Source organism: Toxotes jaculatrix, chromosome 4 (assembly GCF_017976425.1).
Source record: "Toxotes jaculatrix isolate fToxJac2 chromosome 4, fToxJac2.pri, whole genome shotgun sequence".
Lineage (NCBI taxonomy): Eukaryota > Metazoa > Chordata > Actinopteri > Toxotidae > Toxotes > Toxotes jaculatrix.
In genome coordinates this window covers 8,259,844-8,404,022 of record NC_054397.1, presented here as the reverse complement: position 1 = coordinate 8,404,022, position 144,179 = coordinate 8,259,844, and the positions used below count along the sequence as shown (strand labels likewise).

General features: G+C 37.2%; 2 protein-coding genes across 3 annotated transcripts; one reads left to right on the top strand and one right to left on the bottom strand.

Moving 5' to 3' along the window:
* Positions 1-58,737: 58,737 nt before the first annotated feature.
* znf827 (zinc finger protein 827) lies at positions 58,738-125,996 on the bottom strand. 2 transcript variants are annotated; one of them, XM_041036119.1, is made up of 15 exons: positions 125,732-125,996; positions 104,941-106,218; positions 102,493-102,665; positions 101,696-102,191; positions 93,080-93,358; positions 83,180-83,422; positions 80,163-80,217; positions 79,684-79,784; positions 71,847-71,984; positions 70,461-70,632; positions 69,505-69,671; positions 66,294-66,503; positions 65,235-65,412; positions 62,778-62,828; positions 62,302-62,431 (listed from the first exon to the last, which is right to left on the bottom strand). In XM_041036119.1, the coding sequence occupies exons 1-14, from the start codon at positions 125,772-125,774 to the stop codon at positions 62,780-62,782; spliced, it is 3,582 nt and encodes a 1,193-aa protein (XP_040892053.1). In that variant the 5' UTR covers positions 125,775-125,996; the 3' UTR covers positions 62,302-62,431; positions 62,778-62,779. The 2 variants fall into 2 exon arrangements, with proteins under 2 accessions (XP_040892054.1, XP_040892053.1); XM_041036120.1 differs by lacking the exon at positions 62,778-62,828 and having other exon boundaries at positions 58,738-62,431.
* A 13,559-nt stretch (positions 125,997-139,555) lies between these two features.
* lsm6 (LSM6 homolog, U6 small nuclear RNA and mRNA degradation associated) lies at positions 139,556-141,548 on the top strand. The gene is made up of 4 exons (XM_041036440.1): positions 139,556-139,660; positions 140,070-140,175; positions 140,269-140,382; positions 141,355-141,548. Exons 2-4 carry the CDS (start codon positions 140,082-140,084, stop codon positions 141,387-141,389), a joined length of 243 nt encoding a protein of 80 aa, XP_040892374.1. The 5' UTR covers positions 139,556-139,660; positions 140,070-140,081; the 3' UTR covers positions 141,390-141,548.
* Positions 141,549-144,179: the final 2,631 nt, after the last annotated feature.

Here is a 144,179-nt window from a genome sequence, read left to right as displayed (position 1 = left end):
AAATTTTGACTTTTTTTGTCCGATTTTGACGCCTTACTATACAATGACGTTTTTTATGACATTTTGAGGTCAAAATTTTTTTGACTTTTTTTGTCCGATTTTGACGCCTTACTATATTATGGCGTTTTTTATGATATTTTGAGGTCCAAAAAAATTTTGACTTTTTTTGTCCGATTTTGACGCCTTACTATACTATGACGTTTTTTGAGACATTTTGAGGTCAAAAATTTTTTTGACTTTTTTTGTCCGATTTTGACGCCTTACTATACTATGACGCTTTTTGTGACATTTTGAGGTCCAAAAAAATTTTGACTTTTTTTGTCCGATTTTGACGCCTTACTATACTATGACGTTTTTTATGACATTTTGAGGTCAAAATTTTTTTTGACTTTTTTTGTCCGATTTTGACGCCTTACTATATTATGACGTTTTTTATGACATTTTGAGGTCAAAAAATTTTTTGACTTTTTTTGTCCGATTTTGACGCCTTACTATACTATGACGTTTTTTGTGACATTTTGAGGTCCAAAAAAATTTTGACTTTTTTTGACCGATTTTGACGCCTTACTATACTATGATGTTTTTTATGACATTTTGAGGTCCAAAAAAATTTTGACTTTTTTTGTCCGATTTTGACGCCTTACTATACTATGACGTTTTTTATGACATTTTGAGGCGAAAAAAAAAATCTGACTTTTTTTGTCCGATTTTGACGCCTTACTATACTATGACGTTTTTTGAGACATTTTGAGGTCAAAAATTTTTTGGACTTTTTTTGTCCGATTTTGACGCCTTACTATACTATGACGTTTTTTGTGACATTTTGAGGCGGAAAAAAAATCTGACTTTTTTTGTCCGATTTTGACGCCTTACTATACTATGACGTTTTTTATGACATTTTGAGGTCAAAAAAAATTTTGACTTTTTTTGTCCGATTTTGACGCCTTACTATACTATGACGTTTTTTGAGACATTTTGAGGTCAAAAATTTTTTTGACTTTTTTTGTCCGATTTTGACGCCTTACTATACTATGACGTTTTTTGAGACATTTTGAGGTCAAAAATTTTTTGGACTTTTTTTGTCCGATTTTGACGCCTTACTATACTATGACGTTTTTTATGACATTTTGAGGTCAAAAATTTTTGACTTTTTTTGTCCGATTTTGACGCCTTACTATACTATGACGTTTTTTATGACGTTTTGAGGTCAAAAATTTTAACTTTTTTTGTCCGATTTTGACGCCTTACTATACTATGACGTTTTTTGTGACATTTTGAGGTCCAAAAAAATTTTGACTTTTTTTGTCCGATTTTGACGCCTTACTATACAATGACGTTTTTTATGACTTTTGAGGTCAAATTTTTTTTTGACTTTTTTTGTCCGATTTTGACGCCTTACTATACTATGACCTTTTTTATGACACTTTGAGGTCAAAAATTTTTTTGACTTTTTTTGTCCGATTTTGACGCCTTACTATACTATGACATTTTTTATGACATTTTGAGGTCAAAATTTTTTTTGACTTTTTTTGTCCGATTTTGACGCCTTACTATACTATGACGTTTTTTGTGACATTTTGAGGCGGAAAAAAAATCTGACTTTTTTTGTCCGATTTTGACGCCTTACGATACTATGACGTTTTTTGTGACATTTTGAGGTCAAAAAAAATTTTGACTTTTTTTGTCCGATTTTGAAGCCTTACTATACTATGACGTTTTTTATGATATTTTGAGGCGAAAAAAAAATCTGACTTTTTTTGTCCGATTTTGACGCCTTACTATACTATGGCGTTTTTTATGACATTTTGAGGTCAAAATTTTTTTTGACTTTTTTTGTCCGATTTTGACGCCTTACTATACTATGACGTTTTTTATGACATTTTGAGGCGAAAAAAAAATCTGACTTTTTTTGTCCGATTTTGACGCCTTACTATACTATGGCGTTTTTTATGATATTTTGAGGTCCAAAAAAATTTTGACTTTTTTTGTCCGATTTTGACGCCTTACTATACTATGACGTTTTTTGTCACATTTTGAGGTCCAAAAAATTTTTTGACTTTTTTTGTCCGATTTTGACGCCTTACTATACTATGACGTTTTTTGTGACATTTTGAGGTCCAAAAAAATTTTGACTTTTTTTGACCGATTTTGACGCTTTACGTTTGACGTTTTTTATGACATTTTGAGGTCCAAAAAAAATTTGACTTTTTTTGTCCGATTTTGACGCCTTACTATACTATGACGTTTTTTATGACATTTTGAGGCGAAAAAAAAAATCTGACTTTTTTTGTCCGATTTTGACGCCTTACTATACTATGACGTTTTTTGAGACATTTTGAGGTCAAAAATTTTTTTGACTTTTTTTGTCCGATTTTGACGCCTTACTATACTATGACGTTTTTTGTGACATTTTGAGGCGGATAAAAAATATGACTTTTTTTGTCCGATTTTGACGCCTTACTATACTATGACGTTTTTTGTCACATTTTGAGGTCCAAAAAATTTTTTGACTTTTTTTGTCCGATTTTGACGCCTTACTATACTATGACGTTTTTTGTGACATTTTGAGGTCCAAAAAAATTTTGACTTTTTTTGACCGATTTTGACGCCTTACTATACTATGACGTTTTTTATGACATTTTGAGGTCCAAAAAAATTTTGACTTTTTTTGTCCGATTTTGACGCCTTACTATACTATGACGTTTTTTGTGACATTTTGAGGCGAAAAAAAAATCTGACTTTTTTTGTCCGATTTTGACGCCTTACTATACTATGACGTTTTTTATGACATTTTGAGGTCCAAAAAAATTTTGACTTTTTTTGTCCGATTTTGACGCCTTACTATACTATGACGTTTTTTATGACACTTTGAGGTCAAAAATTTTTTTGACTTTTTTTGTCCGATTTTGACGCCTTACTATACTATGACGTTTTTTATGACATTTTGAGGTCAAAAATTTTTTTGACTTTTTTTGTCCGATTTTGACGCCTTACTATACTATGACGTTTTTTATGACATTTTGAGGCGAAAAAAAAATCTGACTTTTTTTGTCCGATTTTGACGCCTTACTATACTATGGCGTTTTTTATGACATTTTGAGGTCAAAATTTTTTTTGACTTTTTTTGTCCGATTTTGACGCCTTACTATACTATGACGTTTTTTATGACATTTTGAGGCGAAAAAAAAATCTGACTTTTTTTGTCCGATTTTGACGCCTTACTATACTATGACGTTTTTTATGACATTTTGAGGTCAAAATTTTTTTTGACTTTTTTTGTCCGATTTTGACGCCTTACTATACTATGACGTTTTTTATGACATTTTGAGGCGAAAAAAAAATCTGACTTTTTTTGTCCGATTTTGACGCCTTACTATACTATGGCGTTTTTTATGATATTTTGAGGTCCAAAAAAATTTTGACTTTTTTTGTCCGATTTTGACGCCTTACTATACTATGACGTTTTTTATGACACTTTGAGGTCAAAAATTTTTTTGACTTTTTTTGTCCGATTTTGACGCCTTACTATACTATGACGTTTTTTGAGACATTTTGAGGTCAAAAATTTTTTTGACTTTTTTTGTCCGATTTTGACGCCTTACTATACTATGACGTTTTTTATGACATTCTGAGGTCAAAAATTTTTGACTTTTTTTGTCCGATTTTGACGCCTTACTATACTATGACGTTTTTTATGACATTTTGAGGTCAAAATTTTTTTGACTTTTTTTGTCCGATTTTGACGCCTTACTATACTATGACGTTTTTCATGACATTTTGAGGTCAAAATTTTATTTGACTTTTTTTGTCCGATTTTGACGCCTTACTATACTATGACGTTTTTTGTGACATTTTGAGGCGGAAAAAAAATCTGACTTTTTTTGTCCGATTTTGACGCCTTACGATACTATGACGTTTTTTATGAAATTTTGAGGTCAAAAAAAATTTTGACTTTTTTTGTCCGATTTTGACGCCTTACTATACTATGACGTTTTTTATGACATTTTGAGGTCAAAATTTTTTTTGACTTTTTTTGTCCGATTTTGACGCCTTACTATACTATGACGTTTTTTGAGACATTTTGAGGTCAAAAATTTTTTTGACTTTTTTTGTCCGATTTTGACGCCTTACTATACTATGACGTTTTTTATGATATTTTGAGGTCAAAAAAAATTTTGACTTTTTTTGTCCGATTTTGACGCCTTACTATACTATGACGTTTTTTATGACATTTTGAGGTCCAAAAAAATTTTGACTTTTTTTGTCCGATTTTGACGCCTTACTATACTATGACGTTTTTTATGACATTTTGAGGCGAAAAAAAAAATCTGACTTTTTTTGTCCGATTTTGACGCCTTACTATACTATGACGTTTTTTGAGACATTTTGAGGTCAAAACTTTTTTTTGACTTTTTTTGTCCGATTTTGACGCCTTACTATACTATGACGTTTTTTGTGACATTTTGAGGCGGAAAAAAAATCTGACTTTTTTTGTCCGATTTTGACGCCTTACTATACTATGACGTTTTTTATGACATTTTGAGGTCCAAAAAAATTTTGACTTTTTTTGTCCGATTTTGACGCCTTACTATACTATGACGTTTTTTGAGACATTTTGAGGTCAAAAATTTTTTTGACTTTTTTTGTCCGATTTTGACGCCTTACTATACTATGACGTTTTTTATGACATTCTGAGGTCAAAAAATTTTGACTTTTTTTGTCCGATTTTGACGCCTTACTATACTATGACGTTTTTTATGACATTTTGAGGTCAAAATTTTTTTGACTTTTTTTGTCCGATTTTGACGCCTTACTATATTATGGCGTTTTTTATGATATTTTGAGGTCCAAAAAAATTTTGACTTTTTTTGTCCGATTTTGACGCCTTACTATACTATGACGTTTTTTGAGACATTTTGAGGTCAAAAATTTTTTTGACTTTTTTTGTCCGATTTTGACGCCTTACTATACTATGACGCTTTTTGTGACATTTTGAGGTCCAAAAAAATTTTGACTTTTTTTGTCCGATTTTGACGCCTTACTATACTATGACGTTTTTTATGACATTTTGAGGTCAAAATTTTTTTTGACTTTTTTTGTCCGATTTTGACGCCTTACTATACTATGACGTTTTTTATGACATTTTGAGGTCAAAAAATTTTTTGACTTTTTTTGTCCGATTTTGACGCCTTACTATACTATGACGTTTTTTGTGACATTTTGAGGTCCAAAAAAATTTTGACTTTTTTTGACCGATTTTGACGCCTTACTATACTATGATGTTTTTTATGACATTTTGAGGTCCAAAAAAATTTTGACTTTTTTTGTCCGATTTTGACGCCTTACTATACTATGACGTTTTTTATGACATTTTGAGGCGAAAAAAAAAATCTGACTTTTTTTGTCCGATTTTGACGCCTTACTATACTATGACGTTTTTTGAGACATTTTGAGGTCAAAAATTTTTTTGACTTTTTTTGTCCGATTTTGACGCCTTACTATACTATGACGTTTTTTGTGACATTTTGAGGCGGAAAAAAAATCTGACTTTTTTTGTCCGATTTTGACGCCTTACTATACTATGACGTTTTTTATGACATTTTGAGGTCAAAAAAAATTTTGACTTTTTTTGTCCGATTTTGACGCCTTACTATACTATGACGTTTTTTGAGACATTTTGAGGTCAAAAATTTTTTTGACTTTTTTTGTCCGATTTTGACGCCTTACTATACTATGACGTTTTTTGAGACATTTTGAGGTCAAAAATTTTTTGGACTTTTTTTGTCCGATTTTGACGCCTTACTATACTATGACGTTTTTTATGACATTTTGAGGTCAAAAATTTTTGACTTTTTTTGTCCGATTTTGACGCCTTACTATACTATGACGTTTTTTATGACATTTTGAGGTCAAAATTTTTTTTGACTTTTTTTGTCCGATTTTGACGCCTTACTATACTATGACGTTTTTTATGACATTTTGAGGCGGAAAAAAAATCTGACTTTTTTTGTCCGATTTTGATGCCTTACTATACTATGGCGTTTTTTATGATATTTTGAGGTCCAAAAAAATTTTGACTTTTTTTGTCCGATTTTGACGCCTTACTATACTATGACGTTTTTTGAGACATTTTGAGGTCAAAAATTTTTTTGACTTTTTTTGTCCGATTTTGACGCCTTACTATACTATGACGTTTTTTATGACATTCTGAGGTCAAAAAATTTTGACTTTTTTTGTCCGATTTTGACGCCTTACTATACTATGACGTTTTTTATGACATTTTGAGGTCAAAATTTTTTTGACTTTTTTTGTCCGATTTTGACGCCTTACTATACTATGACGTTTTTTATGACATTCTGAGGTCAAAAATTTTTTTGACTTTTTTTGTCCGATTTTGACGCCTTACTATACTATGACGTTTTTTATGACATTTTGAGGTCAAACATTTTTTTGACTTTTTTTGTCCGATTTTGACGCCTTACTATACTATGACGTTTTTTGTGACGTTTTGAGGTCCAAAAAAATTTTGACTTTTTTTGTCCGATTTTGACGCCTTACTATACTATGGCGTTTTTTATGATATTTTGAGGTCCTAAAAATTTTTAATTTTTTTTTTCGATTTTGACGCCTTACTATACTATGACGTTTTTTATGACGTTTTGAGGTCAAAAATTTTAACTTTTTTTGTCCGATTTTGACGCCTTACTATACTATGACGTTTTTTTGTGACATTTTGAGGTCCAAAAAAATTTTGACTTTTTTTGTCCGATTTTGACGCCTTACTATACAATGACGTTTTTTATGACATTTTGAGGTCAAAATTTTTTTGACTTTTTTTGTCCGATTTTGACGCCTTACTATATTATGGCGTTTTTTATGATATTTTGAGGTCCAAAAAAATTTTGACTTTTTTTGTCCGATTTTGACGCCTTACTATACTATGACGTTTTTTGAGACATTTTGAGGTCAAAAATTTTTTTGACTTTTTTTGTCCGATTTTGACGCCTTACTATACTATGACGCTTTTTGTGACATTTTGAGGTCCAAAAAAATTTTGACTTTTTTTGTCCGATTTTGACGCCTTACTATACTATGACGTTTTTTATGACATTTTGAGGTCAAAATTTTTTTTGACTTTTTTTGTCCGATTTTGACGCCTTACTATATTATGACGTTTTTTATGACATTTTGAGGTCAAAAAATTTTTTGACTTTTTTTGTCCGATTTTGACGCCTTACTATACTATGACGTTTTTTGTGACATTTTGAGGTCCAAAAAAATTTTGACTTTTTTTGACCGATTTTGACGCCTTACTATACTATGATGTTTTTTATGACATTTTGAGGTCCAAAAAAATTTTGACTTTTTTTGTCCGATTTTGACGCCTTACTATACTATGACGTTTTTTATGACATTTTGAGGCGAAAAAAAAAATCTGACTTTTTTTGTCCGATTTTGACGCCTTACTATACTATGACGTTTTTTGAGACATTTTGAGGTCAAAAATTTTTTTGACTTTTTTTGTCCGATTTTGACGCCTTACTATACTATGACGTTTTTTGTGACATTTTGAGGCGGAAAAAAAATCTGACTTTTTTTGTCCGATTTTGACGCCTTACTATACTATGACGTTTTTTATGACATTTTGAGGTCAAAAAAAATTTTGACTTTTTTTGTCCGATTTTGACGCCTTACTATACTATGACGTTTTTTGAGACATTTTGAGGTCAAAAATTTTTTTGACTTTTTTTGTCCGATTTTGACGCCTTACTATACTATGACGTTTTTTGAGACATTTTGAGGTCAAAAATTTTTTGGACTTTTTTTGTCCGATTTTGACGCCTTACTATACTATGACGTTTTTTATGACATTTTGAGGTCAAAAATTTTTGACTTTTTTTGTCCGATTTTGACGCCTTACTATACTATGACGTTTTTTATGACGTTTTGAGGTCAAAAATTTTAACTTTTTTTGTCCGATTTTGACGCCTTACTATACTATGACGTTTTTTGTGACATTTTGAGGTCCAAAAAAATTTTGACTTTTTTTGTCCGATTTTGACGCCTTACTATACAATGACGTTTTTTATGACTTTTGAGGTCAAATTTTTTTTTGACTTTTTTTGTCCGATTTTGACGCCTTACTATACTATGACCTTTTTTATGACACTTTGAGGTCAAAAATTTTTTTGACTTTTTTTGTCCGATTTTGACGCCTTACTATACTATGACATTTTTTATGACATTTTGAGGTCAAAATTTTTTTTGACTTTTTTTGTCCGATTTTGACGCCTTACTATACTATGACGTTTTTTGTGACATTTTGAGGCGGAAAAAAAATCTGACTTTTTTTGTCCGATTTTGACGCCTTACGATACTATGACGTTTTTTGTGACATTTTGAGGTCAAAAAAAATTTTGACTTTTTTTGTCCGATTTTGAAGCCTTACTATACTATGACGTTTTTTATGATATTTTGAGGCGAAAAAAAAATCTGACTTTTTTTGTCCGATTTTGACGCCTTACTATACTATGGCGTTTTTTATGACATTTTGAGGTCAAAATTTTTTTTGACTTTTTTTGTCCGATTTTGACGCCTTACTATACTATGACGTTTTTTATGACATTTTGAGGCGAAAAAAAAATCTGACTTTTTTTGTCCGATTTTGACGCCTTACTATACTATGGCGTTTTTTATGATATTTTGAGGTCCAAAAAAATTTTGACTTTTTTTGTCCGATTTTGACGCCTTACTATACTATGACGTTTTTTGTCACATTTTGAGGTCCAAAAAATTTTTTGACTTTTTTTGTCCGATTTTGACGCCTTACTATACTATGACGTTTTTTGTGACATTTTGAGGTCCAAAAAAATTTTGACTTTTTTTGACCGATTTTGACGCTTTACGTTTGACGTTTTTTATGACATTTTGAGGTCCAAAAAAAATTTGACTTTTTTTGTCCGATTTTGACGCCTTACTATACTATGACGTTTTTTATGACATTTTGAGGCGAAAAAAAAAATCTGACTTTTTTTGTCCGATTTTGACGCCTTACTATACTATGACGTTTTTTGAGACATTTTGAGGTCAAAAATTTTTTTGACTTTTTTTGTCCGATTTTGACGCCTTACTATACTATGACGTTTTTTGTGACATTTTGAGGCGGATAAAAAATATGACTTTTTTTGTCCGATTTTGACGCCTTACTATACTATGACGTTTTTTGTCACATTTTGAGGTCCAAAAAATTTTTTGACTTTTTTTGTCCGATTTTGACGCCTTACTATACTATGACGTTTTTTGTGACATTTTGAGGTCCAAAAAAATTTTGACTTTTTTTGACCGATTTTGACGCCTTACTATACTATGACGTTTTTTATGACATTTTGAGGTCCAAAAAAATTTTGACTTTTTTTGTCCGATTTTGACGCCTTACTATACTATGACGTTTTTTGTGACATTTTGAGGCGAAAAAAAAATCTGACTTTTTTTGTCCGATTTTGACGCCTTACTATACTATGACGTTTTTTATGACATTTTGAGGTCCAAAAAAATTTTGACTTTTTTTGTCCGATTTTGACGCCTTACTATACTATGACGTTTTTTATGACACTTTGAGGTCAAAAATTTTTTTGACTTTTTTTGTCCGATTTTGACGCCTTACTATACTATGACGTTTTTTATGACATTTTGAGGTCAAAAATTTTTTTGACTTTTTTTGTCCGATTTTGACGCCTTACTATACTATGACGTTTTTTATGACATTTTGAGGCGAAAAAAAAATCTGACTTTTTTTGTCCGATTTTGACGCCTTACTATACTATGGCGTTTTTTATGACATTTTGAGGTCAAAATTTTTTTTGACTTTTTTTGTCCGATTTTGACGCCTTACTATACTATGACGTTTTTTATGACATTTTGAGGCGAAAAAAAAATCTGACTTTTTTTGTCCGATTTTGACGCCTTACTATACTATGACGTTTTTTATGACATTTTGAGGTCAAAATTTTTTTTGACTTTTTTTGTCCGATTTTGACGCCTTACTATACTATGACGTTTTTTATGACATTTTGAGGCGAAAAAAAAATCTGACTTTTTTTGTCCGATTTTGACGCCTTACTATACTATGGCGTTTTTTATGATATTTTGAGGTCCAAAAAAATTTTGACTTTTTTTGTCCGATTTTGACGCCTTACTATACTATGACGTTTTTTATGACACTTTGAGGTCAAAAATTTTTTTGACTTTTTTTGTCCGATTTTGACGCCTTACTATACTATGACGTTTTTTGAGACATTTTGAGGTCAAAAATTTTTTTGACTTTTTTTGTCCGATTTTGACGCCTTACTATACTATGACGTTTTTTATGACATTCTGAGGTCAAAAATTTTTGACTTTTTTTGTCCGATTTTGACGCCTTACTATACTATGACGTTTTTTATGACATTTTGAGGTCAAAATTTTTTTGACTTTTTTTGTCCGATTTTGACGCCTTACTATACTATGACGTTTTTCATGACATTTTGAGGTCAAAATTTTATTTGACTTTTTTTGTCCGATTTTGACGCCTTACTATACTATGACGTTTTTTGTGACATTTTGAGGCGGAAAAAAAATCTGACTTTTTTTGTCCGATTTTGACGCCTTACGATACTATGACGTTTTTTATGAAATTTTGAGGTCAAAAAAAATTTTGACTTTTTTTGTCCGATTTTGACGCCTTACTATACTATGACGTTTTTTATGACATTTTGAGGTCAAAATTTTTTTTGACTTTTTTTGTCCGATTTTGACGCCTTACTATACTATGACGTTTTTTGAGACATTTTGAGGTCAAAAATTTTTTTGACTTTTTTTGTCCGATTTTGACGCCTTACTATACTATGACGTTTTTTATGATATTTTGAGGTCAAAAAAAATTTTGACTTTTTTTGTCCGATTTTGACGCCTTACTATACTATGACGTTTTTTATGACATTTTGAGGTCCAAAAAAATTTTGACTTTTTTTGTCCGATTTTGACGCCTTACTATACTATGACGTTTTTTATGACATTTTGAGGCGAAAAAAAAAATCTGACTTTTTTTGTCCGATTTTGACGCCTTACTATACTATGACGTTTTTTGAGACATTTTGAGGTCAAAACTTTTTTTTGACTTTTTTTGTCCGATTTTGACGCCTTACTATACTATGACGTTTTTTGTGACATTTTGAGGCGGAAAAAAAATCTGACTTTTTTTGTCCGATTTTGACGCCTTACTATACTATGACGTTTTTTATGACATTTTGAGGTCCAAAAAAATTTTGACTTTTTTTGTCCGATTTTGACGCCTTACTATACTATGACGTTTTTTATGACTTTTGAGGTCAAAATTTTTTTTGACTTTTTTTGTCCGATTTTGACGCCTTACTATACTATGACGTTTTTTTTTGACACTTTGAGGTCAAAAATTTTTTTGACTTTTTTTGTCCGATTTTGACGCCTTAATATACTATGACGTTTTTTATGACATTTTGAGGCGAAAAAAAAATCTGACTTTTTTTGTCCGATTTTGACGCCTTACTATACTATGGCGTTTTTTATGACATTTTGAGGTCAAAATTTTTTTTGACTTTTTTTGTCCGATTTTGACGCCTTACTATACTATGACGTTTTTTATGACATTTTGAGGCGAAAAAAAAATCTGACTTTTTTTGTCCGATTTTGACGCCTTACTATACTATGACGTTTTTTATGACATTTTGAGGTCAAAATTTTTTTTGACTTTTTTTGTCCGATTTTGACGCCTTACTATACTATGACGTTTTTTGTGACATTTTGAGGCGGAAAAAAAATCTGACTTTTTTTGTCCGATTTTGACGCCTTACGATACTATGACGTTTTTTATGAAATTTTGAGGTCAAAATTTTTTTTGACTTTTTTTGTCCGATTTTGACGCCTTACTATACTATGACGTTTTTTATGACATTTTGAGGCGAAAAAAAAATCTGACTTTTTTTGTCCGATTTTGACGCCTTACTATACTATGGCGTTTTTTATGATATTTTGAGGTCCAAAAAAATTTTGACTTTTTTTGTCCGATTTTGACGCCTTACTATACTATGACGTTTTTTATGACACTTTGAGGTCAAAAATTTTTTTGACTTTTTTTGTCCGATTTTGACGCCTTACTATACTATGACGTTTTTTATGACATTCTGAGGTCAAAAAATTTTGACTTTTTTTGTCCGATTTTGACGCCTTACTATACTATGACGTTTTTTATGACATTTTGAGGTCAAAAATTTTTTTGACTTTTTTTGTCCGATTTTGACGCCTTACTATACTATGACGTTTTTTATGACATTCTGAGGTCAAAAATTTTTTTGACTTTTTTTGTCCGATTTTGACGCCTTACTACACTATGACGTTTTTTATGACATTTTGAGGTCAAACATTTTTTTGACTTTTTTTGTCCGATTTTGACGCCTTACTATACTATGACGTTTTTTATGACGTTTTGAGGTCAAAAATTTTAACTTTTTTTGTCCGATTTTGACGCCTTACTATACTATGACGTTTTTTGTGACATTTTGAGGTCCAAAAAAATTTTGACTTTTTTTGTCCGATTTTGACGCCTTACTATACTATGACGTTTTTTGTGACGTTTTGAGGTCCAAAAAAATTTTGACTTTTTTTGTCCGATTTTGACGCCTTACTATACTATGGCGTTTTTTATGATATTTTGAGGTCCAAAAAATTTTTGACTTTTTTTGTCCGATTTTGACGCCTTACTATACTATGACGTTTTTTATGACATTTTGAGGTGAAAAATTTTTTTGACTTTTTTTGTCCGATTTTGACGCCTTACTATACTATGACGTTTTTTATGACATTTTGAGGTCAAAAATTTTTTTGACTTTTTTTGTCCGATTTTGACGCCTTACTATACTATGACGTTTTTTATGACATTTTGAGGTCAAAAATTTTTTTGACTTTTTTTGTCCGATTTTGACGCCTTACTATACTATGACGTTTTTTATGACATTTTGAGGCGAAAAAAAAATCTGACTTTTTTTGTCCGATTTTGACGCCTTACTATACTATGGCGTTTTTTATGACATTTTGAGGTCAAAATTTTTTTTGACTTTTTTTGTCCGATTTTGACGCCTTACTATACTATGACGTTTTTTATGACATTTTGAGGCGAAAAAAAAATCTGACTTTTTTTGTCCGATTTTGACGCCTTACTATACTATGACGTTTTTTATGACATTTTGAGGTCAAAATTTTTTTTGACTTTTTTTGTCCGATTTTGACGCCTTACTATACTATGACGTTTTTTATGACATTTTGAGGCGAAAAAAAAATCTGACTTTTTTTGTCCGATTTTGACGCCTTACTATACTATGGCGTTTTTTATGATATTTTGAGGTCCAAAAAAATTTTGACTTTTTTTGTCCGATTTTGACGCCTTACTATACTATGACGTTTTTTATGACACTTTGAGGTCAAAAATTTTTTTGACTTTTTTTGTCCGATTTTGACGCCTTACTATACTATGACGTTTTTTGAGACATTTTGAGGTCAAAAATTTTTTTGACTTTTTTTGTCCGATTTTGACGCCTTACTATACTATGACGTTTTTTATGACATTCTGAGGTCAAAAATTTTTGACTTTTTTTGTCCGATTTTGACGCCTTACTATACTATGACGTTTTTTATGACATTTTGAGGTCAAAATTTTTTTGACTTTTTTTGTCCGATTTTGACGCCTTACTATACTATGACGTTTTTCATGACATTTTGAGGTCAAAATTTTATTTGACTTTTTTTGTCCGATTTTGACGCCTTACTATACTATGACGTTTTTTGTGACATTTTGAGGCGGAAAAAAAATCTGACTTTTTTTGTCCGATTTTGACGCCTTACGATACTATGACGTTTTTTATGAAATTTTGAGGTCAAAAAAAATTTTGACTTTTTTTGTCCGATTTTGACGCCTTACTATACTATGACGTTTTTTATGACATTTTGAGGTCAAAATTTTTTTTGACTTTTTTTGTCCGATTTTGACGCCTTACTATACTATGACGTTTTTTGAGACATTTTGAGGTCAAAAATTTTTTTGACTTTTTTTGTCCGATTTTGACGCCTTACTATACTATGACGTTTTTTATGATATTTTGAGGTCAAAAAAAATTTTGACTTTTTTTGTCCGATTTTGACGCCTTACTATACTATGACGTTTTTTATGACATTTTGAGGTCCAAAAAAATTTTGACTTTTTTTGTCCGATTTTGACGCCTTACTATACTATGACGTTTTTTATGACATTTTGAGGCGAAAAAAAAAATCTGACTTTTTTTGTCCGATTTTGACGCCTTACTATACTATGACGTTTTTTGAGACATTTTGAGGTCAAAACTTTTTTTTGACTTTTTTTGTCCGATTTTGACGCCTTACTATACTATGACGTTTTTTGTGACATTTTGAGGCGGAAAAAAAATCTGACTTTTTTTGTCCGATTTTGACGCCTTACTATACTATGACGTTTTTTATGACATTTTGAGGTCCAAAAAAATTTTGACTTTTTTTGTCCGATTTTGACGCCTTACTATACTATGACGTTTTTTATGACTTTTGAGGTCAAAATTTTTTTTGACTTTTTTTGTCCGATTTTGACGCCTTACTATACTATGACGTTTTTTTTTGACACTTTGAGGTCAAAAATTTTTTTGACTTTTTTTGTCCGATTTTGACGCCTTAATATACTATGACGTTTTTTATGACATTTTGAGGCGAAAAAAAAATCTGACTTTTTTTGTCCGATTTTGACGCCTTACTATACTATGGCGTTTTTTATGACATTTTGAGGTCAAAATTTTTTTTGACTTTTTTTGTCCGATTTTGACGCCTTACTATACTATGACGTTTTTTATGACATTTTGAGGCGAAAAAAAAATCTGACTTTTTTTGTCCGATTTTGACGCCTTACTATACTATGACGTTTTTTATGACATTTTGAGGTCAAAATTTTTTTTGACTTTTTTTGTCCGATTTTGACGCCTTACTATACTATGACGTTTTTTGTGACATTTTGAGGCGGAAAAAAAATCTGACTTTTTTTGTCCGATTTTGACGCCTTACGATACTATGACGTTTTTTATGAAATTTTGAGGTCAAAATTTTTTTTGACTTTTTTTGTCCGATTTTGACGCCTTACTATACTATGACGTTTTTTATGACATTTTGAGGCGAAAAAAAAATCTGACTTTTTTTGTCCGATTTTGACGCCTTACTATACTATGGCGTTTTTTATGATATTTTGAGGTCCAAAAAAATTTTGACTTTTTTTGTCCGATTTTGACGCCTTACTATACTATGACGTTTTTTATGACACTTTGAGGTCAAAAATTTTTTTGACTTTTTTTGTCCGATTTTGACGCCTTACTATACTATGACGTTTTTTATGACATTCTGAGGTCAAAAAATTTTGACTTTTTTTGTCCGATTTTGACGCCTTACTATACTATGACGTTTTTTATGACATTTTGAGGTCAAAAATTTTTTTGACTTTTTTTGTCCGATTTTGACGCCTTACTATACTATGACGTTTTTTATGACATTCTGAGGTCAAAAATTTTTTTGACTTTTTTTGTCCGATTTTGACGCCTTACTACACTATGACGTTTTTTATGACATTTTGAGGTCAAACATTTTTTTGACTTTTTTTGTCCGATTTTGACGCCTTACTATACTATGACGTTTTTTATGACGTTTTGAGGTCAAAAATTTTAACTTTTTTTGTCCGATTTTGACGCCTTACTATACTATGACGTTTTTTGTGACATTTTGAGGTCCAAAAAAATTTTGACTTTTTTTGTCCGATTTTGACGCCTTACTATACTATGACGTTTTTTGTGACGTTTTGAGGTCCAAAAAAATTTTGACTTTTTTTGTCCGATTTTGACGCCTTACTATACTATGGCGTTTTTTATGATATTTTGAGGTCCAAAAAATTTTTGACTTTTTTTGTCCGATTTTGACGCCTTACTATACTATGACGTTTTTTATGACATTTTGAGGTGAAAAATTTTTTTGACTTTTTTTGTCCGATTTTGACGCCTTACTATACTATGACGTTTTTTATGACATTTTGAGGTCAAAAATTTTTTTGACTTTTTTTGTCCGATTTTGACGCCTTACTATACTATGACGTTTTTTATGACATTTTGAGGTCAAAAATTTTTGTGACTTTTTTTGTCCGATTTTGACGCCTTACTATACTATGACGTTTTTTGAGACATTTTGAGGTCAAAAATTTTTTGGACTTTTTTTGTCCGATTTTGACGCCTTACTATACTATGACGTTTTTTATGACATTTTGAGGTCAAAATTTTTTTTGACTTTTTTTGTCCGATTTTGACGCCTTACTATACTATGACGTTTTTTGTGACATTTTGAGGTCCAAAAAAATTTTGACTTTTTTTGTCCGATTTTGACGCCTTACTATACAATGACGTTTTTTATGACTTTTGAGGTCAAAATTTTTTTTGACTTTTTTTGTCCGATTTTGACGCCTTACTATACTATGACATTTTTTATGACACTTTGAGGTCAAAAATTTTTTTGACTTTTTTTGTCCGATTTTGACGCCTTACTATACTATGACGGTTTTTGTGACATTTTGAGGTCCAAAAAAATTTTGACTTTTTTTGTCCGATTTTGACGCCTTACTATACTATGACGTTTTTTATGACATTTTGAGGCGAAAAAAAAATCTGACTTTTTTTGTCCGATTTTGACGCCTTACTATACTATGGCGTTTTTTATGACATTTTGAGGTCAAAATTTTTTTTGACTTTTTTTGTCCGATTTTGACGCCTTACTATACTATGACGTTTTTTATGACATTTTGAGGCGAAAAAAAAATCTGACTTTTTTTGTCCGATTTTGACGCCTTACTATACTATGGCGTTTTTTATGATATTTTGAGGTCCAAAAAAATTTGGACTTTTTTTGTCCGATTTTGACGCCTTACTATACTATGACGTTTTTTGTCACATTTTGAGGTCCAAAAAATTTTTTGACTTTTTTTGTCCGATTTTGACGCCTTACTATACTATGACGTTTTTTGTGACATTTTGAGGCGGAAAAAAAATATGACTTTTTTTGTCCGATTTTGACGCCTTACTATACTATGGCGTGTTTTATGATATTTTGAGGTCCAAAAAAATTTTGACTTTTTTTGTCCGATTTTGACGCCTTACCATACTATGACGTTTTTTGTCACACTTTGAGGTCCAAAAAATTTTTTGACTTTTTTTGTCCGATTTTGACGCCTTACTATACTATGACGTTTTTTGTGACATTTTGAGGTCCAAAAAAATTTTGACTTTTTTTGACCGATTTTGACGCCTTACTATACTATGACGTTTTTTATGACATTTTGAGGTCCAAAAAAATTTTGACTTTTTTTGTCCGATTTTGACGCCTTACTATACTATGACGTTTTTTGTGACATTTTGAGGCGGAAAAAAAATCTGACTTTTTTTGTCCGATTTTGACGCCTTACTATACTATGACGGTTTTTGTGACATTTTGAGGTCAAAAAAAATTTTGACTTTTTTTGTCCGATTTTGACGCCTTACTATACTATGACGTTTTTTATGACATTTTGAGGCGAAAAAAAAATCTGACTTTTTTTGTCCGATTTTGACGCCTTACTATACTATGGCGTTTTTTATGACATTTTGAGGTCAAAATTTTTTTTGACTTTTTTTGTCCGATTTTGACGCCTTACTATACTATGACGTTTTTTATGACATTTTGAGGCGAAAAAAAAATCTGACTTTTTTTGTCCGATTTTGACGCCTTACTATACTATGGCGTTTTTTATGATATTTTGAGGTCCAAAAAAATTTGGACTTTTTTTGTCCGATTTTGACGCCTTACTATACTATGACGTTTTTTATGACATTTTGAGGCAAAAAAAAAATCTGACTTTTTTTGTCCGATTTTGACGCCTTACTATACTATGGCGTGTTTTATGATATTTTGAGGTCCAAAAAAATTTTGACTTTTTTTGTCCGATTTTGACGCCTTACCATACTATGACGTTTTTTGTCACACTTTGAGGTCCAAAAAATTTTTTGACTTTTTTTGTCCGATTTTGACGCCTTACTATACTATGACGTTTTTTGTGACATTTTGAGGTCCAAAAAAATTTTGACTTTTTTTGACCGATTTTGACGCCTTACTATACTATGACGTTTTTTATGACATTTTGAGGTCCAAAAAAATTTTGACTTTTTTTGTCCGATTTTGACGCCTTACTATACTATGACGTTTTTTGTGACATTTTGAGGCGGAAAAAAAATCTGACTTTTTTTGTCCGATTTTGACGCCTTACTATACTATGACGTTTTTTATGACGTTTTGAGGTCAAAAATTTTTTTGACTTTTTTTGTCCGATTTTGACGCCTTACTATACTATGACGTTTTTTATGACACTTTGAGGTCAAAAATTTTTTTGACTTTTTTTGTCCGATTTTGACGCCTTACTATACTATGAGATTTTTTATGACATTTTGAGGTCAAAAATTTTTTTGACTTTTTTTGTCCGATTTTGACGCCTTACTATACTATGACGTTTTTTGTGACATTTTGAGGCGGAAAAAAAATCTGACTTTTTTTGTCCGATTTTGACGCCTTACGATACTATGACGTTTTTTATGACATTTTGAGGTCAAAAAAAATTTTGACTTTTTTTGTCCGATTTTGACGCCTTACTATACTATGACGTTTTTTATGACATTTTGAGGTCAAAATTTTTTTTGACTTTTTTTGTCCGATTTTGACGCCTTACTATACTATGACGTTTTTTGTTACATTTTGAGGTCCAAAAAAATTTTGACTTTTTTTGTCCGATTTTGATGCCTTACTATACTATGGCGTTTTTTATGACATTTTGAGGTCAAAATTTTTTTTGACTTTTTTTGTCCGATTTTGACGCCTTACTATACTATGACGTTTTTCATGACGTTTTGAGGTCAAAAATTTTAACTTTTTTTGTCTGATTTTGACGCCTTACTATACTATGACGTTTTTTATGACATTTTGAGGCGAAAAAAAAATCTGACTTTTTTTGTCCGATTTTGACGCCTTACTATACTATGACGTTTTTTATGACACTTTGAGGTCAAAAATTTTTTTGACTTTTTTTGTCCGATTTTGACGCCTTACTATACTATGACGTTTTTCATGACATTTTGAGGTCAAAATTTTTTTTGACTTTTTTTGTCCGATTTTGACGCCTTACTATACTATGACGTTTTTTGTGACATTTTGAGGCGGAAAAAAAATCTGACTTTTTTTGTCCGATTTTGACGCCTTACGATACTATGACGTTTTTTATGAAATTTTGAGGTCAAAAAAAATTTTGACTTTTTTTGTCCGATTTTGACGCCTTACTATACTATGACGTTTTTTATGACATTTTGAGGTCAAAATTTTTTTTGACTTTTTTTGTCCGATTTTGACGCCTTACTATACTATGACGTTTTTTGTGACATTTTGAGGTCCAAAAAAATTTTGACTTTTTTTGTCCGATTTTGACGCCTTACTATACTATGACGTTTTTTATGACATTTTGAGGCGAAAAAAAAATCTGACTTTTTTTGTCCGATTTTGACGCCTTACTATACTATGGCGTTTTTTATGATATTTTGAGGTCCAAAAAAATTTGGACTTTTTTTGTCCGATTTTGACGCCTTACTATACTATGACGTTTTTTGAGACATTTTGAGGTCAAAAATTTTTTTGACTTTTTTTGTCCGATTTTGACGCCTTACTATACTATGACGTTTTTTGTGACATTTTGAGGTCCAAAAAAATTTTGACTTTTTTTGTCCGATTTTGACGCCTTACTATACTATGACGTTTTTTATGACATTTTGAGGTCAAAATTTTTTTTGACTTTTTTTGTCCGATTTTGACGCCTTACTATACTATGACGTTTTTTATGACATTTTGAGGTCAAAAAATTTTTTGACTTTTTTTGTCCGATTTTGACGCCTTACTATACTATGACGTTTTTTATGACATTTTGAGGTCAAAAATTTTTTTGACTTTTTTTGTCCGATTTTGACGCCTTACTATATTATGGCGTTTTTTTATGATATTTTGAGGTCCAAAAAAATTTTGACTTTTTTTGTCCGATTTTGACGCCTTACTATACTATGACGTTTTTTGAGACATTTTGAGGTCAAAAATTTTTTGGACTTTTTTTGTCCGATTTTGACGCCTTACTATACTATGACGTTTTTTGTGACATTTTGAGGTCCAAAAAAATTTTGACTTTTTTTGTCCGATTTTGACGCCTTACTATACTATGACGTTTTTTATGACATTTTGAGGTCAAAATTTTTTTTGACTTTTTTTGTCCGATTTTGACGCCTTACTATACTATGACGTTTTTTATGACATTTTGAGGTCAAAAATTTTTTGGACTTTTTTTGTCCGATTTTGACGCCTTACTATACTATGACGTTTTTTATGACGTTTTGAGGTCAAAAATTTTAACTTTTTTTGTCCGATTTTGACGCCTTACTATACTATGACGTTTTTTGTGACATTTTGAGGTCCAAAAAAATTTTGACTTTTTTTTGTCCGATTTTGACGCCTTACTATACAATGACGTTTTTTATGACTTTTGAGGTCAAAATTTTTTTTGACTTTTTTTGTCCGATTTTGACGCCTTACTATACTATGACATTTTTTATGACACTTTGAGGTCAAAAATTTTTTGGACTTTTTTTGACCGATTTTGACGCTTTACGTTTGACGTTTTTTATGACATTTTGAGGTCCAAAAAAAATTTGACTTTTTTTGTCCGATTTTGACGCCTTACTATACTATGGCGTGTTTTATGATATTTTGAGGTCCAAAAAAATTTTGACTTTTTTTGTCCGATTTTGACGCCTTACTATACTATGACGTTTTTTGTGACATTTTGAGGCGGAAAAAAAATCTGACTTTTTTTGTCCGATTTTGACGCCTTACTATACTATGACGTTTTTTGTGACATTTTGAGGTCAAAAAAAATTTTGACTTTTTTTGTCCGATTTTGACGCCTTACTATACTATGACGTTTTTTATGACTTTTGAGGTCAAAATTTTTTTTGACTTTTTTTGTCCGATTTTGACGCCTTACTATACTATGACGTTTTTTATGACACTTTGAGGTCAAAAATTTTTTTGACTTTTTTTGTCCGATTTTGACGCCTTACTATACTATGAGATTTTTTATGACATTTTGAGGTCAAAAATTTTTTTGACTTTTTTTGTCCGATTTTGACGCCTTACTATACTATGACGTTTTTTATGACATTTTGAGGCGAAAAAAAAATCTGACTTTTTTTGTCCGATTTTGACGCCTTACTATACTATGACGTTTTTTATGACATTTTGAGGTCAAAATTTTTTTTGACTTTTTTTGTCCGATTTTGACGCCTTACTATATTATGACGTTTTTTGTGACATTTTGAGGCGGAAAAAAAATCTGACTTTTTTTGTCCGATTTTGACGCCTTACGATACTATGACGTTTTTTATGACATTTTGAGGTTAAAAAATTTTTTGACTTTTTTTGTCCGATTTTGACGCCTTACTATACTATGACGTTTTTTATGACATTTTGAGGTCAAAATTTTTTTTGACTTTTTTTGTCCGATTTTGACGCCTTACTATACTATGACGTTTTTTGTGACATTTTGAGGTCCAAAAAAATTTTGACTTTTTTTGTCCGATTTTGACGCCTTACTATACTATGACGTTTTTTATGACATTTTGAGGTGAAAAAAAAATCTGACTTTTTTTGTCCGATTTTGACGCCTTACTATACTATGGCGTTTTTTATGATATTTTGAGGTCCAAAAAAATTTTGACTTTTTTTGTCCGATTTTGACGCCTTACTATACTATGACGTTTTTTGAGACATTTTGAGGTCAAAAATTTTTTTGACTTTTTTTGTCCGATTTTGACGCCTTACTATACTATGACGTTTTTTATGACATTCTGAGGTCAAAAAATTTTGACTTTTTTTGTCCGATTTTGACGCCTTACTATACTATGACGTTTTTTATGACATTTTGAGGTCAAAATTTTTTTGACTTTTTTTGTCCGATTTTGACGCCTTACTATATTATGGCGTTTTTTATGATATTTTGAGGTCCAAAAAAATTTTGACTTTTTTTGTCCGATTTTGACGCCTTACTATACTATGACGTTTTTTGAGACATTTTGAGGTCAAAAATTTTTTTGACTTTTTTTGTCCGATTTTGACGCCTTACTATACTATGACGCTTTTTGTGACATTTTGAGGTCCAAAAAAATTTTGACTTTTTTTGTCCGATTTTGACGCCTTACTATACTATGACGTTTTTTATGACATTTTGAGGTCAAAATTTTTTTTGACTTTTTTTGTCCGATTTTGACGCCTTACTATACTATGACGTTTTTTATGACATTTTGAGGTCAAAAAATTTTTTGACTTTTTTTGTCCGATTTTGACGCCTTACTATACTATGACGTTTTTTGTGACATTTTGAGGTCCAAAAAAATTTTGACTTTTTTTGACCGATTTTGACGCCTTACTATACTATGATGTTTTTTATGACATTTTGAGGTCCAAAAAAATTTTGACTTTTTTTGTCCGATTTTGACGCCTTACTATACTATGACGTTTTTTATGACATTTTGAGGCGAAAAAAAAAATCTGACTTTTTTTGTCCGATTTTGACGCCTTACTATACTATGACGTTTTTTGAGACATTTTGAGGTCAAAAATTTTTTTGACTTTTTTTGTCCGATTTTGACGCCTTACTATACTATGACGTTTTTTGTGACATTTTGAGGCGGAAAAAAAATCTGACTTTTTTTGTCCGATTTTGACGCCTTACTATACTATGACGTTTTTTATGACATTTTGAGGTCAAAAAAAATTTTGACTTTTTTTGTCCGATTTTGACGCCTTACTATACTATGACGTTTTTTGAGACATTTTGAGGTCAAAAATTTTTTTGACTTTTTTTGTCCGATTTTGACGCCTTACTATACTATGACGTTTTTTGAGACATTTTGAGGTCAAAAATTTTTTGGACTTTTTTTGTCCGATTTTGACGCCTTACTATACTATGACGTTTTTTATGACATTTTGAGGTCAAAAATTTTTGACTTTTTTGTCCGATTTTGACGCCTTACTATACTATGACGTTTTTTATGACATTTTGAGGTCAAAATTTTTTTTGACTTTTTTTGTCCGATTTTGACGCCTTACTATACTATGACGTTTTTTATGACATTTTGAGGCGGAAAAAAAATCTGACTTTTTTTGTCCGATTTTGATGCCTTACTATACTATGGCGTTTTTTATGATATTTTGAGGTCCAAAAAAATTTTGACTTTTTTTGTCCGATTTTGACGCCTTACTATACTATGACGTTTTTTGAGACATTTTGAGGTCAAAAATTTTTTTGACTTTTTTTGTCCGATTTTGACGCCTTACTATACTATGACGTTTTTTATGACATTCTGAGGTCAAAAAATTTTGACTTTTTTTGTCCGATTTTGACGCCTTACTATACTATGACGTTTTTTATGACATTTTGAGGTCAAAATTTTTTTGACTTTTTTTGTCCGATTTTGACGCCTTACTATACTATGACGTTTTTTATGACATTCTGAGGTCAAAAATTTTTTTGACTTTTTTTGTCCGATTTTGACGCCTTACTATACTATGACGTTTTTTATGACATTTTGAGGTCAAACATTTTTTTGACTTTTTTTGTCCGATTTTGACGCCTTACTATACTATGACGTTTTTTGTGACGTTTTGAGGTCCAAAAAAATTTTGACTTTTTTTGTCCGATTTTGACGCCTTACTATACTATGGCGTTTTTTATGATATTTTGAGGTCCTAAAAATTTTTAATTTTTTTTTTCGATTTTGACGCCTTACTATACTATGACGTTTTTTATGACGTTTTGAGGTCAAAAATTTTAACTTTTTTTGTCCGATTTTGACGCCTTACTATACTATGACGTTTTTTTGTGACATTTTGAGGTCCAAAAAAATTTTGACTTTTTTTGTCCGATTTTGACGCCTTACTATACAATGACGTTTTTTATGACATTTTGAGGTCAAAATTTTTTTGACTTTTTTTGTCCGATTTTGACGCCTTACTATATTATGGCGTTTTTTATGATATTTTGAGGTCCAAAAAAATTTTGACTTTTTTTGTCCGATTTTGACGCCTTACTATACTATGACGTTTTTTGAGACATTTTGAGGTCAAAAATTTTTTTGACTTTTTTTGTCCGATTTTGACGCCTTACTATACTATGACGCTTTTTGAGACATTTTGAGGTCAAAAATTTTTTGGACTTTTTTTGTCCGATTTTGACGCCTTACTATACTATGACGTTTTTTATGACATTTTGAGGTCAAAAATTTTTGACTTTTTTTGTCCGATTTTGACGCCTTACTATACTATGACGTTTTTTGTGACATTTTGAGGCGGAAAAAAAATCTGACTTTTTTTGTCCGATTTTGACGCCTTACGATACTATGACGTTTTTTGTGACATTTTGAGGTCAAAAAAAATTTTGACTTTTTTTGTCCGATTTTGAAGCCTTACTATACTATGACGTTTTTTATGATATTTTGAGGCGAAAAAAAAATCTGACTTTTTTTGTCCGATTTTGACGCCTTACTATACTATGGCGTTTTTTATGACATTTTGAGGTCAAAATTTTTTTTGACTTTTTTTGTCCGATTTTGACGCCTTACTATACTATGACGTTTTTTATGACATTTTGAGGCGAAAAAAAAATCTGACTTTTTTTGTCCGATTTTGACGCCTTACTATACTATGGCGTTTTTTATGATATTTTGAGGTCCAAAAAAATTTTGACTTTTTTTGTCCGATTTTGACGCCTTACTATACTATGACGTTTTTTGTCACATTTTGAGGTCCAAAAAATTTTTTGACTTTTTTTGTCCGATTTTGACGCCTTACTATACTATGACGTTTTTTGTGACATTTTGAGGTCCAAAAAAATTTTGACTTTTTTTGACCGATTTTGACGCTTTACGTTTGACGTTTTTTATGACATTTTGAGGTCCAAAAAAAATTTGACTTTTTTTGTCCGATTTTGACGCCTTACTATACTATGACGTTTTTTATGACATTTTGAGGCGAAAAAAAAAATCTGACTTTTTTTGTCCGATTTTGACGCCTTACTATACTATGACGTTTTTTGAGACATTTTGAGGTCAAAAATTTTTTTGACTTTTTTTGTCCGATTTTGACGCCTTACTATACTATGACGTTTTTTGTGACATTTTGAGGTCAAAATTTTTTTTGACTTTTTTTGTCCGATTTTGACGCCTTACTATACTATGACGTTTTTTATGACATTTTGAGGCGGAAAAAAAATATGACTTTTTTTGTCCGATTTTGACGCCTTACTATACTATGACGTTTTTTGTCACATTTTGAGGTCAAAAAAAATTTTGACTTTTTTTGTCCGATTTTGACGCCTTACTATACTATGACGTTTTTTATGACATTTTGAGGCAAAAAAAAAATCTGACTTTTTTTGTCCGATTTTGACGCCTTACTATACTATGACGTTTTTTGTTACATTTTGAGGTCCAAAAAAATTTTGACTTTTTTTGTCCGATTTTGATGCCTTACTATACTATGGCGTTTTTTATGACATTTTGAGGTCAAAATTTTTTTTGACTTTTTTTGTCCGATTTTGACGCCTTACTATACTATGACGTTTTTTATGACGTTTTGAGGTCAAAAATTTTAACTTTTTTTGTCTGATTTTGACGCCTTACTATACTATGACGTTTTTTATGACATTTTGAGGCGAAAAAAAAATCTGACTTTTTTTGTCCGATTTTGACGCCTTACTATACTATGGCGTTTTTTATGATATTTTGAGGTCCAAAAAAATTTTGACTTTTTTTGTCCGATTTTGACGCCTTACTATACTATGACGTTTTTTATGACACTTTGAGGTCAAAAATTTTTTTGACTTTTTTTGTCCGATTTTGACGCCTTACTATACTATGACGTTTTTTGAGACATTTTGAGGTCAAAAATTTTTTTGACTTTTTTTGTCCGATTTTGACGCCTTACTATACTATGACGTTTTTTATGACATTTTGAGGTCAAAAAATTTTTTGACTTTTTTTGTCCGATTTTGACGCCTTACTATACTATGACGTTTTTTATGACATTTTGAGGTCAAAAATTTTTTTGACTTTTTTTGTCCGATTTTGACGCCTTACTATATTATGGCGTTTTTTTATGATATTTTGAGGTCCAAAAAAATTTTGACTTTTTTTGTCCGATTTTGACGCCTTACTATACTATGACGTTTTTTGAGACATTTTGAGGTCAAAAATTTTTTGGACTTTTTTTGTCCGATTTTGACGCCTTACTATACTATGACGTTTTTTGTGACATTTTGAGGTCCAAAAAAATTTTGACTTTTTTTGTCCGATTTTGACGCCTTACTATACTATGACGTTTTTTATGACATTTTGAGGTCAAAATTTTTTTTGACTTTTTTTGTCCGATTTTGACGCCTTACTATACTATGACGTTTTTTATGACATTTTGAGGTCAAAAATTTTTTGGACTTTTTTTGTCCGATTTTGACGCCTTACTATACTATGACGTTTTTTATGACGTTTTGAGGTCAAAAATTTTAACTTTTTTTGTCCGATTTTGACGCCTTACTATACTATGGCGTTTTTTATGATATTTTGAGGTCCAAAAAAATTTTGACTTTTTTTGTCCGATTTTGACGCCTTACCATACTATGACGTTTTTTGTCACATTTTGAGGTCCAAAAAATTTTTTGACTTTTTTTGTCCGATTTTGACGCCTTACTATACTATGACGTTTTTTATGACATTCTGAGGTCAAAAAATTTTGACTTTTTTTGTCCGATTTTGACGCCTTACTATACTATGACGTTTTTTATGACATTTTGAGGTCAAAATTTTTTTGACTTTTTTTGTCCGATTTTGACGCCTTACTATACTATGACGTTTTTTATGACATTCTGAGGTCAAAAATTTTTTTGACTTTTTTTGTCCGATTTTGACGCCTTACTATACTATGACGTTTTTTATGACATTTTGAGGTCAAACATTTTTTTGACTTTTTTTGTCCGATTTTGACGCCTTACTATACTATGACGTTTTTTGTGACGTTTTGAGGTCCAAAAAAATTTTGACTTTTTTTGTCCGATTTTGACGCCTTACTATACTATGGCGTTTTTTATGATATTTTGAGGTCCTAAAAATTTTTAATTTTTTTTTTCGATTTTGACGCCTTACTATACTATGACGTTTTTTATGACGTTTTGAGGTCAAAAATTTTAACTTTTTTTGTCCGATTTTGACGCCTTACTATACTATGACGTTTTTTTGTGACATTTTGAGGTCCAAAAAAATTTTGACTTTTTTTGTCCGATTTTGACGCCTTACTATACAATGACGTTTTTTATGACATTTTGAGGTCAAAATTTTTTTGACTTTTTTTGTCCGATTTTGACGCCTTACTATATTATGGCGTTTTTTATGATATTTTGAGGTCCAAAAAAATTTTGACTTTTTTTGTCCGATTTTGACGCCTTACTATACTATGACGTTTTTTGAGACATTTTGAGGTCAAAAATTTTTTTGACTTTTTTTGTCCGATTTTGACGCCTTACTATACTATGACGCTTTTTGAGACATTTTGAGGTCAAAAATTTTTTGGACTTTTTTTGTCCGATTTTGACGCCTTACTATACTATGACGTTTTTTATGACATTTTGAGGTCAAAAATTTTTGACTTTTTTTGTCCGATTTTGACGCCTTACTATACTATGACGTTTTTTATGACGTTTTGAGGTCAAAAATTTTAACTTTTTTTGTCCGATTTTGACGCCTTACTATACTATGACGTTTTTTGTGACATTTTGAGGTCCAAAAAAATTTTGACTTTTTTTGTCCGATTTTGACGCCTTACTATACAATGACGTTTTTTATGACTTTTGAGGTCAAATTTTTTTTTGACTTTTTTTGTCCGATTTTGACGCCTTACTATACTATGACCTTTTTTATGACACTTTGAGGTCAAAAATTTTTTTGACTTTTTTTGTCCGATTTTGACGCCTTACTATACTATGACATTTTTTATGACATTTTGAGGTCAAAATTTTTTTTGACTTTTTTTGTCCGATTTTGACGCCTTACTATACTATGACGTTTTTTGTGACATTTTGAGGCGGAAAAAAAATCTGACTTTTTTTGTCCGATTTTGACGCCTTACGATACTATGACGTTTTTTGTGACATTTTGAGGTCAAAAAAAATTTTGACTTTTTTTGTCCGATTTTGAAGCCTTACTATACTATGACGTTTTTTATGATATTTTGAGGCGAAAAAAAAATCTGACTTTTTTTGTCCGATTTTGACGCCTTACTATACTATGGCGTTTTTTATGACATTTTGAGGTCAAAATTTTTTTTGACTTTTTTTGTCCGATTTTGACGCCTTACTATACTATGACGTTTTTTATGACATTTTGAGGCGAAAAAAAAATCTGACTTTTTTTGTCCGATTTTGACGCCTTACTATACTATGGCGTTTTTTATGATATTTTGAGGTCCAAAAAAATTTTGACTTTTTTTGTCCGATTTTGACGCCTTACTATACTATGACGTTTTTTGTCACATTTTGAGGTCCAAAAAATTTTTTGACTTTTTTTGTCCGATTTTGACGCCTTACTATACTATGACGTTTTTTGTGACATTTTGAGGTCCAAAAAAATTTTGACTTTTTTTGACCGATTTTGACGCTTTACGTTTGACGTTTTTTATGACATTTTGAGGTCCAAAAAAAATTTGACTTTTTTTGTCCGATTTTGACGCCTTACTATACTATGACGTTTTTTATGACATTTTGAGGCGAAAAAAAAAATCTGACTTTTTTTGTCCGATTTTGACGCCTTACTATACTATGACGTTTTTTGAGACATTTTGAGGTCAAAAATTTTTTTGACTTTTTTTGTCCGATTTTGACGCCTTACTATACTATGACGTTTTTTGTGACATTTTGAGGTCAAAATTTTTTTTGACTTTTTTTGTCCGATTTTGACGCCTTACTATACTATGACGTTTTTTATGACATTTTGAGGCGAAAAAAAAATCTGACTTTTTTTGTCCGATTTTGACGCCTTACTATACTATGGCGTTTTTTATGATATTTTGAGGTCCAAAAAAATTTGGACTTTTTTTGTCCGATTTTGACGCCTTACTATACTATGACGTTTTTTGTCACATTTTGAGGTCCAAAAAATTTTTTGACTTTTTTTGTCCGATTTTGACGCCTTACTATACTATGACGTTTTTTGTGACATTTTGAGGCGGAAAAAAAATATGACTTTTTTTGTCCGATTTTGACGCCTTACTATACTATGACGTTTTTTATGACATTTTGAGGTCAAAAAAAATTTTGACTTTTTTTGTCCGATTTTGACGCCTTACTATACTATGACGTTTTTTATGACATTTTGAGGCAAAAAAAAAATCTGACTTTTTTTGTCCGATTTTGACGCCTTACTATACTATGACGTTTTTTGTTACATTTTGAGGTCCAAAAAAATTTTGACTTTTTTTGTCCGATTTTGATGCCTTACTATACTATGGCGTTTTTTATGACATTTTGAGGTCAAAATTTTTTTTGACTTTTTTTGTCCGATTTTGACGCCTTACTATACTATGACGTTTTTTATGACGTTTTGAGGTCAAAAATTTTAACTTTTTTTGTCTGATTTTGACGCCTTACTATACTATGACGTTTTTTATGACATTTTGAGGCGAAAAAAAAATCTGACTTTTTTTGTCCGATTTTGACGCCTTACTATACTATGGCGTTTTTTATGATATTTTGAGGTCCAAAAAAATTTTGACTTTTTTTGTCCGATTTTGACGCCTTACTATACTATGACGTTTTTTATGACACTTTGAGGTCAAAAATTTTTTTGACTTTTTTTGTCCGATTTTGACGCCTTACTATACTATGACGTTTTTTGAGACATTTTGAGGTCAAAAATTTTTTTGACTTTTTTTGTCCGATTTTGACGCCTTACTATACTATGACGTTTTTTATGACATTTTGAGGTCCAAAAAAATTTTGACTTTTTTTGTCCGATTTTGACGCCTTACTATACTATGACGTTTTTTATGACATTTTGAGGTCAAAATTTTTTTTGACTTTTTTTGTCCGATTTTGACGCCTTACTATACTATGACGTTTTTTATGACATTTTGAGGTCAAAAAATTTTTTGACTTTTTTTGTCCGATTTTGACGCCTTACTATACTATGACGTTTTTTATGACATTTTGAGGTCAAAAATTTTTTTGACTTTTTTTGTCCGATTTTGACGCCTTACTATATTATGGCGTTTTTTTATGATATTTTGAGGTCCAAAAAAATTTTGACTTTTTTTGTCCGATTTTGACGCCTTACTATACTATGACGTTTTTTGAGACATTTTGAGGTCAAAAATTTTTTGGACTTTTTTTGTCCGATTTTGACGCCTTACTATACTATGACGTTTTTTGTGACATTTTGAGGTCCAAAAAAATTTTGACTTTTTTTGTCCGATTTTGACGCCTTACTATACTATGACGTTTTTTATGACATTTTGAGGTCAAAATTTTTTTTGACTTTTTTTGTCCGATTTTGACGCCTTACTATACTATGACGTTTTTTATGACATTTTGAGGTCAAAAATTTTTTGGACTTTTTTTGTCCGATTTTGACGCCTTACTATACTATGACGTTTTTTATGACGTTTTGAGGTCAAAAATTTTAACTTTTTTTGTCCGATTTTGACGCCTTACTATACTATGACGTTTTTTGTGACATTTTGAGGTCCAAAAAAATTTTGACTTTTTTTTGTCCGATTTTGACGCCTTACTATACAATGACGTTTTTTATGACTTTTGAGGTCAAAATTTTTTTTGACTTTTTTTGTCCGATTTTGACGCCTTACTATACTATGACATTTTTTATGACACTTTGAGGTCAAAAATTTTTTTGACTTTTTTTGACCGATTTTGACGCTTTACGTTTGACGTTTTTTATGACATTTTGAGGTCCAAAAAAAATTTGACTTTTTTTGTCCGATTTTGACGCCTTACTATACTATGACGTTTTTTATGACATTTTGAGGCGAAAAAAAAAATCTGACTTTTTTTGTCCGATTTTGACGCCTTACTATACTATGACGTTTTTTGAGACATTTTGAGGTCAAAAATTTTTTTGACTTTTTTTGTCCGATTTTGACGCCTTACTATACTATGACGTTTTTTGTGACATTTTGAGGCGGAAAAAAAATATGACTTTTTTTGTCCGATTTTGACGCCTTACTATACTATGACGTTTTTTATGACATTTTGAGGTCAAAAAAAATTTTGACTTTTTTTGTCCGATTTTGACGCCTTACTATACTATGACGTTTTTTATGACATTTTGAGGCAAAAAAAAAATCTGACTTTTTTTGTCCGATTTTGACGCCTTACTATACTATGGCGTTTTTTATGATATTTTGAGGTCCAAAAAAATTTTGACTTTTTTTGTCCGATTTTGACGCCTTACCATACTATGACGTTTTTTGTCACATTTTGAGGTCCAAAAAATTTTTTGACTTTTTTTGTCCGATTTTGACGCCTTACTATACTATGACGTTTTTTGTGACATTTTGAGGTCCAAAAAAATTTTGACTTTTTTTGACCGATTTTGACGCCTTACTATACTATGACGTTTTTTATGACATTTTGAGGTCCAAAAAAATTTTGACTTTTTTTGTCCGATTTTGACGCCTTACTATACTATGACGTTTTTTGTGACATTTTGAGGCGGAAAAAAAATCTGACTTTTTTTGTCCGATTTTGACGCCTTACTATACTATGACGTTTTTTGTGACATTTTGAGGTCAAAAAAAATTTTGACTTTTTTTGTCCGATTTTGACGCCTTACTATACTATGACGTTTTTTATGACTTTTGAGGTCAAAATTTTTTTTGACTTTTTTTGTCCGATTTTGACGCCTTACTATACTATGACGTTTTTTATGACACTTTGAGGTCAAAAATTTTTTTGACTTTTTTTGTCCGATTTTGACGCCTTACTATACTATGAGATTTTTTATGACATTTTGAGGTCAAAAATTTTTTTGACTTTTTTTGTCCGATTTTGACGCCTTACTATACTATGACGTTTTTTATGACATTTTGAGGCGAAAAAAAAATCTGACTTTTTTTGTCCGATTTTGACGCCTTACTATACTATGACGTTTTTTATGACATTTTGAGGTCAAAATTTTTTTTGACTTTTTTTGTCCGATTTTGACGCCTTACTATATTATGACGTTTTTTGTGACATTTTGAGGCGGAAAAAAAATCTGACTTTTTTTGTCCGATTTTGACGCCTTACGATACTATGACGTTTTTTATGACATTTTGAGGTTAAAAAATTTTTTGACTTTTTTTGTCCGATTTTGACGCCTTACTATACTATGACGTTTTTTATGACATTTTGAGGTCAAAATTTTTTTTGACTTTTTTTGTCCGATTTTGACGCCTTACTATACTATGACGTTTTTTGTGACATTTTGAGGTCCAAAAAAATTTTGACTTTTTTTGTCCGATTTTGACGCCTTACTATACTATGACGTTTTTTATGACATTTTGAGGTGAAAAAAAAATCTGACTTTTTTTGTCCGATTTTGACGCCTTACTATACTATGGCGTTTTTTATGATATTTTGAGGTCCAAAAAAATTTTGACTTTTTTTGTCCGATTTTGACGCCTTACTATACTATGACGTTTTTTGAGACATTTTGAGGTCAAAAATTTTTTTGACTTTTTTTGTCCGATTTTGACGCCTTACTATACTATGACGTTTTTTATGACATTCTGAGGTCAAAAAATTTTGACTTTTTTTGTCCGATTTTGACGCCTTACTATACTATGACGTTTTTTATGACATTTTGAGGTCAAAATTTTTTTGACTTTTTTTGTCCGATTTTGACGCCTTACTATATTATGGCGTTTTTTATGATATTTTGAGGTCCAAAAAAATTTTGACTTTTTTTGTCCGATTTTGACGCCTTACTATACTATGACGTTTTTTGAGACATTTTGAGGTCAAAAATTTTTTTGACTTTTTTTGTCCGATTTTGACGCCTTACTATACTATGACGCTTTTTGTGACATTTTGAGGTCCAAAAAAATTTTGACTTTTTTTGTCCGATTTTGACGCCTTACTATACTATGACGTTTTTTATGACATTTTGAGGTCAAAATTTTTTTTGACTTTTTTTGTCCGATTTTGACGCCTTACTATACTATGACGTTTTTTATGACATTTTGAGGTCAAAAAATTTTTTGACTTTTTTTGTCCGATTTTGACGCCTTACTATACTATGACGTTTTTTATGACATTTTGAGGTCAAAATTTTTTTTGACTTTTTTTGTCCGATTTTGACGCCTTACTATACTATGACGTTTTTTGTGACATTTTGAGGTCCAAAAAAATTTTGACTTTTTTTGTCCGATTTTGACGCCTTACTATACTATGACGTTTTTTATGACATTTTGAGGTGAAAAAAAAATCTGACTTTTTTTGTCCGATTTTGACGCCTTACTATACTATGGCGTTTTTTATGATATTTTGAGGTCCAAAAAAATTTTGACTTTTTTTGTCCGATTTTGACGCCTTACTATACTATGACGTTTTTTGAGACATTTTGAGGTCAAAAATTTTTTTGACTTTTTTTGTCCGATTTTGACGCCTTACTATACTATGACGTTTTTTATGACATTCTGAGGTCAAAAAATTTTGACTTTTTTTGTCCGATTTTGACGCCTTACTATACTATGACGTTTTTTATGACATTTTGAGGTCAAAATTTTTTTGACTTTTTTTGTCCGATTTTGACGCCTTACTATATTATGGCGTTTTTTATGATATTTTGAGGTCCAAAAAAATTTTGACTTTTTTTGTCCGATTTTGACGCCTTACTATACTATGACGTTTTTTGAGACATTTTGAGGTCAAAAATTTTTTTGACTTTTTTTGTCCGATTTTGACGCCTTACTATACTATGACGCTTTTTGTGACATTTTGAGGTCCAAAAAAATTTTGACTTTTTTTGTCCGATTTTGACGCCTTACTATACTATGACGTTTTTTATGACATTTTGAGGTCAAAATTTTTTTTGACTTTTTTTGTCCGATTTTGACGCCTTACTATACTATGACGTTTTTTATGACATTTTGAGGTCAAAAAATTTTTTGACTTTTTTTGTCCGATTTTGACGCCTTACTATACTATGACGTTTTTTATGACATTTTGAGGTCAAAATTTTTTTTGACTTTTTTTGTCCGATTTTGACGCCTTACTATACTATGACGTTTTTTGTGACATTTTGAGGTCCAAAAAAATTTTGACTTTTTTTGTCCGATTTTGACGCCTTACTATACTATGACGTTTTTTATGACATTTTGAGGTGAAAAAAAAATCTGACTTTTTTTGTCCGATTTTGACGCCTTACTATACTATGGCGTTTTTTATGATATTTTGAGGTCCAAAAAAATTTTGACTTTTTTTGTCCGATTTTGACGCCTTACTATACTATGACGTTTTTTGAGACATTTTGAGGTCAAAAATTTTTTTGACTTTTTTTGTCCGATTTTGACGCCTTACTATACTATGACGTTTTTTATGACATTCTGAGGTCAAAAAATTTTGACTTTTTTTGTCCGATTTTGACGCCTTACTATACTATGACGTTTTTTATGACATTTTGAGGTCAAAATTTTTTTGACTTTTTTTGTCCGATTTTGACGCCTTACTATATTATGGCGTTTTTTATGATATTTTGAGGTCCAAAAAAATTTTGACTTTTTTTGTCCGATTTTGACGCCTTACTATACTATGACGTTTTTTGAGACATTTTGAGGTCAAAAATTTTTTTGACTTTTTTTGTCCGATTTTGACGCCTTACTATACTATGACGCTTTTTGTGACATTTTGAGGTCCAAAAAAATTTTGACTTTTTTTGTCCGATTTTGACGCCTTACTATACTATGACGTTTTTTATGACATTTTGAGGTCAAAATTTTTTTTGACTTTTTTTGTCCGATTTTGACGCCTTACTATACTATGACGTTTTTTATGACATTTTGAGGTCAAAAAATTTTTTGACTTTTTTTGTCCGATTTTGACGCCTTACTATACTATGACGTTTTTTGTGACATTTTGAGGTCCAAAAAAATTTTGACTTTTTTTGACCGATTTTGACGCCTTACTATACTATGATGTTTTTTATGACATTTTGAGGTCCAAAAAAATTTTGACTTTTTTTGTCCGATTTTGACGCCTTACTATACTATGACGTTTTTTATGACATTTTGAGGCGAAAAAAAAAATCTGACTTTTTTTGTCCGATTTTGACGCCTTACTATACTATGACGTTTTTTGAGACATTTTGAGGTCAAAAATTTTTTTGACTTTTTTTGTCCGATTTTGACGCCTTACTATACTATGACGTTTTTTGTGACATTTTGAGGCGGAAAAAAAATCTGACTTTTTTTGTCCGATTTTGACGCCTTACTATACTATGACGTTTTTTATGACATTTTGAGGTCAAAAAAAATTTTGACTTTTTTTGTCCGATTTTGACGCCTTACTATACTATGACGTTTTTTGAGACATTTTGAGGTCAAAAATTTTTTTGACTTTTTTTGTCCGATTTTGACGCCTTACTATACTATGACGTTTTTTGAGACATTTTGAGGTCAAAAATTTTTTTGACTTTTTTTGTCCGATTTTGACGCCTTACTATACTATGACGTTTTTTATGACATTTTGAGGCGAAAAAAAAATCTGACTTTTTTTGTCCGATTTTGACGCCTTACTATACTATGGCGTTTTTTATGACATTTTGAGGTCAAAATTTTTTTTGACTTTTTTTGTCCGATTTTGACGCCTTACTATACTATGACGTTTTTTATGACATTTTGAGGCGAAAAAAAAATCTGACTTTTTTTGTCCGATTTTGACGCCTTACTATACTATGACGTTTTTTATGACATTTTGAGGTCAAAATTTTTTTTGACTTTTTTTGTCCGATTTTGACGCCTTACTATACTATGACGTTTTTTATGACATTTTGAGGCGAAAAAAAAATCTGACTTTTTTTGTCCGATTTTGACGCCTTACTATACTATGGCGTTTTTTATGATATTTTGAGGTCCAAAAAAATTTTGACTTTTTTTGTCCGATTTTGACGCCTTACTATACTATGACGTTTTTTATGACACTTTGAGGTCAAAAATTTTTTTGACTTTTTTTGTCCGATTTTGACGCCTTACTATACTATGACGTTTTTTGAGACATTTTGAGGTCAAAAATTTTTTTGACTTTTTTTGTCCGATTTTGACGCCTTACTATACTATGACGTTTTTTATGACATTCTGAGGTCAAAAATTTTTGACTTTTTTTGTCCGATTTTGACGCCTTACTATACTATGACGTTTTTTGTGACATTTTGAGGCGGAAAAAAAATCTGACTTTTTTTGTCCGATTTTGACGCCTTACTATACTATGACGTTTTTTATGACATTTTGAGGTCAAAAAAAATTTTGACTTTTTTTGTCCGATTTTGACGCCTTACTATACTATGACGTTTTTTGAGACATTTTGAGGTCAAAAATTTTTTTGACTTTTTTTGTCCGATTTTGACGCCTTACTATACTATGACGTTTTTTGAGACATTTTGAGGTCAAAAATTTTTTTGACTTTTTTTGTCCGATTTTGACGCCTTACTATACTATGACGTTTTTTATGACATTTTGAGGCGAAAAAAAAATCTGACTTTTTTTGTCCGATTTTGACGCCTTACTATACTATGGCGTTTTTTATGACATTTTGAGGTCAAAATTTTTTTTGACTTTTTTTGTCCGATTTTGACGCCTTACTATACTATGACGTTTTTTATGACATTTTGAGGCGAAAAAAAAATCTGACTTTTTTTGTCCGATTTTGACGCCTTACTATACTATGACGTTTTTTATGACATTTTGAGGTCAAAATTTTTTTTGACTTTTTTTGTCCGATTTTGACGCCTTACTATACTATGACGTTTTTTATGACATTTTGAGGCGAAAAAAAAATCTGACTTTTTTTGTCCGATTTTGACGCCTTACTATACTATGGCGTTTTTTATGATATTTTGAGGTCCAAAAAAATTTTGACTTTTTTTGTCCGATTTTGACGCCTTACTATACTATGACGTTTTTTATGACACTTTGAGGTCAAAAATTTTTTTGACTTTTTTTGTCCGATTTTGACGCCTTACTATACTATGACGTTTTTTGAGACATTTTGAGGTCAAAAATTTTTTTGACTTTTTTTGTCCGATTTTGACGCCTTACTATACTATGACGTTTTTTATGACATTCTGAGGTCAAAAATTTTTGACTTTTTTTGTCCGATTTTGACGCCTTACTATACTATGACGTTTTTTATGACATTTTGAGGTCAAAATTTTTTTGACTTTTTTTGTCCGATTTTGACGCCTTACTATACTATGACGTTTTTCATGACATTTTGAGGTCAAAATTTTATTTGACTTTTTTTGTCCGATTTTGACGCCTTACTATACTATGACGTTTTTTGTGACATTTTGAGGCGGAAAAAAAATCTGACTTTTTTTGTCCGATTTTGACGCCTTACGATACTATGACGTTTTTTATGAAATTTTGAGGTCAAAAAAAATTTTGACTTTTTTTGTCCGATTTTGACGCCTTACTATACTATGACGTTTTTTATGACATTTTGAGGTCAAAATTTTTTTTGACTTTTTTTGTCCGATTTTGACGCCTTACTATACTATGACGTTTTTTGTGACATTTTGAGGTCCAAAAAAATTTTGACTTTTTTTGTCCGATTTTGACGCCTTACTATACTATGACGTTTTTTATGACATTTTGAGGCGAAAAAAAAATCTGACTTTTTTTGTCCGATTTTGACGCCTTACTATACTATGGCGTTTTTTATGATATTTTGAGGTCCAAAAAAATTTGGACTTTTTTTGTCCGATTTTGACGCCTTACTATACTATGACGTTTTTTGAGACATTTTGAGGTCAAAAATTTTTTTGACTTTTTTTGTCCGATTTTGACGCCTTACTATACTATGACGTTTTTTATGATATTTTGAGGTCAAAAAAAATTTTGACTTTTTTTGTCCGATTTTGACGCCTTACTATACTATGACGTTTTTTATGACATTTTGAGGCGAAAAAAAAATCTGACTTTTTTTGTCCGATTTTGACGCCTTACTATACTATGACGTTTTTTATGACATTTTGAGGTCAAAATTTTTTTTGACTTTTTTTGTCCGATTTTGACGCCTTACTATACTATGACGTTTTTTATGACATTTTGAGGCGAAAAAAAAATCTGACTTTTTTTGTCCGATTTTGACGCCTTACTATACTATGGCGTTTTTTATGATATTTTGAGGTCCAAAAAAATTTTGACTTTTTTTGTCCGATTTTGACGCCTTACTATACTATGACGTTTTTTATGACACTTTGAGGTCAAAAATTTTTTTGACTTTTTTTGTCCGATTTTGACGCCTTACTATACTATGACGTTTTTTGAGACATTTTGAGGTCAAAAATTTTTTTGACTTTTTTTGTCCGATTTTGACGCCTTACTATACTATGACGTTTTTTATGACATTCTGAGGTCAAAAATTTTTGACTTTTTTTGTCCGATTTTGACGCCTTACTATACTATGACGTTTTTTATGACATTTTGAGGTCAAAATTTTTTTGACTTTTTTTGTCCGATTTTGACGCCTTACTATACTATGACGTTTTTCATGACATTTTGAGGTCAAAATTTTATTTGACTTTTTTTGTCCGATTTTGACGCCTTACTATACTATGACGTTTTTTGTGACATTTTGAGGCGGAAAAAAAATCTGACTTTTTTTGTCCGATTTTGACGCCTTACGATACTATGACGTTTTTTATGAAATTTTGAGGTCAAAAAAAATTTTGACTTTTTTTGTCCGATTTTGACGCCTTACTATACTATGACGTTTTTTATGACATTTTGAGGTCAAAATTTTTTTTGACTTTTTTTGTCCGATTTTGACGCCTTACTATACTATGACGTTTTTTGTGACATTTTGAGGTCCAAAAAAATTTTGACTTTTTTTGTCCGATTTTGACGCCTTACTATACTATGACGTTTTTTATGACATTTTGAGGCGAAAAAAAAATCTGACTTTTTTTGTCCGATTTTGACGCCTTACTATACTATGGCGTTTTTTATGATATTTTGAGGTCCAAAAAAATTTGGACTTTTTTTGTCCGATTTTGACGCCTTACTATACTATGACGTTTTTTGAGACATTTTGAGGTCAAAAATTTTTTTGACTTTTTTTGTCCGATTTTGACGCCTTACTATACTATGACGTTTTTTATGATATTTTGAGGTCAAAAAAAATTTTGACTTTTTTTGTCCGATTTTGACGCCTTACTATACTATGACGTTTTTTATGACATTTTGAGGTCCAAAAAAATTTTGACTTTTTTTGTCCGATTTTGACGCCTTACTATACTATGACGTTTTTTATGACATTTTGAGGCGAAAAAAAAAATCTGACTTTTTTTGTCCGATTTTGACGCCTTACTATACTATGACGTTTTTTGAGACATTTTGAGGTCAAAACTTTTTTTTGACTTTTTTTGTCCGATTTTGACGCCTTACTATACTATGACGTTTTTTGTGACATTTTGAGGCGGAAAAAAAATCTGACTTTTTTTGTCCGATTTTGACGCCTTACTATACTATGACGTTTTTTATGACATTTTGAGGTCCAAAAAAATTTTGACTTTTTTTGTCCGATTTTGACGCCTTACTATACTATGACGTTTTTTATGACTTTTGAGGTCAAAATTTTTTTTGACTTTTTTTGTCCGATTTTGACGCCTTACTATACTATGACGTTTTTTTTTGACACTTTGAGGTCAAAAATTTTTTTGACTTTTTTTGTCCGATTTTGACGCCTTAATATACTATGACGTTTTTTATGACATTTTGAGGCGAAAAAAAAATCTGACTTTTTTTGTCCGATTTTGACGCCTTACTATACTATGGCATTTTTTATGACATTTTGAGGTCAAAATTTTTTTTGACTTTTTTTGTCCGATTTTGACGCCTTACTATACTATGACGTTTTTTATGACATTTTGAGGCGAAAAAAAAATCTGACTTTTTTTGTCCGATTTTGACGCCTTACTATACTATGACGTTTTTTATGACATTTTGAGGTCAAAATTTTTTTTGACTTTTTTTGTCCGATTTTGACGCCTTACTATACTATGACGTTTTTTGTGACATTTTGAGGCGGAAAAAAAATCTGACTTTTTTTGTCCGATTTTGACGCCTTACGATACTATGACGTTTTTTATGAAATTTTGAGGTCAAAAAAAATTTTGACTTTTTTTGTCCGATTTTGACGCCTTACTATACTATGACGTTTTTTATGACATTTTGAGGTCAAAATTTTTTTTGACTTTTTTTGTCCGATTTTGACGCCTTACTATACTATGACGTTTTTTGTGACATTTTGAGGTCCAAAAAAATTTTGACTTTTTTTGTCCGATTTTGACGCCTTACTATACTATGACGTTTTTTATGACATTTTGAGGCGAAAAAAAAATCTGACTTTTTTTGTCCGATTTTGACGCCTTACTATACTATGGCGTTTTTTATGATATTTTGAGGTCCAAAAAAATTTGGACTTTTTTTGTCCGATTTTGACGCCTTACTATACTATGACGTTTTTTGAGACATTTTGAGGTCAAAAATTTTTTTGACTTTTTTTGTCCGATTTTGACGCCTTACTATACTATGACGTTTTTTATGATATTTTGAGGTCAAAAAAAATTTTGACTTTTTTTGTCCGATTTTGACGCCTTACTATACTATGACGTTTTTTATGACATTTTGAGGTCCAAAAAAATTTTGACTTTTTTTGTCCGATTTTGACGCCTTACTATACTATGACGTTTTTTATGACATTTTGAGGCGAAAAAAAAAATCTGACTTTTTTTGTCCGATTTTGACGCCTTACTATACTATGACGTTTTTTGAGACATTTTGAGGTCAAAACTTTTTTTTGACTTTTTTTGTCCGATTTTGACGCCTTACTATACTATGACGTTTTTTGTGACATTTTGAGGCGGAAAAAAAATCTGACTTTTTTTGTCCGATTTTGACGCCTTACTATACTATGACGTTTTTTATGACATTTTGAGGTCCAAAAAAATTTGGACTTTTTTTGTCCGATTTTGACGCCTTACTATACTATGACGTTTTTTATGACTTTTGAGGTCAAAATTTTTTTTGACTTTTTTTGTCCGATTTTGACGCCTTACTATACTATGACGTTTTTTTTTGACACTTTGAGGTCAAAAATTTTTTTGACTTTTTTTGTCCGATTTTGACGCCTTACTATACTATGACGTTTTTTATGACATTTTGAGGCGAAAAAAAAATCTGACTTTTTTTGTCCGATTTTGACGCCTTACTATACTATGACGTTTTTTATGACATTTTGAGGTCAAAATTTTTTTTGACTTTTTTTGTCCGATTTTGACGCCTTACTATACTATGACGTTTTTTGAGACATTTTGAGGTCAAAAATTTTTTTGACTTTTTTTGTCCGATTTTGACGCCTTACTATACTATGACGTTTTTTGTGACATTTTGAGGTCAAAATTTTTTTTGACTTTTTTTGTCCGATTTTGACGCCTTACTATACTATGACGTTTTTTATGACATTTTGAGGCGAAAAAAAAATCTGACTTTTTTTGTCCGATTTTGACGCCTTACTATACTATGGCGTTTTTTATGATATTTTGAGGTCCAAAAAAATTTGGACTTTTTTTGTCCGATTTTGACGCCTTACTATACTATGACGTTTTTTGTCACATTTTGAGGTCCAAAAAATTTTTTGACTTTTTTTGTCCGATTTTGACGCCTTACTATACTATGACGTTTTTTGTGACATTTTGAGGCGGAAAAAAAATATGACTTTTTTTGTCCGATTTTGACGCCTTACTATACTATGACGTTTTTTATGACATTTTGAGGTCAAAAAAAATTTTGACTTTTTTTGTCCGATTTTGACGCCTTACTATACTATGACGTTTTTTATGACATTTTGAGGCAAAAAAAAAATCTGACTTTTTTTGTCCGATTTTGACGCCTTACTATACTATGACGTTTTTTGTTACATTTTGAGGTCCAAAAAAATTTTGACTTTTTTTGTCCGATTTTGATGCCTTACTATACTATGGCGTTTTTTATGACATTTTGAGGTCAAAATTTTTTTTGACTTTTTTTGTCCGATTTTGACGCCTTACTATACTATGACGTTTTTTATGACGTTTTGAGGTCAAAAATTTTAACTTTTTTTGTCTGATTTTGACGCCTTACTATACTATGACGTTTTTTATGACATTTTGAGGCGAAAAAAAAATCTGACTTTTTTTGTCCGATTTTGACGCCTTACTATACTATGGCGTTTTTTATGATATTTTGAGGTCCAAAAAAATTTTGACTTTTTTTGTCCGATTTTGACGCCTTACTATACTATGACGTTTTTTATGACACTTTGAGGTCAAAAATTTTTTTGACTTTTTTTGTCCGATTTTGACGCCTTACTATACTATGACGTTTTTTGAGACATTTTGAGGTCAAAAATTTTTTTGACTTTTTTTGTCCGATTTTGACGCCTTACTATACTATGACGTTTTTTATGACATTTTGAGGTCCAAAAAAATTTTGACTTTTTTTGTCCGATTTTGACGCCTTACTATACTATGACGTTTTTTATGACATTTTGAGGTCAAAATTTTTTTTGACTTTTTTTGTCCGATTTTGACGCCTTACTATACTATGACGTTTTTTATGACATTTTGAGGTCAAAAAATTTTTTGACTTTTTTTGTCCGATTTTGACGCCTTACTATACTATGACGTTTTTTATGACATTTTGAGGTCAAAAATTTTTTTGACTTTTTTTGTCCGATTTTGACGCCTTACTATATTATGGCGTTTTTTTATGATATTTTGAGGTCCAAAAAAATTTTGACTTTTTTTGTCCGATTTTGACGCCTTACTATACTATGACGTTTTTTGAGACATTTTGAGGTCAAAAATTTTTTGGACTTTTTTTGTCCGATTTTGACGCCTTACTATACTATGACGTTTTTTGTGACATTTTGAGGTCCAAAAAAATTTTGACTTTTTTTGTCCGATTTTGACGCCTTACTATACTATGACGTTTTTTATGACATTTTGAGGTCAAAATTTTTTTTGACTTTTTTTGTCCGATTTTGACGCCTTACTATACTATGACGTTTTTTATGACATTTTGAGGTCAAAAATTTTTTGGACTTTTTTTGTCCGATTTTGACGCCTTACTATACTATGACGTTTTTTATGACGTTTTGAGGTCAAAAATTTTAACTTTTTTTGTCCGATTTTGACGCCTTACTATACTATGACGTTTTTTGTGACATTTTGAGGTCCAAAAAAATTTTGACTTTTTTTTGTCCGATTTTGACGCCTTACTATACAATGACGTTTTTTATGACTTTTGAGGTCAAAATTTTTTTTGACTTTTTTTGTCCGATTTTGACGCCTTACTATACTATGACATTTTTTATGACACTTTGAGGTCAAAAATTTTTTTGACTTTTTTTGACCGATTTTGACGCTTTACGTTTGACGTTTTTTATGACATTTTGAGGTCCAAAAAAAATTTGACTTTTTTTGTCCGATTTTGACGCCTTACTATACTATGACGTTTTTTATGACATTTTGAGGCGAAAAAAAAAATCTGACTTTTTTTGTCCGATTTTGACGCCTTACTATACTATGACGTTTTTTGAGACATTTTGAGGTCAAAAATTTTTTTGACTTTTTTTGTCCGATTTTGACGCCTTACTATACTATGACGTTTTTTGTGACATTTTGAGGCGGAAAAAAAATATGACTTTTTTTGTCCGATTTTGACGCCTTACTATACTATGACGTTTTTTATGACATTTTGAGGTCAAAAAAAATTTTGACTTTTTTTGTCCGATTTTGACGCCTTACTATACTATGACGTTTTTTATGACATTTTGAGGCAAAAAAAAAATCTGACTTTTTTTGTCCGATTTTGACGCCTTACTATACTATGGCGTTTTTTATGATATTTTGAGGTCCAAAAAAATTTTGACTTTTTTTGTCCGATTTTGACGCCTTACCATACTATGACGTTTTTTGTCACATTTTGAGGTCCAAAAAATTTTTTGACTTTTTTTGTCCGATTTTGACGCCTTACTATACTATGACGTTTTTTGTGACATTTTGAGGTCCAAAAAAATTTTGACTTTTTTTGACCGATTTTGACGCCTTACTATACTATGACGTTTTTTATGACATTTTGAGGTCCAAAAAAATTTTGACTTTTTTTGTCCGATTTTGACGCCTTACTATACTATGACGTTTTTTGTGACATTTTGAGGCGGAAAAAAAATCTGACTTTTTTTGTCCGATTTTGACGCCTTACTATACTATGACGTTTTTTGTGACATTTTGAGGTCAAAAAAAATTTTGACTTTTTTTGTCCGATTTTGACGCCTTACTATACTATGACGTTTTTTATGACTTTTGAGGTCAAAATTTTTTTTGACTTTTTTTGTCCGATTTTGACGCCTTACTATACTATGACGTTTTTTATGACACTTTGAGGTCAAAAATTTTTTTGACTTTTTTTGTCCGATTTTGACGCCTTACTATACTATGAGATTTTTTATGACATTTTGAGGTCAAAAATTTTTTTGACTTTTTTTGTCCGATTTTGACGCCTTACTATACTATGACGTTTTTTATGACATTTTGAGGCGAAAAAAAAATCTGACTTTTTTTGTCCGATTTTGACGCCTTACTATACTATGACGTTTTTTATGACATTTTGAGGTCAAAATTTTTTTTGACTTTTTTTGTCCGATTTTGACGCCTTACTATATTATGACGTTTTTTGTGACATTTTGAGGCGGAAAAAAAATCTGACTTTTTTTGTCCGATTTTGACGCCTTACGATACTATGACGTTTTTTATGACATTTTGAGGTTAAAAAATTTTTTGACTTTTTTTGTCCGATTTTGACGCCTTACTATACTATGACGTTTTTTATGACATTTTGAGGTCAAAATTTTTTTTGACTTTTTTTGTCCGATTTTGACGCCTTACTATACTATGACGTTTTTTGTGACATTTTGAGGTCCAAAAAAATTTTGACTTTTTTTGTCCGATTTTGACGCCTTACTATACTATGACGTTTTTTATGACATTTTGAGGTGAAAAAAAAATCTGACTTTTTTTGTCCGATTTTGACGCCTTACTATACTATGGCGTTTTTTATGATATTTTGAGGTCCAAAAAAATTTTGACTTTTTTTGTCCGATTTTGACGCCTTACTATACTATGACGTTTTTTGAGACATTTTGAGGTCAAAAATTTTTTTGACTTTTTTTGTCCGATTTTGACGCCTTACTATACTATGACGTTTTTTATGACATTCTGAGGTCAAAAAATTTTGACTTTTTTTGTCCGATTTTGACGCCTTACTATACTATGACGTTTTTTATGACATTTTGAGGTCAAAATTTTTTTGACTTTTTTTGTCCGATTTTGACGCCTTACTATATTATGGCGTTTTTTATGATATTTTGAGGTCCAAAAAAATTTTGACTTTTTTTGTCCGATTTTGACGCCTTACTATACTATGACGTTTTTTGAGACATTTTGAGGTCAAAAATTTTTTTGACTTTTTTTGTCCGATTTTGACGCCTTACTATACTATGACGCTTTTTGTGACATTTTGAGGTCCAAAAAAATTTTGACTTTTTTTGTCCGATTTTGACGCCTTACTATACTATGACGTTTTTTATGACATTTTGAGGTCAAAATTTTTTTTGACTTTTTTTGTCCGATTTTGACGCCTTACTATACTATGACGTTTTTTATGACATTTTGAGGTCAAAATTTTTTTTGACTTTTTTTGTCCGATTTTGACGCCTTACTATACTATGACGTTTTTTGTGACATTTTGAGGTCCAAAAAAATTTTGACTTTTTTTGTCCGATTTTGACGCCTTACTATACTATGACGTTTTTTATGACATTTTGAGGTGAAAAAAAAATCTGACTTTTTTTGTCCGATTTTGACGCCTTACTATACTATGGCGTTTTTTATGATATTTTGAGGTCCAAAAAAATTTTGACTTTTTTTGTCCGATTTTGACGCCTTACTATACTATGACGTTTTTTGAGACATTTTGAGGTCAAAAATTTTTTTGACTTTTTTTGTCCGATTTTGACGCCTTACTATACTATGACGTTTTTTATGACATTCTGAGGTCAAAAAATTTTGACTTTTTTTGTCCGATTTTGACGCCTTACTATACTATGACGTTTTTTATGACATTTTGAGGTCAAAATTTTTTTGACTTTTTTTGTCCGATTTTGACGCCTTACTATATTATGGCGTTTTTTATGATATTTTGAGGTCCAAAAAAATTTTGACTTTTTTTGTCCGATTTTGACGCCTTACTATACTATGACGTTTTTTGAGACATTTTGAGGTCAAAAATTTTTTTGACTTTTTTTGTCCGATTTTGACGCCTTACTATACTATGACGCTTTTTGTGACATTTTGAGGTCCAAAAAAATTTTGACTTTTTTTGTCCGATTTTGACGCCTTACTATACTATGACGTTTTTTATGACATTTTGAGGTCAAAATTTTTTTTGACTTTTTTTGTCCGATTTTGACGCCTTACTATACTATGACGTTTTTTATGACATTTTGAGGTCAAAAAATTTTTTGACTTTTTTTGTCCGATTTTGACGCCTTACTATACTATGACGTTTTTTGTGACATTTTGAGGTCCAAAAAAATTTTGACTTTTTTTGACCGATTTTGACGCCTTACTATACTATGATGTTTTTTATGACATTTTGAGGTCCAAAAAAATTTTGACTTTTTTTGTCCGATTTTGACGCCTTACTATACTATGACGTTTTTTATGACATTTTGAGGCGAAAAAAAAAATCTGACTTTTTTTGTCCGATTTTGACGCCTTACTATACTATGACGTTTTTTGAGACATTTTGAGGTCAAAAATTTTTTTGACTTTTTTTGTCCGATTTTGACGCCTTACTATACTATGACGTTTTTTGTGACATTTTGAGGCGGAAAAAAAATCTGACTTTTTTTGTCCGATTTTGACGCCTTACTATACTATGACGTTTTTTATGACATTTTGAGGTCAAAAAAAATTTTGACTTTTTTTGTCCGATTTTGACGCCTTACTATACTATGACGTTTTTTGAGACATTTTGAGGTCAAAAATTTTTTTGACTTTTTTTGTCCGATTTTGACGCCTTACTATACTATGACGTTTTTTGAGACATTTTGAGGTCAAAAATTTTTTTGACTTTTTTTGTCCGATTTTGACGCCTTACTATACTATGACGTTTTTTATGACATTTTGAGGCGAAAAAAAAATCTGACTTTTTTTGTCCGATTTTGACGCCTTACTATACTATGGCGTTTTTTATGACATTTTGAGGTCAAAATTTTTTTTGACTTTTTTTGTCCGATTTTGACGCCTTACTATACTATGACGTTTTTTATGACATTCTGAGGTCAAAAATTTTTGACTTTTTTTGTCCGATTTTGACGCCTTACTATACTATGACGTTTTTTATGACATTTTGAGGTCAAAATTTTTTTGACTTTTTTTGTCCGATTTTGACGCCTTACTATACTATGACGTTTTTCATGACATTTTGAGGTCAAAATTTTATTTGACTTTTTTTGTCCGATTTTGACGCCTTACTATACTATGACGTTTTTTGTGACATTTTGAGGCGGAAAAAAAATCTGACTTTTTTTGTCCGATTTTGACGCCTTACGATACTATGACGTTTTTTATGAAATTTTGAGGTCAAAAAAAATTTTGACTTTTTTTGTCCGATTTTGACGCCTTACTATACTATGACGTTTTTTATGACATTTTGAGGTCAAAATTTTTTTTGACTTTTTTTGTCCGATTTTGACGCCTTACTATACTATGACGTTTTTTGTGACATTTTGAGGTCCAAAAAAATTTTGACTTTTTTTGTCCGATTTTGACGCCTTACTATACTATGACGTTTTTTATGACATTTTGAGGCGAAAAAAAAATCTGACTTTTTTTGTCCGATTTTGACGCCTTACTATACTATGGCGTTTTTTATGATATTTTGAGGTCCAAAAAAATTTGGACTTTTTTTGTCCGATTTTGACGCCTTACTATACTATGACGTTTTTTGAGACATTTTGAGGTCAAAAATTTTTTTGACTTTTTTTGTCCGATTTTGACGCCTTACTATACTATGACGTTTTTTATGATATTTTGAGGTCAAAAAAAATTTTGACTTTTTTTGTCCGATTTTGACGCCTTACTATACTATGACGTTTTTTATGACATTTTGAGGTCCAAAAAAATTTTGACTTTTTTTGTCCGATTTTGACGCCTTACTATACTATGACGTTTTTTATGACATTTTGAGGCGAAAAAAAAAATCTGACTTTTTTTGTCCGATTTTGACGCCTTACTATACTATGACGTTTTTTGAGACATTTTGAGGTCAAAACTTTTTTTTGACTTTTTTTGTCCGATTTTGACGCCTTACTATACTATGACGTTTTTTGTGACATTTTGAGGCGGAAAAAAAATCTGACTTTTTTTGTCCGATTTTGACGCCTTACTATACTATGACGTTTTTTATGACATTTTGAGGTCCAAAAAAATTTTGACTTTTTTTGTCCGATTTTGACGCCTTACTATACTATGACGTTTTTTATGACTTTTGAGGTCAAAATTTTTTTTGACTTTTTTTGTCCGATTTTGACGCCTTACTATACTATGACGTTTTTTTTTGACACTTTGAGGTCAAAAATTTTTTTGACTTTTTTTGTCCGATTTTGACGCCTTAATATACTATGACGTTTTTTATGACATTTTGAGGCGAAAAAAAAATCTGACTTTTTTTGTCCGATTTTGACGCCTTACTATACTATGGCATTTTTTATGACATTTTGAGGTCAAAATTTTTTTTGACTTTTTTTGTCCGATTTTGACGCCTTACTATACTATGACGTTTTTTATGACATTTTGAGGCGAAAAAAAAATCTGACTTTTTTTGTCCGATTTTGACGCCTTACTATACTATGACGTTTTTTATGACATTTTGAGGTCAAAATTTTTTTTGACTTTTTTTGTCCGATTTTGACGCCTTACTATACTATGACGTTTTTTGTGACATTTTGAGGCGGAAAAAAAATCTGACTTTTTTTGTCCGATTTTGACGCCTTACGATACTATGACGTTTTTTATGAAATTTTGAGGTCAAAAAAAATTTTGACTTTTTTTGTCCGATTTTGACGCCTTACTATACTATGACGTTTTTTATGACATTTTGAGGTCAAAATTTTTTTTGACTTTTTTTGTCCGATTTTGACGCCTTACTATACTATGACGTTTTTTGTGACATTTTGAGGTCCAAAAAAATTTTGACTTTTTTTGTCCGATTTTGACGCCTTACTATACTATGACGTTTTTTATGACATTTTGAGGCGAAAAAAAAATCTGACTTTTTTTGTCCGATTTTGACGCCTTACTATACTATGGCGTTTTTTATGATATTTTGAGGTCCAAAAAAATTTGGACTTTTTTTGTCCGATTTTGACGCCTTACTATACTATGACGTTTTTTGAGACATTTTGAGGTCAAAAATTTTTTTGACTTTTTTTGTCCGATTTTGACGCCTTACTATACTATGACGTTTTTTATGATATTTTGAGGTCAAAAAAAATTTTGACTTTTTTTGTCCGATTTTGACGCCTTACTATACTATGACGTTTTTTATGACATTTTGAGGTCCAAAAAAATTTTGACTTTTTTTGTCCGATTTTGACGCCTTACTATACTATGACGTTTTTTATGACATTTTGAGGCGAAAAAAAAAATCTGACTTTTTTTGTCCGATTTTGACGCCTTACTATACTATGACGTTTTTTGAGACATTTTGAGGTCAAAACTTTTTTTTGACTTTTTTTGTCCGATTTTGACGCCTTACTATACTATGACGTTTTTTGTGACATTTTGAGGCGGAAAAAAAATCTGACTTTCTTTGTCCGATTTTGACGCCTTACTATACTATGACGTTTTTTATGACATTTTGAGGTCCAAAAAAATTTGGACTTTTTTTGTCCGATTTTGACGCCTTACTATACTATGACGTTTTTTATGACTTTTGAGGTCAAAATTTTTTTTGACTTTTTTTGTCCGATTTTGACGCCTTACTATACTATGACGTTTTTTTTTGACACTTTGAGGTCAAAAATTTTTTTGACTTTTTTTGTCCGATTTTGACGCCTTACTATACTATGACGTTTTTTATGACATTTTGAGGCGAAAAAAAAATCTGACTTTTTTTGTCCGATTTTGACGCCTTACTATACTATGACGTTTTTTATGACATTTTGAGGTCAAAATTTTTTTTGACTTTTTTTGTCCGATTTTGACGCCTTACTATACTATGACGTTTTTTATGACATTTTGAGGCGAAAAAAAAATCTGACTTTTTTTGTCCGATTTTGACGCCTTACTATACTATGGCGTTTTTTATGATATTTTGAGGTCCAAAAAAATTTTGACTTTTTTTGTCCGATTTTGACGCCTTACTATACTATGACGTTTTTTATGACACTTTGAGGTCAAAAATTTTTTTGACTTTTTTTGTCCGATTTTGACGCCTTACTATACTATGACGTTTTTTATGACATTCTGAGGTCAAAAAATTTTGACTTTTTTTGTCCGATTTTGACGCCTTACTATACTATGACGTTTTTTATGACATTTTGAGGTCAAAAATTTTTTTGACTTTTTTTGTCCGATTTTGACGCCTTACTATACTATGACGTTTTTTATGACATTCTGAGGTCAAAAATTTTTTTGACTTTTTTTGTCCGATTTTGACGCCTTACTACACTATGACGTTTTTTATGACATTTTGAGGTCAAACATTTTTTTGACTTTTTTTGTCCGATTTTGACGCCTTACTATACTATGACGTTTTTTATGACGTTTTGAGGTCAAAAATTTTAACTTTTTTTGTCCGATTTTGACGCCTTACTATACTATGACGTTTTTTGTGACATTTTGAGGTCCAAAAAAATTTTGACTTTTTTTGTCCGATTTTGACGCCTTACTATACTATGACGTTTTTTGTGACGTTTTGAGGTCCAAAAAAATTTTGACTTTTTTTGTCCGATTTTGACGCCTTACTATACTATGGCGTTTTTTATGATATTTTGAGGTCCAAAAAATTTTTGACTTTTTTTGTCCGATTTTGACGCCTTACTATACTATGACGTTTTTTATGACATTTTGAGGTGAAAAATTTTTTTGACTTTTTTTGTCCGATTTTGACGCCTTACTATACTATGACGTTTTTTATGACATTTTGAGGTCAAAAATTTTTTTGACTTTTTTTGTCCGATTTTGACGCCTTACTATACTATGACGTTTTTTATGACATTTTGAGGTCAAAAATTTTTGTGACTTTTTTTGTCCGATTTTGACGCCTTACTATACTATGACGTTTTTTGAGACATTTTGAGGTCAAAAATTTTTTGGACTTTTTTTGTCCGATTTTGACGCCTTACTATACTATGACGTTTTTTGTGACATTTTGAGGTCCAAAAAAATTTTGACTTTTTTTGTCCGAGTTTGACGCCTTACTATACAATGACGTTTTTTATGACTTTTGAGGTCAAAATTTTTTTTGACTTTTTTTGTCCGATTTTGACGCCTTACGATACTATGACGTTTTTTGTGACATTTTGAGGTCAAAAAAAATTTTGACTTTTTTTGTCCGATTTTGACGCCTTACTATACTATGACGTTTTTTATGACATTTTGAGGCGAAAAAAAAATCTGACTTTTTTTGTCCGATTTTGACGCCTTACTATACTTTGGCGTCTTTTATGATATTTTGAGGTCCAAAAAAATTTTGACTTTTTTTGTCCGATTTTGACGCCTTACTATACTATGACGTTTTTTGTCACATTTTGAGGTCCAAAAAATTTTTTGACTTTTTTTGTCCGATTTTGACGCCTTACTATACTATGATGTTTTTTGTGACATTTTGAGGTCCAAAAAAATTTTGACTTTTTTTGACCGATTTTGACGCTTTACGTTTGACGTTTTTTATGACATTTTGAGGTCCAAAAAAAATTTGACTTTTTTTGTCCGATTTTGACGCCTTACTATACTATGACGTTTTTTATGACATTTTGAGGTCAAAATTTTTTTTGACTTTTTTTGTCCGATTTTGACGCCTTACTATACTATGACGTTTTTTGTGACATTTTGAGGTCCAAAAAAATTTTGACTTTTTTTGTCCGATTTTGACGCCTTACTATACAATGACGTTTTTTATGACTTTTGAGGTCAAAATTTTTTTTGACTTTTTTTGTCCGATTTTGACGCCTTACTATACTATGACATTTTTTATGACACTTTGAGGTCAAAAATTTTTTTGACTTTTTTTGTCCGATTTTGACGCCTTACTATACTATGACATTTTTTATGACATTTTGAGGTCAAAATTTTTTTTGACTTTTTTTGTCCGATTTTGACGCCTTACTATACTATGACGTTTTTTGTGACATTTTGAGGCGGAAAAAAAATCTGACTTTTTTTGTCCGATTTTGACGCCTTACTATACTATGACGGTTTTTGTGACATTTTGAGGTCAAAAAAAATTTTGACTTTTTTTGTCCGATTTTGACGCCTTACTATACTATGACGTTTTTTATGACATTTTGAGGCGAAAAAAAAATCTGACTTTTTTTGTCCGATTTTGACGCCTTACTATACTATGGCGTTTTTTATGACATTTTGAGGTCAAAATTTTTTTTGACTTTTTTTGTCCGATTTTGACGCCTTACTATACTATGACGTTTTTTATGACATTTTGAGGCGAAAAAAAAATCTGACTTTTTTTGTCCGATTTTGACGCCTTACTATACTATGGCGTTTTTTATGATATTTTGAGGTCCAAAAAAATTTGGACTTTTTTTGTCCGATTTTGACGCCTTACTATACTATGACGTTTTTTGTCACATTTTGAGGTCCAAAAAATTTTTTGACTTTTTTTGTCCGATTTTGACGCCTTACTATACTATGACGTTTTTTGTGACATTTTGAGGCGGAAAAAAAATATGACTTTTTTTGTCCGATTTTGACGCCTTACTATACTATGACGTTTTTTATGACATTTTGAGGTCAAAAAAAATTTTGACTTTTTTTGTCCGATTTTGACGCCTTACTATACTATGACGTTTTTTATGACATTTTGAGGCAAAAAAAAAATCTGACTTTTTTTGTCCGATTTTGACGCCTTACTATACTATGGCGTGTTTTATGATATTTTGAGGTCCAAAAAAATTTTGACTTTTTTTGTCCGATTTTGACGCCTTACCATACTATGACGTTTTTTGTCACACTTTGAGGTCCAAAAAATTTTTTGACTTTTTTTGTCCGATTTTGACGCCTTACTATACTATGACGTTTTTTGTGACATTTTGAGGTCCAAAAAAATTTTGACTTTTTTTGACCGATTTTGACGCCTTACTATACTATGACGTTTTTTATGACATTTTGAGGTCCAAAAAAATTTTGACTTTTTTTGTCCGATTTTGATGCCTTACTATACTATGACGTTTTTTGTGACATTTTGAGGCGGAAAAAAAATCTGACTTTTTTTGTCCGATTTTGACGCCTTACTATACTATGACGTTTTTTATGACATTTTGAGGTCAAAAAAAATTTTGACTTTTTTTGTCCGATTTTGACGCCTTACTATACTATGACGTTTTTTATGACGTTTTGAGGTCAAAAATTTTTTTGACTTTTTTTGTCCGATTTTGACGCCTTACTATACTATGACGTTTTTTATGACACTTTGAGGTCAAAAATTTTTTTGACTTTTTTTGTCCGATTTTGACGCCTTACTATACTATGAGATTTTTTATGACATTTTGAGGTCAAAAATTTTTTTGACTTTTTTTGTCCGATTTTGACGCCTTACTATACTATGACGTTTTTTGTGACATTTTGAGGCGGAAAAAAAATCTGACTTTTTTTGTCCGATTTTGACGCCTTACGATACTATGACGTTTTTTATGACATTTTGAGGTCAAAAAAAATTTTGACTTTTTTTGTCCGATTTTGACGCCTTACTATACTATGACGTTTTTTATGACATTTTGAGGTCAAAATTTTTTTTGACTTTTTTTGTCCGATTTTGACGCCTTACTATACTATGACGTTTTTTGTTACATTTTGAGGTCCAAAAAAATTTTGACTTTTTTTGTCCGATTTTGATGCCTTACTATACTATGGCGTTTTTTATGACATTTTGAGGTCAAAATTTTTTTTGACTTTTTTTGTCCGATTTTGACGCCTTACTATACTATGGCGTTTTTTATGACATTTTGAGGTCAAAATTTTTTTTGACTTTTTTTGTCCGATTTTGACGCCTTACTATACTATGACGTTTTTTATGACATTTTGAGGCAAAAAAAAAATCTGACTTTTTTTGTCCGATTTTGACGCCTTACTATACTATGGCGTTTTTTATGATATTTTGAGGTCCAAAAAAATTTGGACTTTTTTTGTCCGATTTTGACGCCTTACCATACTATGACGTTTTTTGTCACATTTTGAGGTCCAAAAAATTTTGACTTTTTTTGACCGATTTTGACGCCTTACTATACTATGACGTTTTTTATGACATTTTGAGGTCCAAAAAAATTTTGACTTTTTTTGTCCGATTTTGACGCCTTACTATACTATGACGTTTTTTATGACTTTTGAGGTCAAAATTTTTTTTGACTTTTTTTGTCCGATTTTGACGCCTTACTATACTATGACGTTTTTTATGACACTTTGAGGTCAAAATTTTTTTTGACTTTTTTTGTCCGATTTTGACGCCTTACTATACTATGAGATTTTTTATGACATTTTGAGGTCAAAAATTTTTTTGACTTTTTTTGTCCGATTTTGACGCCTTACTATACTATGACGTTTTTTGTGACATTTTGAGGCGGAAAAAAAATCTGACTTTTTTTGTCCGATTTTGACGCCTTACGATACTATGACGTTTTTTATGACATTTTGAGGTCAAAAAAAATTTTGACTTTTTTTGTCCGATTTTGACGCCTTACTATACTATGACGTTTTTTGTTACATTTTGAGGTCCAAAAAAATTTTGACTTTTTTTGTCCGATTTTGACGCCTTACTATACTATGACGTTTTTTATGACATTTTGAGGCGAAAAAAAAATCTGACTTTTTTTGTCCGATTTTGACGCCTTACTATACTATGGCGTTTTTTATGATATTTTGAGGTCCAAAAAAATTTTGACTTTTTTTGTCCGATTTTGACGCCTTACTATACTATGACGTTTTTTGAGACATTTTGAGGTCAAAAATTTTTTTGACTTTTTTTGTCCGATTTTGACGCCTTACTATACTATGACGTTTTTTATGACATTCTGAGGTCAAAAAATTTTGACTTTTTTTGTCCGATTTTGACGCCTTACTATACTATGACGTTTTTTATGACATTTTGAGGTCAAAATTTTTTTGACTTTTTTTGTCCGATTTTGACGCCTTACTATACTATGACGTTTTTTATTACATTTTGAGGTCAAAAATTTTTTTGACTTTTTTTGTCCGATTTTGACGCCTTACTATACTATGACGTTTTTTATGACATTCTGAGGTCAAACATTTTTTTGACTTTTTTTGTCCGATTTTGACGCCTTACTATACTATGACGTTTTTTGTGACGTTTTGAGGTCCAAAAAAATTTTGACTTTTTTTGTCCAATTTTGACGCCTTACTATACTATGGCGTTTTTTATGATATTTTGAGGTCAAAAAAAATTTTGACTTTTTTTGTCCGATTTTGACGCCTTACTATACTATGACGTTTTTTATGACATTTTGAGGTGAAACATTTTTTTGACTTTTTTTGTCCGATTTTGACGCCTTACTATACTATGACGTTTTTTGTGACATTTTGAGGTCCAAAAAAATTTTGACTTTTTTTGTCCGATTTTGACGCCTTACTATACAATGACGTTTTTTATGACTTTTGAGGTCAAAAATTTTTTTGACTTTTTTTGTCCGATTTTGACGCCTTACTATACTATGACATTTTTTATGACACTTTGAGGTCAAAAATTTTTTTGACTTTTTTTGTCCGATTTTGACGCCTTACTATACTATGACATTTTTTATGACATTTTGAGGTCAAAATTTTTTTTGACTTTTTTTGTCCGATTTTGACGCCTTACTATACTATGACGTTTTTTATGACATTTTGAGGTCAAAATTTTTTTGACTTTTTTTGTCCGATTTTGACGCCTTACTATACTATGATGTTTTTTATGACATTTTGAGGTCAAAATTTTTTTTGACTTTTTTTGTCCGATTTTGACGCCTTACTATACTATGACGTTTTTTGTGACATTTTGAGGCGGAAAAAAAATCTGACTTTTTTTGTCCGATTTTGACGCCTTACGATACTATGACGTTTTTTATGACATTTTGAGGTCAAAAATTTTTTTGACTTTTTTGAGGTCCAAAAAAATTTTTGACTTTTTTTGTCCGATTTTGACGCCTTACTATACTATGACGTTTTTTGTGACATTTTGAGGTCCAAAAAAATTTTGACTTTTTTTGACCGATTTTGACGCCTTACTATACTATGACGTTTTTTATGACATTTTGAGGTCCAAAAAAATTTTGACTTTTTTTGTCCGATTTTGACGCCTTACTATACTATGAAGTTTTTTGTGACATTTTGAGGTCCAAAAAAATTTTGACTTTTTTTGACCGATTTTGACGCCTTACTATACTATGACGTTTTTTATGACATTTTGAGGCGAAAAAAAATCTGACTTTTTTTGTCCGATTTTGACGCCTTACTATACTATGACGTTTTTTGAGATATTTTGGGGTCAAAAAAAATTTTGACTTTTTTTGTCCGATTTTGACGCCTTACTATACTATGACGTTTTTTGTGACATTTTGAGGTCAAAAAAAATTTAGACTTTTTTTGTCCAATTTTGACGCCTTACTATACTATGGCGTTTTTTGTGACATTTTGAGGCGAAAAAAAAATCTGACTTTTTTTGTCCGATTTTGACGCCTTACTATACTATGACGTTTTTTGTGACATTTTGAGGTAAAAAATTTTTTTGACTTTTTTTGGCCGATTTTGACGCCTTAGTATACTATGACGTTTTTTATGACATTTTGAGGCCATACTAAAGTATGACCGTTTTGGGCCTATTTTGAAGCCTTACTATACTATGATGTTTTTTGGCATATTTTGAGGCCATACTAAACAATGACCGTTTTTGGCCTTATTACAAAAAAATCAATCTTTGGAAAATAGAATAATCGATTCATAATCGTCCATAATATAATCGCAATCAATTTTTTTCACCACCCCTAATAGTTAGACCTTGACTTAAGAGTTACTCTTCTTCAAGAATGAAGTTGATACTAAATTCTTTGCTAAATCTTTTAAAATTAAATTTTGAAACTACTTAATATTTAGTGATCTGTGATATTTGGGCCGTTTCTTTTAAGGTAAGAATTAGTTCTGAGAGGTGACATCTTCAAATGCCCTATCTTGTCAGGCCAATAGTCTAGAACCTGCCGAGCGAGCCGCAAAATAAGTGTTATACATTTAGCAAAGTGAAGGAGTGATGATGTTTAAACTGAAAAAATTTTTGATCTACACCTTTAACAAAAATGAAAAGAGAAAAGACAGACAACTAACATAATATCTGATGTAAGCTTTACTTTCAAATCCTGTTACATTTAGATCTGGCAAGTCGAACATAAAATAATGCCAAACAAAGAAAACAAATACAAAACCAAAAAAGTACAAATGATCTATTTACCAGTTATCGTCACAACCCTGTACAGCCTTAACAATGGAGTAATAAAAAAAAGCTTTGTACAGCACATACCAATCTTTACCAAGTGCCAAAAGATAAGATAGTTGAGCCTTTTCTAATCATAAAATACAGCCAAACTTAAAGCTAACTGATTGTAGGACAGTGTAGGGTGATGCTAACTAAACGCAAACAAGGGAGTTAGTTTTAAACACAAGTGCTAAAGAACTAGAGCGAGGGTAATGTCATGCATACTCTGAAGTGCTGAAAAAGGTAGTCAAGCTTAAAAAATAAGTCACTGTGCTGCTTACAATTGGGCAAAATAAACAGAATAAGTGCTTAAGAGTACTGGATTTCAAAAGGATAGAGCCCTGTTGCCTTTTTAAACATTACACTCAAACTATGGGGACATAAAGAAGTGCAGCCATTCATGATTACGTTGTATTAAAAGGCAGACATTTTAAAAAGGTGTCAAGAGTGGACACATTCTTTTTTTTTTCTCTTTATCCTTTTTCTTTTGGACCCTGACAATTAGTTTGACTTATTCTCAGAAGTCTCAGGTGGTTTCCCTCCACCAAGTGGCACTAGAGTATAAAAGATAACGTAGATAGTACAAGGAGAGAATGTGTGTGTGTGTGTGTGTGTTGGAGGGGTGCTCCTTTCACTCCAGAGACAGCATGCCAGACATTGACAGAGCAAAAAAGGAACAAACAAACAGCAGTGTAAATGGGGAGACAATCGAGGCATCACTCCAGAACAGGACGTGATGGATTAAATCCTAACATCACATCCTGCTGCGAGCTACATTTTGGTCTTTGACAATTCATGTTCTCTGTCCAATCAACTTTTTTTTTTGACATGAATTAAGTAGAAAAATAAAAAAAGTAACAATGATTCATTACAAGAAAATGCATGAGTAAAATAGACAAAATGAAATGATAAAAAAAACAAACAAAAAAAAACCAATCCCTTTACAAATAAGGGATTGTGGCTTGAAGACCACTTAGGAACACAAGTACGATCAATAACGGGTAAAGCTTTTTCAAAATAAAATGCTTGTACTATGCTGCCCTATCGCGCAAAACATACTTCTTTTTGAGCATTTTACGGATAAATACATACTCTCATAATCAAAAAGTGCAGCACTGTGCAAAATTGGCTATCACAATTTAGCCTGGGACCTTTAGTTCCCAGGGAGAGCTTGACCTCTACTGTCTAATTCATGCAATTTGTATTAATTTACTTTCTCCGATTTCACGGAGGCAGACCCTTTTGCACCACTAGAAATGCCTACATGCGAAAAACTAAGGGATGTTGATTGAGTCATTTCCAGCAACTACTGTCTACTTCACATTATGGTGACACGGTGTATCTAAGTTTGCACTTTAAAAAAAAGGGAAAATAAAAGGTTTAAGTGCTTTTGGCTTGAAGTGTAACTACATTAAGTGCAATTAAAACTCAAAAGGTTGACAAGAGGGAGGGGAGGGTAAAAAAGCAGTACCATGTCAGCCGGCCTAACAGAAGCCAGTGCCATTGAACACAATGCTGTACAAGTGAATGGCTTTGCTTCATCGTTGCACCTACAGGAGCTTTTTCTCACAATGGGTGCATTATGAATGTTAGTAGAAAATGTTTTATTATGATGTAAAAGGCTCAGTAAAAAAAGTAAAAATTAAAAAATAAATGAAAAACAAAAATAAAACAAAAGAAAAAGACACAGAAGGCCACCAAACACACTAACTTTCCTGCCTTGACCAGCACAGAAGACATCCCTGTTCACACTTCTGTATCGCTTCTTTTTCATGTACATAAACAAAAATACATTCATTCAAGTCATTTTGGAACAGTTTTTTTTCTTTTTTTTGTACACAAAAATTACAAAAAGCTCCAAAAAGCACCATTGAATCGGCCTGTGGTGACCCTGGCTGTGGGTAGCTTGCTAACCCAGAGCTGGTCACCTCCACAAAACAGTTATCTCATATATCTCTTCTAAGTATAGGTGCGTGATACATAGTTCTGCATATGAAGCTACGCTGATATCCACCTGGTCTCAGAAATAATGACTATTTCTGTCCTGTCACGCATTTGTTGTCTGTAGAATTTCAATGCCTATTTACCTGTATGTGCAAAAGCATTGGCAAATTTTACACATATATTCAAATCAAATTATTAGAAATAAATGTATGTTTCTCCTCATGATAGGTCAGATTGAATTTTTGATTTACAGATTTGAATATTTACATCATCACAGCTTATTTTCTGTCCTATGAACTTACCAAAAAAACAAAACAAAAAAAACAATCAAAATTAGCTAGTAACCCAACATTTAAATAACATTTATTCTGAGACAGAAGTGATATCAGGCAGCAGCTATGCATAATATGGTTTCACCTTTATACAAAAAACCAAAAGAAATCAAAAAGATGGGAAGGGGAAGGGCTACAAAACTATGTACAAGATCGATAAATAAGTAAGTGCGTGGTTTGAGGCGTTGCTTTGGAAACGTGCCTTTTTCAATGAAAAGCATGCCGTTTCATTGGTTCTGTCGCACCGCTAACACTTCAGGATATCTCGAATTTAGCTTCCTAATGACTTCAAAGCTAGTTGAAACACAGAAACAGGCATGCTATTTTGATGCATAATAGCAATAGACAAAAATGCACTAAAATATAGCACTTGCAAGTTTAGTTTCGTCTTTTTCAACTTTTTATCTCGTCAAACGACTAAAGAAAAATATCTATAAAACTGAGATACGTTAGTTTCCTCAGATAATGCGACTGGGTCCAGGTCATTCAGACGTTTAAAAACAGAAAACAAAAGGTAATAGAGAGTAGTACTTGAAGTAGTAATAATTGAATTGATAGAACTGATAAGAAAAGCAGCTTTTTGATATAAATGCATTTTTAGCATGTACAGCCTTTTTGTCTTATAAATGTTTTTTTTTTCTTTTCTTCAATATGTTTGTCTGGTCCAGCTTATTCTGCTGGTCTGATTGGAAAAGATGTTGCTCCCACTGCAGTGGTCAAGTGTCATTCACACCACCGTCCGAGGAGTGAGGGAAAGAGCGAGGAGAGGAGGAGGAAGAGGTGGGTGAGGTCAAACAGTCTTGGCCCTCTCCATCAGTCCCAGGTAGGCCAGGAAGGAGTGTTTGTGGGAGGTGGGTGAGGTTGGAGAGCGGGAGGGGGAGGCCGAGTTGGAGGGGAAGAGGAGAGGAGATGTGGCGGGCCGCCATCTGGAGTGGAGGTGCGAGTGGAATGTGAAGCGGCTGTTGTGGGTGAACAGGGTAGTGAGGGGGATCAGGTGTGCCCGGTCGCAGTTCCTGTACTGCTCGAACACGTGGGAGGAGGAGGGGAGGAAGAGGGAGGGGCTGCCGCTGCTTGGACCGCCAGGGTCTCTGGTGGCGTTGTTGCCGTTAGTGCTGACGAAGCAGGTCAGGGGGCCTTTGGGGTCCAGCTGATGGGACTTGCCCAGTGTGAGTGACAGGGCAACGGACTGGAGCGCCTGGGATGCTGTTAGACTCATGAGTGGGCTGCTACTCCCACTCCCTCCACTGCTCCCGCCTCCTCCGCTGAACAGGAACTTCTCCTGGCTCTTCCGCAGCGACGAGCTCCCTGGTGATATTCCTTCAAGAGGCAGCTCCTCCTCTCCTGCCTCCTCATCTTCCCCTTCTTCTTCTTCTCCTCCTCCTCCTCCTCCTAAGCCTCCATCCAGTCCTCCCGTTCCTCCACTCTGGTGTTTCTTGAGGTGGCGGCTGAAGACAAAGGGGTGTGTGGTGGTGAAAGGGCACTCTTGGCAGCCGAAAGTCTGGCGCGGCGCGTGCTTCAGCTTCTTGTGCAGGTTGAGGTTGTCCTTGCGCTTGCAGCTATAAGAGCAGCGGTCGCAGTGGAAGGGCCGCTCGCCTGTGTGCACACGCACATGCTCGATCAGCTTATTGGCCGTCTTGGACAAGTAGCCACACTGCTCACACTTGTAGTGGTTGCCCAGGCGGTGCCCGCGCATGTGGGCCTCCAATGAGGCCTGGTCGGGCCACAGTCCCTGGCAGATGCGGCAGCGGTACTCCATCTTACAGTGCGTCTTAAGGTGGCACTCCATGGCCGCTGGACGATTGGTGGAGTAGATGCAGAAAGGGCACCTGGGTAATGCAACAAAAGGGAAGCAGGGGGAGGGAGGACACAACACACAAAAGCAAAAAACAGTTGTAGGCCAAATGTACAATCAAAACCACCTAACACAACTTGAAATTTATTAACACAAAATGATGAAGAGGAGAAGGACAGATAAAGGAAAAGTGTGTGTTATGTACAGGTCTGTGTGCTCATGGTGGTATGTGTGGCAGTTTAAAGATGGCAGAATTGAGGTGATCAGGTATGTGTGTGTGTGTGGGAGGGAGGGAGGGAGGGAAGGGGGGTTTGACAGGCTGGAGAAAAGATTGGAGCAGTAGGACATGAAGGGAAATGAAGGAATGGAGTGGCACTTACATTTAAATAGCACCTTTCATCTGCTCTGGGCCCCAAAGCGCTTCACAAACCCTGCAGAACAGAATCACCTCAGAAAAACCTCGAAATGGTCAAGGCCCTCTCTCCCTTTCTACACACTCCTACATATATAAAAACACTTCACATAGCTCAAGTGTATACACGTGTACACACTGGACTGGGATAAAAAAAAATCTTGATCTGGACTTGGGGTCAGAAAATGGAGGCGATTTGACCTTAATGCCCATTAACTTTTTCTACTCGTGTTTGGCTAAATCCGTCCAGCTTTTGTTAGTAAATATAAATGTGGTTTACATTAATTAAGAGACTGTGTAAACCTTGAAGAATTTAAAATATAACCCACGTGTGCATATATAAACAGTAAAGCAAAGAAGTTGAGTTAAAGCAGATTTTCTAATAAAGTTAAAGTAAAAAAAATTCCATAGTGCTTAGTTCTTCAATCTCTTTTTCCTCCACTGAATGAAATTAATCTACATTAGCCACTACCTGTTCAGAAATTAATCTGGCTTTAAAAACATTCACACCAGACAGAAGAAACATTTCAAACTGTTACAAAAACTCCTGTACAGTTATTCACTCACACACTACAGCTAGCAGCAAGTCCTCAAAGTTAATGACTAAAAGATGCTGTGTGAATATTTTGCAGCTATGAAGAGGGCTTCTTGTGTGTTTGTGTTCTGTTAGCTACAGGATTTGTATAAAATATAAGTCAGTGTAACTTTGTTGGCAGCTTCCTGGTTTACATTTAGTGAAATGCTACCGTTTCCACACATTTAACATAGTTGAGAACATCCTAACTCCACTGATTGCTGCACAGAGAAAAGATGTAGAACACAGATCTTTGTTTATGACAAGATGAGGCGATAATCATAATGATACTCAATGGCTCTGCACATGCACAGACTGGAGTTATGATAACAACTCAAAAACAAAAAAAAATGGTTTGTGTTACTAGAAATGAACCTTAACAAAATGGACTGCATTTGTGATTTCTTTCTTAAATGTTTAGGGAAATATTTTCTTCTGTTGAAGCTTTTTCATCTCAAATACCACCCTGTGTGTGTGTGTGTGTGTGTGTGTGTGAGAACACATTATTGTGACTAGACTAAAACATCATCAGTGTGTGCTGTGGATGTTGAGGTCAACAGATGGGCTGTACATTAGTTGACAGGCCTGAAATGGGACATGAAAGTGTCACAGTACAACAAAGGCTCCTGTGGGACTGGAATATGGAGATGGAGAGGGAAGCATGTGAGGAGACTAGAGCTACAAAAACAGTCAATATCAGAAAAATCAGTTATAGAATAAGCTAACTATAGCCTATATGCAGGTGTATTTGATTATATATTAGTACATGCATGAGTCTGTAGTGGTTGGGATGCAAACTACAGTGTGAGTTAGGTTTAGCTATTATATTTTAAAGTTTTTATTAAGGTCATTATAAAAAAAACAAACAAAAATGCATGCTGTGTGATGTGCTGTTAGACGTGTGAATGTGTAAGAATGTGTAAAGCATGCCTTAATTTGCTTATATATTTGGATTGACTTGTGTCAGTCTACGATGTTACAGATGTAAGTGATCTGACATTTGAGCTTAGTGAGTGTGTGTGCATTCGTCTCCAAATTATTATGTCGTAGAGGTGTGCCAACAAATTTTATGTAATACACCATAAGGTGTACAGAGTCTATGTGTTGGGGGGTGAGTTCCATTCTCTGGAATGCAGGTTTCAGATATTTTTCTTTGGCATAGCTGTTGGCTGTGGGCAGTGGAACAACAGACCCCGAGGGGACGCCCATTTCCATCTCCTTTTCGCTCTCCCTTATGTTCAGAACAGCCACTGCAGACCCACAGACCACTGTCTAATAAGTTACACTTGCCAAGAAAGACTGTCGAGCAAAACTACAGCTTGAATAATTTCATTTGCTGGCTGCAGATAATGAACGTTTAAGTGAGGGTAACTGATTCAGGACACACAGCTACAATAATCTTCAAACAGACCGTGTTTCTGTCTTATTAATAAGAGTTTTTGGGTGTCATTTGAATGGCCGGTACAGTCAGCTCTTATTAAAAAGAACCATGATAATGTCAGACAGTTTTATGTATATAAAATTATGCATCTTTATATATCCTTTAAGTTATTTTACATCCATCATTTTATGTGTATAAAATAAGGTAATAGTGCATTTAAGATAATAACTGAAACCACTGAGAGATGCCTGAAACTCACAGATGGAGTCAAGCAGTAAGTATCAGTGTTCAATTTCATTGAAATGAAGCCAAATTTAAATGTTGTGTAACCAGCACACCTCTAGCATGGGTCTATGAATGTGTCTATACTGTATGTGTGTTTTTGTGCGCAGTGAGTTAAAAGGGTGAGTGGTGAGGGAGGGGGAGGACGGGCGGAGTTAGGAACCTCTGTCTGTACTTGCTTTCCTTACTTGAGCCCTCCGGAGGGGACGGTGTGGCACTTCTTGTGCTCCAGCAGCTGCTCGGGGGTCTTGAGGAACTTGTGGCAGACGTCACACTCGAACATTCGTGTGATGAGGTGGATCTGGAGGTGCCGCTCGTACATGTTACGCGTCTTGCACACAAAGTTGCAGAAGACACACTCGAAGCCTGGAGAGAGCAGAAAGAGGACGAGAGGGTGAGTTAAGACTGAGTCTGTTATTTCTAAGATTTAAAATGTGGTAATTTTGTTAGGCAGAGTCTGGTTGTACTCTTAGGACTCAGCAAGACTGATTGTTGTTATAGATTTGTAGTCTTCACACCCAACCCTAGATCATCAGGGTTATTTTCTCAGACTTCAGAAAACTCCTCCAGAGCAACACGAGACACGCAGCCTGAGAACTACTCCTCAAGACTCGTAAACTGATATTCATGTGTAAAATTGGTGGAGAGCCCCTTAATAGAAGAAGAACAACAACAGCTACAAACAGCTACATATGCATACAATTAAGTGAATGAGGTCAACATGTAATGTCATCACTTCAGAACTCGTTTGCAGTGTTCTGCAACTCTTCTGGATTAATGGGTATATTTTTGAACGACAGAGGTTGCAGTGAGTGATCCCTTGCGTTCTTGCTTGACTCCCATCTTTCTTGTGTCACCCAGTTCGAGCAGCTTTCTGACTAAAGAGCAAGTGTTTAGTCTTAGTGCAGATCCAAAACACAAGGAGAATTATACTTTGGAAAGGAGAACTTAAAAACTGAAGACAGCTTCTTATTATGAGGGATGGGGCCCTACTTGAACACACTACCTTCTGCCAAAGTTTAGAAAAGATTTAGTGATTTAAAGTTTAAAGTTTGCGGGGCCAGGTGGGAAAAAATGATGTTACTGTATGTACAAAATCTGATCAACAATGACACAGACCTGATGAAGCAGACGTGTGATGTTTCCTTAATAATACAAATATTTAATGTTGTAGAGAAATTCTTAAAATTTGAATCCAAATTTTCAGATGGTTTAAAATGATAAAATGTGTCAGGCTGGTTCCTTGCCTTTGTCAGACTTGTCCTCAGTTCCTGATCCCGAGTGGCTTCCGGAGCTGGACTGACTGCCTGCAGAGGAGGGCGGGGCGAGCAGGCTCTTGAGTTCTTCGTTACCGTGGGTGAGGTCTCCGCCCTCCGAGCTGTTGAGTGAATCGCTAAGGGCCGAGAGGGACGAGGAGGTGCTCTTGGTCTCGCTGAGGGGACTTCTTGAGTTCAAACCTGGACACAAGAGGAGAGAAAGCAAGAAATCTTTCATTATATTGAAAAGCAATGTTGGGGAAAAACTGTATCAGCTCCAAATCTAAAGAAAAACCCAGGACAAAGATATTTTTAAAAAACTGCAGAAATCTGTTTCAAGATCCTCATCGTTATGTGCATCACACACTGACGTACACACAAACAGAATACAAGCAGGCAGCCTCAATAGTCGTGTTCTCTGACTGAGGCCCTGCTGCCAGTCCAATCAAGATGCAGTGTGCTTTTATTGATCCCCTTCTCTAAGTCTGCAATTCACTGGGAAGAGAGAGGGAATTAGACAGGGTGGGGGCAAGAAAGAGGAGTGAGGAGCGCGGGTCATGGCCGAAGGAGCTAAGATGGCGGGAACATCTCAGGGCACAGCTCAACAAAGGGCATTCACTCAGGAGGGAGTGAAAGGAGGGAGAAAAGGTTGCACGGATCCTGAAATGGTTGACCTACCTTTTTAATACAGGCACAGACATACATGACTAAAACATACAGAATGCATGCAGGCAGTGTATATAATTTTTCATACAAGGATTTCTAAAGTAATAGAAGACATGATTAACTGCTTTCAGTCAAATCTATATATACCAGGGTCATTTGTAGCACAATCTTAGATGCATTCTGAATACAGTATTGAACCAGCTTGAGGATGCTTTTATCTCCTCTGCTGCAGTATTTAACATCTACTTGCCTTCTTTTACAATATCTAAAAGGTTAATGCCACAGAAGGTAAGCAAAAGGAGAAAAAGAGACACTGCTCTGAGCCAGTGGGCCTCGACCTTGAAACATACCTTAACTAAAAAATATTCAATTTTCTCTTTTATTGTAGAGCTTCGTCTGTCCCTGTACGGCAACATTCATGATATAGGAACAAAAATAAAGAAGCAAAGTCTGTCTTCCAGAGAACTCATGGGTAGATATCAAGGAATACTGTCACATAATTCACCACCTTCATCCCCCTACTGAGAAGGGCACCCAACCAACCCTCTTCCCCGTGCAGAGTCCAGGCTTCATAGGGGGTCAGCTTGAACTATAACACCTGCCGAGCTCTGCCATCTCTTGCCTGGGCGTGTCCACACAGTTGACCAGAAAACTAAGCTTTTACAGCCTCTCAGGGTTTCCTCTTAGTTCTACTCTAGCCACCTGACCTTATGTTGTTTAGACGCTTTAACAAACAGGGCTGGACCTTGACAAAATATTAAATTACGCACATATAGAAGGTAGGATGTGTGTTTATCAAGTCTAAGGTGACTATGAGCCACGCTCTTGTACATTTCTGTGTTTGGTGGTGGTGTCCATCTTGCGCGAGACTGAGATAAATGCCAAGCCTGGCTGAGAGACTTAAAAGATGGCCACAGTGGCATCGTAAACCCAGCTCGTCTCCAAAGGACCCAAGGCCTATTGATTTTTTTCCCCTCAGGCACGATAAGGGCCAACCTCCTCAGATAAACAAGGCCACTGTGGCCTCTGAAAGACCCCTCAGCTGTCTGGGCCGGACAGTCCCACCCACCCACACATACACACAAGAAGCAAGCATGCACGCACTCACGCACGCACACACACACACACACACAATGAGGAACATTGGAAGAACAAAACGTCAGCAATAAACTGGACAAAGCTGTTTTAGACAAAAACACTCATATCGACCACCAGGGGTTCAGAACGGCAGCTTTAAAAGTCCAAAGAAGGTCGACTGGAGGAGGCTTGTTTGTGAAACCCAATTCTACCGCTTGTCTTTCCCTGTGTCCTCTGAACTGATACTGAACTGTGTCTTTATGAAGTGTAAATTACTGTAACATTGTTATGTTTTCACTTCAAACAGTCCTTGCTGATTTTCTTTCATATAAAATATTTGGACAGTGACATGTTTTTTCTTGTGTTGGTTCTGTACTCCACTAGTACTCTGAGTCTGAAACGATTGCAATGGTAAAGATAATCATTGTTACACTTTTAAAGAAAAAAAAAATCACTGGTACCAGCTTTTCGAATGTGATATCTTTTGGTGTCTTCGTAGTTGTCTATAATAGTAAACTGAATATCTTTTTCTTGACTGCTGGTTGGACAAAACAAGCATAGCACATGATGACAGCATGATGAAAATAATCATCAGTTGCAGTTCTAAATGAAACACTGACTTATGAGGATGAAGAACAGGCTTTTGTCTTGTGCTGTTTGAAAGTTGGGCCGAATAGGTATAAAACCTGCTGTGAAACTTAAAACCCTTACAGCTAAAAGTCCGCTCTTTCACCTCAGTCATTGTTTAAATTTAAACCCCATGTGTTTGAGTACAGTGCCAAAACAATAGAAAATGTGTCACTGTCCAAATACTGCACTGTGTTTCTATTCTGAGCCGTGAACAAGAGCCACAATGTGTAAGCTACCACCCACTCTAGCATGTGAGAGTAATTTTGAAAATAAGTCACGATATATAATTTTTCTAGGGGTGGAATCATGTACTTTGTTACTATTGAATATTACATGTTTGAAAACCCTGTAAGAACAGCAAAAATAAAAACATTACACTAGAGATGAAATGACTAGGTGATTAATCAATCAGTCAATTGAGAGAAAAGTCTAAATAACCAACTTCTTAAGTAATCCATTAATGATTTAAGATGTTTGTATGAAGTAACAAAAAAAAAACAAAAAAAAAACCCAAACGTGTTCTAGTGTCAGCTTCTCAGCAGTGAGAATGTGCTGCTTTTCTTTGTGTTGCGTAATAGTAAAATTGTTGGGACTGTTGGTTGGAAAAATAAAACAAGCAACTGAAAATGTCACCTTGGGCTTTAGGAAACTGTAACTGGCATTTTGCTGATATGGACAAAACAACCCATAGATTAACTACAAAAAAAGGAAAATAACTGATAAGGTTTCAACCCTACATTACCCCAACACATATCAGAGAGGAGTGTTTGATTACTGATGCTGTCATTCAGAAGCAGTGGAATGCCAATCAATATCTAAGATTCTGTACCTGCATGTCCAGTGCTAATGTGGTTCTTCATGTCATTCTCTTCCATGCAGACGTAGTCACAGACGCTGCAGCAGAGCGAGAACATCCACTGCTCCTTGTCCACATGGAGCGACATGTGGCTGACAAACTGGGCATTCAGCTCCGTCTGGAAACCACACACATGGCAGCTGGACAGAGAACAGAGATGAAAAGGGAAGGAAGATGGTGAGAATGAGAGGGGGGACAGTCAGCTTTAGTGTTATGTTTGCATTAATTGTTAAAATGGTACAGAGTGGATCCATTTCTTTTAATTTGATAAGGATTATTGAAAATAATGGAGTTCTACAGTTCACAAATGGTGAGATTGAACTCTTTAGATCATTAGAGACATAAAAATATTAAAGCAAGAACACATTTTTGGAAAATGGACTTATTTTATAATAGACTTTCTTAGAGATGAGAAGATCAATACCACTCTTCACATAGTCACTACACTCAACCAAGAAGTAGTTCAGTAGTTTCAACAAAAAATTTTAGACTGAAGACGTGCCGGTGTCCAGATTGTTTTCTTTTTTTTTTTTTACCTTTCCACTGAGCCAGGCTTACTGTTTTTCCCACTTTCAATTGTTATACTAAACTAGGCTAACCATCTCCTAACCTGTAGCTTCAAACTTAGAAAATACATTATGAGTGTGATATTGATTTTCTCATCCACCTCTAGGAAAGAGCACAAATAAGCTAATTTCCCAAAATGTACATCTTTTACTTTATGGCTAAGTAACTGACTGACAAAACTAGAGAAAATAGAAAACAGACTAACAAAACTGAGCAGGTATGGGATAATCAAATCAAGAAATATATCAGGATTTAATTGGACATTAAGCAACAGATACAGATTAATCAAAAGTGATGTGATCAGACTCAGTCCTGATCTCTGAAACAGAGGTTTGTGTGGTGTTTTGGTCTGTCATTACTACCTGTAGTAGTATGGGCAGTTCTTGCGCTCAGCAGAGTCGGCTGTAACAGCACTGACGATCTGCTCAGTGTCCGTGTTGACCAGCTTGACAGAGTGGATGGTCAGGTGCTGATTGAGGTTAGCCCTGCACTTGGCTGCGTAAGGACACAGGTGACACTTGTACTTCCTCTCCTCTGCAACACAATAGACAGACACAAGACCCCGGGTTACTGTAAACATTACCTCAGATGATATTTCATTAAGTTGCTCTCAGCCACTGAGCCTTTAAAGCAAGCTTAAACCTAATTACTTAACGCCTAGCCCTGGCTCACCTTCGCCTGACCCCAGCTGTAACTCTGATCCTGGGAAGAGGAAGAAATCAACTTTTCTGGGTACCATCTGGATGTCACAAGATGGTGATAATTTGAGACATGTAGGAGCATAATTTCATCTTATTTTTGAGCTATAAAAAAATCAAATAAAAAAACAAAACAAATGCAGAAACACAATCTTTCCTTGCCTTTTTCATTTCCAAACAAATCAACATTGCAACACATCTTCTCCCTCTAGCTCCCCCTCAAACACACACACATCATTTGCCCCAAGGACATGGAGCCAGGCAACCTTTATGTCGCCGGGGAAACCAAAAAGACCATCACACTGACATATGCCCCTGCTTCTGCTCTCTGTGGTGTGGCCAAGCTGTTCACAGCCAACACTCTCAGATGGTGTGTGTGTGTCGTGTAGTGTGTGCACGCAAAATGTGAGAGCATGTCCAATTGTGTGGGGGCATTTTAGACACGAGTCTCCATTTGTGCACTTAGTGGTTTGGTCTGCTATCCCAAGTAGGTTGCATTAATTTCTAATCCATCATTAATTTGCTTTAAATAAAATTGTATTCATTAATGTTTTTCCTAATACGGATTGAGGGAGGGATTATGGAAGACAGTGATGGGGCAGAATGGATCAATTGGGAGCAAAGAAGGAGTAAGTTTAAAAACACAGTGTAATCGAGGCATTGGAGAGTGTACAGCTTCATCCTGACGAAGTCTCCCATGTCTGTGAGTGCGAGAGAAAGTGAAAGAGGGAACCAATCGTAGCTGCATCAGAATTACTAGTGTGTGTGTGTGTGTGTGTTTGTAGATACTCCGTGAGGCATCCCTCTAGCTGGGTAATTAGACAGGCAGTTTTCCCAGTGAGACTAATCATGGTAGTAATCTCTTTAAAGGAAGGGTAATCTAGTCTAGTCAACCTTATTTACTTACAGTGGGAAGCACAAACACAAGCCCGCGTGAACAAACACAACAGCAAACATCTATACATTAATAAAGAAATGCAAATGTACAAGCCAGTGTGCGGTAGTGGTGTGCACATACGCTAACGATTTTTTGTACGTGTGTTTATTTACCTGTGTGTAGAGACAGATGTCTAGAAAGTGTCTGCTGTCTACCAAACACCTTGCCACAGACTGGACAGGGGAAGAGCTGTTCATTTAGTCTCCACTGGGCAATCCCGTTTCCTGGCTCCCCATCATCCTTTTCTGAGTCTGGAACACACACAAACACACACATACACACGCACACACACGCACAGCAGAAAACCATACTCATCATTCACTGCTGACACAGTCATCTACAAAACCATCTGCAGGTGGACCAAAGGCTGTGAAGTCAAGCTGCTATAAATCAAACAAAGTAACTTAAGTTCAATATGTATTGATGTTGTAAACGTAACTACCAAACCATATCACACTGCTGTGGTATGTGCTCATGTAGTGTTTGACATGTTCTCAGAATTACTGTGTCAATTTAGTTTTATCAGTTGTTTGGGCATCTTAAACACTATGCTACACTCTATAATGAGATTTATCACCAGTAAAATAATTTGAATGACACACTTTCTTGAGAAGATTAATAACACTCTAATATCTGTTCAGCACAAAGACTAAAAACAAGGGGACACAGACCAAAAACCAGCCTTTTTAACAGACTTATCTGTCGCTAATCAATGCTGTAGTATTGTGTTCACTTGTAGCACTACATTAAGTCATGGCAGGCCACCATCGTTGTGTTTAAACTGAACAGTACAAGTTTATCTTTGAAAAATTACTGTCCTGACATATATGATCCAGAAAAGTCTCATTTCCTTCAGTTTTAGAGAAATAACAACAAAAAAAAGACAGATGCACTGTGCGATAATTTACTAACCCAGAAGACTGAAACGAGTCTGTACTACTTGACAGATGCTTCTTGTTTCCCTGCAGGTGGGATGCAATAGAAATGTAGTCTTAATGTCAACAACAAGCACCAGTCCTTTGCTCTAAAGCCTGCAGTATACCACTGTAACTCTTCTTATTGTACATCACCTCCTTTCCTTCACCGCCCCATAGTTGAAGAAGTAAAAAGACTGTGAGTGAGAGTATCTTCAGATGCTTTGATTGACTCTGAAGAATTGAAGTTGCTGCTTTAAATTAAAGCTCACCATATGAATAGAGCATGGAGTAATTCACAAGGAAGAAAATATGTAGTACTTTTCCCATTGTGCTATACAACTTGTTCAAATGGAGGCAGGGTTTTTATTTATTGTCGACATTGTTGAGAGAACACGCTACACAGAACACGCTCTACGCTGACCTTGGCCAAAACTTTTGTATACGCAAGGCATTAAGTCACTCTGAGTTTTATTTTCAATCTCCATAAAGGCTGGAAAAACTCTGCTGTTGTTCTGATTCTTTACAGTTTGACAGTTCTGACTTTACAAAAGAGACAAAATGAGAAAAAATAATCTTTAAGCAACACAATCTACAGTCTTCACCAACAACAAATTGTGGTAGCTTCTTGCAGTCATATTTTATCATTGACAGGGCTTTTTTTTTTCTTAAGTTGTCCTAAAAAAAAGTCTAGCCGACTGATGAAGTGATTTGTGGGGGGCTGAATACCACATTGAGTAAAAGCATAGAATGATTTCTGGTATTTGGGGACATGTTTTATGGCAAACATTAAAGAACAGATGCACTGGCTCTGGAAGGTGGTGTGACAGGACATTTTACCGTTTTTGCACTGACTCACAAACCCTGGAGCATCTTTTTCTGTATCTGCTTCACGTATTTAATCTCATCTTTGCCCTCTACATGCAAACCTGTAAATTTATGTTGTGTATCTTTAATTGCTTTTATTTGTGCCACACCATCCCTCACAGATATTTTTGGAACTTTTAACGCAAAAAAACAACATTCAGGACATTCAGTTTGATTAAAGCACAAAATACAATTATTTATGAATTTAAATGATTCTTGTTGTCACAGAATAGTGGCTGCTATATAATAAAAGAAATAGAAAACCTTTTATTTATGCCAGGAAAGAGGGACACAGAATAAGGACAACCTATAAGTATATTACTTATTTTGTAATTTAGGTATGTACCACAAGATTAGAAAAAAAAGTTCTATAATTAATATTTTTAAGTACTCAACTTTGAGAAGATGCACCAAATTCAGACTGCATTTGAATTAGAAAGGATTACATAGTACTTTCAGATTGTTCTTTATAAGAAATTTAGTTTCCAAGACACAAGTCTCAAGACACAAGTTTCCAAGACACAAGTTTCCAAGGACCACAGAACTCTTAAATAAGCAGAGCCAGCTGCTGTAGATTTTTGTTTCTGTAGAGTTTTAACTGGGGCTGAGTTGATTAGTTGATTAATCAAATGACAGAAAAATGAACTGCTAACTTTTCTGATGTTTTATGCACATGGCGACTAAACGATTAATCCAGAAAAATATGCTGGTGACAAATGAACTGTCATGTGAGTCCTGTCTGCGGCAGGTCAGTGACTCACCCTCACTCACCCTATAATAAGGGTGAGTGAGGGCACGTGTGTGTTGGTAAAGGCATGCAAGTTGGCCAGAGCAAAGCAGCACTTGCCTGTAAACTAAGTAATCAGCAAAGGCAGTGTGTATGTTTATGGCCCCACACAGGTGGCAAAGGTGTCACAACACGAGACATGTTAACAAACTTGAGTTACTGCGACCTCAGTCGACCTGCAGGTCATGAACTTCCAGAATCTCCTGCATTATCTGGAATCTGCCTCCCACAGTGACGATGGACCCGATATCTGACTATGACCGGTGAGTCACACTGTTTTTTTTTCCAAACTTGTTGTCAGTGCCTGGCTTATTCTGAGAATCTAAGACCTTCTTATGAGGCTTGTAGGTAAAGCTTAGCACATTAAAGCATTAACTTGTCCTGACTAACATAAGTGAGACTAAGGGATGGCCTGGTCAGACAAGGTGACAAGAAGCTGGACGGCAAGGATTCGAGGCCATGACCCTGCAAACACACTGATGATTAATCCAATTAGGGTGTGGTGTGGGTCTTGAAGTGGTTAATGGTTTAATTGGTGCTATTAAAGCTGGAGATAGAAGGACACAAACAAGATGGCAAACTCCTTAACTCACACTGGTGTCACTCAAGCACTACTCGCTTACTCTTTCTCATTTAAAGGGAAATGCTCACTTTTCAATGTTACCTCAACATAACAGCTGTTGAGTTCATGCTCCATTAGCCATAACAATGAACAGTTAACTGTATTTCAGATACACTGCTGAAGATGGCACCAGAATAGTAATAGACGGTATGTTTCTGTCTGTGAGTGTTAAAAACTACTGTCCCTTCTTGTTTTGTTTTTTTCCCCCTGGCTTTTACTCAGAACAGGACTAAGATTTAAAAGAAAGCAATTTCTCACTTGTTACTCAAATTATTTTATACCTAGTAAATCATAAGTACTGACATGTGAACTCCAAAATAAATTTAACTAAACCTCTTGCCTACCAACATTTGGAACATGGAGATTTGGATGCACTGATCCACATTTTTTCACTTCCGATCCGATACCTGAATTTGGATATCTGCTGATACAATACTATTCCGATACCAGAGCTCTGTTTTAATATTATATTACCATTATTGTTAATTTTACATGATGCTGTAATAAATCTTCTCCACAGGCAAGTATGATATGTCCTAATGTATGCATGTATGTCCCAAAAGGCAACTTGAGGTAAGTATAAGATCAGAAAAGAAAGTCAGAAAAACAGGAAATCCAGTTAACAGTCAATATTTATTAAATTTAAGACAAATACCCATAAAGGGTAACCTTCTTTTAGACTACCCCTCTCAAAATAAAATAGAAATAAAAAGGGCTATTTGATCTGATCAGCACAAATTAAGTATACTGGCTCTTGTATCAGCAACAAATCAAGGCTTTTCAAATCTCAAATATCCTGATGCTCACTCACGGTTTATTTTCTTCCTGCTGTACCTAGAAGGGACATAAGTCTGTGAGTAATATATTGTTGGTGTGTGAATTACCTGTGTGACTTTCCTGTTATGTTGTCCCGCTTTGGTTTATCGTTTGTGTGTAAAAGTTAATAGCGCGACCGATGCTAATGCGCTAGCCCGTCAATGGGATTCTCCATATTATGTTAGCATCGAGCTAATCGCTACTTATTACCACCTGTAGGTCGCGACGGAGCATCCGCCCCTCGGTACAACGGCTTAGCAAACATCGCACGTTGCTGTCTTGCTTCGTGGTGTTTCTAGTACAAAATATTTCCACACAGCGGATGTGTTGTGCTGAAAAGTTAGTTAGCCACGGTGTTGCTCAATGCTCGCCTGCTAGCTGCCTGCAAACGATGGAATGGATTTCCTGAACGGCGGCGTGTCTCATTACTCCGCGTCACATTGAGACCCGCCGCCGTTCAGTAAACTCTTTTCACATTTTGCAGCCAGCAGCTGGGTTTCAGTCACGTGATCATGGTGACGCACGTAGGCGGAGCGATTTCACATAGAGGGCAGGAAGTAAGTTACCTGTCAAAGCCAATGGAGGAAATATTAGCAGAGTCCGTATTGTACGGGTTTAGATCCCGTGTCGAGATGGAGATATACACAATTAATCAAACAATATGTTGGACGTGACCCGTACCTCATGAAGATGAGCGAGTTTTCAACGGACGTTAAAGATTTGCCGACAATCGAGGCTGTTGAGATCACCAATTATCTCGTACTTCAGACCTCTTATTATACGAAACAGCAAATGAAAGCCTACAAAAGCCTGGAGGTGAGTGTTTATTCTTATACTGGTTATGTATAGCTAGCAGCTAGCAATAGCGGCTATAATGTCAACAAACACATCTTACAGGGATACAAGGGGGAAGTCCATATTAGACTACCGGCAACTTAATAATTATTACTATGTAAATGAGCATTAAGCAACAACCTAATGATATAAATACAGCCACAAAAACCAAGTTAGCTAGCTAACATACCTTTGACGAAGTGGTCACTGCAGACACGGGCATTAGCAGAATGCTCCTCTCCACCGCAGATGTAGGTTTAAGATCCACCTTTTACAGCGTTGTTCTGTAAGTTTTTTATATTTCTCACCTTTGTGGGTGGCTACTTTTGGTACAGTATAATAGCTTTTTTCTTTTTCTCTATTGGAACGATTTGAGCACCGGTAAACTACACAAAACATAGGCATTTTTCCACACGGTAGATTCTCAGTGTGTCAGTCAGCTAAAGGCTGAAACACTTCCTGCCCTCCATCTGAATTTGGTGCCCTCACGCCGCTGCGTCGTGACGTCACGTGAAACCCACTTGTTAGTAGAGCAGCCGACAGGGAATCACCATAGACTGTATAAGACATGGACGTAGCGTAGTGTTCCTAACATTAGCTGCTCCGGTCCTCTATCTGTATCAGCAGCGACCATAAATCGGCAATTAGGTCATAAGCCAGCGTCAAAATATGCTAATACATGCTATTTAGCGCAAACATCCAGGGAAAATAGTGAGAAATTTACTTAACAAAAAAACTGCTACACACACTCCTTCGACTGTCGGTAAGTACAGTCTACACTACAACAAGCCATATTGTCACAAAAACCAATCCGAACATTGGCAAACAAACATGGACACTGCAGCCCCTGTCAACTGTTGGAGGTAGCCGGAGGCTTCTGGATGTAGCAGCCTAGCCCAGCCGATGCTTTAGCAAAGAGCTAACTGCCAGTGCCTGTCTATGGAGGTGTCACTCAACGTAACCACGCCCTAGGCTGTAAAGTTGGCTATTTTAACAAGGGGGTCAATGGAGAATTGCTCACTTCTGGAGCCAGCCCCCAGCGGCAGCCGTGGAACTGCAGCTTTTTGAACGTGTAAGTGATCCTCACTGCTGAATCACTTGTGGAGTCATTTCAGCTGACAACATTAAAGCACAGACATGGTTCATGGATCGGAAATCTCCGCAGGTTGGATCCGAAATTTCTGATCCGTGAATTATGTTGGTATTGGAACCCGATACCTATACTGGATCGGATCGGCCCCATCCCTACATGGAGGTAAGAAAAAGGGGAGAAAATGACAACAGAGACACACTGAAGAAAAAGAGCAGGTGTGGATACACACATCTGAAGGGGAGAAAAGAGTAAAACAGCACAACAGTAGAGGAGAAAGCAGCAGAGGCTGGATCTGAAGCTTAAACATACAAGGGAAATGGGAGGTGGGCTGGGCGAATTAACTTTCAGGACACTCTTGACACCCAGAAGCCAATCAGATTTTCATTAACTGGCAGAGGGACAGGCAAAGCTGGCACAAGCTAATTAACCTCTGGATCTCTCACTGCCAAAGGAACATGGAGGAAGTTCTAGGAAGGCAGGGAGGAGGGGAGGTGAGGGAGACAGGGGATGCCCTGGGTAGAGGCCCTCAGGTTGGGGAAATGCATGAGAGTCCAGAAAGGCCGGATGGAGCTCTAAATATGAAACGGGCAGAGGAGGTTTACCAGCGGGTGGGATGAGACCATGTAAAGTAGACTACAAAGCTTCTATGCGAGTGAGTGAGAGTATGTGTGTTGCGTGTGTGCAGGGAGGGTCCGTAAATACATGCACATGAGTGTATGTGTATAATGAGCATCTCTGCATAATCAATTATTTCTCTGAGCTACAGTGAGAATGACAGATAAGACTTAGATACTGAACTATGAATGATGCAGCGGCACTGTCTGTTGGCAGTTAATTACTTTCTTGGTTTGCTGAGCTGCAGATGACTTTTGTCTCTTCTTTGGAACAGTAATACAACATAAAACAAATACACTGGGACATCAACTAATTGCTAATTTTGTTATTGATTAATCTGATGATTATTTTCTCATTGAATCATTCACTCTGTTACTCTATTACATGCTTTTTAAATGTGTTTTTATATTGCCTTGTGCTTCTTTTCTTAATGTGTTTTATGTCTTAAGTAAAGCACTTGAATAACATTTTTGTTAAAAGGTCTTACAATAAACTTGCCTTTCCCGTGAAATGTTGGAAAATAGTGAAAAAAATGCTTGATAAAACTGAAAAATAGCTTGTTTTGTCTGACCAACAGTCCAGAACCAAAAGATATTCAATTGTTGTCACATACAGTACTGTGCATGGGTTTTAGGCACTTTAGATGTTTCCGTTCTTATCCATCACACACCACCATCATAAAGATCTTCAGAGACAAGAATAAAAGCAGTCCTGCAACAGATGGTCTGGCCCCCACAGAGCCCTGATCTCAACATCATGAAGTCAGTCTGGGATTACATAAAGAGACAGAAGACACCGAGACAGCCTAAATCCACAGAAGAACGGTGGCAAGTTCTCAAAGATGCTTTGAACAACCTACCTGCCAAGTACCCTGAAAGCGCCGCACAAGTGTACAGAGGAGAACTGGTGCCTTTTTAAAGTCAAAGGGTGGCTGCACCAAATGTTGATTTGATTTAGGCTTTTTCTGTTTACTGCACTTTACAGTATATGAAGTTAATTAATAAATTTAAAAAAACTATTCTTGGCATTATTTCTGGAAGCATCCTCACTGTACTTTTAGTGCCTAAAACATTTACGCAGTACAGTGTGTCAAACAAAAACAGCAAATATTCTTTAAGAAGGTGGAATCAGAAAATGTTTGACACGTTTGCTTGAAAAATGACCTAGACACTTAATCAATTATCAGAATAGTTGCTAATAATTTTTCTGCCGACCAGATCATCGATTTATCAAATAATCGTTGCAGCTGTAAAAGACACAGTATGAGCAAATTTATGCCCACCCATCTTTTTCCTGCCAGCAACTGTGATTAATATGCCCATGTACCTCTGCTACTACTCTGATCATGTTTCCCTACACACTCTCTCTCTATCTGTGTGTGTCTGTTTTACATGTTTCTTACCATGGAATGCTGCCCTGGTAGAGGAGCTGGCCTCTGCGGGGGAAGAGCTCTTGGAGCGCGAGTTAAAGGGTGATTGTCTGAAGCACTCGTCCAGGAATGGACTGAAACACAGACATGTTAAATAATACCAACACTTACATAGCCACTAAATCAAACGGATATTTAAGCTATATTTGAAAAACATAGTTACTGACCATGATTTAAGATTCAATACTTTATTGCCAAACGACTGAGTCATTAGCGATTTGTTGAGGTCAGTGCAATTACAAAACATTCTTACAGTCATAAATAATAAATACACTCACCCACTGACAATAATAAACATATCTATAAAAACCCAATAAAAGAAGTGCAAATTCGGAAGTATTGTAAGGTTAAATTAATAAAATACTAAAATACTCATGAAATTGACAATTAAAAAAAAGATTACGTAAAAATTGAGGAAAAAGAAATTTCACAGCTCACAGCTGCTGACTCACCTGTTTATTCCCACCATGTTACTGTCTTTGTGGTTGTTGGCTTTGCTGACTTTTTCTGCAAAAAAAAACAAAACAAATAAACCTTATGACAGTATCACATGATTGAAGTCACATGATGACAACTCCATGACAACTCAGAAGCTTCTGTTCAACGCTAAAGGACCGTAAGATATGGTTGGGTGCTGCAGAAAAAGCTAGACAGTGGACCTTCAGTTAAGATTTCCTTTGTCAAACTACTATTTCCAAGTTCAAGAATACCTTATATCTGGAAGTGAGCAGCTGCCAATTTAAGTTCACTGTCAGTTGCTGAGTTTCTTAAAACTTCCCTGCATATAGGCCATTGTCTGACACAGATAACAAGATTACATATGTGCCTGGTTGCTGCATCCCTTTAAGTTAAACTCGGCTGGTAAAGCACAGGTTTGCAGTGCCAGCAGGGGTGAACTGGCCATCTGGAGTAGTGGGTGTCTCTCCAGTAGGTCTGCCGACCTGTGGGCCGAAACTTAGCCCAACAACACTTCCATGAAAACATTTTTTTTTTCTAAAATAACAATGTGTGTAGCTGGCCAGACTTGCATTAGACTCCACAGATGGCACACGTGTGTGTTTGTGTATGGTCATGCTCTTGTATGTTAGTGGGGAAACAAAATATTGGAAACACTTTTCAATATTATCGAATGCAATACAACACCACCACTGACTATGGTCTCTAAAACTGCTGTGGAGTTGTATCAAAATATGTGATACAAGGTCAACTAAAAGTGAAGACTATACGCTTGAAAAAGTTAGGATTTATTGTAAGGCTATTTTACTGGGTAGGATTCCATTGTACAGTAGCCAGCGTACAATACTATTTAAAGTTTCTGAATACACAGCAAAAGTTTACTGAATTCTTTTAAAAAATGTGTTTATGTCGTGGCGCTACCTTGGGAGAAATGAATACAAAATGTGTGTCCATGTGTGGTTATTATTAAAGTAACTTCTGCTCTGAGTTTTTCTTGTACATCAGCTGATCACCTGATCGTGACAGGATGGGCAATTTACTGCTGCTTTTACTAACATGTAAAAACACATAAGGTTTTCCTTTTTTCCCAGACATTGCAACATGCTGCTCAGATTAATTACATCGAAGTGAATGTACAGTGTGATTGATCAATCACCTGCTGAGCTGAATCACATGGATCCCGTTGCTTAACAAGCATAATAACATTTCAGAAAATGTAATAATTTCACGTGACATTAGTGGAAGCACTCTTTATTTTGGGTTAGACAGGGTGCCCCTACCAAAAAAATGCTGCAGTAAATCCGGCAAATAAACATTAATATAAAAACATGAATTTAACGAATCAAAAGTGTCAATGACTGCTTGTGTTTTCCAAAAACCCTTGATTCCTTTGAGGTTCCTGCAACTTTACACTATGGGCAGTGTTCACACCAGTCCTTTTGCCACCTACGATCACACCTTTTTTAAGGTCACAACCACACATTAAGCAAAAGGTATTTAATCCATTAACACACAGGGCAAGTGTGGAAATGGAGTTTGCATTGCATGTGCCTGTAATAACACATATGTTAATGGAAAAGGGAGAACCTCAACATCCAGCTCTGTATCACCAGAGATCCCAGATGCTAATCCCATGTTAGCTACCTGAGATCCAATTTGGCTGAACCAGAATATTATTACAAAGCAGCAATTTCTGGTTGCTCACAGAGTGGTCCAGTCTTTAATAAAGATAATTTTGTGGTAAGTAAAGTGAGAACTGTAAAATCAGCCACTACTAGTACTTGGCCAGCTAATGTTAGTACAGACCATTGGATTTCAGTATTCAGCCGTAAAGAGCACTAAACAAAATGACTGAGAATGGAGCGATGTGTGAGTTTCAAGGCGATGTAATGAAGTGAATTTCAAAGCTGCAACCATCTCAGTGTTCAGAGCGACCTTGCTACTGATGTGTCTCTGAGGTCCTACTGCTCTGGGTAATTCATATTGATTGCTCATTGTGTGACAGCAGCCCACTCTGTTCCAGTCCCCCTCACATTCAGACCCAGTTCTAAGGGGGCGGTTGTCGCTGTTGCCAGGCTTGAGGTGGCTTGCCCTGGCCTCCTTGGGTGGGCATACTGTGTACCCCTGCTGCCCTCTCTACCCTTCTTATCCTCTGCCCCCCGCTACAACCCACCAACCCCCCCACCCTAAACACCCCACTCCGTCACACTGCTCGCCAAGGACAGAGGTCTCTTTCCACGTTGCCATGGAGATGCCGCACGGGAGAAATGTAAAGGGAGGAGGGAGGGGAAGTGCAGGGGGAGAGCGTGTGCAGCCAAGTGTGCTTGAGCCGGCATGTCTGAAAACGAGTCAAGGGAGAGAGAGAGGGAGAGAGAATGAGAGAAAGGAGGAGAGGGAGGAGGGAAGAGGGGGCATTTGTGCAGACACCACTCCCCAAGGGGCCTTGTGTGAGTGTGTAAGAGTGTGTGGGAAAGAAAGACTGTCAATGTGTGAATTTGTGAATATGTGCGAGAGCGAGAGGAGAAAAAAAGAGATTTTACATGAGCTTGTTTCTCTATATGGCATTTAAGCGAAGCAATCAGAGGCTGGATTGAGCTGGGGTCACAGCCCAGGACTACAATCATGACCCCTCACACACTCGTTCATACGTACACACACACACGTGCACATTTTCTCAGGGGGCCGATGGATACACCTCAAAGCTCTTTCTTAATCTTGCAATACAAACAGCTGTCTGCTGCTTCAATGTCACTTTCATGGCCATACAGGTAACAAGCAGGATGTCATTACATGTCATATATCCTTGGCTTTACTATAGAGCCACCAGAGGACGGAAATGGAAACATGTAGGTTTTTATAGTTGAGTATCCAAGGTTTATACTGCGGTGCTGCAGAAAAAAAAAAAAGATGACATGTTGCTGTGCATGAATGTGTGCGTGAGTATGTTGTGGATCTACTGTTGCTCAGAGAACAGTGTGTGTCTGACAGTGATATGCGTCTTGTAGGGACATACCTGACAATTTGAACAGTAGTTCGGAGGCCATTTTGACCGATATGTCCTGGGAGAATAGATCTTTCTGGGGGCGGGCCAACGTCTCAGGGAGGTTACTCATTGGCTCACTCTTCTCACTCGCCCCTAAAGTGCTGAAGGCCAGCAGGTGAGAGGCAGGTGGGGTGAGTTCTGCAGGGGGCGGGTCTACCTCCATGGGCTCTGCCTTTACTTTCACCTTCTGATACTGGGCATCTTTGTTGTTCTCTGCAAAGGATGAACAAGAGGACAACCACTAGTTATACTTGGATCAAAGAGATTCAACCAATACAGAGTATCAAAGTAGAGATTGAGTTATTTGCACAGAGGAGAGGTTACTGAACATTTCACAAACATATAGACTGAGCAGCCACAAACAGGAACTTACACCTATATTGCAATGGAACAGCCCAACTACTGCTACTTCAGTTTGTGTGGACTTGTGTTGTACTCAGATTGACTGAACTGTGTTTCTACTGTGTGTTTTTTGCCAGTTTTATGTTACACTTCAACTTCCCCTGTATGGAGGAACAAAAAAAAAAAAAAAAAAAAAAGACTGTACCGTACTGTTCTTCTTCAAATTGTAGTCAATTGCATGACAGTGCACATAGGTTTCCATTTTTCTGGTGACTCAGTAAATTCACTAGAATTTCAAAAAGTCCAGCTAACATTCTCAAATTGTCTCAAACTGTAATTAATTTGATGCTAAATTGACCCTTTTTTACGGCAGTATGAAATGAAGGGACTGGAAGCATGCTTACGTCATGTCCTGAATAATCTTTTGAATGTAACCCTTATGGTTCAGCTCATCTCAGCATCCCACGTGACCCTGACCACACAAAGGTTTGAACACAGATGACCGCACTGTACCTGCATAACAAATACAGGCTTAATGTGATGTGTTTTTCTGTTAAATTGCCTGCCAGATGTGCTGATCCTACACAAGTCAAGTCAATTTTATTTACAGCCTGAATTCACAAATCACACATTTGCCTCAAAGGGCTTTAAAATCTGTAAAACATATGACAAGTTCTATCCTTAGATCCTTCATGTGGATGAGGAGGAAAACAACAAAGGGATTTCACTTTCAGGGCGGACAGACGTGCAATAGACTGAGTTAGAGAATAAATTGTTCCTTCTACTGGTGTATTCAGATTATTAATATATTCTATTGGTCTGGTTGAATAATCAAAGCAAAAAATAAAGAAGCACTATCACCCAAATGTACAAGTAAATTAAGCATCCAACATACATGTTTAAAAACATTGTTTGAATGGAATTAGATCTAAAATAGGGAAATCCAAATAACAGCCAAAACATGAGTGCTGCCTCTAAAGCTGAGCTGAGCCGGTTAGCATCTAGCTGTGTGATTATTAGGGCAAGAGGGCACCAGGAGGTCACACTGTCGCTTGGGGACGGCTCCAGCAGCTCATGTAGTTCACTGAAGCAAACAGGAAAGATGCTAACTAAAACACTTTAAATGTTAACTAAGCAGCCATCAGTCTATGTCTATGATGACTAGAGGTGCTGGATGTGAGCGTTCAATTCCAGGTATTTTTTTTTTCCCAGCACATAAACAATGGTCTTAAAAGCTTGAAAACAGCCGTTGACTCACTTCTCATACAAGTTCAAAAGGTGAAGCCAAGTGAGCAGGCTAAAAATAGTTGAGAGGGAGATGGCATCTGTTAGGAATGTCCCGAGCTGATCTGCAGAATCAAACACTGACTCTCCTCTCTCTACGGATATTAAACAAAAGACTATAGGCTGCCATAAAAAATATTGGACAGTATTAAAAGGAAACTGTGATGCAGTCTATATTTTCTTAATGCAGAGCTACTGAGCTGTTAGATAGTGGTTGTCTAATGGTCTCTAATAGCTTAACTTAGAAGATTAAAAGTAGAGCTACTTTAGGCTACAGTAAGTGCACACTGTGCAGCTGTATGATGTGGAAAAAACAAATAAATCGGATTGGAGGAGGGAAAAAACCTTGGTTGGGACATCCTTTATTATCTGTCTCTCCAAGGTAGCTGATCTTTGACTGGAGTGATGGCAGGAGGTAGAGTCTCAGTGTGGTGACAAGCAGGAGAAAGACAAAGCAGTACAGTTGATACAGTGCTGCTGACATGGCGACTCAGCACGATTATGGGATATATGAATTTGGCAGGGCATCGGGAGCAGTAGGAGGGGCAGGGGGAGGTTAGAAGAGCTGGAGAAATAGGGGGAGGGAGGGAGATACAAGACAGTAACCCTGTGCTAACCCTGCCACCCCTCCCCTCACATTCTCCACTCTACTGCTGAAGAAGGCCAGTGTGAAACACCAAGACTGGACTTAAGGTACATTGTGCGCACGTGTGAACATGCAAGAGTATCTACTTCGAGCTGAATCAGTGTGAGTGTACTATACTGTTTACGTGGATGCATCAAAGTGTAAACTCCCTCCAGCCTCCTCCCCTAGGTCCAGGTGCCTGGTTTATTGGTAGTAGCCAGCATGTGGGGGACACTGACAACCATCAGCCCCACTAATCCCTTAATCAGGTGGCCAGAGCTGGCCAAGAGTAACCTAGGAGAGGCTGATGGAGGGGCAGAGCAGAGGAGAGCAAGAGAGGAGGGCGGAGGGGTAGGGGGCACTGCGCTGTAAGGGTCAACCAAGGGACACGCAAGCTTCTATCACTGGATCACCACCCTAACGACAGAGGCTGAGTGGACTGCTGAGCTGCAAAAACACAGTCACACACGGTTGCACATAGTCACACATGCACGTACTAAAGGATACTATATGTACTTGAGCTCCCCGTGCTGGCATAAACATGCTTACATCCCAAAGAACCCTTACAGAGAGATCACATGACACAGAGAAAACATCTGATCGTACGCACACTGACACCATATTGAAAGCATCACATCACAGCAGGCCAGATCAAAAGTCTACCTGTCACAAAATAAAAAATGAAAATATGGCCTCACTCCCACACTGATAATAGCTATGGCTTTTTTGTTGAGGTCACGACCTAATGTTCTGAAGCCATAAAAAGCAGCCCTCAGTCTGCCCGAATCCAGCTTGTGTATGTGCCTGTATGTGAGTGTGTGTGTGTGCCCTGTGTGTCTATGCACATATGTGTTGTTTCCTCTGGTGCAGAAGCCTCTTCTATGATACACCAGCTGCCATTAGGCCATGAAATCAGGTCTGGAGGAATGTGTGTGAGTGTGTGTGTGTGCGTGTGCATGTGTGTGTGTATACAAAAGTGCCTGTGCCCTTTTTCAATAAATATAGCTTTTCTTTAGTGTCAGTGTTGCTCCAATTCCTCTTAATATTCCTTAAAGGTATGCCAGTAAAACTCAACCAATATAAATAAAACCTAAAGATATTTTCATGATTTAAGAGAAATAGCAGAGGTTAAACTACAGGCTGTTATGTGTGTATGTGTATGTGTATGTGTATGTGTATGTGTGTGTGTGCATGTGTTTTAAATTTATATGATAGCTGTACCACTCAAAACATGGGAGCTATTTCTGTGATGATATTTGGGAAATATTAAAAACCAGGTAAACTGACATCTAAAGTATTATTTCAACATGGCCTACATTTAGTAGAAAATTAATCTTGCAACAAAATGCACAAAGTCCTCAGCAGAGTTTGACTAGCTGTCCTTTTGTTTGAGCACACGACAGAGACAACACAGTCCACTATAACTAGCAGAACTATTATTTATCTTACCAACATTTTCAATTTCAGTGTCCACATTTTTGTACACACACCGGGCACATGGCTACACAAAGATATTGAGATTCATTTGACACGTCTGAGGTATATTGTTCCATTTAAATCCAATTTTTAAACTTTGAGTGAAAAATTCCTATGAGCTTTGCTTATTTTCCCCAAAGGTTTCAACAGTGAATTGATTCAAACTTTTGTTAATTTAAGAACAGGTGTAACAAATAAATGCACTTGGGCGCATGCACACATCTTTGTTATACTGGCTGTCGTTTGTTTGGTAAATAAGTGATGAACTATTAGTTGGGTTTTACTTTATTGCTTAAGCTTCATGTCTGCTTAAACAAATGCACATAGATCCCATTTGTGAAGCGCAGCACGGGCGTCTGCAATAATGACAAACTGTTAGATCCGTCTGGACTATGTGGGTTAAAAATTTTGACCAAATGTGACCCTTAACCAAGGAAATAGTTGCAAATGAAAGCCTCTTTGAGCTCCATTAGGTATGCGATGGCAACCATGTTGCACATTTTTATGATATGTGTGAACGAGAGCTGTATGCCAAGTTACTCTAGATGCACTATACATACCTTGTTCCCTCTGACGCAGCACTACTCTAGTTTTGAGTCAGAATGATAGTGACTGGGGTTCGTGCGATGTTCAGTTTTTAGTGATCAACTTTGACCTCAGGTGTCTACTTCAATCTGTGTGGATGTGACAGCACATTTTGCTGAGAATATACAGTAGGAAGGTACAGACCCGGGACAAAATTGTAACTGCACTTAGAGAAAAACGGCACATACTGTTAGTGATTTAATGCATGCAAAGTCAATTTATTTCACTGCTTTGATGCAGCATAGGAACAAAAACTTGAATAGACAGGCAGTGAGGGAGACAGACAGAGGGAGAGGCAAAGCGGAAGGGTAAAGAGAGAGAGAAAAAATTGTCAAACAGTGCCAGAAAAAGAAGACCCGAGGGTAAGAGAGGAAAGAAGAAAGTGGGATGAGAGAGAAGAGCTGGGGGAGGACAGAAGGATGAGGAATGGCTAGAGCCTAAATGACAACCTCTCCACCTCTCCCCCTCCCGTTATCCTAGTCTACACTTCTCCCTGCTCTGTTATTCCACATCTCTCTATCCCTGCCCCCATCCCTCTCTCTCTCAATCTCTCTATTCTCCTGCTCTCTAGTCGACCTGCTCAGACAGGGGTGAAGAGTTCAGGCGCTTCAAAGGCTGCAGTGTGGAGACTGCATGCCATGTGGGAGCCACAGCAGTCTTGCCTGCAGACTTCACAGACAGCTGCTGCTACAATTGATCCTCGACCAGCTAGCTCTCAGTAGTTCAGCCTTCCAACGGTTGCAAACTGCAGTCACATCTGACTCTGGAGCAGCGTGCTTGATAAACAGCCCATAAGGAGCCAGATAGGGCCCTTATAAAGCAGTCCTAAACAAAAACATTTGGCGCAAGCCAGAGATGATCCAAGGCTACTAAAACTTTATCATATAAGGTCAAAACAAAAGACGACAAGTGATTTCCTCAGTGATTCTGTCAATCATGTGCCATATTTAAACTAAGGACGCAGGAAACAAACATATATAGTAAGGGGCAAAATGAATCAGCTCTGCATTTCTGTAAATAGAACTATAGGCAGTGACGAGGAGCCAGTGAGACAGAATTTGGAGGTAGGGAGGGTGGGAGTAAGAGAGGTCAGCGAGCGGCCACACTGAGGGGGCATGGTGAGGACACTGTCAGAGCAGTGTAGAGCTTAACATAAAGTAAGGCTGTACAGTAATGCCAGTGTTGTGAATTAGAATGATGAAGTGCTTAGACAGTATACTGTGATAAGCCATAAAGAGTAAATAGTGAATCCTTTTATGTGAGGATAAAGATAAATAATGAGTGTTACACTCAGTTACTAACTAAAAGGGGAGAGCCTGTATATATTTATTATCATAATTTCAGAGCTCTCTTTGCTCAGTTTTTGGTTTATTCCTAAGCTTGCTTGCTTCTCGCCAAAGAAATCAACACTTTCACATTTTTCAAACTACACAAATACTAGTCATTTTAATAGATTAAATCATTGTCTTAACATAACAAAACATAACAGTTAGTGTACAGCACAAGCATGGTTAGGACATATTTTCCTAACCTTCAACTGTGCTTTACCATTCATGGTAGAAAGGCAGGAGGAGCAGTGTGACAGCACGTAAGCTCAAGCTAGTATAAGGCAAGATTCTGGTGTTTTGGTGATAATTGGCTGAAAAGGGCCAAATTATTTTTCAAGGCTCCATCACTGCAGTGGAAATGCATGGTGGAAATGTGCAGCAATTACATACAGTAATAATACTGAAAAATGTAAATAAACACATTTGACAAACAGCAGACACAAAGATGAAACAAGAATGTCAAATATCAATATGCCTGTTTGCATCAGTCTGCTTTTAAACCTTAGGAAACCCTTGCACTTCCCTTGACTAAATCCTTACTGCTACCTGGAGGCAGCAGGTGATGTACACTGTATAATCTACTTGTAGCTAGGAAGCTCAGAGCCATTATGAACGATGATCCACTGTGGTTACCTTGAGGAAATCATGCACGGCCAAACAGGCTGCTGTTGCAAAGAAAGAAAAAATCTGACTACAGCATACTGTAGCTCTATATTCTGCCACTTTATCTGTTGCATTTTAATTAATGCATTTTAATAGCAATATGGAGTGGTACAGCAGATTTACAACAATGAATGCTTTAGCTGAATTTAAAAGTGGTAAGTCGGGAGTTATCTTTTAAGGGAAAAATATAATCACACAACTCTCTCTGGCACGTCATGTAAACTGAACTGTCACTTTATCTAGTCGACAATGGTAATGTCAAAACTGTTAGCCAATCATGTTGGAAACTAGGTTGAGATGGCGTCCACCCACTTTCCAGCTTCTTGCTTTGTCACACTGATAAAACCAAAACAATACTGTTATCACCATATAATCATATAAAATCATAAAAAAAAACAACCATCACTAGAGTCGATGAACCAAGTCAGAGATAAAACATCAGTTAATATTAAACCTTTATTTGAATGGTAACCAGACAAGGCTCCAAAGGGATGTCCATGTTGCCCTCTTTTTGTGTAGGCAGGTTGCTGTTTTCAGTAACAAAAAGAACCTCGCAAGCTAAAAAATTGTTGCTGTCAGTTTGGTTCGAGGTCTTTCTGCTCCTTAGTGGTCAAAATTGTTTAATGCAACTTTTATTAGCTATATAACGAGCACTGTAGAGAGGAGAGGGCCTGTAAAATGTCCTCAGAGATGTAAGGCCTGTTCCTAAGGAATGAGTTAAGCGAGTACAAAGTGTGATTTCACACCTATAGTGAGGGTGGCTGGATGGTGAGTGGGTGGCACGGCTGTTACCCACACGATGCCAGTCTGCCAGGGCACCACCTAGGGCCCCGCACCTCCCCTTCCCCCTCCCTTCCTGTGACGCCATGTTCCCCTTGCCCTGCAACACCAGTGCCCATCTGCTAGGACACGTTAGCCGCTGGCGCCAGGGACTATTTAGCCTGGCGTAATTAGCCCCCAGACACCAGCAGCCTGGTTTTAAACAGATGTGGGGGAGGTAGCGCTAGCAAGGCGACTCAACGCGACCAACCAATGTTTGATAAGGAAAAGAAGAGAGGAGAGAGGGGGAAGGAGAGAGAGCGAGAGGAGAAGAAGTGACCTAGTTAAAGGGATGATGCAACTCATGTTACAGCACAATGGGCAGTAATGATGACAACCCCACTTGCTCTGACTGTCCAATGCCATGGTCGAGGAAGGATGAGCAGCAGAAATTTAATTAGGTTGTGTCCATTTTCTGTACTGACAAGCAAGAATGAGGAAATAAGCAGACAATTAATGATGTTTTTAACAAAGAAAATGCTTAGCCTACACTCCCTAGTGTGATTTCCTTATTTGAGAATCCTTACTGGGTTATTGTATTCTGGGGCTGACCTTTAACAGGGGACACACAGAGGTTACAGTGTAGATGCCCTTGAACCTCATGACCGTAATCACACGTGACTGTAACGGCACTGACCTTTCCCTGGCTCTCTCCTTTCCTCCTCACCATCTTTTTCTCCTTCCCTTCCCCCCAGGGTCATTTGAGGGTCCAGACTCTTGTCAAGGCTGTCACTCTAAACAGCCCTCTCCATCTACCGCCCCCGCTGTTGCTATGGCAATGGACGGCACTGCGCTCCAAGGACTGTGTGAGGGGGCAGAGGGAGCCAGCGGACGGATGAACGCTGCAGCATCTTTCCCTAACCTAGGTCAACCTTGCAGAGCTAGTGTAAGTGATGGGAGGGGATAAATGCTGGCCATGCTGCTTGAGGATCAAATAAACTGGCAGGATAATGTCAGTGCAAAGATTGAAAACGGAAAAATAGGTAGGAGACAGAGGGATAACAGTGATGAAACAAAGAACACAGGTTGAGACAGTACAGTGGAGGAATTATATACTGCCCACATAACTTTATCAATTTCTCTATTTTACACACAGAGGTCAATGTCTTGTATTAGTTTTTTTTCTGTTTTGAAGTAGCAATCATGTCAGTTTTGTCTTCCTAAAAAGCGCGCAAAAAAAGCACACACACACACACACACACACACACACAGGGAAACGTGACCTGGGGGCAGGCAGTGGAGCAGCACACGTGTAGTACCACAGAGCTCCCAGCCAGCATGAGTCACTCTGAACACCAGTCGGCCCAGAGAGAACAATGGTAACCGGTGTGTGAGGTGTCTGTAAAGCACGCACACACTGGCACAGGATGAAGAGCCGCGGACATAGCAACGCCCCTCTGCGCCACCATCAGACTGCCTTTTCACGTTGTGGTTTTTAATACTGTGGATACATATTTGCACGAGTGTGTCCCTTTGAAAATTTTGAGGTTTTGAGTCTTCTAGGTTTTACATTAACTAAAATTTGAAAAATATTTGTGAATTAAGAAAAAATGCCTACAGCATGTATTGCAATTAACTGTTGAATCAGGGAAAAAAACTTTTTCTCTGTATCATATAGCCAGAAAAGCCAGCTCTGTTGGTGCATACTGATACGTACTTCAGCGAATCTCATTCTTGATAGCCTGAGAGATACACTCCAGCAGCCCACAGCGGACAAACACCTGTCCATAACACACTTGAACTAGACCTGGGATTCAGTAGTGATTTTGGATGAAGGCTAAAATAAGCAGTGGATTTAAACTTTATTTAGCGGTGGCACAAAGTGTTTAGTAATTGAAAAGCAACAGTTACCATTTACATAATTCCAAGTACAGCACACGCAATGTGCTGAGAAATTAAGAGCCAAGCTGGAGTCGCTGCCTGAGGAGTTGTTACAATCTTGCTGAGCTCAAACCACAAGCTGTAAAGGCTAAATCATGTTGCACAGGGTGATGTCAGAGTTGTCCACACAGGTTGAGTCATGGTGCGTGTCAAAAATCACCATGGAACAAAGGGCAAGGAAGGGATGTGCTTTAGGCTCAGTAACGCAAGCAAATACAGTATTTTATCTGCCAGTTGTCTCATTTTATAGAGGAAGAAGAGAAAATAATGACTACAAAAAATAAAACTACCCCTTGTTCTACAAAAGTTGGAATAACCTGATGCAGAGAAGGGTAGAAAGAAAATGAAGGGTCAAGACAAGTGACCCGAATATCCTCACACAAGATACAAAGTCTTTGCAGACATCTAGAGCAGAGGCCTAAGAGAAACAAAGTCTACTCCACCATATTTGCTTTTTCCCCACAGGTACACTTTGCTCACCTTTGAGAAGCCCCCAATTTTAGCTTGGTTAGGTGTTCAATGGCAGAAAACAACAGAACCCTTTTATGGCAGTCAGTGACATAACCTTTGGCCTACAGCTTACCTCCCGAGCTGGAACTGGAAGATTTGAAACTCAAACAGCCAACCGACATCACAGAGATCAATAACATAAAGCATGCACAGCCTGTTCTTGACTAGAAATATTTGTGTATATATGTTGACTTTTTTTATTTAACTGTATGTTTGCATACAGTTCTAAGTTACACAAATTTAGAAAAGGAATTACAGAATCGTTGCACAGGTCAGTTTGAGAACTACAAAGAGCATTTGCATTTCCCCTTTATTGCAAACAAATGCCACAAATCCATAGATAAGTGCACATCATACCTGAAAGTTTAATGAGCAGCTCAGAGGCCACCTTAACGTTGATATCCTGGCTCAGCAAGCTGTTTTTAGCCATGGGGCTCCCTTCCCTTTGTTTCAGTGGCCCTGGGCGCTCTGTGGTTGCTGCAGCCCCTGTTGGTCCGTCCTGGCAGAAAGTCGCAGGGAAGCTTGGCTGCACCTGGCTCTGGGACTGGGAGGATGGTCTAGGGCTCAGTGCTTCCTCTACTTTGGGCTCTTCCTTCAGGTGGAATGGAGACTTGAGTGTCTCCCTCTGGTTGGCCGCTGCAGCCAGAAACACAGAAGAGGAAGAATGAGAAAAAATGAAGAGGAGAAGTTGGGGGGAAGGCAGGAGAAGGAAGAACTACTACTGCTTGTGACTAAATTTTAAAATGTGCATGTTAAGCTGAAAGGTGGATGATGGAACTTTAAGTCAGCAGTAAAAAGAGGCCATTTGGAGACTTTCCATTGTCCCTAAGGGTCACAAATTTCATTCTGTATACAACTGACCCTTCAACTTGTAATAAACATCTATCTTAAATTTATTATGGTTCCCACTGAAAAAAACAGCAACACCTGAAGTTTAATGTAATGTACCATCAGGACATATTACTTTCAAACTTAATATGAATGAGGAGGACTGTATAAACACACATTATGTATGACACATGAAAATTCAAATTAAATGGAACAACAAAGTTATAAATCGTGGATTTTCATAGTCTTATCGCTGCAACAGTTGCCACAGTTGGCGTGCTGTGGGCCAGCACAGAGGGTGCAACCTCATGGCTGTCCTTCTCTCTAAATCTTTAGGGCATCCACAACAAATTCCCCAGTCCTCCCCTTCTTCTTTTTGTCCTTCACACTGCTACATCGTCCATCCAATTCATTTCTGTGCACTTTATTCTTAGCACCCTTCTACTTTGAGTCTGGTTTTTCCCATTCCTTCTAGCCTCTGACATCGTCTAAATCCTCTTCAGACGTAAGGACATGAAATAATTCTACTACTTCTCTGGAACGCGATAACAATCTGCTGAAGCCTTATCTGCTATCTCTGCAGTGTGAAGCCTAGGTTAGGGAGTGAACTGTCACATGGATCCCTCTGCTCTACAGTCATCTTCAAGAGAAACTGGGCCACATCTAATCCGCCTTAGATGAATAATTAATAATTAGACATGGAGCAACTTCCGATAGCCGCCAAGAAAAGAACAGCGGGGCAAGCGCGTCTCTTTGTGTCTCTTAGCACGTTCCACTACACTCTGTACTAAGATGAAGGTTTACACAGGCTATGGCTTGACACTATGTGTTTGCGTGTGTATATCTATCTATATCTAAGTAATACAGATTATTATATATCTACACACATACCCACATATACTTAGGCTACTGGCAGAACAGATTTGAATACTTGAAATAGTACAATATATATTTTCATAACAAGCCATGATATTGACATGATGTAAAGTTTTCTTTTGACTTCTGAGTTGATTCACTGTTTGTGATTTTCGGAGGCAGAGTTTATTTGAACAAGCATAAAACTTGTAGGGAGTGTGTGTCAAACCCCACGTTAGACTCTGCAATGTTGCCTTGTTTTTGTTTGTGAAGTAAGAATAAATTAGCCAATACAGGTGCAACAGTGTCTGCGACTGTGGAATTGTGATCTGGACTGCTTCACACGTGAATCGGGAAGCAGAACCATGTTGCTATGGCAAATTTAATAGGCAGGCCATCACATATGATACAGATAACCAACTGTGGCAGATTTTGTTTTCTATATTTCTATAATTACCTTTGTTAATTGTAAAAATATCTGCACTTCTGACTCATTTTTCCTCAAAACAGAACACATTTCTCATATTATGTCACTGTAAAAGTACTAGTCATGCAATCTGAAATTAGAAAATTCATTTGCTAATGCTCCAACAGACACCGTATGTGAAGAGCTTCTAAAGAGCTATGTGGATATTATTAGTTAATCTCTATTTGCTTAAATTAAAAAAATGAAGTTAATAAAAATTTAAATTTATTTATTTTAATCTGAATGCTAATGTTATTTGACCGTGGTAAACTGTGGCACCATCACACACATCTACACATCTTCTGACTCAACCCTTGACATTTCAAACAGTCTGTACACCCCAGCATGTACACTCTGTCTCATACACACATACACACACAGGGGATGGATATAAGAGGGGCTATCACTCTTGGGCAGACTGCTGTCCAGTCTCCTCTGGCCCCAGCAGAGATCTGCTCCACTCCTCACCCTACCGTCTCACCTAACATCTCTAACCGCCACAGGCCTGCCGCCCCCTGCTCGCATCATCAATCTGTGCCGGCTCCAGACCCTCTGATTAATGATGATCTATGCCGGAGGGATAGAGGGCTCAGGGACAGGGGATACAGGGCAGGAAAAGGGGACAGGTGTTGGTGTTTTGACCACCCATGCGGTGCCACGATGCCACAGTGCCACACCATGGCAGGCTGGGGCTGTAGTTCAAGAGGGGGAGAAGGAAGAGGTTGAGCGGTGGGGAGGAGGAGGCGGGGGGTGGGGAGGGCAGTGACCTTCAAGTTCAGGGGCAGTGGCGCAGGGTCGCACGCGGCACCAGCTGGAAATGTCACACCGTTAGATGTCAGCGGGCAGGCTAAGTATAACCTGGTCAGCACCTGGAAGGACGTCCTCTAATTAGAAGCGTGTTGGGCCATGTCGGATCAGACAGGGACAGCACACTTGGTCACCATCTTACAAACACACATAAAAATACACTATCCCCTTAAGCTGCACAAACACATACTTATCTATACCTTGGGAAAAATCTTTACTTTGTGTTGCCACATTCAACAGTACACACGCTGCATTCAAATGACACGCAAATGCTGGGATGCACATGAGCCACTGACAAATACAGACTCAACACAAACTTAGATTCTCAAATTCTTCTCCTCTGTGGACTCATGAGAACAAAAACAACCCCAGGCCGTGCACTCACACACAAAGTCACACCACTCCAGTGACCTTTTGGATTGTCGCTATAAATAGAGAGTATTTCCACTCAGAACCTATGTTACAGAGCCCAATGAATTATTTAGTAGCCTAATCCAATGAGCACGTTTTTTTTATTTCTCCAAGCTGATGGCTCAATAACAAAAAGCCACAGCACAGTACCAACAGGAATGATTCAGCCTACAATGCCAAACTTACACTTTAGCCTTTTGTCTGTCAGAATTTCACAATCACAATAGCATCATGAGCATTCAGTCTCTGGCAGTCCTTCTTGTGAAGTGAACACACTTCTGAGGAGGAGATGGGCATCTCTGGGTGACTGGGCTTCTCTTCTGTGAGCTTCCTGCCTGTGTGAGTGCATACCCAGGCCAATGTCAGCTCCCTGTGCATGATACTGTAAGGCTGTTCTAGCTCAGGGTTGACGATGCTATCAGTTTGTCTCCATGTTATCACACCCTTCTGACACCTGCCACCGACGCTACTTCCATCGCCGTTCTCTTTCCCTGTTTCTCTCCCCCTCGCCACGCTTCTCTCGCGCGCCTCATCCGTCTCGCTGCCAGGCGCTTGTCCACTCCGCCTCACCTCTCGCTCCGTGGCCAGGGCTGCCGTCAAATAACTTCATTAGCTTTCCACCTCTGTCACGCCGGCCTGCTCCCCCTCTGACAATTGGCTGCTGTTTTCTCCCGGAGAAAAAAAAAGCACAGGGCTACGTAGGCCAGGTTGAGAACCCAACAATAGCTGACAGTGTGCTAGACACTGGACAGTGATACTGATGGCTGCAGCGGGGATGTATGGACCAGGGGTCACACACAAAAGGCCTGACTGTGTCTGCTCATGCAGAGCTGGAAAGCAAGGGACATGCAGATTAAATCTAGATGTTCACAAAGACACAAAACTAAAGAAAAGATTTCAGTATCCAAAATGTTCAGTGTCTACTAAGAGACTGTGCAATAAAACACTGGTATTTCTACACTTGAACACACAACAGATGCCCGCATGGTATTTTCAAATACAGTACCACAGAAATAATGACTTAGATAATGATGATGCAGGACCAAGAAGAAAAAAAAAACTAAATTCTCTACCAACTCCTAAAAAATACTCCACATTTTCCATGTACAGTGTTAAAATTCTGCTTGTGCTTTATCTTCACTGTAGCCAAGCACTGCATGCAAGATACTCTCCCAGGACAAAGATAAATAAGACAACTGCAGAAGCATCATGACAGATGCAACACCTCCCACAACCCCCTGCATGCCAATTATTCACACCCAGCCAGGGTCAAGCTCGTTGTGCCTGTGTCACCGCAGCGGGGGGTGCGGGTGGTGTTTGGAGGGTGTGCAGTGCCCACTGTCATTATTAACTCAGGGTCCACTGGGCACAGGGTAGGGCTGTGCATTTCAAAGTGCCTCAGTGGCTTTCATCTTTGAATCAAAATGTGGATCACACTGGATAGCTAACGGTTGTGTCAGCGTGCAAGGATAAAAATCAAAGGGTATCAGTATAACACTCAATGGAAAGCAGGGCAGCCCAAAAATGATATGCTTATTATGTCAGAGGTCAGGAAGAGTTCAGTGGCTTTTTATGCCTGGGGAACTCGACGCAACTCCCTCTTTACCTCTCCCTCACTTGCTGTCACTTTATCTGTCTCTCTTTTTTTTTATCTTTCCCTCTCCAGCTTTTTATACACCCCCCTTCCTCATAGGCCTTGTGGGATTGAGGCACTGAGACAGCAGTGTAAAAGCAGGAGGGATGAGCTGCTCGTGTACACACTCAATCTGGGTTGGCAGAGAGGTCAAAAGAAATAGAGTCTAGAGGTCCCAGGAGGAACTTCCTCACCTCTCCCTCTCTGGCTGCTCCATGGCATGGGTAAATCTCACCAAGATCTGAGTCCAGTTCTTCCCAGTTTCATAACCCTCTATCTTTAACTCCGCCCCCCAACAAAGGGAGAACTGTGTGATCAAAGAAGCAGCATTCATTAAAACCCATCATCATGCAGTCAAGTTCAACATCCTCTCGTCCTGTCTTTTTATATCCTCCCTCGTTCTCCTTGAATGATGCCCTGACTAAGATGTCCGCCACTTGACACTGGACTGACATTGCGAGGAGCCATCTTGGCTCCTCTGGGAGTTGCCTGGGCTTGATTGTGCAGTCTGGGAGTGAAGCGCAACTGGCACCCAGGGGGCATCCATGTGGCGCCGGGGCGTGCGAGATCGAGGGGGAGTTAACTAAGCTGGCCCAGTCCCTGTGCATCCTGGCGGGGTCACAGGATGGCGCTGAGGGCGCTAATCATTTCAAATTATGAATTCCTTTTTAATTATGAATTATGCATAAATTTTTAATTAATCTAATGTTCCCAGGGTTTTTTCCTCCCATCCTCACTCAAGATCTCAATCTAATTACACAGCATTAAGTGGAAGAGTGGCAGCCGTAGCCTCGACCCCGGCGCTGAACCTCGGTCAACCTTTTTCCATCAATCTTGCCTTTGTCTCCAGGCTCGTCCTTTGATATTTTTGCAACATGGTAAAATGCATCTAAACACAGCCTGGACCTAGTATGCCCAAGAGCTGCATGTTTGTCAAGTTTGTTTAGTTAAAAAACGCTGTATCATTATTTTATAAAGCTTAGGGAAAATTTCATGCCATAAAGCAACTTTATCAATGGTAGAAAATACTGAATTTGATGATAAATTAAAATTTTTAAACAGCTTCTTTAATGGACCATACTACTAATATACGTCACATCTTGAGATACAGGCAGCCAGGTGCACAGCATCAGCTGCAACCTGAGTTCCAGTGAAAAATTTATACTACGGCTTGGGAAGAGGAAGACCTCTCCATTCTAAGACAAGATTTTTCACCAAAGTACAGTAGCTCTGTGATAACAATGTTAATGCAGGGTTTCAGATCACCTTATTCCATGTGTGTACCTTGACATTTTCAGTTTATCCCCTCAACACCTTTAGAATAAAATCTTCCACCATTTTGTCAGTCATAATAATACTTACACAAAGACAAAGAGAATTGTTAGCAGGAGGAAGATGCCTAGAGGTTACAGATCTTCAACTCCCCTGAAAACTGACAAGATGTGGGTGAGGAAAATTAGTCCCTTGACTACTATTGTCGAGGTGCCAATCATTTAGTTCCCAACTGCTTAAGTGGAGTTAATCAGGGGCCAACAGCAGAGGACTGAGGATATACTACTGGGCAGCCATCAAGTGTCATTGTAAAACTGCATGAAAAGCAGAAAGAAAAAAAAAAACCTACCATACTCAACACTCTGGATAAATGATTTAAAAAATGGTAGAAAAGCATAATATCAATTGGGTATTGTGAAGCCTTGGAAGCAAATAAAACACAGTTCAACACAGAGCATTTATTCGCAAGATTAGAGATGAACATCATGAACATGCTCTGATTTAGGTCATGACTTTAGTGCTGCGCAGTGGTACTTAAGTTGATTTTTATGTGCATGTTCTACTCTGCTGCTACCAATCATGTTGGTGCATACAATGATACATTGCTTCTGCATGGGGTGCACTTTGACTAATGAATACCAAAAAAAAATTCATCCCTGTTGACCGTTGGCAAAACAATGTTCAGAGGCATGAAGCCACTGAAGCCTTGGTTTTAAAAAGTAAGAAAGAAAAAAAGAGCTTGGTATCAGAACATTCCCAGTCTTCTTACTCCTTCATTCCAATAATGTCTCCTCGTCCTTGCTTATTGCAATACAACTTTATCGTACACAGAAGTAATATGTCACAGTTGATAAATCAGTTAGATGTGCTTGCCTCAACAGTATCCACAATTTGTACATGGACTGGGCCAAGATCACTGAAATGTGTCATCTTTTGACGATGCATTCACAAAAATGAGACCTTAAAGGTGACCTCCCTCCTGTGTTTATCCCAGTGTTACATCAGCTGGGCAGGTTTTTCAGGGATGTTACTGGAATATTTCAAGCCTTTGCATCTGCGACTGCTGGCCATTCCATGATCTGAAATCTACTGTCTTGCTCTTGTCCTCGAAAGCAGTTCATTATCTTGGATCATTATCTTGCTAAAAGATGAACCTCAGTCCAACTAATACTCCCTTTGTTACTTGCCTCTCTGATATTATGGCAATATACAGTACTACTTCCTGCAGCACAACACTGTCCAAATAATGCTTTAAAGGGTGTTGTAAGGCAGTCTCTTTCAGTGCTGCTTTTGTATAAACAAAGTCCTTGTAAGCAATCAACAAAAGTTGGGGTACCTGTATGAACTGCTTGCATCAACTTTCCCAGGCTTAATTTGCTTCCATTGCTGAAGAAAATCTGCACGTTTACCCATTTCTTAATCGCTGGAAAAAGGCCTATTTTATATAAAATTTCATTTTTCAGTTTTTGGTGACCTAAACTTTGTTCCTCTTACCTCGGCACTTTACTGCTTTCCTTTGTACCATTTAAAGATATTCACTGGACTTGAACTGCCTAAATTTCAATCAAAACTGGAAAAATGGGGGTGAACTAAAACCTGTGTGTGTGTGTGTGTGTGTGAGTTATATGTGATAATAAGAAATAAAAAGTAACCCAAATCTATTTTTTCATATATTCAGTATTCTGTCTTCCTCCAATCAGTGGGCACATTTTGAATACTTTGACTGTTGCCATTTTAAAGGCACGTGTTACTTCCAAAGCATAGACTCAAGAGAAAGTTGTGAAAAGGCTAAATGTCCATGGCCTACTTTTCTATCATACTCATGGGAAATACACTGAAATCAAGGTTGTGAATAAACCTGTGTACAAGTGAAGATATTCCTCAATATGAACAATAACAGATAAATTCTGAAAAAAAGCTCAAACATATGCCTCTGCCTGAATCCACCTGTGATTTGGAACATATTTTGTAAACTATTTTCATTCAATTCACTGTTTAAACAATAAAACCAATGGGGTTTTAAATTTTTCTTATGTTAAATCCCATGAAAAATCTGAACTCAATGTATTTGCTAATGTCAAGAGCTAAGACTGTTCAGTACAGTTTTGAACTAACTCCCAGACAATTTAGGTTCCCATTGTTTTAAAAATCCATTAAAAACAGCTCACAGAGACAAACTGCGGCCTTGACCTGAAACGATAAACATAAAACTGTTTACACTTCTTAAGAATGTTATTTCTGGTGACAGTGAAGAATCAAAACAAAACGTAAGGCAAAGGCGAGACAGCATCAGATCAGCACGGGAGTCTTCAAGTTTTGAAGAAGTGAAATACGTGTGATAAAAGGGCGACTGCAATGACTGGAATTACAAAGTCAAGATGAGAAAATGGTACAATAAACAAAACAATTATGGATTACAGGAGTCAAGCTATTAGTGTGTCTGTGAGAGCTGTTTTTCCATGAATTTCTCAAAACCATACTACTGTCAGCTGGTCGGACAAAACGGGCTATTTTCAGACGTCATCGTGGGTATTTTTTTTGCTATTTGCTGATATTCCATAGACCCAAGGATTAACAGATCATTTTCAAAAAGAAAAAAAGAAGATGATTAATCAATCATGAAAATAATTGTTAGTTGTAGTCCTAGAGTGAATCATATCTTATCAAATATGTTAATAGTTAATAGAAAATTAATGCTAACCTGATAGCTTCATAAGCAGATCAGTGGCCGTCTTGGTAGTGATGTCAGGGCTGAAGAGGGAGGCTGTGGTTGGACCACTAGGACTGGATCTGACCCCAACTCCAACCCCAACTCCAGGTAGGTCCAGGGAGTTGGCACTGCTGCTAGGACGTTCCCTGCAGATGCTAAAGGGGGAGAGCACAGACAGGTCTCTCTCCTGTGGCTCCTCCTTGATGTGGACATGATTGGAGGAAGCCTCGACCGGAGGGGACGTCTGCTGCTGAGTGTCGGAGTGCAGCGGGGACACCTCCGTCCCTCTCAGGTCTGTGGAGCCGCTGTCACCCATCAGGGAGCCCTCGCCCTCCGTGTCGGTGGTGAGCTCCTCTTTCACCTTGACGTCTGTGCGGGGGAAGTGCTGGTGGCAGCGCATGTGAAGCTTCAGGCTGAAGTGACGGGAAGAGGTGAAGGGGCAAAGTTCACACTGAAACGTCTCACCCCGGTCCTGGTGCTGATGTACCTGGAAAAGGAGGACAGGTTTAAGTGTCAAATCACTTCTTCTCTCTACCACTAGAGAACAAAAAAGAAAGACAGGATTCTCTGCCTTATGCCTTCTCTGCCAGAGAGATTCTACTGCAAACAATGAGCACTGTTTAATTATCCCATGTAGAGGATATGTTAAAAGTTTAACTAAAGCGTGCATTTCCTTTAATGTTCACAATTATATTCCAAGAGCCATAATAAGTACTGATTAAAGATGATGTGGGTGGGGATGACAAGGGTACAGGGTCACAAGATGAAGAATATCCATATGATCTCACCTTCATGTGGGACTTGAGATTGTCTTTGCGAGCACAGCGGAAGGGACACAGGGGACACTGGTGGCTTTTTAAGCCTGTGTGAATAACCATGTGTCTCTTCCAGTAGCTCTTGCGTTTGATGACCAGTCCACACACAGGACACTGGAATGGTTTGCCACCATCCTCAGGAGAGCCTTGAGGGGACCACAGGTTATTATTACTATTGACAAAGAACACTTAAGGAGTTTCAGAAACTAGTCATCAGTCTTTTAGTGCATGGAAAAAATGTATTATGTTGCAGAAATATACCTCCATTACTGAAAGGAAATAAAAATCATGCCTATCCAAATGCAGATTACAATATTCACAGAGCTGCTAGAGACAACTCCTGCACACCTAATGGTGAAAACCATCAAGGGAAATGCCAGCTGGAAGCAATGGAACAATGGAAGTAAAAACTCAAGCATGTTTTAGTATCTCGATTATTGTTGTTGGCTTCATATCCGGCATCCATTACTGTTTAATTGGTCTTATTAGAAAGAGGCATGATTGCATTACAAATTCTACAAGGGCCTGTCAGGATGGCTTCATAAGTATTCCAGCGCCGTTCCTTGAAAAACATCTGGTAATCAGTGTTTGGTGAAATTACTGTGCTCAGCCATTCATTGACCTGAGGTGTAAAACCTCGAGACTGCCTATTTGCAACAATAAACTGCCATCTGCGGCCCAACCTCTCCAAGCACGGCAGAGATCACAATGCAAAAATGACTTCTGCTTACACTAAGTTGAGGCATGTGAAGCAGAAATAAAACAGGAGAGTGGAAATGTGTGTGAGTTTGGTACCTTTATCTTAGCACTTAACATGTCTGCTTGCTATGTAATCACAACCATGGTTTAGAAAAAGGAAATAAGCTTTTCCCTTTATATGCAAAGTGCAGAACATAACAGTGCAATACGGTTTTATAGTGGAATTGGCAAGGGACAATAATAAAACAAGACATGACAGTCAATAATCAAGGTCACATTTTTCAGTCTGGCAACCAAACAACTACCTGCATTTTTACTGCGCTGCTCGACCTTGATAGTTTGCAGGTTAGAGCAGACCCCCTTTTTAGCATGCAGATCACAGAATATTACATCAACTGCCTCATCTGTCTGAAGTCAATTTGATCCAGCCATTTTAGATTTGGCGGGGTTGCGACACAATCCCTCAAAAGTGCCCATCCATCTCTCTGAAAACGTTCTGTTCTCCCTAAAGGCTACTTAGTTAGAGCCTGCACTTTGAAGCTTTCTCTCTCCCTGTGCAAGAGTGAGATCTTTGTGTGTACCCTTGTTTGGGCTATATGTCTACATCTGAGTACACACTTACAGAATATACTGCATGACCATTTGTGAGTAACGGAGAGCATAAGAGGGAGAGAGAAAGGCAGAGAGAGAGAGTGTACACGCATCTGTATCCAGTCAGTGGAAAGTATGATGTGTTTGGCCTCAAGTCTGCTGTGCTGATCAGTGCAGAGGGCTCTGGTGAGTGGGGGTTGAAGCCAGGAGGAGGCTGCCGAGATGGATATGGACTCCAGGGCTCCCCACTGTGCCGAGCACACACTGACGGCCCCCTTTTGGCAGCACGCACATCCGAGCACAAACGAGCTGGTCTGGGAAGGCAGTGAGGTCTCAGTCGGAACCCCCCGTCGAGCCCACAGACCATTTCCCAGACTAGAAGGCCAGCCAGGGCTGTTTTCTCTCGGCTGTGCTCTCTGCTCGGCTGACAGTTAAGCTGAGGCTACACTACTCGCTACTTCAGCGCCAGTGAGGTGAGAACAAAACCATTACAAAACCAGAGAAAACATGTCATGGAAGTTCAAAACTGTGCTTTCTCTATAGTATTTTGGTGACAAGTAAACCTGCTACTCTCCCACACTATGACAGCAAAGATATCTAAATTCAATTGCAATACTAGTTTTAATTAATTAGTGCTAACAGGTTTAATTTCACAGCAGCATTGGTGTTATTTCCTTGTAAATGCTGAATGGGAAGAAGTATATTAATAGGGGGATATTTCTCTTGAACTTCAGGTAAATTTGTATAATTACTTTTTAAAACAACAGGGCATAGTGAAGGAGGATGAAAACTTCCCATAAATGAAGTGCAGCTGAAATGATCTTGAACCTTCATAGTCTCTCTCTTCTACACAAACATAAGGTCATTTTACTTAATTGTGGCAAGCTTTTTCATAGCCTGATTCTGTGGATGACACAAGGCAACAATTTATTGTGCTTTAGTGTTTTGTGATTCTGTAACTGAAGAAAAAAACATCTCCAAACAGGAAAAACATTCAGAAATGTATCATAAGCTGAGCTTTACTCTTATTATCCATATTGGTGTGACCATTATTTTGATTAATGCATACTATTAGTATGCACATAGTGCTTGCTATGTGTATATTATTCCTTTATTGTCCATTTATATTACCTGCTTGGCTGCTGGGTTTGCCTCTGCCCTTTGGAGTAGAGGGCAATAGCAACTCTAGGCTCTGGGTGGGTGTAGAGGGAGTCGGGACCTTCTGGTTCTTGTCCAGCAGGGGCTTCACATCCTCTTGGAGGACCCCAGCAGTCGCCAAGGGGGAACCTTCCTTCTTCTCTGCCAGCAGGTTTCCTGCTGCCCTGGCTGCCACCTCTTTGAGCAAGGCAGCAGAGGAGGTCATTGACACAAGTGAGAGAAAGGAACTTGCTGAGGCTTGGTGGTCAGTAGCAGCACTTGTCGTTGACGAGGCTTGGCTCCGCTCACTGACTTTCTTGGAAAGTGCAGCAAGGGTGGAGCTAGCTGACTGTGGGCTAAATGGAGAGTTGAAGGCATCAAAGCGCACCACGTCGTCTCCTCGACCACCTCCTCCAAGGGTGGGCACTGCGGATGAGGCCGAGGTGGAGGAGGAAGAAGAAGTTGTTGAGGAGGCGGCCACGGCATTCTTGTCTTGAAGTACAGCATTTGCTGCTGCTTTTAACTTCTGGATTGCAGAGTCCGGGGACAGGCTTGAGCCACAGGGCGTAGAGCAGCTGGCCGGTGGCCACTTATCTGCAACACCTGCCCATACAAAGCCACTGCCGTTGCTAGGGGTGACAGAGTTAAAGGGGTCAAGGGGCTCTTGTTTAATGTTGGTGACTGAGGGTGCCAAGGAGGCTGGTGAGGCTGAGCCACTGTTGTTGTTATTATTGGCCAGTTTTCGAGCAAGAGCACTTAACTGGTGGGCATGGTGGGAAGACGGGGAGAGGGTCAAGGGTGGGGCTAGACCAATTGGAGGAGACTCCCCTCCAGCACCTCCCCTGGATGCCCGACCCAGGAGCTCCCCAGTGTCAAGTTTCAGTGACCCAGCCTCTAGGAGGCGTCGTAGGTTACTGCTGAGGGGTTTTCCCAGGGCACGAGATGCTGCCTCACCATACAGTGATGATACCACAGAGGAGAGTGTGTCCTGGGCCGAGAATGCACCTCCATCCAGTCCAAGAAGTTCCAAAGAGGCACGATGGACGGGTGTGGGGCAACCCAGTGAGCTGTCACCTCCACAGGTATCGTGGTCCCCGGACCCAGTGCTGACTCCAGGTTGTTCATCAGGAGAGGAACCCCTGGGCAGGATGAGCTCATCCTGGGTGTCTCCATATGATGACGACTCTGAACGTGTGTCAGAGGCATTCCCAAACCAGGCCTCCTCCTCCACAGGACCACCGTCAGGCCCCCCTTCCTCATTGCTGTCCACATCTGGAAGAGAGGAGAAAACATAAAATTTACCCTGAGGGAACAGACATGAAGTGATCAGGTAGACTAGGTATTATGTTTTAGCTAAAAACTTGAGAATCCTGAGGAATAATTGTGAACATCAAACCCTTATTACTAAGAGTTAAGTAGAGGGCATAGTCATAGCCTCTGCTGACTGCAGATTGCTTTTAGCATTGGAAATTAGTATTTACTATTCACTTTTATTATTTCCAGTGTTTGCTTGTCTGATCTTTCAGAGCAATTAGTGATCTGTACCATGTGGAAGCCTAACTGGGACTACAATTTTCAACATTCATAACACAATTACCTGCCCAAACCTAAGTCAAATAGCCATTTAAAGCGCAAAAATACTCTTCAGTGCTCAGCATGGAGACCACTAAAATGACTTCCAGCACAAATTCAACCTTTTTCTTATATAATGGCAGCTTTCCACAAGGCGCATCCAGGGTGTTTGAGTAATTTAGATTTTTCTGTCCTTTTTTAACCATATTTTTCCCACCCTTGGTCTGGAAGAGTCTAGTAAAGGGGTTACCATGACAACAGGTCCTTCTGGGAGGCTAGACAGCAAAGATTAGGGTAATGGAGGTTACAGAACTAGATTAATATTCATGAGCCTGCAGATACCACCGGGGAGCCAATAAGGATAGGGTTAAGGTCACCAAGGGTCATTAATATACACTTCATGTATCAATATTCATAAGCAAAACATTACAGCTTGCCAGACAAGGGCGAACAAAGAAAAGTGAATATTCCTGATACATATTAACAAACCTCCATAAGAAGATGTCAAAAGCACCAAGCCTGGGCAAAACAAAATGTCAAAACTGACTTTTTTTCTTTTCTCCTATTTGGGTTACTGTACACAACCTCACAAAACATCTGATAAAAAGGAACTGGCTGAAATTTCTGCGAAAACTGGGCACTTGTACAGTTGCAAAAACATGAGGCCATGAAAGAATTATTTAAAATGTCTCACACACCAGCATACATATATCTACGCACTCCAAAGCTGTCTTCACCCTCACAACCCTTACAGAGGCCTAGTGAGTCTGCTCTCTGTTTACAGGCAAAGGCAAAATGGTTGCCAAGCAACCCAGCCCAGCAACCTGTTGGGATCATTAGAGTTGGCTGACATCTGGCCAGTGTGGCTCACCATGGTCCACAAAGGTGACCACAATCACAATCCAGTACGACCGCTACTCTCCTGCTGCAACAGATATCAAACAGGGCTTACACACTTCCCAACATCCTCTCATCTCTAACAAATACACACTTCCATATCACATTTAACAGAAACAATCCCTGACAGAAGTGTCAGAAGTCAAAAACCAATGCAACAGATTATGTTGTAATATCGGTTTTAGGAATTTCAAAACTGTCTAACCCATGTCTAACAGGCCTCACAAAGACAAACAATACAAGAAGTACAGTAACAGACTGATGAGCATATATTGCATGGTTGAGGTGGATAAAAACCAAAATGAGCAGATTATGAACATAATTTCTCATGCTCCTTGAAGCCATTTTGTCACCTGAGTAGGGTTAACAGGAATGAAAGAGAGGGAGAGGGAGAAAGCACCAATGAGTCATCCAGGGCAGGGCTTGACCCATTTCCATGTGACATGCGAAAAGCAACAAGAACCACTAATGGCTGTAATGTGGTTAGAGGGAAATCGCTAGATTGCTGACCCAAGGTCTCAGCTTTGAGGCTGAACTCTCTTGCTTCCTAGGTTTACTCTTAAACCTCAGGGTTAGGTGCAGCAGAATGCAACATTACACCACTCGGCTTCTGCCAGAGTGCTCCAGCGCACTGATGCACTCCACTACCATGGCTTTGTGTGTCACAGGCGAGCCACCCCCGTGGGCGCAATGACATTTCCCAAGGTCATGGTCTCCGGCCCAAGCTCTAAGGGGCCTTCGTCTGAGCTCTGGTCTCACGACTGCTGCTGTATGCCCACCACACGCATGGGGACAAACATATGCACGTGCGTACAAGTTAAAACTGCAAATACACAACCAAGAATGTGATTTAATGCTTAAGTCCTCCCCCACTGCATTTTTCTGACACACATTCAACTGCTTTGCCTCCGGTACGGTGGCTGGCTCAGCGACAGTAACTGCACCCCCCCAGTGATGGAGGCATGAAGATACGGGCCGAGGCGGCAAGCGTCTGCCACTGAAAGGGAACCATTTAGCGGTGTAATGGCGGGGATGACTTGCATGTTGAGACAAACAGCTGCAGGGTGCTCAGCAGTCTGGATCTGTTATCACTCACACACGGGTGATTCAGTGGTGCAGCGGCGGGGGATTTTCTCCCTGGGCCACCGAGATGTATAGCGCCACCACATTATAGACAAAGAGAGAGCCATAACAAGTCAAAGTGCAGGCTGAGGCTGCATAAAGAGAGGGCCAAAAGGTTTCAAGGCTGGCCAGAATAAACTGTTTTGAGCTTGACCGGAGATGTACGCTGAGCAGCTAAAAATATTTTGATGCAGCCCCTCTGTGACTTACAGTGTTTGGAAATCTATTTGTTGTGTTAACCTGTCACAATAAATAGACAGGGAGCTCACAGCCTGTAACTACATCTAACAGTTGGACATTTCAGGTAGTGGACTTGTTCATTGTTTCATCACATAGTCCTGTCAACAATCTCCATTTGTGAACTTGGCAGGATTATTTTGGCCATGTCTTTTCTAGGTCAGAGAGGGGTGCATGTATGTGTGTGTGCATGCACATACAAGTTCAGTACAGGAGTCAGCGAGACTTCACCTAACCTTGTCACACAAAATGATTGCTGGTAAAGGGAATAGTGCGATTTAGAGAAGAGAGAGAGGAGCAAGGGACTGGAGTAAAGGTAGGTCAGGAGGTCACCCAACACATGACTTGTGTGAGGCTGCTGACTAACATATTCCCTCTCTCTCCCTTTCTCTCTCTCTCACACACACACACACACACACACACACACACACACACACACACACACACACACACACACACACACACACACACACACACACACACACACACACACACACACACACAAGCTACTCTGTGACTTAGCCAGGCATGAAAATTGGCCTCACTGACCCCAGGCCTGAACAGGGTTGGGGGAGAGGAGATGGGAGGGTGAAGGAAGGAAGGGGCAGATAGAGGGATGGTTAAAGGAGGGGTTGATTTGGCTGGACAGGAAAGAAGAGGAGGCCATTAGCCGATTAAGGCTGGACGGAGGTGCATCAATACTCTGGCGATGTCAAAAGGAGAGTCATGCCCACGAGCTAATATAGCAATGAGAGAGAGAGAGAGAGAGAGCAGGAGATAGAGAGAGAGGTAGTGCAGGTCAGGGAATCACTAAAATCGCAAATATTGCTGACCGCAAAGCCATAAAAAAATGAGATAACATAAAAGGCTGCCACAACATAGCAAGACTAAAGCAATCACATTTACATCACCAAAATGATTAGCCTCACATCCTTTGTGCTATGACTAGGAGTGTGTGATGGTGGTGTGTATGTATGTGTGTGTTTGGGGGTGGGTTAAGGAGGCAGGGCAGGGGTTAGGACATAGGAAGGAAGGCGGTGAGTATGGATGTAGTGAAGAAGGAGCCGCGGCGGTAATTAAGTGTCCGGCTGGGCCCTGGCGGGGGTTGCCACGGCCGCGGGCTATGCTAATGAGCACGCCCGGCGGTCAGGGCTGCCTTATTAGCGCTTGCTGGACAATATGGTGGGAGAGACGCTCTACTGGCGGGCTCACGTCTCTGCAAATGACTAACAGTCCTCCCGAGGAGGAAGGTAATTCCATTAATTGGGACACACTGGATCAGGATTGCTTCCCTTCCTTTTTCCATAATCTCTCACTCGCTTGATCTATTTCACACCAATGTGCTTGGTTTCCTTCTTGTACATGTCTCCTTCAACCCATTCCCATAACCAGAGACGCAAAAATCAAAAATAAATAAATAATTAAAACACAGATGCTCTAAATAAATTCAGCTGGATGTGTGGGGGCTAGCATACATATATTCCCCCCCCCCCCCCCCCCAGTTGAAGTTATGCTCCATCAATCTGTAAAATGCTGTTGTTCTTTTGTTCTTTGCAGCAACATGATAAATACTCCAAAGTTTATCCATCGCATTATTTCCATTAGGAAGTTGATGAAACATGACAACCAAGAAAGGAATGGAAAAGACATGATCGCTGAGGCAAAATGTCATATAACTTGTACCCTATACTGGGAAGGAAAGTGTTTAAAGGAAAGTGTTCCTTTAAATTAACCCATTTGTATTAAGTGTTCATTAGATATACTGTACTTTTAATAGCAGTACATCCATACGTAGTCAGTTATAAAGTGGGAGTCATGGCCTTTACTTTGAGCGATTTGAAAAACTGACACCTGTTTTTCTTCCATGCAAGAGTAAGCTAAACCATTAAACATCCCTCTAGCAATTAATTATGCTGACACAATGTCTTGATCCAGGGAAAAAAAAACCCTCTGCGTATTGATCAAGGTTCATGTTAGACATTCAAACATTACGAAAGCTCAGAATCGACTCCTCTATTTCAACTCCAGCTACCTTTCTTATCCTGTCCAACTGGTAGTCTGTGACAAAGACATAAAGAGCCAATCTTTTAGCTGGAATCTGAGGTGAGGCGATACTCTCAGTGAGGATCAGGGTTCAGGCAGCAGGGCTATATATAATGGTGGTTGAGTCGTATTGAAATGTAGTGCAAATTACCATCTGTGTATTTTCGGCCTTGGCCTCCGTGGTTTGTGGGTACTTTGGGCGGCATGCCAGAGGTGAAACAGGAAGGAGAAGTGTTCTTGGAAGAGAATGAGACGACTGAGAGCCCCAGACCTCTGAAATTCCTCATTGCAGATGAAGTGCACTTTACCCCCTGGTTTATTTTTCCCTTCCATTTTTAGCATCTCATGTAAAAAAAAAAAAAAAAAAAAAATCCTTGCTCATAAGCTCAGATGTGTCATCAAAGCTATGGACCTAAACTGCCGGAAGGAAAGAAGTGGTATGTCTGTTGCATCTTTGCAGTATAAACTGACACATTACTAACTAAATGTTAGTCACTTTATTGTCTTATCCTGATGTGATTCGAACCTGAACTTGAAATTAGTGCGCCACTTGTGTCTCTGAACATACTTGTCATCCTGTACATGTATTTGTATTATGGTATGTGATTTACTGTGCGTCTGTACTGTTTCACACTATGTGGCAGCTCAACACGGGTCCTACATATATTACTGTATTTAAAATGAGTGCAAAAGTTGGGATCAACAAACCTGTTTCCCAAAAAAAGTTAGATGTATTTGTTGCCAAGATGTGTAATAATTTGGAAATTTTGCCACATTGCGAAACAGATAAAGTCAACTGCTACAAGTGTGAATATGGTGTGAGACCATTACAACAAAGGGTGTTTGAGTAACTAATCGACCAGAAAATGACATACTATACAGTCTATTGAAATTTCTGTAGTTAAACACAGAGAGCGCCTCACTAAATGTTGGGGATTATTATTCTAGCAGTAATTTGCAGCAAACTGCTTTACCTGGCTAATGACACTAATTGGTGAGTGAAAACAGCCCAACATTTCCTATCGCTGTCCTAAAAACATCATCAGAAAAAATACATTATACATGAGACTGCCAAATCCCATCTCAGTCTACCAATCCACATTTCAACTGAGTGGACACAGGGCAGTCACTTTGCAGTCACTGCACCATCCTATTAGAGACTTTCAAAGTTACGTTTGTGTATTAGATATTTCTCTTCTCTTCACTTTGTCACATGCCAATCAAGTGGGAAAAACACACACTATGGCTGCTATGAATGGAGAGAACTGTGACACCTCAGGAAAACAAAGTAATGACTCCAGAAAAACTATAGGCCATAAAAAAATCAATGGTGATCTGTACAATGTACTAGACAGTCAGCGGTCAGAGGACACTCACATGTCACCCTGATCAAATTTAAAATGGACTTCAATATATATTCTGAAGTCCAGAAAGACAATGGGGGTGACTGTGGTGACTATGGTGGTTCTGAGTTCCCACCCTTCAAAACAATTAGGCATTTGTCTAAAGATCGTCAGTGGCAGCCAAATGTGATGGAAATGATTTTTGTGATATAGAAATCAGCACAGGCGAGCTGTATGTGGCAGTATCCACATACAGCAAGGCAGTATGTGGATACTGCCTTGCTTATTGTTTCTACAGATTTATTTTTTATTACCAGATACAAGTTGGCAGTTAGCCAAGCCTATATGCCTATATGTTTGCCAACGTATAGGCATGGTGTTGCTAGCTTTGATCATGATGTGAGAGTTTGTTTTAAGAAAGCGTTAAGGTGCTGAAGTGATGTATGCAAAGGTGTTGCTGCACCTTGCGTCTCATCTGTTTAGCCTGCTGCAGTACTAATGTACCTGAATTCTTCCTTGTCCTGTTTAGACAGTTTATTTCAGTTGTGAATGTAAGATGCAAACACTGACTGCCAATCACAGGGATGACTGTGGCAGCCTCTGTGCACGGCAACATCAAGGACATGCCCTTCATAATGATAAGCCTAAACATAGCCAACTGTTATCAGTGGCAGCTATCAGTCAATCAACAAATTATTAATGCATAAAATAACCAGACAGGAATGTTAGTTTTTGGTTAGTCCAGTGACTTAAAGACCATTCAAATTGAATATTTTGCATCCTATTGATCTATAGTCAATATCATGAAAGAGTAGTTCTCTTTGGTTTACAACAGCATGAAGTATACATCATCATATCACCCAGCATTACATGACAGCAATAATTCTTTACCGGCCCCACCCCCAAACTTAAGAAATTGCACAGATACAGAGACTGGCACACTTATTGTAAAGGCGCTTGAAGCCCAATTTAATCTATTAGCATCACTGACAAATGTATGATATACATGATAAAAATCAAAAGCACACTGATGTGTTTCTAACATGAACCAGTCTAAATAGCTGCAAGCTACTGCATCCCTGACCAGCTCTGGAGGTGCCACTGACTGTGAATGAGTAAATAAAACAAATAAAGCAAAGCACAAAGGAGGGTGTGCCAGTAAAACAGCAGACAGGAGAGGATTAACTGGCTAATTACAAAATAAGAAACACTAAAGCCAGCAAACTGGCATTCCTATGACTCTGGTTTGGCCATTAACTGGCCTCAGTCAACTCCTTACTGGCCCTTGGCTGTTGAATAATTTTTTACTGCCAAACTCTATGCCCAAATTTTTATTTTGTTATGAATGACTTCTTCATTGCTTACAGTGTTTTAGCTAATGATGAGTCATGTTTATTTGTTTTCTTTCTTTCTTTCTTTTTTTAAATCTAACTTACAACACTGGTAAATAATCTAAGCATAACGTTTTGAAAAGATCTCATGTCCACCAAGGTTGTACACACCTCCTCTTATCTCTGGAAGCAATTCAGTTTGAAGCTCTCTATTGAATGAATAAGAAAAGCTACAAGATAATTTGACTGACAATAAAAGCTACAATGGCTAACTGTGAATCATCATAATATATGTTACAGTATGGTCCAAAATTGAAAGCAATATCATTTTAAAATTCAGAAAAATGTAATTTAAAAAAGTATTAAATATCAAAGATCAAATGTATTATTTAGTGCCCTCACAAGGTTAATTCCCCATTAGCTGGTTTGTTGGTAGATGCATATATGTTGATGTAATTTTACAAAATAGCAAATGGTCATGTAATTAAATAATAATAAAAGAAAAAGGGGGCAACAGATTTTCATCCAAGGAGTGTAAGGAAATGACCCCAAAATACATGAGTGGTTTGGTGTATTTAAATCCAAGGTGTCAGTAAGAGATATTATTCCAGCAGCATAAATCTAATCCCAGTATTTAAAACTGCTGACCAGCAAAAAGATTTGGTTAAATGGTTATGGAAGGAGCCAGATTCATTCAAATATTTCCATGTTTCATTATACTATTTTATTTCTCCTAATTTCCATTGCTTTGGTCTACTTTAAGTATTCCTTTGGGTTAGGTGTTTTTAGGCTTTTATTCTCTTTAATTGCTTTATTGTACCGTTGCTTTTGAGCTAAATACACAATACAATATTGCTTTAATTCCAATACAAACACTGTCTATCCAAAATGTGTAATCATTTGCATTGCTATCTTGAGTCATCTCATAACACCCCACTTATTATGGATAAAAGCCAGATGCCAAGTCTGTCTGTAACCAGCCAAAACACAATCTTTTCATTTTTGAAAAAACAGTCGGCTACTCAGAAGGATGCTGTGAGATGGCATGTTCCCTCATTCAAATTAAGACTAACTGACCTGAAGGAATTACTGAAAAGTAATAATTTGTATTTGCCTTGTTTCTGTTGTTTCTTTCACTGATAGATTTAAACCATAGAGTTAGGAACCCATGTATAATCGCAGCTGATGCACATCTTTCAATATATATATACACACACAGCAAACACATTAATAAGTAAATGTGAGAATGTTCCCCTTCAAATGAGGCCTGTGAAGTTTAAAAACATGACTGATTTTTGAACATTTCCAGCAAATGCCTTAAAGTTAGGGGAAAAAATTCATTCATAGGTTCATTGATAACTGGGGCTGATTGCCAGTGAAACACTTTACATCACAGACCAATCTCTTGATTCTGTGAGAAAGAGCTGTTCATATTCATAAAGACTTCACCCGTTCTGTCTCATAGGGATAGGCATATGTGGGTGGCATCTTTCTTTGTGAAACTGAACACAGGCAAACACATGAAGCACGGTTTAAAAAACACCACATATGGTAGGAAAAAAAAAACTTAAAACTGCTGCATGCAGATGTGTGAAAAATATAATAAATTTTGCATATGACATATTTGTGCTCAGCACAGCACAATTGTTTTTATGTTTGTTATTTAAACATATTATTCCTATAAAAGCTCACGCTGGTTTGCTTGCTTCACATGTACTTGGCAGCATTACATTTTGGTTGATATAACCAGATAAATTTGATGTGCTGCAGTGGTTGTTTTACAGGGAATCAAGTACACTGTGTTTCCTACACACTGACATAGTATCATCCAGAAGATGGTACTGTGTTTAGCAGTTTATTGGAGCTACTATGGGGAGATAACTGGTATATTTTTCAGTGCTTATTTACTTTTCAAATTTTTATCTTTTCAAACAGAGTAATCTCCATGTTCCCTATTCAACTAACACAACTCCCTCCTGTATTCGCTTTATATGAGAAAAAGTTGTCATGAATACAGCTCAGACGACCATTATTAATTTTAAAACTACTAATTATAAGCCACTTGGCATACTAGTGAGATAAATTTTTCTTCCAGTTGACAAAGTAGCCTCATTCAACCAAGACGTGGACGTCGCACTAGCATTCTCAAGAAGACAGGGTACATTCTATGAAACAAGGGCGAAAAGAACAGGCCATCACCCTGCTGCGTAGTTTTCTGGCATACTGAAGCTCCTCACAGAGGTGATTGTGTGGCCGTGGAACTGAAGTGAGAGAGAGTAGGAGGGTGGAAGGTGGGAGTGTGTACAGTGTCCATGTATTGTTTGTAAATCACCCTACTGGCAAAAGGGACACTCAATTCAATAGCAGCCCGGTCCACCCAGGGATAAAAAGCAAGGTCCGGTGGGGGGTGGGGGTAATTCTATATGTGCATGTATGTAAGTAAGGACACAGTGCGATGGAGGCACTGTCTATTAGTGACGCTCAGAGAGGACAGCAGAGGAGAATGAGCTGAGGAGCAAGGAAGGCGTAAGGGGGGTGTGAGGGGAATGCTTTTTTATGGTGGTATTGGTTTGACGGCTGTTTGGCAGAGGCGCCCAAGGCAGTGCCTGCTTGGATTTTAGCCTGTCACTTAGGACAGGGACACTAATCAGGATTGGTCCCGGTCCGTACCCCAGGAAAGGGGGAGCACTTTCAGGCCATTATTTTAAAAAAAAAAGGAAAAAGAGGGAGCAAGAGAGGGAGAAGAATTGCTGTGGCACAGCAGGAAATGCTAACCGCTAACCTCATTTACATGCAGGTCCAGGGAGAATGGGGGGAGAGCTTATTCCGTTTCCAATCTCCATGTTAAATGCTGGCCAGGGCAGCTGATGGGAATGAGAGGCATTGTTCGCCCCATGCTGCTCTTTCCCTCTCTGTTATACCAATACCTGCCTCTCTTTCTTCAAGGTTTAAAAAGAGACATTGCCTCAGGAATTTCTATCTCGACCTGAAATCTATATGAACCTGACATGCAATGTATGCGGCTGTTTACAGATACAGTGTACTGCAACCAACCCTCATAGGTCTATTTGTTCTGTCATAACCAGGTTGTGACCTGAGGCTGCCGCATTCAAAGCCATCCTTCACCCACTGAGTCTGTTCTGTGGCATAATGATTGCTATGACAACCATCACTTAAAGCCACGGGTAGGTGGAGGAGAGATGTCAGCTTCTCGTCTACCCTTCTGATGATCTCATTTCTGGCTGGCAGGTACAACAAGGTCAAACCACTGAAACTGGAAAAGTGGCTGCTTGCTACATGCAAATGACAGAACCTAGCTTCCAAACAATTACACTGCCCTGTCCAAATCGACATGGGGCTAAGCTCTGAGAACCACAAGGTGGGGGATGAAAAAAAAATCAGGGGAGTCAGACAGAATGAGATGTAGAGGGAGGGATGGCTGTCTTTGGCCAGCGATGAGCACAAAGTCTGGCTGTGCGTGCCAAATGAGGTTTTTCTGGGAGGATTTGTGCTAATCTAGAAAACCTTCTGGAGGAAGTGCAAATACATCTGCCGCTGACCACTCCCCTGTAGAGTACGAGGGATTAATGACATGGCAATCTGAACCAACATGGCCCCCATTCAAAACACTCATGGGGAGTGGGAACATACGGGCAATCGTGAGCTGAGCCATCTGATTAAGTTCTTTTTTAGAGTAGCTTGATACCTATATTCATTCATTCATTATGTTACTCTGCTAATTTGCCCAGTTTCATTTGTTTCTACTTTTGATTAAGGTTTTTACAGGTAACATAAGGTACAGGGCTCCTTGCACAAAATGAACTATCCAGTGATTAGCTAATCTTATTAGCATCACAAGAGCAAAATCAAGTGCGCAAATTACCAATTACCCTTGGTAAACAATGAGAGGATGGGACCTAAGTCATATAGTTCTTTTAATGCTACAATTACATTGTACAAATGGGGAAGTCTCCCCTACAACACTGAACTCACCTGCATTTTCAGGATCGTAAATAACCTCACACCGCATTGACAATGGCTTTCTCAGAGATGACATCACATCAATGATTTTAACTTCTCAGGATTTTTGTCCTGCGGCCAAACACTTCCACTCTCCTTTTAGAGGTGATATATTGTTTCCCTAGAGAGCTGTCACTGCCTTATGGTCCTACTATCCTGTGTCTGAAACAGCCCCCCTCCTTCTCTTTACTTTTAATCTCCCTATAAAACTGATGCTACATCGCAGAAAGCTGCAGACACACAGCTGTTAGCCTGGCTAGTTAAAGACATTAGCCTGTCCCTTGCTCTTGACTGGCTGAATGTGCAATGTGGAAACACTTCCACACCAAGAGGCGAGAGGGGTTAGCCTGGCTAGTGAACTAAAGGCTAACTAGAGCCAGGCTGTGCTTGACAGAGAACATCTATGTGCATGTGTAAGAGGCCTCCTGCCCTCCTCTACCCACACAGGAAGTGAGGTCATCTCATAGTACTGTGCTGTGCAGAGTGCATTCAGTGAGGGCGACAAAGATCAACGTGTTGGCCAGAAGCCATTTTTAGCCCCCTAGCAAAATATACATACGCTGATGACTTGCCCTGAATTACCATGTTTCAAAAGAAGGCCTTATGGAAACTCACTGTACAATATTCTAAAGCAGCAAGTTTACAGGGACAGTCAAAAAGCAATAACCAAAGCAGAATCAATAGCCAAGAAACTAAAATCAGATGTCACCCAATGCCAAAAAAACTTGCCAGTTTCATGAACTAGTTAAAGATGTACCACATGCTCCAAAATTTCTTCACAGCCCACAGGCGATTGTCTTTCTTCTAAGACAATTGAGGAAGTTCTTTATCTCTCTACAATGTAATTTTAGTGTCTTTCTAGGAGTGAAACGTGAGATAGAGTCCAGCAATAAATCACATCCCTGTTTAGAGCGGGCGTCTGGCACGACTGGCCGGCTTCAGCTCCCCAGACCACCACCTCCTCCACCGCCGCCGCCTCCTCCTCCTCCTCCTCTCCTCTCATGCTCTCCATCCCTCATGCCTGTTAAAGGCTTGTCCTGCAGGGCCTGGATGCACTTGTGTGGTACAACAACAGAGAAACCGCCCAAAGCTCTTAACAGCTCTTCCTCTCCACTTCCTCCCTCCCTCCATCTCCACTGCTACCACCACCAGCTCCTCTCTCCCTCTCCACTCTGCTCTGTCTTTCCCAGCTGCACCGGCGAGCTGTTCCGTATGAACTGCTGCCAGCTGAAAGCCTGCTACTCCTGTGAGATTGCTATTACTCAGTGCAAGCAGGGCTCTGCGTAGCCAAAGGGCTGCTCTCCGAGCTGTAGATCTCCATGTTGTGACTTGTCAACACGGGAAAAATCGTTACCAAGGCTGAAGCACTTCCATTCCACACAGAGGGGGTTCTGATTGAGACCAGGCAGACAGGCAGGTACTGTACTGTTAGCTGACTTGGGGCTGCAGAGGATTCTCTGCTTAGTGAAGGCACTTTGAAATTATTAGATAACACACATCTGAAGGGAAAAAAATGTTCACAGTGAATTTCAACTTAAGTTATTGATACTGAATTAAGCAATTTGTAATCAGACGAATGAGATGAATCAGATGTTTTCAACTGTGATTCAACATTTTAAAAAGGTGAGCATTTAATTTTTTAAGTATTTTTCATGTTACAATATGACCCAAACTGAGGTATAGAGTATCACAATGTTTTTTTAAGATCCCAGCAGACAACTAATAAATGAAAAACTGGAAAGAACAGCTACTTTAATGTTTTTTTTTCCCTTTCGTTCTCTTTTTTTTTTTTTTTACCATCACTGGTAAATGCAATGGACTGTGTGAAAGTTTTTCTACAACTGGTACTGAAAATAACTTTGGGTACCAGTAAGCACTTTGAGACTATTTTGATTGCGGAAGGCGATATATAAATAAAATTGAACTGAAAAATTGAATTGAATAAAAAAATACCAGTAGTAGAGTATACATGTATAACCCAAATTTAATAGTATCACTGTTAACTGTTTACAGCTGTATGTCTACATGAAAACAGTACATTAACACAATAATGTTTTAAATCAAGTAAAAAGTTGATAAAGGAACAAACTACACCTATAATCCGACTGAGCATTCAGTTGCAACGTTTAACAGTCTTTGATGACTGGTGCTACAATAACATTTCAGCTGGTTTTCAGGAACAATTCAAGTTGAATATCCAGCCCTCGGTAGATGAAACCCTCTGAATGTCAAACTCCCACCATACATAAATCTGCACCACAATACTGCATAAATACCTATATTAAAAGTGGTCAAACGTTAAAGAACAATGTTATTTTTCTTTTATTAAAGATATTAAAGATATTGTTTTGCCATTAAATAAGTGATCTGCTAAAAAAAACTTTGGGTAAGCTACTATAGACCTTGGAGACACAACTTGACTCTTGCACACACATATAAACACTTTATCAGCTCTTCTGCTGAAAACATATTTGTGTTACTAAATTATTAAAACACTCAGGTCTCCTTCCAGTGACCTCAGACATTGTCTGAGGTCACTGGAAGACAAAATTTGTTGTTTATAGGACAAGATAAGAGCAGCAATTTAGGGGTGCAATAGTATGCAAAATTCTGAGTTTAATATGTGCCACAGTTTTTAGATCAAGGTTACACGTTTTCAGTTCAGAGAGAAAACAAAGACATGGGGTTTAATTCATACTTAGCTAGCATTACTATTTTTTTTTTAATCCAGAAATCATGAATAAATAAAAATAGGTGGAAAGGAAAATTGTGCATATTCTTCTCTGAAACTGATACAACAAATACAATGAGCTTTACACTTCTCATTAAAATTAATTCAGTAAATCGCAAATGAGTTAGTATGTTTCAAATAGCTATTTGCAGACACATAACTTGCATCGACTTGGGTTGAACAATGCAGACACAGAGGTTTTGTCTGATCTACTACTTGTTGCCCTGGGATGTGACAACTGACTAATGACTGAATTCATAATGATCCAAAACAGGGAGTAAAATAATAACTGAGGATCTTTAAGCTTATGTTCAAGATTATACGAGTTACATAGAAAGGGCATGGAATTTGCACTTTTGAATTTATGTTTTGCATGTGCCAAGACAAAGAGCACACTTACTCACTTCTCAGAGAGTACTGAACATACAGTCGAGTACAAAACAGTATGGTAAAAACACAAGTACCATTACTAACTGTACAAAAACTACCAACTAAAACACAGCTGTGCATTCTCACTGTCACTGTCCTGACACATGCAAGCATTTCACTACTGCTAATAAGTCATTATTTTTGAGTTGAGAGTTAGTAAAAGTTTGATGTTTGTACTGGGCAATGACACCATGAGGGGCCTTTAAATAAAAACTGAAAATATGAGACATGACAATTATGAGACATAAGGTTTGTCACTGAAGGGAATTTCCTACGTCAACGCTATATTCCCTGTGCTAGTCTAGGACTAGTGAGGGGGCCTTGTAATTAGACGGTCTCTGAACTGCTGGATGGGCGGTGAAAATCTGCATACAGTGAAAAAATCTGAGTAGAGTCACTTCCATCAGCAGCTACTGTCAATGTGAAGGTGAACAAGGCACTTCACCCACAGCTTTACAACACAGTTTTCTATTTATATGTGACAAATTTTGCCCAAACTTACCAAAGGTAAATGTGATACCCACAGAATCTGCACTGATATTCATTCAACCAATTATTCCAGGCATTAGCCTTGTTCTATAGAGACTACAGAATATAATGAAGGACATAAAAAAGAAATGGGCACACAAATGTGAAGGAAGTTCTTTTAAGAACATTCTTATTTCCCACGTTATTCCTAGGTAACATACACACCCACAAAGAGCTTCAACTATAAAAAAAAAACCAAAACATTTATTTTTAAGTTGAATAAAGCCTGTAATTTATCACTGACATGACAGTAAACCGCCCTGCTGCCTATGTGTCTTGCCAATTGTCTAAAGTAGCAAATAAGGTTAATATCTGTATATAAGTATTGATCCACACCCTAAGGCTTAGCTACTTTTTTGAAACCTAGCCCATTAAACCTTGCCCAACTAACTGTTTATTCACATCAGTCTCAGTGTTTTCTGTTACTATCAAGTAAAACACCAAAGGCAGAATCTAGTTTGTCCACTGAATATTAATGTTCAGTGAAAGCAGGTTTATATGCTGTCTAGAACAGTGTACTGTAAGCGAGGTATCCACCACCTTTCGCCTGCCCTTTAATTCATTTCTAAGTTAAAGCCTGTGTATCATTATTCGCTTGAGCTCCACTCGCCCGACACTGCCAGAGCACCCAAGCCCCATCAACTTGAGGTGGGGGGGACGTGGCGGTGGTGAGGTGGGGGATTCTTGGCAGAAATTCCCCACAAATTTTATGCCAAGAGCGAAATGGAAACCTCCTCTCATTTTCCTTTCCCCTTAATCCAATGTTTTCAAGCCCCAGCCCCACCAAGGTCATTATAATCATAGCAAGTGGAAGGGAGCCAGTGACCCGCCATTACGGTAAGGTAGAGAGCCACCCAGTCAGTCAGCTATTGGCTGACGAGGGGGAGCAGAATTCTGTGTAGAAATGTTTCAAATCTCTCTGTTTCAAATGTAGATAACCACCGGAGCAGGGAGCAGAATACAAGCACTCCTCCCAACACGCTTAAGCCTCTACTCTTTTTGATATTGACTCTCACTCAGTCTTTATTTTTAACATACACAAATGACAACTGGTTGAGAAACGTTAATGGGACTTGTTTGATCTAATGACAACACAGCCGCTTGTACATTCAAGCAGAGATTGTGTCCTAACAATACAGAACATTTAATACTATTCTGTCTAACTTAATGTCATTTTTGAAATCACAAAGCCACACACACACAAAATTTTAGAACTTGCAAGAATTCTAACCAACCCTAACTTATAAGAGTTAGTAATAAGGCAGCAAAATTACACAAACAATAACTCACTGCAAGGTCATAAAGAATGGCAGTTTTCATTGTGGCACCAAAGGTCATGTTTACTTGTCAGAGTGAAGGCGCCATACTGTACTGTGACCTCCATAGCCGGCTTATGTACCCACAGACGCACACACAAACACAGACACAGAAGGGTTGTGTGTTGACTTTCACATGTGCGTGCCGTGCACACACACTTAAAGAATAGTCTCCTCTCCCAAGCTGTGCCACAGACAATAGGACAGTGCACACTGGGCTACACAACCCATATATCTGGGTCTGTGCTAAGATAAAGCACCTCCAGCATTAAAGCCAGTGTATTAGCTTGCCCTTTTTCACCACAGATGAAGAGATTTGAAGCTCGATATTGTGCTTGTTGGCTGGCACACCACCGGGGTGTTGTTGGCGGAATAATGAAAACACACAGACTGACAGCGAATGGCATGAGGTGACACTTCCATTCTTGAGTGGGAAGATCCAAAACAAAGCGCAAAAAGCTTCTGACAAATTCATACTTTTCTTTGACAGTTTGTTGACTGAGGAGGGAAACAACTCCTAAATCAGAAAAGGCTTTCATTTAAACCCAGGAACACAGGCACAGCAGTGGCACAGCAGTGCTCGAGTACAGTGCCTACACAGGAGTACATGATTTCAGATACGTGGGTGAAGAGTATTTCTGTTGCAGACCAATTATGAAGCGGCTTAATTGAAAGGTTGACATTGGCTTACTCTGGTTTTCATGTCCAAAAGATGGAAAATACTGGACTTCATGTTTGACTGATCCAGACTCTACTATAATGATGCCGTGCCAAATACAGCTTTCACCCCTCAACTCAGATGTCAGATCTTACATTTCAGTCCATCACTTTTCTAATAATAATAATAAAAAAAAAACATAATCAAAGTAAGCCCTTAAATATTTTAGTCATTATGATGCTGAGGTTGTTTTTTTAAAAGAAAATCCTAGTTGTGAAAATTCATCTCCGTGGGTACATTTGGGTGTTGTAATAGAGAATCAATTGTTATTACCCTAGGTGAACAACTAGGTGCTAAAACATGTTTTTATGTCTGCTACACAAAAAAAAAAACATACAATCAGTTTGAATCCTGCTACGTTTTCAGGCTACTGACTCATATCACAAAAATATTCAAAATCTATTAATATACACATGTCCCTGTTAACAGGGTGACATGTCATAAAATCCAACACAGTGAGTCAAACCATTTGACCAAAACCGGAAACTTTCTTATTTTGAGGATAAAGGACAACTTCTCAAAGTATCAGTGCAAAATATTGTACTCCGTACTGTATACATAATATAATTATATCCAAGTGTACTAACATGCTGGGAACAGCTTTAAAGAGCAAATCTCAAAGGGAATAGATGAATGTCACTAATGAAGAAGGGTAATAAAATGCTACTGCTTGCATTTCATGATTTTGCTGTACACTAAATACACTTCTTAATAGCAAGATTCTGGCAAACGATGAGGAAAACATATCCAGCGGACAAGCGCTCTAAAAGAAGCCTCGATATACAGAGTGTAAGGAAAAGGGCTGCAGTGGGTTATATTTGGTTATATATCATCACCCTGCTCTGTGCAGTCCAACCATGTGGCTTACATATTCCTTATGCTGCATATCAGAGAGGGCTCACTGTCCAAATATCTCCCTGTCACTCCGTCTCACACACACACACACACACACAGATACACTCGCAGTCACTCACTGCACCCACTGTCACCCAGTCTCCACCTCTATGCCTCCCAGCCAACCGCTGCAATTTCAACCTTAGTTCAAACCTAGGTCAAACACCTGAGCAGCACATCAGTGAATATCACCACTAAAACAGAACATACATCATTTGTGTATGTTGTGTGAAACTGCAGGAATTACCATGTGATGTACATTTGATTAAATATGTCAGAAATGTTAGACTGGTGACAGGTGTAGGAGCTCGTTCATTCTTCAAACCTTTAGATATTAAAAAAAAAACGATATGGCGGTAAACTGGGTAAAAGGAAACCCACTTAAAGAGTCTTTTGATCATGGCTGGTAATTTTGAACAGCTGGCATGGTCTGACATTTAAGAAATGAAGAAGACTGTCATAAGATAAATGTATCAAGCCATCATTGATTTAGAGATGAATCACTCAATTATTCATTAAATTTGCATACCAATGTGACGAACTGAGCTGTTTGCTTACGCATGTACAGAGCAGAAATGATCAAGAGCAAAAAAAAAAAAAAATGTCACTCTCGGATAATTCCTTTAATAATCGTGGTCAATGCCCACTACCATCTAAGCAATCCTCTAGTGGCCAGAGTGTGTTACTGCAGCTTTTCATTATCTGGACTGATAAAGGCACAATACGAACATCCAAGATACGGAGGGTCAAATACACAAAAGTAAACCAAGCCCCTACCAAAATCAACAACATGGGAATTATTATGTGTTTCTGCTGCGGCACAGTGTTATTTTAGGCAACGTAGTAGAGCATAACTGTCGTTTCCCTTTTTTAACCGCGTTATTGATCGTAGTCTGTCTGCAATGAATGGCTGCAAAGGGAAGGGGGGAAAAACCCTGAACTTCAGGTGACCGACCATGGCTCTGACATAGCCTGCATGCAGACTGGGAGGGGTAGAGAAAATACATTGGCTTTGGGGGGGAAAAACCTCTCCACACTTTTTAAAGTCGACGACAAACAAGCGCGAACGAATTCGGTTCCGCGATATGGAGCAGCAAAACTATGAGGTGAAAGTTGGTCGTTTATTGCCGAGGAAATGAAGTTTACCGAGCCTTGCTAGATAGCGCTATTGCTAACTAGGAACACTAGGGTATGGGTAGCCAGACTCTGGCTTGTCTGATCCGACTGACCCTTCATTTTATTGCGGCCAGACTCCCAGATCCTCCCCTTTCTACCCGAAAAGCGACCAAGCAGAGGCGAACCCCTTACCGAAAACGCTCGGCCGTTATTCGTCACACACAACCGACACATATGCCAACTGACCGCAACCTTTAGCGGAACCGGACCTTTATCGATTATACTTTTAATAAAGCCACGTATCATTTATCCACTCACTGCCTAGCTAACGTTACCCATCGCCAACAACATGGCTGCCTCGCTCGGACCTAAAAAGGGAGAAATAACCTACGCCGAGTCTTTTGTCTGTTTCACCTCTTTAACCCTAAACTACTGCGCAAAACACACGGAGAGCCGTTAAAATTGCACAAATCGAGTGAACGACTTACGTGAAGGCAGGCGCTTGGGTTGCTCCTGCTTCCTCCTTGGCATTTTCCCCCGTTTTTAATCACATTCTCGTCCTTGTTTAGGGATAAGAAGAAAAAAGGTTTTTCCCATTGAGACTGGAGGCGCCAGTGATGGCAGGGACTTGGTCGTGCACCTGGCTTTGCTCGATTTAAAGTGTATTGTTGGGGAATGGGAACACAGGCGGAGGAGGTGCCGCTGTTGTTGTTGCCGTGTCTTGACTATGGCTGCTCTCGGTGCAAGTGTGTCTCCGAGCCCCTAACTAACACTAATGCAGGGATCAAAGGGCAGCAACAGCAGAGCAGACACACGCGCGCACGCACGCACGCACACACACACACACACACACACACACACACACTCACTCACTCACACACATTCACACGCTCTCACACACTCACGCACACACTCAAACACACTATTGCGTGCACGCACACATTCGAGGAGCTCGCCCCCGAGAGCAGCGTACGGACAAGGTGCCCCCAAGCTTTCAGGGTGTATTGCTGAAAAGAAAATGTATTTGAAAAAGCAAAGAGGGCATAATTCAGCAGAGAGACCATATTGATGGAGTCGAATTGCATTAACGGAATCCATTAAATTTCCTTCAAAAAGAACAATAATAAAATAGTGAGTGGCGATAATAATTTGTGCGAATGATGCACACATGAATGTATATTTCAGTTTTTACCGCTGTGAAATATATAAAGCTGAGGGATGTAAAACATGAATTTGTCTTGATTTAGCAAAACAGACTTTTCAGATTTACCACCATAACCAAATCTTTATTATAACTGAAAATAATTATCCCAACAGCAGCATGGTAGAATTTCAAAGCTGGTAATAAATATTAGTGGGAGATTTTGCAATATATACATTCAACCTAATGCTGCCATGTACTTAGATTAATTTTAGTACTATTACTTTGGACTATTTGCACGATAGTATCAATAGTATATCCGGGGTCTTTGTATTCTGTTCAGAGAAGAAGACATTTTAATGCCTCAGCTTACTGCAAAGTTTTTACTGGCTTACCAGTTCCTAATGATTTATTAACTATATCAAAGTTTCAGGAAGAAAAGCAATAGCAAAACGCTGCAATTTTACGTAGTGTATAAAGTAATCCTTCTCATCATCACGCTATCAAACATTATACATCTGAATTTGGTTTAGTTTTATCACCGTCCCCTCCTACCCCCCTTTCTCGCATACAGGCTTCATTCATGTCCAGCTACTAATTTAAAAACTGCCTGCTGAGTTATACCTAGAATTTGTCTATTAAAAGAACAGTTAAAAAAAAAAGGTACATTGTGTGGGAAGCCGTATTAAATCAGATGGGGGCAATAACAGGTGTCAGTGTCCAGCAACTATCCAACCCAATGTAGTCATCTCCTCATCAAAGTTGAGAGACCAAAACTGGCCAGAGCTGAATCCTCCTCCCTCTCAGCTGGGTGTTGGGGCTTTTTCACAGCGCAGGCTGTCCCCCACTCCCTGCTGTTGGACTCCTCCAGGCTGTGTTCTGTTGGCCTGCCGCGTTCTTTCACACCTCGGCCGTGTGTGAGGAGAGCTGTGTCTTCATCCCTCCATCCTTCCATCCTCCAGTCCTGCAGTCCTCCTCCTGCCATGCCTTCCACCCACCCCCAGTGGAGGCGCAGGAGGCTCGTTACCGTGGCAATTAGTGAAAAGCCCAAATTAGCCCTCTTGGCTGTCCACAGGTGACAAAGACACTTTGCATTTCTGCTAATTAGGAAACAGAACAACATGATTAAATGGGGCCTATCAGGAGGAGAGTGGACAAACATGTTCCACAAATAGAAAAGAGTTATATATTATTGCATCTCCTGCATGAAATGATTAAGACATCCCATTAGGTGTTTCATTTGAGGAGGGGATAATGTTGGGTTGTGACTATTACAGTGGTCTACATTGCTCGACTATTTCAGTGTGTTTATGTGTGTGTAGACAGCTGTGCTTGTCACCTGCACAGGGACAGTCTATGGACAGGTGCTCTGACTAGAGAGGGGATGAGCTGTTGCAAGAAAAAGGTTAAAATCCTTTTGGTGTCTGTGTTTTGCAGATTAAGTATGCAAAGAAATATGCATATGGCAGGACCTCTAGATGTTTTCTTGAACAACTTAGGGGAAATAGTTCTCAGGTAACTTACTCATTCCTACTTAACATTCCTTCAGATATATTAGTTAACATACCAGTTAATTTGTCTATAAAATGCAATGCAGTGCAAACAGTTCTTTTATAATTCCACTAAACCAATGTAATGCAGCAGCTCTGGTTTGTACTGCTTGGTGAAATCACAGATAAATGTCGTTCTGTGGGTTTCTAGATTTGTAAGGGAGACGTTTGTACTCGCAAATTCTGAATTCTGAACAACTCCAGTGCAGCTGAAATTCTTCTTTAAGGTTTTTTTTTATGCTGAGTGGTTTAATCAGTGCTAGATCTTCCTCTGTGTATCCACCCTTTGATTATTACACCACATTAGTGGTAATTAATGACAGCAAACTTCATGTAAGATCAAACTCAATTTAACAGGCCATCTTGTTCCACACAGAAATCATCTGAAATGGAAAACTTCAACATCCAGTGCCATAATTTCCACTTTACAGTAACAGCAAATAAGTTATACTAGACTACTAGTGTTTCTCTTGGTGGTGTTTTTGTTCCCCATTGAGTCTGATCACCACGGGGAGGTCACAGCCTGTTCCCTGACCCCGACAATGCCAGGCAGCTGAGGTAATGCTGGCAACAGGGCAGCCTGCTGATAGTAGCCATGGCAACACTGACATGACCTCACTCAGGGTTGAACCTAAAGGTCATTCCTCATTGCTCTAGGGATGAGTGTTCAAGCTATATTACCGGCTACAGTTCTCAAATTTCCCAGCTAGAACACACACTATACTCTAAACACATACACTAATGCAAAAAAGCTTTCACTGAATAGCCCTTAAATAACACTACCAAGTGCTGTGCATTTGTGACTGCTTTTCTAACTAAGTGAAGATGTAGAAGATGCTTGAGGTCAATTAAAATTGTTTTGTTTCACTTCCCAATAACGGGTGCCAGTTCCCTGCTTTGAAAACAGCTCACATTGTCAGTCGGCATTATTACTACTTATTAAAATGGTTCCCTATAGTGGCACAACAGTTAGTGGGGCCTAAATGAGTTTCAGGTGCTTCAGTGGAGAATGGAGCAGACTGGAGAGAAATGAGCTAACTTGCTTATGCGCCTTGGGGGCAAACTGAACATCCTCCAGTTTCTTCTCCTTGTCTCTGTCTCTTTTTCTCCTACTTCCTCTATCCTCTTAGGCCCTGTCCTGTGTGGAGTATGCTGGTTGGGCTATCGTTAGGCTCGGCCAGTCAGATGTTGCCCTGGGGTAAACAGAAACATCTGTCCTCTGCCCAGCCGTGACTGTCGCTGAGTGATAAATCCTGGGGTGGCTTGTGCCAGCGCTGTCCGGCTTGCCACCTGTCCCCCTCCTACACAATATCCCCAACCCAACCCCTACACATACACATACACACACACTTCACCCTATTTGCACTCGTCTGCCTTCATCCTGACAGTGTGACAGAAGCAGGTGGTTCACTCCCTTTTTGCCCTCTGGCCTTCTATGCTCTCGTCCTCGGTTGGCACATTTATGCAGGGAGCGAGAAGGGTTGTCGCCTCTAGCAAATACCAATGGAGAGATCCCTGTACCAGGTTATTCAGCGGTGGTCCTAGGGAACTCACAAGCAGTCCTTTCCTTTAATCAGACACAAAGTCTGCAAATCAGATAAACTAAAGTTCACAAAGGTCAACAAAATACACAGTAAAAAAAACAAAACAAAACATCAGAGAGTGCAAGATTTCAGAGAATGCGATTTAAATTACTTATTTAAGGATTTCCCTGACCCTGTTATAAACTCAGCTGTCAGAGAAAAGCATACACACATACTTACTGTATTCACTCATACTTTCATTCTACCATGTCTCACTCTCCTGCTACTGCTTCCTCTCTCTGCTCTACTACTTTTACTAGTGTGACAGAGGCAGGTGGCCAACTTCCTGCCCTCTGACCTTCAACAGTTTCCCGCAGTAAGGAGACAGTGCAAACACACACAACGATGCACACACACACATACACAGAGGAGGAGCCTAGGTTGCCCTGGGTGAACTGGGGCAGAGGTCTTGCAAAAGGCCCTGGAGGGAAGTGAAGGTCCTTATAGTCAGGGAGAAGTTATTTAAGCTTGCAGTGCCAAACCTGACAGGCTGAATGATCATCCCAGCAGTGCCAACACCTCAGTGAATATGCACATCAAAAAAGAAAGAGAGATGTACAGTATAAAACACATCCCTGTCTAACTAAAAGCAGAATAAAAACTTAAAGGAATCAGTGAGCTGATCAGTGACACACCCCTTGCAAAGACAGTTCTAAAAACAATGTGCTCTTTTATCATTTCAAGCAGTTCGCATACTGAACTACAGAATATTTTTCACAGAATGTCACAAAGCGCTAGGACAGTAACACTGCCACCTGTCTCTAAATCACTTTTTTATTCCAGAAGCTGGGTGAGCAAAAATAATTACAAAAAGCGTTATGAACAGCTATTCATTTGTCTACCTCTCTGCCCTTGGCTGCTTGACTATCTTTTTTCTTTACAATATGTTTGAATTTATCTAGCAAAAGGCCAGAGATAAATTCTTTTTACCATTTAAAATAATATCAGCTGCTGAAAGAGCACTTCAGCACTTGAGTGTGTTTTCTTTTGAGCTGTACTTTAGGCTTGTGCATGTCTGTGTGTATGATTTGCATGTTTGTTTTATGCCTCTGTGTGTGTGTAAGAGGACCCCCGCTGATTAATGTCACTTCATATTGTAATGGAGTGCACTGAACATGTTCTAATATCTGTAATGTGTTACCAGTCTCAGCTTGATTTTATTGCCATGGTCTAATAGGATACTGCCACTATCACAATTTGGATTAACTTCTCTATCACTGCTGTTAAACCAAGTGAGGTTTGTATGTGTGTGTGCACACAAATGATAGAGAAGTGAGGATGTCTATCAGGGTGGGATGCTCTGGTCGATTAATTTCACATTCAGCACCTCTTTCATAACGCATCTCTTCTATTTGTCACCACAATAGTTTTCATTATGAGCAGTTACAGCTGCTGTTTTTCCTCTCATTGATGCTGTGTTGAGGGGGGACAGCATTTTTGACCCTGTGTAAAATAAGGCTGCTGCTTGTATTTGTCGAGGGGGTTGCTGCACTGGCATATGCTTTCGTTCTTTGACCAGTCTCATATGATTGGCTTGTCTCTGATGCACACACTCGCCAACACATACATACACTCACACACACAGGTGTAACGAACCCACATAAAGAGGTCTGGCATGCTTTTGTACGAACATTTTTTGTCAGCAGGGAGCAGGGAACTGTATGCAGAGGAGGCTGCCCTTGCTCTGTGAGTCCTTTGTCTCCCTACATCCCCAAGCTCCACCTATCTCTCAGCCAGCCCTCCAATGGGAGAGCCTTCAGGTGTTGACCTTATCGGGTGGGGGTCAAAGCCAGGTCAGGGATCTGTTGCTAAGCTACCATCAGATAAGTGGCTAGGGTAGGCAGCAGTGGGTATCTCTGTCATTCAGGGCTTGTCATGTAATCTTGTTCATTTGCAGACAATTGTTTGGACGTCAGAAAGGCTATCTGGCCCATACTGTTGTAATGAAACACATTAAAATATTAAAACCAGCCATGCTGAGAATTGGCAGCTCCACTTGGCACATGCCTTTTTTTTACAGTCATGCCAACTGTCATGCAGTAACATGAACCCCTTAAATAAGCTTGTGTGCTTGGCTGTGTTGAAATTTCAGAGCTGTAGAGGATGGGGTGGTAGCCATTTGTGCTATTATTTTGTCCTGCATCGTTTGATAGTTTCTGTTTTACAAAATAAATATATCTTAATAAGCCCAGATTACCACACTGTGATTCAACAGACATGCATAGTCATTACCTAATGGTGTTGTAATGTAACTGGGTAACGATATTATATATGTCTGTATGGATTACTGAATTATAAAATCTAAACATAAACTTAATGCCATTCTAAAAATGTGCTATAGCTCTGTAAGCTAACAAGGTGATGTTAACAGTAATATTACAAATTATTATTTATGAAACCTGATATTATTATTGATAAAACTTGATATACTGATAAGGAAAGAACAACTCTATATTTCTATTGATTTGTGTACATATGTATGTATTTTTCCTGCAAATACTGTACATAAATAAATGGATGAATTCATTCATGACTCATGACTCATTTAGGGGTACAGGTGGGACGGCATCTTGTTGTTTTCTAACCTACAACCTTTAAATAGAGTACAAAGAGTGCTACAGCAGTCTGTTTGAAGAGGGCGGGAGAGAGGGAACGAGAGAGAAAGAAAAAAGAGAGATAGTTGTTGCATCTTCACACAAACATGGTCTGTTCTCCCACTCTGCCATTCCACCACCTGGACTGAGCTATGTGGGAGACTGTGCCACACAGTGATGAATGACACCAAACAGGACAATTTCTGTTCACACTGTGGGTCATATGGAGTAAGACGGGTTGACACAGCATCTGTGTCACATCACAGGTTCCTCTTTGGTGACACCTGCATTTTGTCAATGTCATCCACTCAGCCGTTTAGGTTAACCGCCAGGTCTGGGAGGTAGTGGCCTTCGGAGGCCATGTGAGGAGCAAGACCTCAGACAGTTAGACATAAAGAGACCTAGATAAGGCACGTGGCAATTTATCCATGCCAGTCCTTGTACTGTAGCTCCAACATGGGATCTCGTCTGTTAGATTGGCGCATTGTGAAAAGAGGTTCTCAGTGTCTGGGCGCTTGCCAGCTGACATTCCACGGAGACAAATTGAGAGAGAGGCTCCGGCAGATTTATCGGGCCATTGGCTCGCCTCAGGAATTCTCTTGTAACATGGCACTCCTGTGAAAGGGATAAAGAAATTAGTGTAAAACAGACCCCCACACCCCCTCTCTCACAGCACCCGTTTAGATATCTAGTGCTAGCTTGCAACCCCCCCAACTCACATACAGACTTCATTTTTTTAAATATAAATGTGGATGGATACAAGATGGATGGGTCTGAGCTTCAGTCCTCTTATTTCTATGAATATTCAAGAGGGTGGGCAAGAGAATGTTGCTGTATTCTGGCTGTTGAGTCACAGGTCCTCAGTGGCAGGAAGCACTGCTGGTCAAATGACAGAAAGAGAGAGTGAGAGAGAGACATGGAGGAGAGAGAGATATGCGTGTGTGTGGGATTTGAAAGGAACTGCTCCTGGCTGTCTTGGATATTTATTCCTTTCTAAAGCAATGAGGTGTTTGGAGAAAGAGGCCAGCTATGTTCTTAATGCTACAGTGAGAACAGGGAGCATTCTTCTGCACTTGCCTTTCTCTGGTCTGCCAATGTGAGAACATGCCCTCACCTCTGACCTGTTGTTGATCAATAGGGAAATTTGACTGACTTTTTCCAAACTGTCTGGAAAACAAGGCTATAAAAATAGAGAGTGTAACCTTCTTTTTAAATATTCATATAACCATATACATCATAGAAATATAAGGTTTAATTATTAATTGATTGTATAAGCATCACCATTGGAAAATTGCATCCTGGTTTTGCATACAATAGAGCCCTAATGCCACCCCCCATATCATCTGTCAGCATCTAGAGGTTATCTGCCAAGTTGATGAACAGAGAGATTGGCTATGAAACACAAGGTGTGACAGTATGGCAATATGTTATAGTATGCAGGCAGAGCTCATCAGGAAAGAGAGGACGAGCGGCTTTGTTCCAAATGTCACGATGCATATTTATGGGCGCACTGGAGTGGCTCCTTGTATAAGCACCATTCACCATCTATCAAGCAAAACCACTACAGTGTCTCTTTGACAACTTGGTAGGATAGTGTCGTGTGACAAAACTGAGTAATTTGCTCATGGCTTGAGCCAAATTTTCTTGTGACATTGACATTTAGACAATAAAGTAAGCAGGGGTTAACAAAGTGTAATTGTTAGTTACTGCGTACATAATTATTTTATGACAGGGTGCTTCTAGGCAAACTTATCCACACAAGCTTTTCATATTGTTGATAATAGTTTATTTTAAGTATTGTATACTGCTTTTTGTTTCTTCTCTAATGTGAGAAAAGGGAACACTGGATGTGGAGTTTTAAAATGCATTCCTTGCTTGCCTCAGATTGAGATATTAAAGGGAAGTGGGAGAGGATGAGGTGACACGGGAGGGTGTCAGACAGAAAGACAGACAGACAGCTAGATACAAGCAAAGCCCTCAGCATAAGCTCCACTGAACTCTCTTTCCGCTAAGGAGGATCTCAGGAGAGTTGTGTGCTGGCTGGCTGCTCCTGGGCCACACAGCACAGAATGGGCAGTCTGACTGTCTGTCTGCGGTGCCTCTCCTTGGGGAAAGAACATGGCTCCAGGGCTGTAGCTGATTTGAGATGGTCCCAGTACTAACCCCTGGGGGACTCCAACCAGGCAGAATTGGTTCTCTGAACCTCTCTTTTCAGGCTTTTGCAAGCAGCGGAGCTTGGTGGCTGTGGAGAGACGGAACAAGAGTAGGGCTTTCATCTTGACTGTGAGCAGCTCAGCGGATTTCCTCCAAATTACAGAGAGTGATTACATCCCACCTCGTCTGCCTTGTGCCACCCCATTCTCTCAGCATAGGGGCCCCAGGCCAGCCAACCGCTGTCAACTGTCAGTGTTCACAACTGAGTCATTAAGTGGAAGTTGAGCGATGTGTCATTGGCACAGAAATAATAAGGAGCAAAACCCAAAGCACAGGGACACTCGTTCCACTCCCCTTGTGGGTAATTCACCACAGCTTATGAATTTTCATTCTTTATTGTACAGTCACAGGATGTGATAAAGGAATTCGGAACTCATACGTAGGTTGTATAGTGGATGTGAATATCTGACCACCTGTTTTTGTAAGCACCTTTGCTGCTGCACAGTTAAATGAACAGAGGGCAGGCATGGAAAGAGTCACGAGAGCTTTCAACAAGTCAGCCATCTCAAACAACCGTCAGTGCTACAAAGGAAACAGATCTAAGTATCAAGCCATGCAGCTAAGGTTTCAAGGCCCCTTTTTGATGGAAGAAAGGTTTCCCATCACTTCCAAGCTATTACCGCCATACAGTTGGGGATTACATAGAGGCAAGACCAGGGATACTCTGTCTACCAATCTGTTTTTTTTATTTGAAAACTCCCCCAAGCTTTTCCATTATCTTCTCCATATCAAGCTTGACCTGAAGAGAAAACATGGCTTCAGAAGGGTCAATGCAGTCTAGACTTTCTCCTCATCCTGCACCGCTGACCCCCACCTCCACCCGCATCCTGCATATTGCTTTTGGATACAAGAGGGATGCTCCCCCTCCTTCTTATTCCCACTCACCTTGAGCCCCTACCTCCTTTGGTCCAGTCCCCTATTTCCCACCTACAATAGCATCTCCCGTCACCATAATCTTTCTATTTCACTAGCCCGCCCCTTGGGGTTAAGGGGTTTGGAGATGGAGACGGGATTTGTCTCTCAATTGGCATCACTGCTGTCGTGCTTTCTGGCTGACCATTCTTGGATGGGAAGAGCATTTCTGAAGTAAAGTCTCTCACTGTTTGTCCAGACATTGATGTTTTAGTTCAAATGAAGTTAAAGAAATGCAGCCTCATAGCACTGATGTGTACATGAGCAAGACTGGAATGAGAGAAATGGAATTACAAATAAACTAATTGATGATATTGATAATTACATTATTTGTGTGCAATAAAATATGTAGCATAACTGAAATACTGATTATAATGATTCCGCTAACAAACTTAATGTAAACACTGACATTAAGACCACTATTGCTGCTGCTTCTGCTATTTTCTAAAACTACCACAATGTACAATACAACTGCTACTAACAAAAATGATCGGTTACAAAAGGAACCATAATAAAATAGTATATTTTAAACATTAAGCAGTGCTGTAACCAAAAGGTAATAAACCTGCATTAACTGATTTTTTGCCACTGATGGAAACAAGCTGTAAACACATCACTTTTTAGTTTAGTTTAACACTGACATACCACCTTTACGTAAGATGACATGTTGTAATTTGCTAGCAACATTTGCTTATTTACACATCCAGCAATATTATCATTCATTTGAAGTCATATTTCTGGCCACCTGATGAATTTAAGTCCAACAGTTACTCTCCTTTTAATACTCTTTTTTGGTCTCCACCAACTCCTATGATAGATATTTGCTCCTTTATATTTACCAGCTAGTTACTCACTGTGAATGTCTGCTTTTTAGTGCTGGGCACATAGTGTACAGTGGGTTTTCAGAATGTTTTTTTTTTTTTTTTCCTGTTGAAATTGCCTGTTGCAACTGGAAACAATGCTGATGAGAGCAGTGACAATAAACCAAAACAGCAAAGTTCTGGGCCTTACAACCAAAAACAAGTAGCTGAAAGACACCGAAATGCTCCACAGAGCTCAGGGGAACTGAAGAGTCCAATAATAAATCTCTGTAGGTTTTTCACCACAAGCAATGCCTTTCACATTACGCACGCTCATTTGATCCACTGTTAATTTAAACACTTCATACAGCAACTTTAATTAAATAAATTAAATAATAATTAAATAAAATAACTAAAAACAAAGTAAATTAAAAGACAAAAAATACCCAAAGCAGTTGGACACAAAACAACAATCTGCTGCCTGCCTAAAAACACCTGTAAAAATGTGATTTTAAGTACATATAAGTGCCACAAAAATAAAAGTACGGTCTTCAGAGGAACTAAATTGGTATGCAATTAAATCAACCTGATTAACAGTGATAACAAAATGAGTTTCTGAAGTTCAATTAAATTATATTTTATATGCCGACTGTCAAAACTCAGATTGGTTAGAAACTAGAGGCAAAAACAAATCCGACTAATGCTCATGTATCTAACTGCTTCTGCAGGGAATGTAAAAAAGGCATGGCATTTTAGAGACGTACTCCTCTGCACTTAAATTCTAAATAATGTATAGGCAGCAGGATGTGTGACCATCACTGACATGTAATCCGTGGTAAAATGGGATGTGATGTTGACAGTGATTTCAAACCACAGTGTCAATGTTTATAATTAACCCCTATTTCAGCTAAATTACTATCTATCATCAGTGAATTTTCTGCAGGTTACAGGCAAAATACACTTATCTCAGGGCCCCTGGATACCACGATACCATGTCTGTGAGCGATCAGTTTACACATCTTATTGCCTGTCCAGTTGCCAAAGGGCATATTAAAGTATTTGCATCAAATGCCAGCAAAGACATAGCTGTGGTTGTAAGTTTAAATTTCATTTTAACCACAAACTTTATGACTTTATTATCACATTATTATTACATTACTGGTTTTATTGTATTAAACAATTAAATTATAGGTAGTTACATTTGGTGCAGTCAGGGTTAGAGCTGCATAATTAGTGTGCCACATTTCAAGTAGCAAAAAGACTTTCTATTACGACTAAGGCCATGTATTATGATAACAAAGGACAAGTAAATGTAAGTGTACAGAGGTCACTTTTGAAGGCCACAGAGATAAACTGTGTTTTTTTTTTTCTTTTCAAAATTTCTTTCAAAGCAAGTAACAACGAAGGCAACAGGGGACAAGGGGGAAAAAAATCTTCATTGAATATTCATTAACGGGTGCCTAGGTGTATACATGGCTCTTAACCACTCTTGTTTATGACTTAAGGACTTGTAGTACTGACCTTAGTTTAACACAGCAGCAGATACCAAATTAACCTCTAGCCTCCACAGGGCTAGCCATGCCCTGCTAACAAGCAACCTGTCTAGACACACAAGAAGTACTTTATGATTCCACCTCTCACAATCCCTCTTTCTCTCTCTGTCTCCCTCTCTCCCTCTCTTTCTCGCAACCTCTCTGTCTCTGTTAACACGTACTGGCACATCCTCCCTCCCTCCATCCTCTTCTATCTTTCACCTCACCATTTCATCCCTATTTCCCCCCTACATCATTTTTCATGTACCTCCCAAGCTGTGCAGTGTTTGGGTCATGCACCCAGCAACCGGAGTTTTATCAGATGGTAGACTTTCACTTATCCTTCACAATGCAGCATAGCTATAGCAGCAAAAAAAAAAAGAAAAGAAGTGAAACCTCTAGGGTGCTTAGTTGCAGTTACACATTAAAAATAAGAAACATAGCAAAGCTATGATGCATATTAATAATGATACTATAATAGTTTCAAATCAGATGTCTCAAGGAGATCGCTTTCTGTAGGTACTTCTGCCCCTGAAGCAATAGAGTCTGGGTCTGTGGCTGTGGGCCAAAAAAAAAATAAAATATGTGCAACAATGTTGGGTGAACTTTCTGAACAACACAATCAGCTTCTGAATGAGTCAAAAATTTAGATAAAATTTAGGATTTAAGAGTCTATGAGTCCTTTTCTTTTTTATTCTATTTTTTTTTTTTTTTTATTCAGAAAATATTTAGAATTATGGCCTAAAAAATACTAGAATGATCTATCAATTATCTAAACAGATGGTGATTAATTTTCTGACAATCAACTAATCAATGCATTGACTAATAGTTGCAGTTCTATTGTACTTACAGACTGAATTAAGACCCGGACATTGCTCTCCTTGTTGGCAGATGTCTGATCTGCCAACAAGCTCAATCCATTACTGTATATGTGGTGCCCAGCTACAAGTTCACGTTCCAGGAGCAGCCAATTTCCATCACGTCCATGAAAGTCCATGGAGGCTATACTGTAAAAACATCTCAGATTATGTGACACAGTATGTACAGATTTACTGTACATACTACATGAGAATAACTGCAGGAACTGCTTTGATGAAGGTCCAACAAGGCTGGGAAAAAAATCAGTGTTATCTTTTATCAACTCTCCATTTAAATATTTTGTAACAAATGTGTCATACTGACATATTAAGGTTCATATTTTGATTCAAAATAAAGATAAGTGTAACTGAACCCTATCACACCATGAGAGGATACATTATTTTCTAATGGATATATATAGGATATACAGTATTGCTCAGCGTGGTAAGTGTGCATAAAAACACCATGTGTTCTCATTTTTGGTTTGCTTAATATTTCTTTCATTTTGAAAGAGTGGATCTGCAAAATAACTAACATGACAAGGCAACCTATTTCTAAATGTATACTGTGAACCAAATTTAGAGAATAACTCCAAGTTTGCAGTATGTCACCCTTTTGCCTTTGTGTTTTAGAATGCTTAAAAGAGAGGGCTGGCAATTGTTGGCATTTGTCGAGGACTATTCTCAGGCACAGATTTAGCACTCTTGTAAGTTTTTACAGCAACAGGACAGTTGAAGTGTGTTTGCCTCAAAACAGACTACAGTACCCATGTTTATCTAAATAAGGGACACTGTCACTTGGTGCAACAGTGTGGTGCACTGATGTCGTTTTTTTTTCTCTTTATACAGTTTTACTCAACAATGGAGTAAGCTATTATATTAGGATTTGGATACATAGATAAAACTTGTCACTAGGATCAATTCTGATCCTCTGTTTGGATGTTATCGTCTTGTGTCTAATTTTAGGTAGAAACACAGGTCCTAACTTTTCTACGTGCTCGTGAAGTGTACAGAAAGCTTTACACTAACCTACCTAAACACAGTGCAGTGCAACATACCTGCAGTGTATTTTTGTAAGAGGACAGTGTGACTACTGTCCTTCCTCACAGTCTTGCGGGGATCACACATCCTGTACCGCTGCGTTGTTCAGATTTTGGTCCTCGCTCGGCCGCCGTATTGTAAACGCGTCTGATTGGTCCGTGCCAAATACAATCGTTTGGAGAACGTCCACCGGGTAAGTGAAATGCTGTTTAGCACGCAGCTACTGCTAATAATTACTAAAAATAAACAAACAACAAAGATTTCATAGTGGGGTTCAGGCCAATTCGATTCCACTATAAGGATAACGACCCTCTCACATCATTAAGTGCAAGCATATTCACTGAAGAGTCGGCAATTAGCGGGTTAGCTACTCTAATTAGCTAGCGGCTAACGCTAACTATCAGCACGGTATAAGTAGTTATGTTTTCGTTTGGTATCAGAGACATTACTACACACGGTGCTCATCGTAAAGAAAACCCTACCGTTTAATTTAAGAAATGAAAGAAATTGAGCACTAGTTATTTACTTGGTATATCGTTAGCTGGTATAATGCTAATGTTGAAACTGCGACCATAACATCTGTTCATCTTCAACCCTTTCAGATCACGGTCAAGATGAGTCTGAGAAAGCAGACCCCCAGTGACTTTTTGAAGCAGATAATTGGGAGACCTGTGGTCGTCAAACTGAACTCTGGTGTCGATTACAGAGGTAATACCGCTGTTACACGCTCTCCACCTGTTTCTATAATGTTATTTGAAAAGTGATGAAGTTAGCTTTAACCAAAAATATGTTTGTCTGCAGGTGTCCTGGCCTGCCTGGATGGTTACATGAACATTGCCATAGAGCAGACAGAGGAGTATGTCAACGGGCAGCTCAAGAACAAGTATGGAGATGCTTTTCTAAGAGGAAACAATGGTAAGTCAGTCCAATGAATAAATATAATTCCCATTTATATACATCTTGGCTCTTCAACACTCGTGGTTGTCTTGAACAGAAATGCATGACTGTTTCCTTCCTTTGACATTATTACATCATAGCTATCTTATATTTGTTTTACTCCTCTTCATAAGTAAGCTGTACTCTCTGAAATTCACATTTACACAACATCATTATTCAAATATTGTTATGTCATTTCTGTGCAAAACTTCAGTAAGTAAGTCATGCTGAACAGGGGACTGCTCAGTGTGATAAAAGGGCCAACAACCATAGATAAAATTCAAATGACAATTTAAAAGCTAACAATCACTTTACCCAGCTGCTGCTTCATAAGGTCTGCAGTCTTACACCTCTACCAAGAATCCCATGATAACTAACCAGTACAAAACAATTCAGCATTTTATCTCTAGAAAGAGAAATGATTTTTATTGATTTATTTATTTTCTTTTTGTGTGATGAGATCTGCTTCAGTTGGTTGGTCTTTCCCCACAGAGAATTTATTTTTAGTTAGCCATGGGAACTGAACATCAAAAGTCAGCTGTAAAGAACATTGCTTTCACAGCCCACAATAAATTCTATATGAATGCCCCATTGTAGCAGGCTTTTCAGTAAATATGCATTTTCCTGTGCGTCTCCAAAAAATAAAGCTAAAAATTCTTTAGCTGGGGTCCACTGTATTTGGTTTTGACAGCACACAATTAATATAATTGAAGTTATTATGACTAATTAGTTTTTATTTTTTACTTTTTAATTTTTTCCTCTTAACTGATCATTTGACACCAGATTCCTCAGTGTCTCATAATTTAAATCTTAGATCTTGATTTATTAACAGTACCCTTTACATAAGAAATTATGTGTTCCTGGAAATTTCAGATTTGTCTTGGAGATGTCATGTTGCTCAGTAAAACTGCAAATTTTAACACTTTCCTCTTCATTTTCCTCTCTTCACAGTTCTGTACATCAGCACCCAGAAGCGGAAAGTGTAGTGAAGATCATTTTGTGTTTTCATCTTTAATTTCCAGTATTTGATGCATCAGTGGACTATTGTCCTATGGTCCTATGTTTTTGTTTCTGTAAAATCTGAAGCCTGAAAAAAATGTTTGTTTTTGTAAAAGTGGAGTAAGTTAATAAATCCTGAGTTTTGATCTGTGTCTGATTTGGTGAATATTATTTACATATTTTGGTGTTAATCTCACAGGGAAAACTATAAAAACTATTTTTTTCTGCTCTCAACTGTTCTTCCGAAAAATGTAAATGTAGGTTTTAAAGTAACAGTATCATTTCAGCAAGCCTAATATTGAAAAAAGACTTGAACTCTTGTCAGGAGTTCATATTGTAATATCTTGTGATTTTTGAATAATGTCTATCAGGATTCTCCAGTGCCAGTGGGACTGTAACAGTGAAATAAAGGTGGACATTTTTTCTTCTTTCACTAAATCACTCAAAGTTTATCCCTGGAGCAGGCAAAGTTGCCTAAAGTCACCACTGTTTTACCACAAGGCTTCAAAAGGATTAGAATGTAATATAGTAATTTGTCAAAACGAATGTACTAATTTCGTAATTGATCTTGATACGACTGGCCTGGAGAAACCCATTACTGAACAGCCCACATACAAATGTAGTCATCATTACAAGTAATTTGATGATCAAATAAATCAAAATAAAATTATAATTCAAAATAAAACTTTGTTCAAATAATGTTCCACATAAAAGCATAATTTCTAAATGACAGCTTTTTGATCTTCCTTTAGCCTTTGTCTCTGGCTTTCTTGTTTTCAAATTGAACATGTGTAATGTTACTAAAAGTATTCCTACAGCTCTGTATCATGACACTGCTTGAGAGCTTTGTAATGACGGAGTGTTCAATCCAGTAATGTCCCAGCATCTGAACTTTGTTCGGTAGAATATCCAATAGAGTAAATCAAAGAGAATTTGACTTCATGATGGAGTACCCATCCATACAATAATCAACTTGTTGCTTGCTTTAATTCTGCAATATGGACAGATTCAATATGTACCTGTGCAAGAAAATGTTTCACTTTCAAATATCCATTACTGGATAAAACAGTAAGAGTGTGACTGCAGGACTTATCTATAAATGGTGCCACCTGCAGGTTTTGTCAGGCTGCATTAATATGTAAACAGATCTACCAGATCAACTCCCACTGCCCTCTGCAGCAGTCCTCCATGTTTAATGCTTTTGAATGTCTCAGAACACACAGCTCACCTTTTGTCATCTGTGAATGCACACAGATGCTCTTTGTTCCCAAGTCAGGTCTGGATTGGCTCTGCCATCTCCACTGACGCTGCCCTGGGAAAATGAACGGAGCGGCATATGTAAAGAATTGGAGGTTTATTCCATTTCAGTGTGGCCTGTGATAATTTAGCAAATGAGTTCAAAAGTGGCGTCACCTCATTACGCTAAGATAAGAACGCTATAAATATATGATTCATTAGGCTCTTAATGAGAATGCTGTAGTGTGGAGGCAGTGGGGGGAATTCTTTTCCTTCCAAGGGTGGATTTTTGAGAGCCTTGTTTTCCAACCTGTACATGCGCACTCTGGCCCCTGGAAAGAGACAAAAGGCTGCCAAGGTCAGGCCCGACTTGAGAATGAAGGACACGTTATTGATCAAACTCTGCCGAGCTGCAGCCGTAGAGAGGGAATGTTGGGGGGGATTGAGCTGCAATACAGACACACACACACACACACACACACACACACACACACACACACAGGCAGACATAGGCACTGAGTGATGTGTACACAGAAACGCATTGTACACAGTGCAACACACAAAGAATCATTATGGCACCTAGTGAGGGTTAGTACAGGCAAATATTTACCCACTGGAATCATAACTGAGCCGCTGGCTGTGTGGCCTCGCAGGGAACCCAATTAATACCATTCACACAAATGACCTAGTGGCAGACATCGTGGTATTGAACCATGTGTTTTTAAAAAAAAAAAAAAAACACACCGTGAACTGGTGTAGCCACCTTTTCTTTTTGCATGTCCATGTACGTGTCAACATCTGAATATTGATTTTAGCCTCACAACCTCTTTCTAAACCCACATTTTTTCCCCCTTTGGATCATTGAAATAAGGTGCTGGATGAATGTGAAAAATCCAGCTCTTTTTATTTCACATAGTTTTTTTTTCAAGGGATGCCTTTTTCCCTTGTCTGGCTTAGGTTGTGGAGGGCACTGGTCCCCACTCACCCCTTCAAAGCAGACTGGCTCAGGGGCTGGCAGAGGATGCTGCAGTGGCTCAGCGTTGACGTATGGAGGTGAGTGATGGAGGGGAGAGGACAAAGGAGGATAGAATAGGTGACAGCCCTGTTATGTAGGAGAAAAAGCAAGGGGAAGACTCAAGTCTTACAGCACCACCAGCTGCCAGAGCGACAAAACTACAGTAGACACACGAGCAAGGAAGGGAGGAGGGAAAGTGGAGTATGACTTTGACCCTGACTGATCACTGCAGCATGACTGTCTCGCCTTTTCACAAGGGATCAAAGGATGACAAGGACAACCTGAAAATCTGTGTTTTTTAATGTTTGGCTGTACCATGTTCTCATTTGGAGGACAAATTTCTGTCTTCTATGCAAATCTATCCAGTGTGGATCTTCTCATATGAATGGTTTTTGCCAGGGTTAATGTAGAGTCCCCTACACACAGGGAACATTCAAGCTATTTCTTTCTTCTCTCTTTTTTTTTGCATGTGTAAAGAGGCCTCCCTCCTCACAGTGTATTGGGATCTGTGCTGTCCTGTGTGAAC

Bases quoted from the DNA above. Each gene is read 5' to 3' on its own strand.
- lsm6 (XM_041036440.1), top strand. From the start codon at position 140,082: ATGAGTCTGAGAAAGCAGACCCCCAGTGACTTTTTGAAGCAGATAATT. The intron at 140,176-140,268 runs GTAATACCGCTG...GTTTGTCTGCAG, and splicing joins CTCTGGTGTCGATTACAGAG to GTGTCCTGGCCTGCCTGGAT. The intron at 140,383-141,354 runs GTAAGTCAGTCC...CTCTCTTCACAG, and splicing joins TTTTCTAAGAGGAAACAATG to TTCTGTACATCAGCACCCAG.
- znf827 (XM_041036120.1), bottom strand. From the start codon at position 125,774: ATGCCAAGGAGGAAGCAGGAGCAACCCAAGCGCCTGCCTTCAC. The intron at 83,423-93,079 runs GTATGATGTGCA...CATCCTTTGCAG, and splicing joins GCTGCTCATTAAACTTTCAG to AGAACAACAAAGATGCCCAG. The intron at 80,218-83,179 runs GTATGTCCCTAC...TTTTTTTTGCAG, and splicing joins ACTACTGTTCAAATTGTCAG to AAAAAGTCAGCAAAGCCAAC.